Genomic DNA, 136,643 nt, shown 5'->3' on the forward strand with positions numbered 1-136,643 from the left:
GAACCTGAGGGTATGTCTACACTACGGAATAAGGTCGAATTTATAGAAGTCGTTTTTTTAGAAATCGGTTTTATATATTCGAGTGTGTGTGTCCCCACAGAAAATGCTCTAAGTGCATTAAGTGCATTAACTCGGCGGAGCGCTTCCACAGTACCGAGGCTAGAGTCGACTTCCAGAGCGTTGCACTGTGGGTAGCTATCCCACAGTTCCCGCAGTCTCCGCTGCCCATTGGAATTCTGGGTTGAGATCCCAATGCCTGATGGGGCTAAAACATTGTTGCGGGTGGTTCTGGGTACATATCGTCAGGCCCCCGTTCCCTCCCTCCCCCCGTGAAAGCAAGGGCAGACAATCGTTTCACGCCTTTTTTCCTGAGTTACCTGTGCAGATGCCATACCACGGCAAGCATGGAGCCCGCTCAGGTAACCGTCACCCTATGTCTCCTGGGTGCTGGCAGACGCAGTACAGCATTGCTACACAGTAGCAGCAACCCATTGCCTTGTGGCAGCAGACGGTGCAGTACGACTGGTAGTCGTCCTCGGCGTGTCCGAGGTGCTCCTGGCCATGTCGGCTGGGAGCGCCTGGGCAGACATGGGCGCAGGGACTAAATTTGGAGTGACTTGACCAGGTCATTCTCTTTAGTCCTGCAGTCAGTCCTATTGAACCGTCTTATGGTGAGCAGGCAGGCGATACGGATTGCTAGCAGTCGTATTGTACCATCTTCTGCCGGGCAGGCAAGAGATGAGGATTGCTAGCAGTCATATTGTACCATCTTCTGCTGAGCAGGCAAGAGATGAGGATGGCTAGCAGTCGTACTGTACCATCTTCTGCCGGGCAGGCAAGAGATGAGGATGGCTAGCCGTTGTATTGTACCATCTTCTGCCGGGCAGGCAAGAGATGAGGATGGCTAGCAGTCGTACTGTACCATCTTCTGCCGAGCAGCCATGAGATGTGGATGGCATGTAGTCCTTCTGCATCGTCTGCTGCCAGCCAAAGATGTAAAAGATAGATGGAGTGGATCAAAACAAGAAATAGACCAGATTTGTTTTGTACTCATTTGCTTCCTCCCCTGTCTAGGGGACTCATTCCTCTAGGTCACACTGCAGTCACTCACAGGGAAGGTGCAGCGAGGTAAATCTAGCCATTTATCAATCAGAGGCCAGGCTAACCTCCTTGTCTCAATAAGAACAATAACTTAGGTGCACCATTTCTTATTGGAACCCTCCGTGAAGTCCTGCCTGAAATACTCCTTGATGTAAAGACACCCCGTTTGTTGATTTTAGCTCCCTGAAGCCAACCCTGTAAGCCGTGTCGTCAGTCGCCCCTCCCTCCGTCAGAGCAACGGCAGACAATCGTTCCGCGCCTTTTTTCTGTGCGGACGCCATCCCAAGGCAAGCATGGAGGCCGCTCAGCTCATTTTGGCAATTAGGAGCACATTAAACACCACACGCATTATCCAGCAGTATATGCAGCACCAGAACCTGGCAGAGCGATACCGGGCGAGGAGGCGACGTCAGCACGGTCACGTGAGTGATCAGGACATGGACACAGATTTCTCTGAAAGCATGGGCCCTGCCAATGCATGCATCATGGTGCTAATGGGGCAGGTTCATGCTGTGGAACGCCAATTCTGGGCTCGGGAAACAAGCACAGACTGGTGGGACCGCATAGTGTTGCAGGTCTGGGACGATTCCCAGTGGCTGCGAAACTTTCGCATGCATAAGGGCACTTTCATGGAACTTTGTGACTTGCTTTCCCCTGCCCTGAGGCGCATGAATACCAAGATGAGAGCAGCCCTCACAGTTGAGAAGCGAGTGGCGATAGCCCTGTGGAAGCTTGCAACGCCAGACAGCTACCGGTCAGTTGGGAATCAATTTGGAGTGGGTAAATCTACTGTGGGGGCTGCTGTGATGCAAGTAGCCCACGCAATCAAAGATCTGCTGATATCAAGGGTAGTGACCCTGGGAAATGTGCAGGTCATAGTGGATGGCTTTGCTGCAATGGGATTCCCTAACTGTGGTGGGGCCATAGACGGAACCCATATCCCTATCTTGGCACCGGAGCACCAAGCCGGCGAGTACATAAACCGCAAGGGGTACTTTTCAATAGTGCTGCAAGCTCTGGTGGATCACAAGGGACGTTTCACCAACATCAACGTGGGATGGCCGGGAAAGGTGCATGACGCTCGCATCTTCAGGAACTCTGGTCTGTTTCAAAAGCTGCAGGAAGGGACTTTATTCCCAGACCAGAAAATAACTGTTGGGGATGTTGAAATGCCTATAGTTATCCTTGGGGACCCAGCCTACCCCTTAATGCCATGGCTCATGAAGCCGTACACAGGCAGCCTGGACAGTAGTCAGGAGCTGTTCAACTACAGGCTGAGCAAGTGCAGAATGGTGGTAGAATGTGCATTTGGACGTTTAAAGGCGCGCTGGCGCAGTTTACTGACTCGCTTAGACCTCAGCGAAACCAATATTCCCACTGTTATTACTGCTTGCTGTGTGCTCCACAATATCTGTGAGAGTAAGGGGGAGACGTTTATGGCAGGGTGGGAGGTTGAGGCAAATCGCCTGGCTGCTGGTTATGCACAGCCAGACACCAGGGTGGTTAGGAGAGCACAGGAGGGCGCGGTACGCATCAGAGAAGCTTTGAAAACCAGTTTCATGACTGGCCAGGCTACGGTGTGAAAGTTCTCTTTGTTTCTCCTTGATGAAACCCCCCGCCCCTTGGTTCACTCTACTTCCCTGTAAGCTAACCACCCGCCCCTCCTCCCTTCGATCACCACTTGCAGAGGCAATAAAGTCATTGTTGCTTCACATTCATGCATTCTTTATTCATTCATCACACAAATAGGGGGGTGACTACCAAGGTAGCGCAGGAGGGGTGGTGGAGGAGGGAAGGAAAATGCCACACAGCACTTTAAGCACAGCACTTTAAAAGTTTACAACTTTAAAATTTATTGAATGACAGCCTTCTTTTTTTTGGGCAATCCTCTGTGGCGGAGTGGCTGGTTGGCCGGTGGCCCCCCCACCGTGTTCTTGGGCGTCTGGGTGTGGAGGCTATGGAACTTGGGGAGGAGGGCGGTTGGTTACACAGGGGCTGTAGTGGCAGTCTGTGCTCCAGCTGCCTTTGCTGCAGCTCAACCATACACTGGAGCATACTGGTTTGGTCCTCCAGCAGCCTCAGCATTGAATCCTGCCTCCTCTCATCACGCTGCCGCCACATTTGAGCTTAGCCCTCTCTTCAGCCCGCCACCTCTCCTCCCGGTCATTTTGTGCTTTCCTGCACTCTGACATTATTTGCCTCCACGCATTCGTCTGTGCTCTGTCAGTGCGGGAGGACAGCATGAGCTCGGAGAACATGTCATCACGTGTGCGTTTTTTTTTCTTTCTAAACTTCACTAGCCTCTGGGAAAGAGAAGATCCTGTGATCATTGAAACACTTGCAGCTGGTGGAGAAAAAAAAAGGGACAGCGGTATTTAAAAAGACACATTTTATAAAACAATGGCTACACTCTTGCAGGGTAAACCTTGCTGTTAACATTACATACATAGCACATGTGCTTTCGTTACAAGGTCGCATTTTGCCTCCTCCCACCGCGTGACTACCCCTTCAACCTTCCCCCCTCCCTGTGGCTAACAGCGGGGAACATTTCTGTTTAGCCACAGGCAAACAGACCAGCAGGAACGGGCTCCTCTGAGTGTCCCCTGAAGAAAAGCACTCTATTTCAACCAGGTGACCATGAGTTATATCTCACTCTCCTGAGGATAACACAGAGAGATAAAGAACGGATGTTGTTTGAATGCCAGCAAACATACACTGCAATGCTTTGTTCTACAATGATTCCCGAGTACGTGTTACTGGCCTGGAGTGGTAAAGTGTCCTACCATGAAGGACGCAATAAGGCTGCCCTCCCCAGAAACCTTTTGCAAAGGCTTTAGGAGTACATCTAGGAGAACCGTGAATGCCAGGGCAAAGTAATCCTTTCACATGCTTGCTTTTAAACCATGTATAGTATTTTAAAAGATACACTCACCAGAGGTCCCTTCTCCACCTGCTGGGTCCAGGAGGCAGCCTTGGGTGGGTTCGGGGGGTACTGGCTCCGGGTCCAGGGTGAGAAACAGTTCCTGGCTGTCGGGAAAACCGGTTTCTCCGCTTGCTTGCTGTGAGCTATCTACAACCTCATCATCATCATCATCTTCTTCGTCCCCAAAACCTGCTTCCGTATTGCCTCCATCTCCATTGAAGGAGTCAAACAACACGGCTGGGGTAGTGGTGGCTGAACCCCCTAAAATGGCATGTTTCAGAGTAACAGCCGTGTTAGTCTGTATTCGCAAAAAGAAAAGGAGTACTTGTGGCACCTTAGAGACTAACCAATTTATTTGAGCATGAGCTTTCGTGAGCTACAGCTCACGTCTGTAGCTCACGAAAGCTCATGCTCAAATAAATTGGTTAGTCTCTAAGGTGCCACAAGTACTCCTTTTCTTTTTTCTAAAATGGCATGCAGCTCATCATAGAAGCGGCATGTTTGGGGCTCTGACCCGGAGCGGCTGTTCGCCTCTCTGGTTTTCTGGTAGGCTTGCCTCAGCTCCTTCAGTTTCACGCGGCACTGCTTCATGCCCTGGGAGATTTTGACAAAGGTTTTGGCATTTCGAAAACTGGAACAGAGTTCTGATAGCACGGATTCCTCTCCCCAAACAGCGATCAGATCCCATACCTCCCGTTCGGTCCATGCTGGAGCTCTTTTGCGATTCTGGGACTCCATCATGGTCACCTCTGCTGATGAGCTCTGCATGGCCACCTGCAGCTTGCCACGCTGGCCAAACAGGAAATGAGATTCAAAAGTTCACGGTTCTTTTCCTGTCTACCTGGCCAGTGCATCTGAGTTGAGAGTGCTGTCCAGAGCGGTCACAATGGAGCACTCTGGGATAGCTCCCGGAGGCCAATACCGTGGAATTGTGTCCACAGTACCCCAAATTCGAGCCGGCAAGGCCGATTTAAGCGCTAATCCACTTGTCAGGGGTGGAGTAAGGAAATCGATTTTAAGAGCCCTTTAAGTTGAAATAAAGGGCTTCATCGTGTGGACGGGTGCAGGTTTACATCGATTTAATGCTGCTAAATTCGACCTAAAGTCCTAGTGTAGGCCAGGGCTGAGACACTGACTGTTCACTCAAAGGATCAGCATGGAGACATTCCTCTCTCAACAACCTTGTCTCCCCAGCAAGCTGGCCAGACACAGCCACTTGGTTATAGGACTGTTCAACTTTCTTAACAGCTTTCACTCCATCTGAGACCTTCTCAGAGCTATCCACACTGGATCTTTCAACAGGAGAGTCAGTGGATCCATTCACAGCAGAAAATTTCTGGCTGTTAGGAACTGAAACTTTCTTGGTTAAATCACTTTCACACCCTTCAGTTGCAGTAAACTGCTTGCAAAGACTCCATGAGGATTCCTTTCCCTAGGGGCTTTTCTATGCAACAAATCTCAGAAATTCTGCTCTTACCCTTTTTACCTAGGGCTTGCTCTAGAGGAACACTTCCCTGAGCAACAACAGACTCTTTCTGGGTCTCCCTTACATCCAGAATTACCTCTGGCCCATCCGGCGGATTCCTACACAATTCCCTTTCAGGCAAACTGACAGACTTCCTAGATAAAAGGTTAGAAGCATTCTCCTTCCCTTGGCCACACACAAGTTCAGGAATCTTTTCTTTCTTGCTACAAGTTTCCACACCCTCAGTAGGTAACACAATCAAATCACCTTTCTGCTCTCCTTATGCCCTGGCTGGGTATCTCCCTGATCTGTTGCTACACCCTTTCCCAGACACACATTAGCAACAGGCAAAATACAAGCACCAGAATTGTCTGGTCTCTGGGATTTTGCTAGGACACTAACTGGATGCAACCTAGTTACAGGGCCATTCTCCCGAGCAGACACAAACTTAGAACCATTCCCTTCCTGGGCTTTAGCTGAATCCAGAACCAACTCTGAGACCATTCTCAACCATCACAGGCTGAAAGGCCCCTTCTGTCCTCTCCAGACAAAGAAGAGCCAGAGACACTTTCTCCTTTCCCAGACACACAGCTTGGGATCTCATTCCCCTTGTCCCAGTGCACAGGGCTGTTCACAGACAACTACTTGGAGACCGGGGTAGCTCCCTACATAGGCAAGTCAATACCCCTGACAGACACAGGCACATTTCCTTCACTCTCACAATTCTCCACCCAGCTAACAGGTTAGGTCCCGGGACACTCATCTTCCACTCTCCTCGCCTTCCCACCCTGCTGACTAGACACAGCCATCAGCTCACAAGGCTGCCTAGGCTCATCCAGACTTTCCTTACCAAGCACCTTGCCACTCCCAACAGGTACCCTGCTGCTCTTCTCACTACCATGAGCTACTTCCAGCAAATCACAGTTTCCCTTTCCAGGTTCACTTTTACAAGCTGTGCTAGCCAACAATCCATCACCCATCAAAAATCTACCCTTTCCTTCCTCAGTTAGGGCTTCAACCTGGCCATCCACTTTAATCTGCTCCTGAGAAGCATTGTCGTGACCAATGAGATCTTTCTGCTCTTGATCTAACTCCAGATTCACTTCTGAGACATTAGACAGACAGTCAGAAACTTCATTCATAGACAAACAGCTTTTTTGCACAGACAAACAGCTATTTCCCTCCAGGTTAGAGTCCCCCTCTCCCTGGCCATAGCACAACTGCTTAAACACAGAAAACTGCTCAGAGTAATACAATATATCAACAGAGTTGTAAACCGGACTTTCAAGAGGATACAGTTTCTGCTGTTCTTCCGTTGCTTTTTTGACTTGGAGCTGGAGTCTAGCTGTCTCCTGTTGCATTTGTTGAGCTTTCTCTGCAGCAGCCAGCAGCTCCAGATGCCCCCTGCGAGCCCTTTCCTTTCTTTCATCAGCCTCCTTCTCCAGCTGGGCCAAGGCTTGCTTCTCTCTCATTCAAATTTCTGCCAGATTTTGTTCATGTTCCAACTGCAGGCTGTCTCTCAGGGCTTGCAGTTTCATTGCTTCTGCAGCATCTTTAGCATCAGCCCACCAAGGCAAACCAAACCAGCCAGACGGAGGACTTCAGTTTTACCCCACTGGCTAACCACAAGTCACACAAGCAATTCCCTTAGACACTCCAGTTTCCCAGTATCCCCACCAGTGCCCCTCGTTAGGGGGACAGATGGTTATGAAAACTAATACCCCAGTAAAAGAAAAAAGGTTCCCTCGATCCCAAAGGACCACGCCCCAGACCCAGGTCAATATACAAATCAGATCTTGTCACGGAGTGTGGGGGAGTCCAGGCCCTGCACCCCTCTTCCTGGGATCCACTGAGACTCTCAGCCAGCCAGTAAAACAGAAGGTTTATTGGACAACAGGAACACAGTCCACAACAGAGCTTGTGGGTACAACCAGGACCCCTCAATCACGTCCTTCTGGGGGAGCAGGGAGCTTAGACCCCAGCCCTGGGGTTCCCTGTGTTCCTCTGTTCACATTCCTGGGCAGAGGTGTTACCTCCCCCTCCCCCTCCTGGCTCAGGTGACAGGCTCTCAGGTCTCCCATCCCCAGGGCACATTCCCAGGTCAACACTCCCCCCTCCCTGCTGAGTCACATCCTCACAGATCTTACCCACAAATCATGCTGTTGCCGATTCCTCAGAATCTAAAGGTTTATTCATAAAAGGAAAGAAATATAGATGAGAGCTAGAATGGGTTCAATGGAATCAATGACATACAGTGATGGCCAAGTTCTTGGTTCAGGCTCGTAGCAGTGATGGAATAAATGGCAGGTTCAAATCAAGTCTCTGGAGAACATCCCCAGCTGGGATGGGTCCTTCAGTCCTTGGGTCAAAGCTTCAGTGTAGCAAAGTCCCTCCACAGGTACGAAGCAGGATCGAAGACCAGATGGAGGAGCTGCAGCAGCGTTTTATAGTCTCTTGCCATGTGGTCTCTTTCTTTGTCCCAAGGACACGCTGCCCATCCCATGGCCTGGAAACGCCTCAGAGTTCTGTCCCTAGGCAGGTCCCTGCACACCTGGCTGAGTCCCCAGGCGTGTCTGCCTTCTCTCACTGGGTCAGTTGTGTCGCTGAGGGTCCTTAATGGGTCACCCAGCAGGCTAGGCAGAGCTGACACCCACTTGTCTGGGGTGTCCCCCAGAAGCAGAGCACAAGTCTGAACTGCAGACAGTACAGAGCCAATATTCATAACTTCAACTACAAAAATGATACACATATACAGACAGCATAATCCTAACCAGCCAACCATCACCTCGTCTTAGACACCTCATTTGACCCCCTTTATACAAGATTTGGTGCCACTACAGGACCTTGGTTGCAACAATGATCTGTATGGTCCCAGTTCAAGTCAATAACGTCACAGGGGGTCCCGCCCCGCCCCTGATGTTGCTCCCTGGGTGGCAGCGTGATGGGATACTCCCTGGGGTGGGGCTGTTCCCACCACAGGGGCTGGGGCACCAGGCCAGGAACTTGGCTCCTTTACAGGGATTTGGATGGGGGCTGTCCCTACCCAAGACAGCCAGTGACCGGGCGGGAAAACCTCCACATCTACCCCTGGGAGCTGCTTCTCTTGCCCTGCTGGGGCAGCCCTGCCCTCTGCTGGAGTGCTTGTGTGGACCATGCTACCGAGCTGTGAGTACAAACAGCTCCCTCCGAGCCAGCCAGGGCTCAGCCCATGGTCTCTCCTCTGGAGCACTGGAGGGCACCAGGGAATGGCAAGGCCTATGTGCTCCTGCCTGCCAAGGGGCAAACCCACGAGCTGGGGCCACAGGCTGGAGCCACAAGGAACCCGGGCGGGGTGGGTATCTGCCCATGTGCAGAGGCAGGGAACTGCCCCAGGGCACAGTGAGTGCCAGGGGTCTGCAGACCCCCTGAGCGCTGACCGTGGGAGCTGCTGGTGACGCAGCACCATCCTGCTTGTGTGCTGAGCCCAGTGCCACGGGACCCTCCCAAGCTGGCTGCTGGGCACCACTGCAAAACGGATCGTAGGAACTGGGCACCATCCTGCTCCCCATGATGCCAGCCTCAATGCAGGCAGGGGACTCACTCTGGATTGACACCAGAGTAAGTGGGAGCAGAGCCCGGCGCGGAGGCAGCAGCGGGCTGGATTGTCCTAAGCCAGGCACAGATGTGACGTTCCGAGGGCCGCTGCGTGTTCCAGCCGACCGGCTGCCCGGCCTGGCTCCCCGAGTGGCACAGGGGTTGCTTAGGGGGATCTGAGGCACCAAGTTCCCGGAGGGGCTCAACCCCCACCCCGCCCCAGGACCCTATTCTGCCCCACCCCCACCCCATTCTGCCCTCCTCCACCTGCCTTTGCCTGCCCCCTCTCCTCCCCCACCAGCGCCTCCTGCAGGCTGCGGAACAGCTGATGGCGGGAGGCGCTGGGAGGGAGGGGGAGGAGCTGATCGGCAGAGCCGCTAGCAGGTGCTGAGCATGGCGCCTATGACGGGGATAACTTGGGGTGATCCCGGCTCACGAGCTAGCGAGAATGTCCTGAGCTAATGCGCTGCCCAGCTGGGTGGCTGATTATCCCTGACCTAGTGCAGCAGGGAGCAGCCTGCTCTCCTCCACGCTGCGCTGGCGTGTGGCACAGATCCCTGGGCTCAGCCGCCCATGTGCTCACAACCAACATGGGCATCCTAGCCTCTGGCCCCTCCCCATCTTCTCAACTTCTCCTGCCCCTCAAAGGGGGGTTATATAGTGACCCCCCCGGGCCACGTACAGAGACAAAGACCTGTGAGCCAGGGACCGCTTTCTGCCAGCTGGCAGCAGGCACATGGGGCGCTGAGGGTTTTATCGGGATATCTGCGCAAAGTTGGTGTGACACAGGGCCAGAAAGGGTGACACAACCAGCAGGCTAATTAACCCAGGTTCAACCTTTAAAGGCATTAGTAGGTAATGTTTGTGGTTTTGTGTGTTTACATACGTATTGTTTCAGAGTAACAGCCGTGTGGAAGTGAGCTGTAGCTCAGGAAAGCTCATGCTCAAATAAATTGGTTAGTCTCTAAGGTGCCACAAGTCCTCCTTTTCTTTTACCATATGTATTGTTAGAGGTTGACACTGTAACCAAACAGTTCCGTTCTGTCCTGTCGCTGTATTCTGTTAATTCAGAGATCAAAAGGAGATATTAACATTTAAATGAAGTGTATCATAGTGATATCACTGTCTCGATTTCTCTTTGAAGTATACAGCAAACCACCTGCAAATGGTGGGAGACAGGCAATTGCCTTACGTTAATCCATGTAGCTAATTTCCAGGGATGTTTAGGAAACAGAAGGTTACTTCCAAGACACTGTTGTTCACCCCAGGACTGCCTGGGTCAAGAGGCTGAAAATGTGTAAAGGGCTTTTGGAAGGACCTGGTCCTTTCGTCTCAAATCTGCTTATGCTTCATCAGGGGAGATTTGAGCCGCAAGACTGAGCTCTCCAGTTCCATTCTGGGTCACTCTGATATTGAACATTGGACTGAAAGAACTCGGTGCACCTCTGAGCTCACCATCTCTACTGTGAAACTAACCTAAGACTTTTATTCCAGTCTGTCTGTACAATGATTTTCTAACCAACACTACTCTCTTTTCTTTTTTAATAAATATGAGTTTAGTTAATAAGAATTGGCTGTAAGCTTATGTTTGGGTAAGATCTGAAATATTCATTGACCCGGGCGGGTGCTGTGTCCGATCCTTTGGGATTGGTAGAACTTTTTCAGATGATGAACAAGATTTTCAGTAATCCTCATCATATTTAACTTGGCTGTCTGAGAGGAAGCCCAAGGCTGGGTTGCTTTTAGGGAACTGTGTTTTGGCTTCCGGGTAACCAGTAAGGTGCTGTAGAAGCTGTTTTGTCACTGGCTTGGTAAATCTAAGTATTAGAATAACCACCGGTTCTGGGGATTGTCTGCCCCATTCTTTGCAGTTTGCAATCTTAGCGTAGCCCTGAGATCCCAGTCACAGTTGGCATGTGAGGTCTTTCCCTTGGGCTAGTAGCCCGCTGTCATCTGAATCATTGCAAAACATCTGTACATGATAGAGAGGAGCTATGTATCAATATGGAAAAGTGTGTTCTTAAGGCCCTGGAGTTCAGGCGTGTCACCAGGACGTGACGTACGGCCGAGAGGTTCTTTCAGGCTGGAGGAACTGACAATGCTCACCCTGCCAGGCCATTGGGGTACTGTGCATAGGGTGATCAGATGTCCTAATAATATCGGCTTTGTCCCAGTATTAGGGGCTTTGTCTTATACACAGCTATTACCCCCCCAAAATGTCCCGATTTTTTTACACTTGCTATGGGTCACTCTAACTGTGCCTTGACTGCCTGGTTGCACAGGGGGCCAGGTGCAAATGGCAAGACTGCGGGTGTACAGGAGAGGAGATTACAGGAGGACACAAACAGCCGGGGTGCCTGATCTGGAACAAAGGTATGCAGCTGGACTGCCCTGTCTCGGAGCACAAACCCGATGCGTCCTTCCCCGGGGAGAGCAACCGACAGCCTGCTCGTCCCATGACCGCAGGGGCTCTGGGGGCCGATGCTCTGCTAGACAGGACAGTAACCCAGTGACTAAGTCCAGGCTCTAGAATGCGCATTATGATTTGATGTTATATGTGGCCACTGCACACTGGGCTTTGTTACATAAATGGATTCTCAGTGTCACTGTAAACTTGTTTGAGTGCTGGGAGGTCAGCTGGGTTGGTAAGCTGGGGGTCAGCGGGGCTGCTAAGCAAGGGGGGCTCAGCGGGGCTGGTAATAGGGTGACCAGCTGTCTCAATTTTATAGGGACAGTCCCGATTTTTGGGTCTTTTTCTTATATAGGCTCCTATTACCCGCCCCCCCCATCCCCTGTCCCGATTTTTCACATTTGCTGTCTGGTCACCCTAGCTGGTAAGCGGGGGTGGGGTGGGGGGTGTCAGCGGGGCTGGTATGCAGGGTGCACTGTTCCTTTGGGATGTCCTGTATCGGCCCCAGGTTTCTGTCCCCGGCCCTGATGTCCTGTATCAGTCCCCAAGTTCTGTACCGGGCCCTGGTGTCCTGTATCGGCCCCAGGCAATGTTCCCTCTAATTTTTGACAGGCTGTGTGCGCAAAAAATTTCTTCTGTGCAAATATTTGTGCACGAGGTGTTTTGCCTTGTGCGCGGGGTTTAGGATCTGTCTGCGCGCACAGCTTCGAGGGAACAGTGGTCCCAGGGTTCTGTCCCGGGCCTGGATGTCCTGTATCGGCCCCAGGGTTCTGTCCCAGGCCCTGATGTCATCGGCCGCAGGGTTCTGTCCCGGGCCTGGATGTCCTGTATCGGCCCCAGGGTTCTGTCCCAGGCCCTGATGTCATCGGCCACAGGGTTCTGTCCCAGACCTGGATGTCTTGTATCGGCCGCAGGGTTCTGTCCCAGGCCCTGATGTCATCGGCCACAGGGTTCTGTCCCGGGCCTGGATGTCCTGTATCGGCCCCAGGGTTCTGTCCCAGGCCCTGATGTCATCGGCCGCAGGGTTCTGTCCCGGGCCTGGATGTCCTGTATCGGCCCCAGGGTTCTGTCCCAGGCCCTGATGTCATCGGCCACAGGGTTCTGTCCCAGACCTGGATGTCTTGTATCGGCCGCAGGGTTCTGTCCCAGGCCCTGATGTCATCGGCCACAGGGTTCTGTCCCAGACCTGGATGTCTTGTATCGGCCGCAGGGTTCTGTCCCAGGCCCTGATGTCATCGGCCGCAGGGTTCTGTCCCGGGCCTGGATGTCCTGTATCGGCCCCAGGGTTCTGTCCCAGGCCCTGATGTCATCGGCCGCAGGGTTCTGTCCCGGGCCTGGATGTCCTGTATCGGCCGCAGGGTTCTGTCCCAGGCCCTGATGTCATCGGCCACAGGGTTCTGTCCCGGGCCTGGATGTCCTGTATCGGCCCCAGGGTTCTGTCCCAGGCCCTGATGTCATCGGCCACAGGGTTCTGTCCCGGGCCTGGATGTCCTGTATCGGCCCCAGGGTTCTGTCCCAGGCCCTGATGTCATCGGCCGCAGGGTTCTGTCCTGGACCTGGATGTCCTGTATCGGCCGCAGGATTCTGTCCCAGGCCCTGATGTCATCGGCCGCAGGGTTCTGTCCCGGGCCTGGATGTCCTGTATCGGCCCCAGGGTTCTGTCCCAGGCCTGGATGTCCTGTATCGGCCCCAGGGTTCTGTCCCAGGCCCTGATGTCCTGTATCGGTCCCCATGTTCCATACCTGGCTGGTGCTGTTACCACGTTTATTAACGATCTGGACGGGTGAGGGAGCTAAATCTGCAGCCGACACAAAACGACGTGATTAGACAAGCCCTGGAGAAGAGATCAAACCCACCTGGGATCTCTTCACTCTCGGGGGTGGGGGGAGCCGAGAAGGGAAATTCGCCCCAGTGCGGAGGGCTGATCCCGGCACGAGGTACCACGTACGCTAGGTAAGCAGCACTGCTGTGATGATAGTCCTGGCATCAGCTCCCTGTCCCCTCCGAGAGCCCCAGCCCGCCAGCAAGGCAGCAGGAGCGCACTGCTGAGCAAGCCGGAGCCCGGCAGAGCCAGAGGTCGCGCACCCCGCAGGCCGTGCGGCGTGGGGCGCGGCGTGGGCCGCCGCTGGGCAGGAAAGCAAACAAGCAGGAGGGGGACGAGAACGACGGGAAATGTTGCGTAAAGCCGCGGGGCGCAGCCATGGGCAGCTCTGGACGTCCTGTCTCAGGCAGAACAGAGGGGCTCAGAGCCGGATGCAGTCAGCGGCCTGGAGAGGGTCTCGCCCGAGGGGGCTGGAACTGGTTACTTCAGAGCGCTGGAGTTGAGCAATACCCTCTAATGACTGGGGTGGAGACGCTGGGTCGCGCCCGCCAACTTCCCATGGGTCCAAGCACAGGGGGGCGGGCGGGGGAGTGGGAGGGAAGAGGCCACAGAAGCCCAAATGGAGAATGCCAGAGTGTTTCCCACGAGGCAGCCGGGGCCTATGGATTGGGAACTCGCTGCCACATGAGATCAGTGAGGCCGGGAATCGGACCCCCAAACTAGCGCCCCCGGCCAGTGCTAGAGAGACGTGCAGTCACCCGCATCTTGCGGCTCTTTGCTGGCCGGGGGACACATCCCCTGGGCAGGGCTCACACCAGGGCCAGCACCGCTGCAGAGCCGCCCACACCCATGAGGCTGAGCACAGGGCTCTGCCCCCGGCGTGGTGGGTACGAAGCTCGTTCCTACCCCACCCCCAGCACAGACACCGGAGGGTCCGGCTTTCCTCTGAGAATGAGAAACCCCAGAATCCCAGCAGAGTAAAGCAGGGACTGATCCTCCGGCTCACTGGCTGCCCACTGTGCTGGGTTTACAGCGCTCCATGGAGCCGGGCCCATGCTCAGAAGGGGCCCCAGCCTGCTCTGCTTGCCCTGCGCCCCGAGACCCCGCTGGCTCCCCCCGCCCACCACTTGCTCCTCTTGGCCTGCCCGCCGGCTGCCCGAGGGCTCCTCTCTGCCCCCTGGCCGGACTCCAGTCTCTGCTTCCCACCATCTGTGGGGTCCCACCTGTCTCCCCGGAGCTGAGCCTCCTGGGACTGGGGCAGAAGCCTGGCCGGTCTCAGCTGTGGGGGGTGACAGGACATGTGGGAGACTTGGCTGGGCCCCTCCAGGCAAGTCAGTCCTGAGGGACCGCGGCTGAGGCAGGTCCTGGCCTGGCTGATCTCACCACTCCCGAGGGGCCGGAGTGATTCCCGGCCCTGGGACCGGGCCTGGCTATGCTGCCGGCTCAGCCTGGCAGATATAGTCGCCTCCCGGCAGGGCTTGAGGACTGGGGCGGGGGGGGCGGGGGGGGTGCTGGACTGTGAAGGGGCGGGGAGCATCTGTGTGTGTTGGGCACTAGGGAGTGGGGGTTCTGTGTGGGGTGCTGGGCAGTTGTGGTGGGGCTGTGGGTGGGGTGGTCTTGTGCAGGGCACTGTGCATTTGTGGGGGAGTCTGAGGGGGCGTGGGGCATTGAAGCAGGTTTGGGGGGCTCTGGCCCTAGGGAGCTGGGGGATGTTGGGGGGGGGCTGCGTGGCATGGCATGGGCCCGCCCCAGAGGGGAAGGGGCATGTTGGCACCACAGGGCCAGGGAGGCCAGTGTGCGTCTGGCGGTTTGTGAATAGTGCCCCTGCCATGCCATGCCCCATTGTCCCTGGCCACCCCTCGCTCTGGGGACTGACCTCTCCACACCAGGCTCCATTGCCCCTATGGGGGCCCACAAATATGTTTGGCGCCAGGCCCACAAAAGATTAATCTGGCCCTGACTGCCTGGGGTTAGTGCCCTCCACTTCCCCTGGGGACAGGTGACCACTGAACCCCGCACCAGGGGCTTTCCTGCAGCTGCCTCTGTGTGGGGCCTGGCACCACTGGGGGGCACCATGCCGCCCGTTCTTCCCCTCTCCCTCCTCCCCACAGTCAAGGCTGCCCCTTTCCCCCAAAGGGAGGGCAAGGTCAGGGAGACAAGGTCAGGGTAATAGCTCCAATTCCTTGTTGCTCAGCACCTGAGCAGCCGGCAAACTAGTTCTGCTGCATTCAGAGGCTGGGACCTGGCCCCTGGCAGCCGGCAGTGGGGCCTGGGCTGCAGTGGCCCAGTGGGAGCTGCAGCAGGGGGGCCGAGGAAGAGCTCGGGAGGGGGTGTCTCAGGGCTGGCTAGCACCCTCAGAGGCTGGGGACAAGGGGATGATTTCGGCCAGTTCCCTCCTGGACTCATGCTGCACCAGGAAGCTGGCACCTTTCACCCCTGCCCCACTGCATCCCCGCTGCACCCAGGGGTGGGGAAAGGAGCAGCGGGGTGGGGCGCCTCTAACTGCACCTGGACCTGGTCCCAGTTCCTCTGGGATAATTAGGGGAAAGGCAGAAGCCAAGCGCTGGGCTTGGCCTGCGTGAACGTCTAACCCTGCCGCTCTGGGACACACCTCCCCGAAAGCAGGGTGATTACCCCTGCCTCAGCACCTTGCCCCCCTAACCAGCCCCCCTACAATTGCTAGGGAGGCATGTGATCAAACCCACCTGGGCCCCCTTAGCTCTTGGGGGGCAGGGGAGCTTAGGAGGGGAGATTCGGCCCAAGTGCAGAGTGCTGATGCCATGTCTGGGCACCTGGCGTTCAGGGCTCTGCCGGGGGGGGGCATTTCTGCCCTGTGAGACGCACAAGGCTCCTTCCCGCCCCAGCTGCCCCCGCCCCGGTGCTTCCATCTCAGATCCCAAAGTGTCTAGCAAGGCCTCGGCCCCCCTCAGACCCCTCCCCACCATCCACAACAATCAATGGTGGCCTATTGAACACTGCCCCCCACCACGGCGACCAGCAAGCTGTCAGGAAAGGAGGAGAAAGCAAGAGACGCACCGGGCTTCGACTGGCGGGCTCCGCCTGGCCGGGGATGGCACCGCTCCAGCAGGGGAACAGGCCTGGGCTGGTGGCATTGACCCGCGCGGGGCATCAGGGTTATAGCCGCCTGCTGGCTCGCAGACCAATGCCCCCCGGCCGTCCCGTCCCACCCCCCACCATAGAATCATAGAATCATAGAATATCAGGGTTGGAAGGGACCCCAGAAGGTCATCTAGTCCAACCCCCTGCTTGAAGCAGGACCAATTCCCAGTTAAATCATCCCAGCCAGGGCTTTGTCAAGCCTGACCTTAAAAACCTCTAAGGAAGGAGATTCTACCACCTCCCTAGGTAACGCATTCCAGTATTTCACCACCCTCTTAGTGAAAAAGTTTTTCCTAATATCCAATCTAAACCTCCCCCACTGCAACTTGAGACCATTACTCCTCGTTCTGTCATCTGCTACCATTGAGAACAGTCTAGAGCCATCCTCTTTGGAACCCCCTTTCAGGTAGTTGAAAGCAGCTATCAAATCCCCCTTCAGTCTTCTCTTCTGCAGGCTAAACAATCCCAGCTCCCTCAGCCTCTCCTCATAAGTCATGTGTTCCAGACCCCTAATCATTTTTGTTGCCCTTTGCTGGACTCTCTCCAATTTATCCACATCCTTCTTGAAGTGTGGGGCCCAAAACTGGACACAGTACTCCAGATGAGGCCTCACCAATGTCGAATAGAGGGGAACGATCACGTCCCTCGATCTGCTGGCAATGCCCCTACGTATACATCCCAAAATGCCATTGGCCTTCTTGGCAACAAGGGCACACTGCTGACTCATATCCAGCTTCTCGTCCACTGTCACCCCTAGGTCCTTTTCCGCAGAACTGCTGCCTAGCCATTCGGTCCCTAGTCTGTAGCTGTGCATTGGGTTCTTCCGTCCTAAGTGCAGGACCCTGCACTTATCCTTATTGAACCTCATCAGATTCCTTTGGCCCAATCTTCTAATTGGTCTAGGTCCTTCTGTATCCTATCCCTCCCCTCCAGCGTATCTACCACTCCTCCCAGTTTAGTATCATCCGCAAATTTGCTGAGAGTGCAATCCACACCATCCTCCAGATCATTTATGAAGATATTGAACAAAACCGGCCCCAGGACCGACCCTTGGGGCACGCCACTTGATACCGGCTGCCAACTAGACATGGAGCCATTGATCACTACCCGTTGAGTGATCGCCTGCCCTCTCCCCCTTGCTGTGACTGTGTGGAGCTAACCAGGAGGAGCTGCATTGGGGAAGCATCACGGCAGTCTCGCCCCATCCCGCAGTGCTGGCCTCCCAGGGCAGCTGCCCAAGCTGAGGGCACCCCAGTGATTTATGCCAGGGGTGGGTCCAGCCCACAGTCTCCCTCCCGTCACTCGGGCCCAGGGCTGCAGTCCCCTGGTGGGAGCTGCTGTCATCCCGTAGCCACCATCCCTCAGCCGAGCGCCGCGAAGGCGCTACCCGAGGCCTCGCTCGGCAGGGCCAGTGGGTGGAGGCTGTGATGCCAGAGGGGCAGGGGAGTTGGGGGTGGATAATCCACTGTGGTCAATAAACCCCCCGCCAGGCCTTCGTGAGCAGCAGCTGGGCTGCCCGTACCTGGCCCGGCACCTCTCCGGCTCGGCTCCCCCCAAGCAGTGGCTGCATCTCAGAGTCGTGCCCCAGGCCTGGCGGCACCAGGCAGAGCAGGCGTGGGGCTGCCCTGCTGCGAGGAAGCCAGCAAGGGAGAGGAGCTGGGCTTGTGCTGCCGACCGACCCGGGCCCTGGCGCCTCGGAGCCCCCTCGGAGGGACCAGGCCCAGCGGCTGGGACCACATGGTGGGTCTGGGGCCAGCTGGGGGCCCTGGCACTGCTCACGCCAGCGGAGAGACAGGCCCTTTGTGATCTGCAGGGGAATGGCCATAGAAATCTTCCCCTGCCAAGCCGCAGCGTGCAGTGGGGTGCAGCAGGAGTTGGGGGAGGGGTGCAAGGTCAGCGCTGCTTCCAGGGGACCCCAGCCCAGCCTGCTGCTGCCTCACAGTGAGAACATCACAGTCGCTCTGTACAGCTGGGGACAAACCCTCCAAGCCAGCCCCCCGCACACACACACCCCCCCCCCGGCCATCTCCTCATGGTTTAGATTGGATATTAGGAAAAACTTTTTCACTAAGAGGGTGGTGAAACACTGGAATGCGTTACCTAGGGAGGTGGTAGAATCTCCTTCCTTAGAGGTTTTTAAGGTCAGGCTTGACAAAGCCCTGGCTGGGATGATTTAACTGGGAATTGGTCCTGCTTCGAGCAGGGGGTTGGACTAGATGACCTTCTGGGGTCCCTTCCAACCCTGATATTCTATGATTCTATGGGGTCAGGGGCACAGGGCACAGCACTCGCGGATGGATGCAGGTGTTCAGGAGGCTGCCGGCAGCGGAGGGGTTGGCTTGAGCATGGTCCTGGGCGTGCTGGGAGGGAAGGGGCAGCTCTGGGGAGAGCAGGAGGGTGCCCCGGGGAGCTCACGTTGGGGGCTGGGCCCTGACTCTCCCGGAGCTGGGAGTGTGAAGCCAGGATTCGGAGATGTTAGTATGGGAGGGGGGCACATGGCAGGCTGGGTGCTGCGGGCAGGGCGCTGCTCCTCGTGGTTGGTGAGCGTGGCCTGGATGTCTCGGCACCGGCTGCCATCCCCAGATGGCAGCATGCTGTGCTGTGCCACGCATCAGCGGGCGGCAAGACGTGGCAGCAGGAACATTGTCTGTGACAGGCTCATCTGGGCCGCACTGAGGGATCTGCCTGGTCTGGGAGCCCCCTCGCAGAGCCAGCCACGCCAGCTTGGGAGGCTGGGGGGGCCGGGCCACCTGTGCATGAGAGGGGCTGGAGTCTGCAAGGGCTGGGGGGAGGGATCGTCTTCTGCTATTTGTAACTGAGGTGGGAACAAACTCGTTCCCTGTTGTGCGTGAACCAGGTCGTGCCCAGGTCCTGTGCCAGGCGCCCTGCATTGCGGTGCTTTCCGCCCATCCAGAGCACCATGACTCTAGCCTGCAGCTACCGACCAACGACTGGTGCCAGATTAATGCCACGTGCCCCCAGCCTTCCTCCCTAGGAGGGAGAGGTCTCTGCGGCCCCCGCTGTGCCTTCCAAGGACGGGGATGAGGAACATTGCAGACATTCCCTGGTGGTCAGAAAGCAGGACCCCAGGGGGTCTGGGTGCATTGAAATATCCATTGGTTAAATGTGGGGGTGGGAAATTTGAGGCCTAATTCTGCCAGATCTGCAAGGAACATAGAACTGCCAGGCCAGGTCAGACCCCAGGTCCTGCTAGTCCAACAGCGGCGAGTACCCATTGCTCAGGGGAAGGTGCAAGGTAAAATAATCTGCCTCCATGACAGTCATCTTCCGCTCTAATCGGTAGAGGTTTGCTGAAACAGCCAGATGCCAGGTCCTACATGTAGGAACAAGGGATTCTGAGCACATCTGAAGAGAGGGGGGCTGTATCCTGGGAAGGATCCAGGGGGCAGAGTGGACAAAAGACTCCTTGTGAGCTCCCAGGGCCATGCTGTGAGCCCAAGGGCTGATGTGATCCTGGAGTGTATATACAGGAGAGTGGGGGCAAGGAGGGGGGTTTACCTCTGATTATGCCATTGGGGAGACGGATTCTGAGCACTGCAGCCAGTTCTGGGGTCCATGTTTTTAAAAGGATGTTGAGAAAATTGGAGAAGGTGCAAAAACTGAATGGAGGGCTGGAGAAAATCCCTGACAACGAGAGCCGGAGAGCTCGGGCTGTCCAGCTTGTCCAAACAAAGAGAGAGGCGGCCTGGTGAGAGGACCTAAGGACCTTCCCAGGGAGAAAATCCGGTACTAGCAGACCCAGGACTGAAATCTGAAGCCAGACAAGTTCGTTCAGAGATCAGACCACATTTCTTTTTCTCTCTTTTTTTTTTAAATTTTGGATTGTTTTAATTTGAGCTCTAGTTTTCGAGGCTCTACTGTTCACATTTTCAAGTGTTTTGCTGCAACCACAAAGGCTAGAAATGTCCTGATTTCTTCTTCTTTCAAAACCAAAACCAAAAACCTCCTTATTTCAGAAGTGTTAACACGATCACAAATCCTGCCATGTAAATATCAGAAACTCAACCATCATTACGAGAGTGAGCTTGTGCTTAAACAGACAATGTCAGATCCTTCTGTTTAACAGGGTGTCACCATAGTGCAGAGTGAGCATCATTGAACACCTGTGTCGTTTCTAGTGATTTTATTCAGTTCAGTGAAATCTCTCTATACACATATTTACCAGATCAGGTATGGCTGTGTCACGGAGTCCCCGGGCGATGCTCTGGAACTGCTCCCCATGAAGCCAGTCAGGACTCTGGGGTAGTCGCCTTTCTGTGAGCAGCCTGTCTTCAGGACACACAGCTCACACAGCTTCCACCTTCCTGGGTCTGACCTCGGAGCATTCAGCATCCTCTGCCCCTCCGTGTGCTTCCCCCCAGCGAGTCCGCTCAGGCAGGGCTCCTGGGGAAGCCAGAGGGTCCTGCACCCCAACTTCGCAGTCAGACGTGACTCTCAGCCAGCCAGTAAAACAGAAGGTTTATTAGACGACAGGAACATGGTCTAAAACAGAGCTTGCAGGTGCAGAGAACGGGACCCCTCAGCTGGGTCCATTCTGGGGGGGCAGTGAGCCAGACAACCACGTCTGCCCTTCACTCCATGTCCCAGCCAGCCCCAAACTGAAACTCCCTCCAGCCCCTCCTCCTCTGGGCTTTGTTCCTTTCCCGGGCCAGGTGGTCACCTGATTCCTTTGTTCTCCAACCCTTTAGCTCTCACCTCGCAGGGGGGAAGGGCCCAGGCCATCAGTTGCCAGGAAACAGGGTGTCGGCCATTCTCTGTGTCCAGACTCCTGCACACACCGGCCCTCTAGGGCTCTGCAATGATCATACACCCTTACCCCACCCCCTAGATACTTAAGAACTGCATAGGGGAAACTGAGGCACCCCCACAATATTCGGAGGAAACATTAAGAACAGGCCCACTTCGTCACATCTCTCCCCCCTTCGAGATCGAACTGAGCGGGGTCACTTTACCCGGTGACCTGGGGAAGTTCGAAGCCACCAATGTTCCCATGGATGCCCCAGCATCTCTCCCATTCCTTGGTAGGAGTTACACCAGGCCCTTCCAGTTTCACGCCCTCCCTTAGGTCGGGGGTGGTCGATAGCACTAGCAGGCTGCATGTGGTAAGGTTTCTGCAGCCCATGCCCTTTGGCCACCCCAAAACCCCAGGGGGTCAAACTGGGATTGGGTTTTCTCCGAGTGCTCCAGTCTGGAGGGCTGCAATTCGGGCTCTCTTGGTTAAGGGCCCCCATCTTGACCTGGGCCACATACTGTTCACTTACAGAACTAGCATGGAGACATCCCTTTCTCCACAACCTTGTCTCCCCAACAAGCTGGCCAAACACAGCCACTTGGTTATAGGACGGTGTACCTTTCTTAACAGCTTTCACTCCATCTGAGACCTTCTCAAAGCTATCCACACTGGATCTTTCAACAGGAAAGTCAGTGGATCCATTCACAACAGAAAATTTCTGGCTGTTAGGAACTGAAACTTTCTTGATTAAATCATTTTCACACCCTTCAGTTGCAGTAAACTGCTTGCAAAGACTCCATGAGGATTCCTTTCCCAAGGGCTTTTCTATGCAACAATTCACCCCTCCCAGAAATTCTGCTCTTACCCTCTTTACCTAGGGCTTGCTCTAGGGGAACACTTTCCTGAGCAACAACAGACTCTTTCTGGGTCTCCCTTACATCCAGAATCACCTCTGGCCCATCCGGTGGATTCCTACATAATCCCCTTTGAGGCAAACTTACAGACTTCCTAGATAAAAGGTTAGAAGCATTCTCCTTCCCTTTGCCACACACAAGTTCAGGAATCTTTTCCTTCTTGCTACAGGTTTCCACACCCTCAGTAGGTAACACAATCACACACCTTCATGCTCTCCTTGTGCCCTGGCTAGGATCTCACCCTGATTAGACAGAGTTGCTCCACCCTTTCCAACAACACACTAGCAACAGGCAAAATACAAGCACCAGAATTGTCTGGTCTCTGGGATTTTACATAGACCCTAACTGGATGCGACCTAGTTACAGGGCCATTCTCCCGAGCAAACAGAAACTTAGGACCCTTCCCTTCCTGGGCTTTAGCTGAATCCAGAACCAGCTCTGAGACAACTGCACGACCCTCAACCATCACAGGCTGAAAGGCCCCTTCTGTCTGCTCCACAGACAAAGAAGAGCCGGACACACTTTCTCCTTTACCAGACACACAGGTTGGGATCTCATTCCCTTTGTCCCAGCACACAAGGCTGGTCACAGACAACTGCTTGGAGATCAGGGTAGCTCCCTCCATAGGCAAGTCAATACCCCTGACAGACAGAGACCCATTTCCTTCACTGTCCCAATTCTCCACCCAGCTAACAGGTAAGGTCCAGGGACACTCATCTTCCACTCTCCTCGCCTTCCCACCCTGCTGACTGGACACAGCCATCAGATCACAAGGCTGCCTAGGCTCATCCAAACTTTCCTTACCAAGCACCTTGCCACTCCCCACAGATCCCCTGCCCTGCCTGTGTCTCCCCCCACTCTGCTGGGGTCTCAGCTCCCACTGTGCTCAGCGCTGCCCTTGCTGTCCCAGTGGGGGCAGGCCACTGCTTTCCTCAATGCATCAGAGCCAGCGAGAGTCCCCACTCTGGTGTGCAAGGGGGCAGGGAGCATCTCTCTGTCCCACCCAGCCCCAGGGGTCTGGTTACAGGCAGGCAGGTATCCTGAGCCTAGCGGCTCCTCCCTGCTGCCAGCCAGGTCATCTGCATTTTCACTGACCATTTCCCTCTCCGCCGATTGGTTCCCTGGATTCAAATTCAAACCCTTGGCAGTTACAGGAACAGGGCCTGGATCCTGTCCCAAAGAGACACAGTCACCCCACAACAGGGTCTCGCAGCTGGTGTCCTGGGGCACCCCAACGACCAGCCAGCCCCACTCCTCCTGGGTCTGCACAGGGATCTGGGCCATAGGGAAGGCGAGGGGCTTCGTCCCTGGGACCCTCACACAGCTCACGCAGCCCCTCAGCATCTGAGGCTGCACCACCCAGGGTCTGACACCAGTTCTCTCTGTCCCAGGATCTCGCCACCCCAGGAATGTCTCCCCATTGACCATCACCTTCTGCTCCCACTGGGGGTCCGAGGGGCCTGGCCCCAGGAAACTCCACACAGACATATAGGTTGGGGTCAGGAGTGGGAGCGTGTCCACCTCCCCACCCATCTGGCTGATGGAGTCTGTGGCCTTGGGACCCAGCAAGGGAGCTAGACACCGGGGCTTTTCCGCAGGGTCCCCCTGGTTCAAATCGCCAGCCTGCTCAAAGGCAGTGAGGTGGGCATCCACATCCCCTCCATCCTTAACTAGGGGCAGCAATTTAGTCTCGAGGTTCCCTGCGGAACTGGCTCCCCGGGGTCTATCCCCACTCACCCCGGGGAGGTCCCCTAGGCCTCTCCACCCCACCACCGCCAGTTCATGCTGCTGCTGCTTCTGCAGCTCTTTCTCGGGCTCTCGCTGTCTCCCACAGTCCTCTTGCTCTCTCGGACTCAGCTCCAATCCCGTCCATCTCCGATCCCCCGATGGGGAACCCGATCGTGAAGACCCCCGTCTGGTCGGGGACAGGAGTCTTGGCGATGCCTGGCTACCACTCCAGCTGCTCCCAGATCCTGCTATAGCCCCATTGGGGGTCAGGAATCTGTTCCTTAGAGCGGTCATCCTCCTCCAGCCGCACGATGAACTGTGCTTTGGTGAACTTTCCAACGCTCAACCCTCTCTTTTTGCACAGGGTTACAATGTCCTTCTTAAGGAGACGGGGACAGACCATCACTCCGCTCCTCCCAAGGTGTTGTGGACTCACAGGCCCGTGTGTTCTCAGCTCCCCACGGTTTCCAGGGAGAACCCCTAGTGTGCCAGCCCTTCTCGAGGTCACCACCTCTTTGCCAGGGTCGAGCTGCAGACTCCTCCGCCCCTTGGACTGCTCGCTGCAATCCCCAGGGGAACCCTGTTACTGCACAGTCCTTCTCGCTGGTCACACACTCCCAGGGGTTAACCGCCCCCCGAAACCGCTCCTCTCCGAGCCTTCAGCAGGCCTGGTCCTCGGCAATCCCCCTTCGTGTTACTGCTCCCCAGTCACTTACTGCAGGAAGTGCCATCCACGGGGTGCAGTACATCCCACCGCTGCCACCAGTTGTCACGGAGTCCCCGGGCGATGCTCTGGAACTGCTCCCCATGAAGCCAGTCAGGACTCTGGGGTAGTCGCCTTTCTGTGAGCAGCCTGTCTTCAGGACACACAGCTCACACAGCTTCCACCTTCCTGGGTCTGACCTCGGAGCATTCAGCATCCTCTGCCCCTCCGTGTGCTTCCCCCCAGCGAGTCCGCTCAGGCAGGGCTCCTGGGGAAGCCAGAGGGTCCTGCACCCCAACTTCGCAGTCAGACGTGACTCTCAGCCAGCCAGTAAAACAGAAGGTTTATTAGACGACAGGAACATGGTCTAAAACAGAGCTTGCAGGTGCAGAGAACGGGACCCCTCAGCTGGGTCCATTCTGGGGGGGCAGTGAGCCAGACAACCACGTCTGCCCTTCACTCCATGTCCCAGCCAGCCCCAAACTGAAACTCCCTCCAGCCCCTCCTCCTCTGGGCTTTGTTCCTTTCCCGGGCCAGGTGGTCACCTGATTCCTTTGTTCTCCAACCCTTTAGCTCTCACCTCGCAGGGGGGAAGGGCCCAGGCCATCAGTTGCCAGGAAACAGGGTGTCGGCCATTCTCTGTGTCCAGACTCCTGCACACACCGGCCCTCTAGGGCTCTGCAATGATCATACACCCTTACCCCACCCCCTAGATACTTAAGAACTGCATAGGGGAAACTGAGGCACCCCCACAATATTCGGAGGAAACATTAAGAACAGGCCCACTTCGTCACAGGCTGTTAACTGTTAATATTAAAAAAAAAAACTGGCCAGGTGTGCCGGGCGTTTTGCAGGAGAAGGTACTTTGTCTGCGTTCTGAATAAAGGTAACCAGATCCCTAAGTATCCACCTGCCCTCTGTCCGTTTGGCTGGGTACATACTTTTTCCATAACCACAACCTCCCACATTTTTTTAACCATTCCTCGATGATTGGGCTGTTTTTCTTTTTCCAGTGAGGACTGAGAGGCCACTAGCAGCCAAGCAGCCACGAGCAGCTGAGAGGTTAATTCTTCATTCCTCCCCATGTGACTGTTCCTGCTAGGAAGCCCCAGGAGGATTAGCAAATGATCATTTGGCAATACCCATCCGTTTGGGATGTGTGGATACGGACTGCATCCCCAGACCCTCCAATGACTAGCCAGGTCATAGAATCATAGAATATCAGGGTTGGAAGGGACCTCAAGAGGTCATCTAGTCCAACCCCATGCCCAGAGCAGGACCAATCCTCAATTAAATCATCCCAGCCAGGGATTTGTCAAGCCTGACCTTAAAAACTTCTAAGGAAGGAGATTCCACCACCTCCCTAGGTAACCCATTCCAGTGCTTCACCACCCTCCTAGTGAAAAAGTTTTTCCTAATATCCAACCTAAACCTCTCCCACTGCAACTTGAGACCATTACTCCTCGTTCTGTCATCTGCTACCATTGAGAACAGTCTAGAGCCATCCTCTTTGGAACCCCCCTTCAGGTAGTTGAAAGCAGCTATCAAATCCCCCCTCATTCTTCTCTTCTGCAAACTAAACAATCCCAGTTCCCTCAACCTCTCCACATAAGTCATGTGTTCCAGCCCCCTAATCATTTTTGTTGCCCTCCGCTGGACTCTTTCCAATTTTTCCACATCCTTCTTGTAGTGTGGGGCCCAAAACTGGACACAGTACTCCAGATGAGGCCTCACCAATGCCGAATAGAGGGGAATGATCACGTCCCTCGATCTGCTGGCAATGCCCCTACTTATACATCCCAAAATGCCATTGGCCTTCTTGGCAACAAGGGCACACTGTTGACTCCTATCCAGCTTCTCGTCCACTGTAACCCCTAGGTCCTTTCCTGCTGAACTGCTGCCGAGCCATTCGGTCCCTAGTCTGTAGCGGTGCATGGGATTCTTCCGTCCTAAGTGCAGGACTCTGCACATGTCCTTGTTGAACCTCATCAGATTTCTTTTGGCCCAATCCTCTAATTTGTCTAGAGGTCCACTACCTGTGCACAAAACCTCCTCTTTCACCACCATTTCCCCAACATGCATCCCTATTCAATGTGTTTTTAACCTGCTGTCAAGGTTCCTTCCCCACTCTGAACTCCAGAGTACAGATGTGGGGACCTGCATGAAAACCTCCTAAGCCTACTTTTACCAGCTTAGGTTAAAACTTCCCCAAGGTACAAACTATTTTACCCTTTGCCCTTGGACTTCCACTGCCACCACCAAACGTTTATCTGGGTTTATTTTTATTAGGAAAGCGTTGTTTGGAAACGTCTTCCCCACCCCAATCCTCCCAACCCTTGCACCCCACTTTCTGGGGAAGGTTTGGTAAAAGTCCTCACCAATTTGCATAGGTGACCACAGACCCAAACCCTTGGATCTTAAGAACAATGAAAAAGCAATCAGTTTCTGAAAAGAAGAATTTTAATAGAAGAAGTAAAAAGCAAAAAGAATCACCTCTGTAAAATCAGGATGGTAAATACCTTACAGGGTAATTAGATTCAAAACATAGAGAATCCCTCTAGGCTAAACCTTAAGTTACAAAAAGACACAAAGGCAGAAATATCCATTCCTTTCAGCTCAGCCCAATTTCTCAGCCATTTAAAGAAATCAGAATCTAACGCAGATCTAGCTAGATTACTTACTAAATTCTAAGACTCCATTCCTGTTCTGTCCCCGGCAAAGGCATCACACAGACAGACCCTTTGTTTTTCCCTCCCCCCAGCTTTTGAAAGTATCTTGTCTCCTCACTGGTCATTTTGGTCAGGTGCCAACGAGGTTATCCGAGCTTCTTAACCCTTTACAGGTGAGAGGATTTTTCCTCTGGCCAGGAGGGATTTTAAAGGGGTTTACCCTTCCCTTGATATTTATGACACCTGCCTTGTGTGAGGTATCACTGCAACCATGTCTTAAAAACATTTTCTTTTTTGTGCTACAGACGGAGGTCACTGATGTCCTCTTTTCCAGATCAAGCCCCATTTCTGGGGTAATTTGTCTCCCCACATCCTTTTCCCAGCAGGTCGTCTATGGACCCTTTTTTTGTTAGGAAAGCTACCTGCAAAGGCTGGTTTGAATTAGTTATAATTTTTTGTTTCCTAACTGACCAGATGCCATGGCTTCTACTAAAGTTAGCTTGCTGCCTAGGTGTTCTAGAAAGTTGAGAAACCTAATGCCTGACTTGAAGTACTCGTACCAGGGGAAAGTGGGCCAGTTAAAGTTGGTTTTGATCTCTAAATAAGTTAGAGAAGTGTCTTTACTGAACGGCTGGCCATCTGTGTGTATTCCAGGGCTCTCCCGACCTGTGAAGCAATCTGGTTTGCGATTGGGGTTAAGAGTTGGATTATTTTCAGGGGGTGTCATTGGTGAGGGAAAAGAACTGATGTGGGCCCTAGTTCTAGCCCAAACCCACAGAGCAGCCTTTGCTAAAAGAGGTGTGTAAATTTCCGGTGTGATTTTTTTTTATCCATCCGTGGTAGCCTAGGGATGTTTACACTGCCCCAAGTTTCTTGTTCCATAAAGACCCAAGGTTTGTCCAGGTTAGAGTACCCCCAGTACTGCTTTGAGCTGACTAGCTTGATAGCACCAGAGAAGATTTGGAACAGTGAGCCCACCCTGTTCAATGGTCTTGTACAAAGCATCTGCTCACTTCCCTGGTCTTTTCTTACTCCATATAAAGTCTAATAACATCCTTTGTGGTCCTGCTAGGGTTTTATCTGGGGTAACAACAGAGACATTTTGAAACAGGAAAGCTATCCTTGGTGGAATAGTCCTTTTGACTGTGGCTATTCTTCCCAACCCAGAAATCGCAGGCTTCCCCCACCCCTCCAGGGCCCTGCTCATTTCCTGATGCCGTGTCTTCACATTTAAATCATAGAGCAATTCTAGGCTGTCTGAGATTTGAATTCTCACCTATCTCATAGAATTTGTTGCCCATTTTGTACCCGAACGTTTTCAGGAGGAGAGACTTTTCAGAGTCTGGCAGGTTTATAGGGAACATTTCAGATTTGGCGTAATTGACTTTAAATCCAGACGCTTGCCCACAGTCCTGCACTTCTCTAAAAACAAATTTTAGGGAAATATTTGGTTTAGATAAAAATAATATGACATCATCGGCATCAAATGCGGGTTCCTGATGTGCCCTTGTGCCTTTTATTCCTGTGGTGGATCCATTGTTCCTTATTCCGCAGCCAGTGCACAAAGTAAAGGAGACACAGACTCATTTCTAACAGTGAGGCTGATTAACCACTGGAACAAGCTACTGAGGGCAATGGTGATTCTCCATCTCTTGATGAAATTCTCTGGCCTGTGCTACACAGGGGTCAGATTAGATGAGCTAATGGTCTCTTTGACAGGGGAGTGGTTAATATTCCTTCTAAAACTCTTGACTATTGTTTAATATTTGTTATTATAACTCAGTCTCACTATCCAGAGAAACCGCTGATCGTTTTTCAAATCTTGCTAAGTTATGGCATCAGTGACATCCAGTGGCAGTGAGTTCCACCGGATATGTGTGTATTTCCTTTTCTTCATTTTGAGTTTGTCCACTTTCATTGTCACTGAACTGCCCCTTTATTCTTGGATTCAGACACAGGGTGAACAAACATTCCCCTCTAGCTTGCGTATTCCATTCATCCACTTCTGTCCAGTCCCCTCTGATTCATCCCCTCTCTTTTCACCTCCCATCTTTTCTGTCTCTCTTCAGCTGAGTTTATCCAGGCCCTTCATTCTTGTCTCCCTTCTTTGAGCCCCCTCTAATTCTTGCGGAGTAAGGTACTACTTAGCTAGAGTAATGATGGCAGAATACGGCCTTATCAGATTTATCTAATATTGATATTTTAATGGCTTTTAACTGTGGTAAAAGAAAGCCTGTATTATTTCTCTGCTGATTCACCCTTCTGAACAGCCAGCCTGGCTAACGAGCTCTAGGAACCTGAACTAAACATTCTGGATTGCAGGATTTTAGCCACTTGTAGTCATCAAAAATACCCAGAGTGTGTCAGGTTTGTTACTATGGGGAGCTTTTCTTTCAAATGTGGAGGTAAGTGGGGCTGGGCTGTAGTGCTCAGTGCCTTGGAGAGGAGCGGGGCTGAGGCTCACAAGCAGGGCCTGGCACTACCTGCTAGCAGGAAGCGTACAACTCTCTGGCTCTGTGTTTATCCCCTGGGGAGCTCAGCAGTGTTGGTCCTGGCAGCTCAGAAGTCGGAAGGCAAGGCGGATATGGCCTGCCAGTGGGAGACTCAGGAGAGAATTCCCCAGTGTCGCCTTAAAGCCATTACAGCCATACAAGAACTGTCCTGGACAAAGGCACCTAAGCAGGTCCGTCCCCTGCTCTGTGCTGGGAACCTCAAGTGTGACGGTCAGTTACTGCCTGAGGGCGGGCTCACCCCTGTGCAGAGCAGCCAGCCCAGTGCATCTCGTCAGTCCCCCGATCCCGGGAGCGCTGTTCACTGTATGTTTCAGATCCAGGCCTTCCCCGGCACGCCAGCCCTTCGCAGCACTACGAGCTACGGCCCAGGTGGGTTTCAGGAGACAGAGGAGCCGTGTGCTGCCGTATTGCCCTGTGTGGGCGCAGTGCGGAAGGGAGATGTTAGCGCGCAGCAGATGGCAAAGCAGAGCTGCCACGTGCATTGAGGCTCACTTTGCCGTCCCCGGATCCAGCTGAAATGCTTCGCTGGGCAGCACCCTCCTTCCTGCCACGTGCTGGGGTGGAGTTTCCTCAGTTTGAACATAGGAGAAGGAAATGCTCGGTGCATTGGCCTCGCAGGCTCAGGGTCCCAGAGTGGGGAGCAGGGGGGGTTCAAGCTCTCACCCCAACGTAGGCCCCTCAGTCCTTGTTTTCTCCTTTGCCTCAGTGGGCAGGGGGTTAGGGGTTAAATGCCAGGCTCAGAGCAACACAGAGAAAGGGCAGACCAGACCAGCCCCCACCCACCAGAGATGCCACCTTCCTACAGCGTGGGGGCCATACACGGCCTGTGCCCTCTGGGCTAAGGGGCTGGAGAGCACCAGGCCGGGAGCCGCACGGGAGAACCCGGGCACCTGTGCAGCTGAGGGCAGAAATGGAGATGCCCACACACAGAGGCCACGAAGACACCAGCTCCCTGCAGCCGGCTGGCGCCCCCCGGGGCCGTGACCTCGCCAGAGCCCATGTGCCCAGTCAGACTGGGCCGCAGTCAGAACCGGGTGGCAGACCCAGCGTCCGCAGGGGGCAGCGCGGGGCTCTGCGGGGACCTCTCCCTGGGCACAGTGCTGACTCCACTGTCCCCGCAGGAGGCAGCAGTGAAGGAGGCCCAGAAGGGGGCACTGCATTGCCCCGGGTCTGGGGCTCTGTGTGTCAGACACAGTCACACTGAGCAGCTGAGCCCTGCAGCCCCTCAGGGCCTGGAGGTCTGAGCCCAGCTGTCCCTGCTAACCCTCCTTGGGGGAATGACCCGGCCTCCCGACCGCCCCCTGCCCCTCCTGCGGCACTGGGCTTGGCTTGCTGCCCCAGCAGCTGTGCGGCGGCTGGCTCCACGCCAGAGGTGGCTGCATGGCCCTGGCAGGGGGCAGGAGAGACGGGCCGTCCAAAGACACGTTTCCGCGGCGCTTGGCAGGGAAGGCGCGGCATGAAAGCGAAGCCGATGGTGACACGGAGGCGCCCAGCTGTGCCCTGCCCCGTTCGGCGGAGGGCAGAGCGCGCGTGACGCAGGTGTTTACACGGGGGGCCGGGGCTCAGGGGAGGGCAGGCAGCGAAAAAGCGGAGTTAGCAAATTCTCCGGCCGAATTCACTCGGAGCGCGGCAGGGGGAATTGGCCCGGCCCGGGGCCGGGGGCTGGGGGCCCTGCAGCCCCATCTGCGTCCCTGCCTCCTGCGCTTCGCTGGAAACATCTGGTCCGGATTTGGGAGGGAGGGCGAGGGGGCCCCCTCCTGCCGCCGAGCGCTTCCAGCTCCCGGCTGGGAAAGCGGCGCGCAGCTCCGCCTGCCCCGAGCCCGGCCCAGCGCGCGTCTGCGGCCCCCGGGCTCGCCAGGCTCGGGGCGCGCTCCCCGGCTCCTGAGCTCGGGCCGAGCGGAGCCGAGCAGGGCCCGGCGAGCCCGGATCAGCGGGTTCCAGAGCCCCGGGCTCGGCCCTGGCGGAGCCTGTGCGCAGGGCTCGGGGTCTGTCCATGGTGCTGCGTGCGCGCCCGGGGGTGGGTGGGTGTGTCCCCGCCTGTCTCCACGGCGGTGCGTGTGTGTGATTGTCCCCAGGCGGCGGGGGTGCAGCTATCCGTGCCCAGGGCTCTGTGTGTCCCCGTGGCGGTGTGTAGCCGTGTGTCTCCAGGCTGGTGCGTGTGTGTGTCTAGATCTGCGTGCAGGGCTCTGAGTGTGTCTCCAGGGGGTGTGTGTCTCTCCAGGGCGGGGTGTGTATCTGTGTGTGTGTGTGTGTGTGTCTCTCCAGGGCGGTGTGTGTGTGTCTAGCTATGTCCATGGCTCTGTGTGTGTGTGTGTCTCCAGGGGGTGTGTGTCTCTCCATGGCTCTGTGTGTATCTGTGTGTGTGTGTGTCTCTCTCCAGGGCGGTGTGTGTGTGTGTCTAGCTATGTCCATGGCTCTGTGTGTGTGTGTGTCTCCAAGGCGGGGTGTGTGTCTCTCCATGGCTCTGTGTGTATCTGTGTGTGTGTGTGTGTGTCTAGATCTGCGTGCAGGGCTCTGAGTGTGTCTCCAGGGGGTGTGTGTCTCTCCATGGCTCTGTGTGTATCTGTGTGGGTGTGTGTCTCCAGGGCGGGGTGTGTGTGTGTCTAGCTATGTCCATGGCTCTGTGTGTGTGTGTGTCTCCAGGGGGTGTGTGTGTCTCCAGGGCGGGGGGTGTGTGTGTCTCTCCCTGGCAGGGTGTATCTGTGTGTGTGTCTCTCCAGGGCGGTGTGTGTGTATCTAGCTATGTCCATGGCTCTGTGTGTGTGTGTGTCTCCAGGGCGGGGTGTGTGTGGCCGTGTCCATGGCTCTGCGTGCCCGTGGCGGGCCCAGCTCCCCGCCCCCGGCTGACACCAGGCTGTGTTTACACGCGCACTGAAGGAACGCGGAGCACACTCCCCCCAGCCCCAGGAGGGCGCGGGGCCGCGGCGCGGGGGGCCTCGGGGCTGGAGCCGGCCGGCGGGGGGCGGGGCCGGCGGGCGGGGCGGGGCTTGCCTGGTTTTGCCCCCCAGCCTCCCAAACTTTCCCGCAACTCGGCAGCAGAAGCCCCGCGAAGCAGCCGCCGCGTCCCCAGCGGAGCCCGGGCGGGGAAGGAGCAGCGGGGCCCGCGGGCTGGATCCGGGCTGCCCTGGGCTGACGCAACGTCCCCGCGGGGATCCACCTGGCCGGGCTGGGAGCCGGCCCCGGGCGGCATGGAGGGGGTAAGGGGCGGGGTGCGGAGCCAGGGGGCACCGGGGGGCGCAGAGTCACTGGAGGGCGAGGGGCGCAGAGCCAGTGAGGGGGCGCAGAACCAGCTGGGGGGGCGGGGGGCGGGGGGCGCAGAGCCTGGGGGCCGGCGGGGGTCGGGCTGGGGGGCGCCGGAGGCGGCGCTTTGCCCCCCGTGCGCTGGTTGTTGCCGGTCCGGGAGACCGGGCGGAGCTGGCTCCGGGGGGCTCAGAGCGCTGGGGGGCGGGGAGGGGTCAGTGAGGGGCGCTGCCCGGGGGTCGGTACATGGGGAGGGGGGGGTATGTCAGGCGCTGGGGGGGCGGTGTCCGGGGGGGGGCAGGAGCTGGGGGGGCGGGGGGGCAGTGGCGCTGGAACTAGGGGGGCTGCCGCACCCCTGGCTTGGAGTAGTAACAACAAACAGGGAATCCATGGTTTCCATGGTTCCCGTCAGCAGCCCCCCCCCGTCAAAATTGTTCCAGCACCGCTGGGAGGCGGTGCCGGGGGGGCGCGATGCCCAAGGCAGTACATGGGGTGGGGGCGGTGCCCAAGGAAGGGGGATGCCCTGGGGGCGGTGCCCAGGGGAGGGGGGGTGGTTCATGGGGAGGGGGCGGTGCCCGGGGGGGGCTGGGTCATGGGGCCCCCTCGCCTCCCCATGGGCCCAGGGTAGCTCCGCTCCTTGGTTACGTTAGTTGCTCTGAGGCTCGGCGAGCCCGACCCGCATCTTCCCGCCTCGGGTCGCCCCAGGCCGGCGGGGGCCGGAGCTAGCCTGGGTAGCCCCCGCTGTTCCCACGGGGCCCGTGCTCCGCCCGCTGGAGACCCGGGGGGCCGGGGTCGGTCATAGCCGGGGCCGGGGGGCAGGGGGACCCCGAGGGGGGCGGGGCAGGGGGTCCCCATCTCAGTAATTTTCCACCCGGCATGTGGAGGGGCAGGGCCGAGGAGTAACCATGTGGCAGCTGATGTAACCCCCCCCCCCATCCCGCTGCTTAAAGGAGCCGGAGCCTCTACTGGGGATGGATTTGGGCTCAGCTGGGGCCACCGGGGGCTCTCCTCCCTGAGAGCCACTGGCCCCCCCATAGGGATCTGAGGGGCTCTCCTCCCTTGGGGCCACTGACCCCCCCATAGGGACCTGAGGGGCTCTCCTCCCTTGGGGCCACTGGCCCCCCCATAGGGACCTGAGGGGCTCTCCTCCCTGAGAGCCACTGGCCCCCCCATAGGGACCTGAGGGGCTCTCCTTCCTGGGGGGCCACTGGCCCCCCTATAGGGATGTGGGGGGGCTCTCCCCTGCAGTCAGTTGCCTCTCAGAGTCAGGGCAAAGTGTTATGTTGGATTAAGACCCTACTGGGTGTGGGGGGCGCGGGGGTTCCTAACCCCGGGCAGCAAGAGGAGCCATGAGAGCCCCTGACTCCACGGGCTGGGGGGCGGCATCCCAGAGCTGGTGTGGGGCTGGGGCCGTTGTGACCTGGTCTGACCCCCTGTACAGCCCAGACCAGAGCCCTGCCCCCGGTCACTCCTGTTAGACAAACAGCCAACTTTGGTTTAGGTTGCCAGCCCTGGAGAATCCACCCGACCCTGGGGAAATTGTTCCAACAGATAATTACTCTGGCCGTGAAACATGCGCACCTTATTGCCAGTCCGTCTGGCCTCAGCCTGCAGCCGCTGACGGGGGGAGGACGGGCCGTGATGGGGTGGCGCTGGCGGGGGGTGCCAGGCCGTGGATCTGGTCAGTCATGCCCATCGCCCTGTGTGGGAGTGGGAGTGGGCAGAGCACTTGAGCTGGGCTCAGTGAGGCTGGAGCTTCCAGACGGGACGGGCTTGGAGCTCGTGGGCGCTGGGTGGTGATTAGTGCTAGCACCTGGAAAGGTCAGTGCCAAGGACCTGGGGGGGTTGGGAGGGAGGGCAGGGCCTGGGGGTGCCATGTCCCGTGGCAGACAGAAGGCCAGCGCCAGAGGAGTGGGCAGGTCCGGTTCGTCTGATTCCCAGACCCTGCAGTGCGGCGGGCTTGACAGACGCTCAAAAAGGAAACAATTCACAATGCGCCATGTGACCCACAGCGCTCCCTGCCCCAGAGGCTGCAGAATCCGGACCTGAGGCTACGTTTATAGGGGGCTGGCTGAGCGTGTGACCAGTGGGGTAGCTGTGTGAGCTGCAGGAAGGGGCATCAGCTCTCATGCATCAGGAAGGCCTCTGGCTCCCTGAAAGACACAGTTCTCCTGCCACTCTCTGGGATGTTCTCCCCCCTTGCCTGTGGTCGGAGTCCAGCCCCAAGCGGGAGCCATACCCCTACTGAGGGTCGGATGCATTCTCCATTGCTGGCCACTTTGAAGTCACAGGAGCACTTGGGTGTCAGGCCCCGGTGAGCCAGGTCCATGGTCAGGCATCTGTGGGTGACGCAGCCCGCGCCAGCCCTTAAAGGGGCCATGCACCCCTGAGCTCGTTCTTGAAAGGGCAGTTGTCTGGGCCTGATCCTCTGAAAGGAACAGTGTAGTCCAGCAGGTCTTGGAGAGGCAGGACGCCGTGCCAGAGCCCAGTCCCCTCTGAAAGGGATGGCACCGCTGCCAACCGCCCCGGGATCTAGTTCCAGAGGAGATGAGAGAGCCCCTTTAACTCTTAAAGGGATGCTACCTCTCCCCTTCTGTCTCAGCCCCCTGCATCTCTGTACAATGCCCTACGCCCCCTGGCCAGTACCTACCAGAGAATGAGAACCAGTGGCCGGACAAATGACAATGAGAAGCCAGGCACACGTGTGTGGCATGGGTGGTGAATGGGCCCTGGGCAGTGCTGCTCTCAGATCCAGCCCTGCTGCCAGACACACATTCTCGGGCTCAGTACAGGGTACCTGGGTGACGTTCTCTGGGCCGTGCTAGACAGGGTGTCGGGTGGGACAATCGTCGGCGTGGTTCCTTCCGCCCTTGCGCTCTGGGCCTTTCTGACTTGGATTCTGATCTAGAACTGGGTCTTCACCAGTGCTTGGAGCAGGGCCAGTGGCTCTGATTTATGTCCCTCCCCTCATGGGAGTGAGCAGGGCTGGGCCTGGGGTGGGAGAGAGACAGCAGAAACCTGATTTGCCTACATGCAAATTGCCAGAGCCCAATCTTGGTGGTGGCATTTTCCATCCCGGAGGATTGGTAGCTGGGACTGTACCCTTCGCTCACCACTGAAATGCAGCCACCTCTGGGGTGGGGGGCAGTAGCTCTTTGACCAGACCAGAGGTTAGGAGAGGCAGGGGAAGGAGGCTCCTGTGGGGAGAGGAGGGGCAGAGAGGCAGGCTGCGGTGGCCACGGTGCAGATCCAGGGCAGCAGGAGGGAAGGTAGCTTGGGGTGGCTAGTGTCCTGTGTGCCAGGCAGGCTGTCGGTTCCCGTCTCGCCCGGAAGCCCCTCTCTGAATAGCGCCGCACTGAGGGCCCGGTGACTGCTGGTGCAGCGAGATGCTGGGAGAGGTTTTCTAGCATCCTTACAGGGGGGCGGGGAGGACAGGGGGGCAACACGGAGCCAGATCCCTGCCGACCCCGGAGCTCAGCAGCAGCTGGGCCCTGCTAGCCATGGGGGAGGGTGGGCTGGGGCCTCCTGGAGGGAAGAAAGGAGTTGGGAGCATGGCCCAGGGCGTTGGGCTGGGCTCAGCACCAGGGAGGGGTTGAGTAACCCCCCCACCCTGCCTGCTCTGTAATGCTCCGGTAATGCACCTGCTCCAAGCAGCCGGTGCCCTGACCAGGCCGGCAGGGCTGGGGGCTGTGCCTGGGTTCGTGCCCCCGCTGGGCCCCTGCCCGGGACCCCCTCCCTGCACCCTCAGAGCTCCTGGGTAGGAGGCAGGGGCTGGGGGTTGGTCCAGGAGCCATTGGCCCTGGGCGGTGCCTCCTGCTCCTTATCTCCCCCGCTCAGGTCCTGCTGCAGCCCAGCTGGCCTGGCTCCGGGGGCCCTGCACCCTGCTCCAGCCCCACCTCCTCCCTGCAGGCCAACGCCCCCACCCCAGCCTGCTCCAGGCCCTGCCAGGGGGTGGCCCCACTCCCCCGGCACCTCCCCTGGCCCCAGCTCGCCCTCCGGCGGGGGCTGGAGCCATGCTGGGGTGCAGGACAAGGGGCAGGGGAGTGCGGGGCACTGTTGAGGTGGCCCTGCCCCTGCAGGTGGTGCTGAGTCTGGGCCCTGGCCAGAGGGCTCCTGGCAGCCCGGCGAACTGGGGGCAAGGCGCGGTGACAGCAAGGCAGGGCTTGGTCAGGGCCCGAGCAGCGGCTCAGACTGTGAGCAGGGCAGCCCGAGCGCGCGGCCCGCTGAGGAATGGGGGGTGGCAGCATCCCCCCAGGTCTGGCAGCAGCTGGTCCCTGGCAGCGGCTGCCAGCTCCGACCCAGGCAGTAGCATGCAGGGGGCAGCGGGGCAGAAGGAAATCGCCTCCCATCTGTGCCCTCCACGGCAGTTGAGCTCCAGGCCGGCCCTGCTCCGGCCGAGTCCCTCTGCCCCCGGCAGCACCAGGCACAGCCACGTGCCATCTTCACCTCAGTCTTTGTGTGGGGTGAGCATTGGGCAAGCTCCCCCCCTCCAACTCTCCCCGTGCCCCTGGGTCCCGAACCGCAGCCCCTGCTAGCCCAGCCCTGCCCCCCAAACTCTGCCCGTGCCCCTGGGTCCCGACCCGCAGCCCCCTGCTAGCCCAGCCCTGCCCCCCAAACTCTGCCCGTGCCCCTGGATCCCAACCCGCAGCCCCCTGCTAGCCCAGCCTTGCCCCCCAAACTCTGCCCGTGCCCCTGGGTCCCGACCCGCAGCCCCTGCTAACCCAGCCCTGCCCCCCAAACTCTGCCCGTGACCTGGGTCCCGACCCGCAGCCCCCTGCTAGCCCAGCCCTTCCTCCCAAACTCTGCCCGTGCCCCTGGGTCCCAACCCGCAGCCCCCTGCTAGCCCAGCCTTGCCCCCCAAACTCTGTCCGTGCCCCTGGGTCCCAACCCGCAGCCCCCTGCTAGCCCAGTCCTTCCTCCCAAACTCTGCCCGTGCCCCTGGGTCCCGACCCGCAGCCCCCTGCTAGCCCAGCCCTGCCCCCCAAACTCTGCCCGTGACCTGGGTCCCGACCCGCAGCCCCCTGCTAGCGCAGCCCTGGGCCTTCTCCTAAGCATAGCTGCAAGACGGTTGATTCTCTGATGGCAAGAAGTGGCCCCCCAGAGACCAGCCTGACTAGAGGAATGGGCCCTGATCTAGGAATGAATCCAGATTTTGGAGGTGCAGGATGGGGTGCCCCCCCGGGAGGGTGCAGGAAGAGAGTGCCCCCCCCCCAGGAGAGTAGGGGTGGGAGTGCTTCCTAATGAGGGTGGGGGCAGGGATGCTTCCCGACCGGCTCTGCTCCCCCGTGACCGCAAGTCACTCCCGTCTTGTTTCTCCCCAGCTCTCTCCTGCGCTATCTGTGGACTGAACAGCTCGGTGCCGACGTCTCCGTGCCAGCCGGGTGCAGCCAGCGAGACGGAGAGTGGGCAGGCAGGAGCCCCCGTGGCGGGCTGCGCAGAACATGCCCGAACCCCCAGCCATGGTGGATAAATGCAGCGGGGGGTTACTGGTGAGTGCTGGGGGTCCCATTGCCTGGGCTTTGCTGGGGGTTGGATGGTGCCAGGCACCCTGTGGGTCAGTGGCTGGCAGGCTAAGTCTCTGGGAGAAGCTGGGAAGGCCAGCTGTGCATTACTGCAGGAGGGTTGCAGGAGCGATGCCACCTGACTCCCTGGAGCATGAGAGCTGACTGTTCTGGGCCAGGCTGTCACGAGGGAGAGGCTGGAGCAGGAGCCTGGTGGTCAGGACTCCTGGGTCCTCTTCCTGGTCCTATCCTGATTTGTTGCGTTCCACCACCGACCCGTGCCTCAGTTTCCCCATCTGTCTGGCAGGCTGGCCTGGAGGGGCTGGGGGAATGGCTGGCGTTGCAGTTGCTCTGTCCCGGGGTCTGTCCATGGCATTTCCGGAGGCCCCTGCTTTCCATTTGCTGTCTGGGCAGCTGTGGGGGGATCGGCAGCTCCACCCCATGCCCCAGTTGGTGCCAGTGCAAGGGCTGGGCTCTGCCCCACGGCGCCCTGCTGGACTCTCCGTGTGGTGGCTCTGGCACTGCCCATCCCCGTTGTTCCGGGGGGGGGGGGCGGGGGGGGCGCCAGGCGCGGGATCCGGGCAGGAACTGGGCTGACTCCAGCTTGCAGAGTGCGATTTAGATCTCGGCGCTGCTGGCTCCCCTTGGAATGCATCGAGTGTGCTGATGGGGGGCTGTGCCCCCCTCCCTCCCGGTCGCTGTGCCCCCCTCCCTCCTGGTCGCTGTGCCCCCCTCTCCAGTTCCGGCTGGGGGCGTGGAGCGGGAAGTCTTGTGCACAAGCCCATGGCTGTCTCTGGAGGGGTGGGGAGGCTGCATCATGGGCTTGGCTGGCAGGGGAGGGCGGGGGCTGCCCTGGAAGTGCCAGGGCTGAGCACAGCCATCCCCAGAACAACGCCTCTTACTCAGTGGTGAGGGCGCTGGACCGGGAGCCAGGACTCCTGGGTTCCCTACTGACTCATTGTGAAGGCTCCGTCCCTTTCTGTGCCTCGGTTTCCCCTGGGAAGCACGAGCTGGATGGTCCCAGCTGGTCCCCCTGGGGCTGTCTCTGGCAGGGCCCCTGGCAGCAGTTGCTGTGAGCCCGAGGGGTGGCCCATAGGGACTCCATCTCCCAGCATGCACTGGGGGGGGGGGAGTGTGTGCCCTGTTAACCCTTCGTGGCGAGAGCCCCCCTGCAAGGGAGTCCGAGTCGCGTGGTGCTCGTACGACAGGGATTGCCCTGGGCTGCGCGAGGAGCCGCGTTCCGGAGCCAGGGTTCCCGGCCTCGCACGTCTGCTCGCGTGAGGTCTGTGCACACTCACCGGTGGGCTGGCCCCACAGGCTCCCGTGCCCGGCCCCGTGCACAGGGAGCAGGAGCTGCTGCCGTTCCCATCGGCTCCCACGGTGCCCCTGGACCCAGGGGCCGATCGGCTCACAGGACTGTGCTCTGACCACGAGGACCCACTCCTGTGACCTCTGGGGGGCCTGTGGGCGTGGTGTCCGTGGTATCGCCTTCCCAGGCACTCTGCTTCTCCCTTGTCACCCGTGCCCCGGGCTCCTCCGGACGCAGAGTGGAGTCCCCTCCCCCGTCGTCGTCTCCATTGTGCTCGGCTGTGGCCCCCCCACTCACAAAGGGGCGCTGACCCTGAGCCTAGACAGTACCGGGGGTGTCTGGGGCCCACGGGCACCTTCCCTTGCCCCTCTCGTGTGCTGCCGTGGCAGGGTGCAGAAAGGGGGCTGAGTGGGGGCAAAAGGCTCGGAGAGCCCCGCCCTGCCCTGGGGTGTGGCGTGGGGCTGGGCAGATCTGCAGTGAGGGGTGGGGAAGGGGAGAGGATGTCTCTAGTCCAGGGCGCTGCAGAGTTGTCCCCAGGGGTTCCTGTGGGGGGGGGTGCAGTGCAGCCTCCCAGGGCTCGGGGTCCCCCCAGGCAGGCCGGGGCGGGATCCCCCTATTGCGGGGCAGGAGGAGAGCCTGGCTCTGCCTCCCCACATCCCCCCACCCCCCACGCGGGCTGGGGATGTGGCAGGAGATGTGATGCCTGCCCCGGAGCCTCCCCCATCTCAACCTCTTCTCCTGGGAGCCGCTGACCCTGCCCCCTCCCCTGTCGCTCGCTGCCAGCGGCCACCCGAGCGGGGGGCCAGGAGTCCCCTCTCAGCAGAGGCCTCTTGGGGCGCTGTGGCCCTCGCGGCTCTGGGCCAAGCAGAGTGTGTGGGCTGCGCCCAGCTGGTGACCTGCCCCGCGTGTGCCACGGCCCCCGCTGGACGCACCGTAGCGTCTCAGGACCCCGTACTGCTCCCAGCAGGGGAGAGTCTCCTGCAGTGCAGGGAGCGCGCCCGGGGGCCTCCCTCTCCCTGTCGGCAACTGAGCCTGGGCTTGTCCCAGAGCCTGCCATCTGCCTCGCCTGCCCTCACCTGCCCAGCCCTCCTGTTCCCCTGGCAACAGGCGATAATGTCACCGGTACCCAAAGCAGCATCACTGGGTTCTGGGGAAGGTGCAGGTCCCGGCAGGTCCAGGCGGCCCGGCCCCTCCCTGCACCTGGGCTTGGCTGTAGTTTTATTTTCCCCAGCAGATGGGAATAAAGATCCCAGGAGGAATCGGGGGCTGGTCCCTCCCACTCCCGGGGGCCTCCCAAAATAGCCCTGCGCCCCAGCCAAAGGGAACAGAGCCAGGACTTTCCTGGGAAGCATGAGAGCTGGTGGGGAGGGACTGGTGTATGCCAGCGAGTGTGTGTGGTGCTCCTACGCACGCACAATCCTGCCTGTGCACACGCGCGTGCGCTCTGCACACACCCGTTCAGAGGAGTGTTTGTGTGAGCTCCCCCCTGCGTGGGTGGGGGAAGGGTGCTCACGCTGGGGCTGGGCTCGGCTCCGGGCTCCATTTCTGCCCCGGGGCAGGTTGCTCCAGCACGTGGGGCCATGTCTCTGCGTCCCCCGGGGGCGGGGCATGCAGCGAGACAGAGAGGGGGAAAGGCACCAGGCGGGGTGTGATTAGCCGGAGAGACTCCTGGCACGGGGGCCTCTGGGGCCAAGCGAGAGCTGGGTTGTTCCGGTGGCTATTGGAGTGTTGGGCGTTATCGTGGCGAGCGCGAAGCTGTCCGTAGTCAGGGACAAACCCAACCTCTCGCTGGCGGAGACCAGGAGACCTTCTGGGGGTGGAGTACGCTGCAGCGTCTCGGGCAGGGTTCTGCGGCAGCCGGGCCGGGGCTGATGGGCGTCGGGGAGGGACACGCCTGGCGATTGTGGGGCCAGGCTGTTTCCCCGGTGGCTTTGGGAGGAGCAGATTTGGCCGGGCAGCAGGGCCCCATAGCCTTGCCGCTTGTAACAGCCTGCCCCTGGGTGACCAGCTCACGCCCAGCTGAATACCCCACCCTCAAGCCGAGATCTCCCCCTGGCAGGCTGAGGAGCCAGAGACCCCATGGCCATTGCTGTTGGTTGAGGTGGAGGGGCCCAGAGGCTGTGGTGATGGGCAGTGGTATAAACCCCCTGATCTTAGCCGGCTCGCCCTCATGTTCCCTGCCCAGAGCGGGCGGGAATCTCACCCTGTGCCTACTGCAATGGGAGGCCTGGGCCCCAGGGGTGGCACGGGGGCTGGGCTGCACAGGACGGGTACCCCCCTTTGACACCTCTCGGCTCTGGGCACGCACACCCGCTCTTGCACGCACGCCTGTGGCTGGCAGCACGTGGCATGGCGAGGAAGTCTGCTGCTATGTTGCCCGTTTGGCAGGGGCGGCCGCTGTGGCCCTGGGTTCAGCTCCAGGCTCGCTGTCAACAGGCACTGGGCCTCAGGTGGGCATATATTTCATGCAGTGTAGGAGCCCCCGACGCACACGCCGTGCCTACCTGTGCCCGCCTCCAGTCCCTTGCCCTGCGGGGCACCAGGGGGAGGCTGGCCTGCTAGCACTGCCAACCCCACAGGTCACCAGGCTCTGACGCTGGCTGGCCTCTCCAGCCCCCCCGCCCCAGTGCAGTGGGGCACAGGCTGCCCTCGTGCACACAGCTGCTCACGCTCATGTGCCTGTGCATTCATGCGCTGCCCCCGTGCGCTCACGCACAGACCCCCGTGCACTCATGCGCTTCCCTGCTCCCCTTTGCCCTGGCACAACTCCCTCCCAGCACCCCAGACACTGCTTTGCAATTCCCTGAGCTGGGGGGAGCCCAGCAGTGACCCCTGAGTGTGCGGGGGGGGGGCTGGCACAAACGCCTGTGCAGGGAAGCCCTGGCACCGATACATGGGGGACGGGGGGCTGGCAGGGAGCCAGGCAGGCGTGAGGTCCCAGATCCTCTCCGGGTGAATCTTTAACAACTTCCTGGAAAATACCCAAAGCCCAGCTCAGTTCGGGAAGGCAGGATGTCAGTGAGGGGAGGAGGGACTGGAAGTCACCTGGCTGGCCCCCCCCAGCTCTGCTGATGCCCCTCAATCCTGACCCGCAGCGCCCTCTATCCCAGCCCTGGGCTTCCCACCCAGCCCCCTTCCTTCTTGGTATTGGGCTTGTGACCTTTTCTCCCTGTCGGGGAGGGGTGCCCCGGCCCCCAAGCAGGGCTGAGGTAGAGAGGGTCCCGGGGGGGCAAGCCAGCGGTGCGGGGGGCAAGGCGGGAGCTGTCAGGGCTGAGAGGTGGCAGCCCACAGCCCTGTTTGGGATGGGGTAGGTCAGGACCCCCCGGGCGACTGCTCGCAGCTCAGCTCCCAGCAGCACGCGGGGAATGGGGGTCCTGGGGGGCCAGCAGGAGGGGCTCCCTGTGGTGCCCTGCCCTGGGCCGGAGGCGGTGGCTGCTGAGCTCTCGGGGCCATAAGGAAGGGAGCTAATCCCCTTGGATAGCCTCCAAGGCCATAGAAATAGCATCGTAAACCCAGCTGCACCCGTGGCCCAGCCCTGCCCCCTAATCCTGCCAGCAGGTGCGTCCCCCCCAACCCTCCCCCGCCGGTGCTGTGACTGCAGGCAGGGCCCAGCGCTCACCAGGGCAGCCTCTGACCCTGGCGGGGGCCCGGTGCCAGCCTGGGGTGTCTGGCCCTGCTAGCACCCCCAAGGCCTTTCCGGGAGCGGCTGCCGTGTGGGGATCTGCCTGCCCGGGGCCAGTCACACTGGTCCCAGGCTCGAGGGCTGAGCCTGGGGCCCCGGCTCATGGCCTCCAAGTCTGTGCTGCCCAGAGCTCTGGGTGGGGGCACTGCCCCATGCCTCTGTGGGGCATTAACTGTGCACCCCATTGCACTGGCTGCCCCAGCGCCACGTCTCTGCCCTGCCCGGCGCCCGGCTGCCCACACGGCACCAGGGAGAGCCAGGGGCTGCAGGTTGGGGTTGAGGGGCTCCAGCAGAGCAGGGCTGAAGTGTGCAAATATTGTGCCAGCCCCGGGAGCTGCCGTAGCCAGACTTCTCCCCCTGGCTCTGCGTGGGGGCGTTCAGCGCTCAGGGGGCAAACTCACCCCCACCCCAGAGAGGGAGGCGAGGAGGATGGGCCCGATCCTGTGCCCCCTGGGGCTCTGGAGGGGTGAGGCCGGGGAGCCGTGCTGATGCCAGGGCGGGAGGAGGCAGGGCTGGCAGTGCCCGAAGGCCAGGAGAGTACCCTGCGCATGCCCCGTGCCCAGCTGGTGGGCTCTTCTTGAGTCCCGTTGGCTCTCAGGGGCAGGGGCTGCAGAGGGGCCTGAGGACGGCAGCCCGCTGCCCCTGTGCCCAGCGAGAGTCCGGGCAGCGCAGGCCCGGGTGCTGGTACCCCACTGCAGGAGGGAGCTCCTTGGGCCACACTCCCAGCACGGGCAGATCAGCGGGGGAGCGGGCTGCTGTCTCATCAGGGGCAGGGCCCACCCCAGTGTTGGGGGGAGCTCTGGCCTGGGGGAGCGAGGGGGCGCCAAGGGGCCACACTTGGCTGGAGCGCGCGGCCCAGCGTAGCAAGGGGCCGCCCGGGCGGGGGGCACTGGGGGATTTTCTGCCTGCGCGCCCCGGGAAAATGGAGTCCGCGCCCGTTGAATGGAAGAGTCAGCTCAGGGCTGGCTGTGCCTGGCCCCGGGGCCCACGGTGCCCAGCGGTGCCCCTCTGCACCAGCAGCTGGGCCCTGCCCAGGCCCCCACTCTGCACCCACCCTCGGGGCCCACTGGTGCCCCCAGGAGCGTGACCGCTGGTGTCACGAAGCCAGGGGGTCTACGGCCCGATCCTCCACCCCAGCTGGGGAGGGGCTGCCCCATGGCACCCCCAGAGCCTTCTGCCTGCACCTGGCACGCTGCCCCGGGCCTCCCCCAGGGCTGGAGCCCTCCACGCGCTGCCCTGGCCCGTGGCACCTGGCGCCAACCTCCAGGCCGCTGCTGTGAGCTCCACGCGGCACCATGTGGCCAGGGCCGAGGCTGGGGTAGGTGTTGCCAGGGGGCAGCCCCATGGATGGGAGTGGAGGCAGCTGCGGCTGTCCAGCTGGAGGGGGCTTGGCAGCGCTGCTCTTCTGTGGGGATCCCAAGGCAGCAGTGGGTCCCACGGGATCCCCCACATCCAGTCCCTGGGGCAGGCTCAAGGGGGGCAGCAGTCATAGCCCCTGGCACCCCTCCGGCCAGGGCCTGCTGTGGCTGGGGGACGGCAGAGGGGGCGGGCAGTGCTGGGAGGGGGTGATCCCGCAGGCTGAAGCACTGGTGGGTGAGGGCCAGTGGCATGGGGCGGGGGAGTGGGGGTTGGCAGGACTCTGCCCCGCTGGGGAAGCTGGGATCTCGTGGCTGGTCCAGGGGAGACACCCGGGAGAGCCCCCAGGCAGTGTGGGGAGCAGTCTGTGCTCCCCCAGGTCTGGCCCAGTCCCGAGCCACCAGGCCAGAGAGATGGGAAGAGGGGCTGTCTGTCGCTCCTCCCCATTGGGCACTGCCTGCCCTTGGCCCCTCGGACACCCCACTCCCAGGGGCGCTGTGGGGCAGAGGGCAGCCAATGCGGCCTGAAACCCCCCTCTCAGCAATGAGGGACTGGGGGAGAACTAATGCCCCTAGGGAGGAAAGGAAGGGAGCGCACAGACACCCCCCTCCCCAGCAACATGGGGGGCTGGGCCAGAGACCCCGAGGGGGAGCAAGGAAAGGGCATGAATGAATGGGGGACCAGAGACTTCTGGGGGGAGGGGGAGAGGCAGGGAAGCCGGGATCCCCAGTGCTGGAGGAGAGACCCCCAGGAAAAAGGCAGAGCGGGGGAGCCCTGTGTGGATACCCCAACCAGGGGAGGGGGAGAGACCTTCGGCAGGAGGTGCCCATGGTCCGGGCAGGTGAGCGGCAGGGAGGTCCTGGCCAGTGCTGTGCATGTGGCCCCAGCCTTAGCCCGCGAACACAGCAGTCACCAGGCGCGCTTAGCCCCCGCGCTGTCTCCACCAGCCCGGCTGCTGCAGAGGTTGGTGCCAGAGCAGATGGGGGCTGACCCACCCCATGGGAGGTCTCGTTCTGGTCTCCGCCACTGTTTTCACTCTCCCCGCCGGCATCTTTATCAAGATCTCTGGAGTGTCTTGTCACCCGCGCAAACATCCAGTCCCTCTTTGAACCTCACAAAGGTCTTGGCCTCGACTTCCTGTGGCAGGGAGTTCCACCGGCTGATTGTGATGGCCTTTGAGTTCCCCCCTTTCCATTTAATTAAATGGCCTCTGAGTCTCGTGCTGGGAGCAAAGCCCTTTGTTTTCCGTTGGTGTTTTGTTTAAAACTTCCTGGGGATGGATCAGGGTTTAGGATAATAACTGGGTGAAAATCAGCACACAAAGGTAACCCTGTAGGTTTGTGGGTAAATATCAACATCGATATTAGGGGATGGGAGGCAGAAAAAAGCAACGAAGGAGGACATAAGAGTACTGAAAGCAAAAGCAGGTGACGGCTGTGGCTTATTTCCTGGACTGGGCTCCCGGTGCACACTCACACACACACGTATCTTCCACGCCATTGCCTTACGCTGAGACAGCCTGGATTTACACTTGGATTAGCTCCTTGTTAACGCAACGGTAGCTAACAACAGAGCCTGGATTATCGGACTGGGCTGGAGGGGTCCAATCGGTGAACCCTGGGTGACAATCAGTGAACCCTGCAAAGGAGGGGCCGTAGCTGGGAGACGGGGGAGCAGCCGGGCCCAAACCCTGTCTCTGGCCCAGTCAGTATTTTACAGACTTGGATGCCGTCTCCTCTCTGAGGGCCCCTGCTTGTTCCCGTTGCTCGTCTCTGACCCCCTCTGGCTCCTGACGGGGTGGGGTGACTGGTGCTGCAGGTGGCGTCCAGCTGAGGCTGCCCCACTGATTTCTAGGGTCTGGGTAGTGGGGACTGTCGTTCCCCCCGGTCTGTGGTTTGGGGCCAGAACAACCACCGTGGCTGTGTGACCGCACAGGGCTGCAGGGGACCCAGCCACACCCAGCGCGGGGGCAAGAGGGGAACATGCCTGGCGGCTGTTTGTGTAATTCCTCAGGCATCTGATGGGAGCACGGGAGGGAGTGAGCACCGGGTCTGGGCCAGCGCCGTGGCTCGGATGCAGGTGGTGACGGCCCACATGGGGCAGCTTTACAATTAGCATTTCGGGTCACCCACCTCCCCGTCCCCTGGGCATTTCCTCGCCCCCCGCAGCCTCATGCTGCTGGCGTCTCTCTGGCTTTGCCAGAGCTGGCGAGTGGGGGCAGGCCGGGGCCGACCCGGAGGCGCATGCTGCCTGGCGAGCTGGCGCCCACGTGTCCTTGCGCGTGACAGCCCGGCGCTGGCCCGTGCCCATACACGTGTGCTGTGACGTGTGGTCGTGTGGCCTCCTCCACCCACTCCCCGGACCCCAGATGGTCTCCAGAAAGCCCAGCCCCCCTCCACGGTCTGTCATTCACGCCTCGCTGGGCACCTTGGACGTGTTCTCCCGAAAGGGAGCTTGGCTGGCTCCCGCCTGCCCGGGAACAGCTGGGGTGCTCCGAGCTAAGTGGGGGGGCATGTCAGCGCCAGCAAGCCGGGCGGCCAGGGCAGGGACGTCTCATGGGGAAGAGAGGGACCCAGGCGCGAGCCCCCTGTGGGGCAGGCTGGGCAGGGCTGGTCCATGCCAGGGCGCTGGCAGAACCGCACCGCGGCTGGGGCAGCTGGGTGAAGGGCTGGAGGGGAGACGGCCCCGGCCCCCCGCATGAGCCCAGGGTGCCCGGGCCGTAGGGGAGCGCTGGCTTCCCACACCGCCGAGGGGAGCCCGCCTGAGAGCCAGATGGCCGGGCTGATGGGCGGTGACCTCGCCAGGCATTGCCATGGAGACAGGTGTGGGTCGCAAATGGGGCCTGACGATGTCAGAAGAGACTGAACAGCCGGTGCTGGGCTCCTGTTCCCCACAGAGCCCCTGGGGGGGGGAGCAGCTGGGGGCCGCAGCTCGCTAGGGAAGCCATCGCCCAACCGTGCGGGGTGGTACCGGCCTCGGCAGGCCCAGTTCTCCACGGGGCAGCCGCGGAGCCAGGCCCCGCAGACCCACCAGGCTGCCCGCAGGCACCAGGGGGTGAGGGGTGAGAGCCTAGAGAGACGCTCCGAGCCCCCAGTGTGTGTGCGGGGGAGCAATGCCCAGGTGCATCCTCGGCAAGACGTCTGAGCCCATCTGCCCTGGGCACCGGGCAGCTCCTCTCTGGGCAGTGCCGGAGCCTCCCTTCCCCCCAGGCCTTCCCGCACACCCATGGCCCCCAGCCCTGGGACCCATCGGCTGCACTGCCCCCCGGGCGGGGCTGGCTGAGTGCATAGGCCGGTGGCCCCAGTATGTCCTCAGAGTCCTTTGGGCACCAGTGGCTGGCACATCCTGGGCCCGGCCTGCCCAGATCTCCTTCCTCACCCAGCGCCCCAGCGCCAGCCCTCTCGCTCCCTGTGTGCCAAGATCAGGACCCTCAGGCTGCCCTTTCTGCAGCCCCCCACCCCCTCTGACCTGCTCATCCTGCCCCTACCCCCACCTCCAGCCCCTTCCCTCTCCTCCCTCCGCCCTCGCTGCACGGGCCCCCAGCCACCCCCGCCCTGGCCAGGGGCAGAGTTTGGCTCAATCCTGTTAATAACAGGTCTCGGTCTAGCTCTGAGTCACCGACGATTAGTGGCCCTTTACCACCGGGCACGTGAAATCACCGGTACAGGTCAGGTCACGCTCCTTATTTAATCAGCCTCATTTTTTGTTTTAACTTCGTTATTCGCCATGTTTAGCAGTGGCCCCTTACAGCTCAACAAGAGCATAGAAACCAGCCCGACCCGAGCGCCTTCCTGCCCTGAGCCCGGCTCCGGGGCCTAGAGACACACGCGCTGCCCTCGCCACCCCAGTCCCTCGCTGACGCCTGCCCCTCCCCATCTGCCTCAGCACCTCCCCCTCCCTCCGTCCCTGCCCTGGCTTGTCCCAGCCCGTGCCCCGCTGCCACCCAAGGCCACCGGCACCCATCCGCACCTGGGCCCGTCCAGACCCGGGTTTGGGGCAAGTCTCTCATTTTATGGGCTAGTAAAACTGAAACGGCCCCAGGTGGAGCCGTGCTGGGAGGTGCAGGAGCCGCCTTCCCCCAGGCGTCCCGTGTGGGGAAACTGGCCCGGATGCACAGAGCACCTGGCATCACCAATCGCCCCCCAGACGGGAGAAATCTGGGTGCCCCCAAGCGTCACCTCTACGACGTATCCAGTTTTGGGGGGACAGCACGCCCCAGTCTCTGCCCCTGGCCCTGGTGCCCACCGCAGGGGGAGGAGACGTTCAAGGAACGCGACCAGCCAGCTGGGCTGAGCCATGGTGCAGCCCTGGGCCCCCTCGACGCTGGCTCCCTGTGTGGCACTGGGTGCAGGCTGCCCGCTCTTGCAGGGGGCTGGAGGCTAAGTCGCCCCTGTCCCAGTCTCTCTCCAGCTAGCCTGCTTTGCCCTACGGTCCGACCAGCTGCTCTTCTCCCCGGGGCCTGGGAAGGGGCACTCCGGCTCTGCGCTGGTGGATGCCAATGTAAGCGCCCAGGCCGATGGGCACATGGCAGCTGCTCCCTCCCCAGGGAGGCTGGGTCCCAGAGGGGCAGGCATGGAACCAGCTTTCTGGACTAATGAGCCACGTCTTCATTAATGTGGTGAGGAGCCGCTCGCACCCTGGGGGCTCAGAGGTGGTCATGCTGAGTGCTAGGCCCGGCATTCCACTGAGCCATGCCGCCTCCTGCCACGCCATCCTCCCGCCGCGCCTCCCCCCGCTGCCCCATCCTCCCGCCACGCCTCCTCCTGCCACGCCTCCCCCACCACACCTCCCACCACCACGCCTCCCCCCGCCACCCCATCCTCCCACCACGCCTCCTCCTGCCACGCCTCCCCCACCACACCTCCCCCACCACGCCTCCCCCCGCCACCCCATCCTCTCGCCACCCCATCCTCCCGCCACGCCTCCTCCCGCCACGCCTCCCCCACCACACCTCCCCCCGCCACCCCCATCCTCCCACCACGTCTCCTCCCGCCACGCCTCCCCCCACCACACCTCCCACCACCACGCCTCCCCCCGCCACCCATCCTCCCACCACGCCTCCTCCTGCCACGCCTCCCCCACCACACCTCCCCCCACCACGCCTCCCCCCGCCACCCCATCCTCTCGCCACCCCCATCCTCCCGCCACGCCTCCTCCCGCCACGCCTCCCCCACCACACCTCCCCCCGCCACCCCATCCTCCCACCACGTCTCCTCCCGCCACGCCTCCCCCCACCACACCTCCCACCACCACGCCTCCCCCCGCCACCCCATCCTCCCACCACGCCTCCTCCTGCCACGCCTCCCCCACCACGCCTCCCCCACCACACCTCCCCCCACCACGCCTCCCCCTGCCACCCCATCCTCTCGCCACCCCATCCTCCCACCACGCCTCCTCCCGCCACGCCTCCCCCCACCACACCTCCCACCACCACGCCTCCCCCCGCCACCCCATCCTCCCACCACGCCTCCTCCTGCCACGCCTCCCCCACCACGCCTCCCCCACCACACCTCCCCCCACCACGCCTCCCCCTGCCACCCCATCCTCTCGCCACCCCATCCTCCCGCCACGCCTCCTCCCGCCACGCCTCCCCCACCACACCTCCCCCCGCCACCCCATCCTCCCACCACGTCTCCTCCCGCCACGCCTCCCCCCACCACACCTCCCACCACCACGCCTCCCCCCGCCACCCATCCTCCCACCACGCCTCCTCCTGCCACGCCTCCCCCACCACGCCTCCCCCACCACACCTCCCACCACCACGCCTCCCCCCGCCACCCCATCCTCCCACCACGCCTCCTCCTGCCACGCCTCCCCCACCACACCTCCCCCACCACGCCTCCCCCCACCACCCCATCCTCCCGCCACGCCTCCTCCCGCCACGCCTCCCCCACCACACCTCCCCCCGCCACCCCATCCTCCCACCACGTCTCCTCCCGCCACGCCTCCCCCCACCACACCTCCCACCACCACGCCTCCCCCCGCCACCCATCCTCCCACCACGCCTCCTCCCAGGCACTGGTACTACTGGGACACGGAGCTGGAGGAGCCTCAGGGCTGAGCCCACCTGGCAGTCCCTGTGTGCCCAGGAGCCCAGAGTCCCTCCACCCTGGGGGGCGTCACACCCCACGGCCCCACAGGCTAAGAGGGGCTCAGTCCCCAAGTCACCTGGTGTGCATACATGCCCAGTGCGTGTGCACATGTCAGAGGGTGTCACGGACTCATTCTAGCTGCTCGCCCCCCCCCGCATGTAGTTGGCAGCTCCCCGCCCCCCGCCGGTCTGCACCACACCTGCAGGCCCAGCGCCAGCCGTCACCCTGGGGTGTGCTCCTGCCCCTGCCCCCAGCTCCGGCCCCCAGCGGCGCTGCCAGGCAGGACGCCCCAGAACAGGTGGGCCAAGGCCAGGGCAGGCGAGGGCAGGGGATTTAAATAGCAGCAGGAATCTGTGCACATGGTGTGCAGGCAGCCGGGGGAGGCGTGCTGGGGTCTGTGGATGAGCTGGCTGGGCCAGGACACGGACATGGGACCCGGGCCAGGGGCTGCCCCATGGAGCCAGGCCAGGGTGACCTGAGCAGCGTCAGCCTCAGCCCTAGGGGCGTTGGCAGTGCCTTGGGGACAGGCTGGGCCAGAAGGCCCCATGCGAGAGGGCCGGCAGGAGGGGGGGAGCGGGCTGGGGGCAGGGCGGTTGGCGGCTCAGGGGCAGGCAACAGTAGCCCAGTGCCTGCAGCCCTGGTGCCGATCTCTGATGTCTTGGTCTAAGCTAATTCTCCATTCCCTGCCGTCGCCCTCGCCTGCCTGTGGCGGGGAGTTCCCCAGGCCGATGCCATGCCGCAGGGAGAAGGGGGAATCGTGGTGCGGGGAGCTGGGTGGAGATGGGGCAGACGGGTGGGATGCCAGGAGCAATGACCCCATAGTGAGTCCGAAGCTCTCTCCTAGCTTTGGGATCCTCACGGCACCAACCGAGCCCCCTTTCCGTGGCCAGCAGCTGGCGGGGGGCGGAGGGGCGGGGCAGGCACCAGAGGGGCAAAGCAAGGCGGATGCGCCGCAGGGCTCTCAGCGAGGGGTAGCTGGCAGGGATGGGATGAGCCCTGGGACTGTTCCCGGCAGGGTGGGGCCCAGAAGCCCCAGGCAGGGCCAGGCCCTGAGCACTGGGGCAGGCAGGTCTCCAGCAAGGTCTCAGCCTGCCCTTCTCTGGTGGGGTCCCTGGATCCCTGTGGCAGGGTGTGGGGGCACTGGTAAGGTCCATCTCTCTGGGGGAGAGGGAGCTGGACGCCGGCTTGGAGACAGGGTCACCCCAATGCTGGCTCCTCTCGCGGGCACAGGTGGGATGGCCAGCAGCCCCCAGCACCCTGCACTGCCCCCAGGTAGATGCTATGGGCTGGGGGGAGGGGAAGGAGCTCTGCCAATGCAGCGGGGAGGGGCTGCCAGCAGCTGGGTCCCACTAATGAGGCTTCGTTAAGGCCAAACTGCGCTGGCTGCACAGCCGGGAAGGGGGGGCACTCCCAGCTGGCAGCTCTGGTCTCAGGGGAGCGGGCACCCAGCCTGGCACTGGGGCGGTTTGTCAGGTGCTGCCCCACTGGCAGAGCAGTGCCCTGGAGCAGAGCCCAGCGGGGTGGGGCAGGTCTCTGGGGCTTGTCAGGGGGCAGAAGGGTCTCTGGCCCGTGCAGGCTGAATCCCTCCTGGAGCCCAGCTCCCACGGTGCCGTCCTGGGGGAGCCCAACGGGCTGCCGGGCCCCTGCGCCGCTCACCCCGATTTAGCAAAGGGCCCCCAAACGCTGAGGCAAGAGCTGTCAGCAGGGGGCACCCCTGGGCTGTGAGTCCCTCGGGGCTAGGCCACGATCCTGGGGGGCTGGGAGAGAAAGGGCGAGTCAAGCTCGCCCTGCCCCCAGCTGGGGCCCCTCACTCCCGACCTGCAGCCCCCCGCTGCCCTAGACCTGCCCCCCAGCTCTGCCAGGGCCCCTCACTCCCAACCCGCAGCCCCCCACTGCCCTAGACCTGCCCCTCGGCTCTGCTGGGCCCCCTCAATCCTGCCCCACAGACCCCCTACGAAGCCAGCCCTGGACTCCCCCCTCCCACAGCTCTGCCTGTGCCCCTCAATCCTGACCCCCAAGGAGCCCTCTCTGTCCCTGTCCCTAAGTCTGTCACCAGCAAGGACCAGTAAATCCTCTTCCCCAGAGGGTAGGGGAAATGGGGAAACTGAGGCATGGTGAGGTGCGTTGCATGGGGTTGGTGGCATCTCTCTTCGGGAGTCCTCTCGGCCAGGTGACTTGGCCCAAGGCCACTGACAGGCTGGAGTCACTGGTGATAGGAGTGGTGGGGCCTGATCCTGATCTCAGCCTGCGGGCGTACCAGAGAGCAGGATCGGGCCCACAGGGGGGCCAAGGAGCTGTTCTGGCTCCCCAGTGCTGCGTGGGGTCTGGTGGGGCAGGGTCACATCAAGCCCCATAGCCTGCACCCGCCTGGCGCTCGGAGCCTGTGAGTGACGCTCCAGGCCCCCCCATCTCCCAGTCCCTGGGGTGCAGCCCCCCACTGGGTGCTGGCCTCTCTGCCTGCTCTTGGCTCAGGGGCTGGAGCCCTGTCCTGAGCTCGGGCCGCTACCCCGGCGACCCTCACGGCCCCGGCCAGCGAGCGGCTGCTTCGGGGAGCGGGCTGCGCAGTTGTACCATGGCCCTGAGCCAGAGGCTCGTGCCCGCGGGATCTGGGGGGGGTCGGGGGAGCCCTGGGCACTGCCAGCCCCCTTGCTGGGGGGCGAGCTGTTCTGCTAGCGAGAGAGCAGAGCCGGGTGGGGGACAGCGCCGCACCGGAGGAGCTGAGCCGAAAGTAATGCCAAGTCCCCGAGCGAGCGAGGAGCACGCAGGGGAGGGGCCGGGGCCGCTGGCCACGCTGAGCCCAGGGGTGTGAATGAGGTTGCAGAAGAATAGCGGCTCCAAGGGTCTCCCCCAGGATGGCGGGCGCCGGCGGCCAGGCCCGTCCCTGCCCCACTGAGCAGGTCAGTGGGGAGCTGGGTGGGGGGACGGGGCCCAGGTGAAGGGAGCTGCCTGGCTGGGAACCACGCTCTCCCTCACAGCCCCTTTGTGCCCGCACCAGGGAGACGGGGCCAGGCTGAAGAATGGCATTGTCTCTGCCCGGCTGGCAGCAAGGGACGGGCCTGGGGTCGCGTGTGGGGATGAACCCCTCAGCCCTGCCCCGGCTGCGGGGTTTGGGTGGGCTGGATGTGCTGGGGGTGTCTCAGGGGACAGGGTTCAGAATGACATGTCCCCGTCAGCTGGCTTCATAGGGACACCAGCCCTCCCCAAGCCAAGAGCCACCCCCCTGTGCCCAGCTGGGGCCGGCTCCGGGCCATGCGGGCCCCTGGGCTGGCCGGGGGGAGCTGCCTTCCCCGGCTTCTCTCACCCACCTCTCTGGGACCAGAGCATCAACTAGATCCCAGCATGGCTGCGTGGGGCAGGGCAGCCATGTGAATGGCCCCCTCCCCTGTCACACCCGGCCCTCGTCACACCCAGCCCCCGTCACACCCAGCCCCCTCCCCCATCACACCCAGCCCCCCATCACACCCAGCTTTGTCTGGGCTTTGTGGAACTGGTGGGGCTGGGGCTGTGGGCATGGGGGTGTGCATGGGGGGTCATTGTGTTGTGGGGCCCCTCAGCTCATGCAGGATTTCAGCTCTGGTTTGTGCCCAGCCTGGTGTGCTACCCTCACTGTGCCGTTAACCCTGGAGCCTAGTGACAGCACCTGTGGGCGAGGCTTGAAGTTGTCGGTGAAGTTCAGGTGAGCCCACCCCCGTCGTTACCTGCGGGCAGGGCTGGCACCCCTTATTCAAAGCCAGGGTGTTTGCACCCCCCACCCCCTGACGGTCCCAGGCGAGTGAGAGGAGACCCCAATCGGGAGCAGGTCCCGCTGCGCTAGGTGCTGTGCAAACAGACTCCCGCTGCCCCGGGGAGCTGACAATCCAAGCATAAGATAAGAAACAACAGCTGGGTGCAGACGGGGGAGACAAGGAGACAGGCGATGCCGGGCAGCAGGAGAGGCAGGTCTCAGTGCCAGTGACCCACCCCGGCTGTGTCCGCAGGCATGAAGGCAGAGGAGGGTTCTCAGGAGGGCTCGGAAGGAGGCCGAGAAGCTGGCGTGTCTGGGGAGCTGCTCCCTGCAGTGCGGGCGGGGGGGGGCGGGAGCACAGAGGGGCTGGTTTGAACATCCAACACGTGGGCGCAGGGGCTGGCGGGAGCCGACCCCTCAGACTGGCAGGTGCTGGGTAAGGCCGTGCAGACGGCTGAGCAGGTTCCCTTTGCTGCAGCAGAGAAGGGGCAGGCCGCGGGGGGGTGCAGAGAGAAGGGATGTGGGCAAAGGGCCGGGCGAGGAGCGGGAGCCTTGCAGCAGGGCTCCGAAGGGAGCTGAGCGGGGCAGGGCTGCGTTTGTCCTGCCCGCAGTAACAGGCCCAAGGGAAGCCGGGAGACCAGCCTGGCTGAGGTTTTGAACCAGCAGCAAAGGCCGCATCTTCCAGGTGTCCTGCAGAGAGAATCAGGGAGATTCAGGCCCAGCTTGGCCTGGAGGAGGCCAGGGTGGGTCTGAGTTGCTGGTGCCAGGGTTATAGGCTGGAGAGCTGGACATGCGGGGGAGGGCTGGGCGTGGGGAGGCGCTCTTCGCTTGAGGGTGTAATTAAGTTGGTGCCCCCTGGTGCCCAGTGTGTCTGACCCGGCCCAGCTGCTGCAGTCCCCTAGTCCTGCGGCGCCATCCTGTGCCCACAGGGGCAGAGCAGCCCTGACCCGTTCCGTGGCAGACAAGGGCTTTGAACAGGTGCTGCCCTGCCCGGGGACCAAGCTCCTTGCCTTTGCCTGCCATTGGCTGCAGCGACTCGGTCCCACTCTGTGCCACAGTTTCCCTTCAGCAGAGCAGACAAAGACAGGCCTTGAAGGCAGCGCCTGGCCCCAGGTTGCACTATCCAGGAGCAAGGGGTGGAAACACCAGGCAGGAGCAGAGCCTCCAGCTGGGGATTTTGGGGGATGTGACGAAGTGGGACTGTTCTTAATGTTTCCTCTGAATAGTGTGGGGGTGCCTCAGTTTCCCCTGTGCAGTTCTTAAGTATCTAGGTGGTGGGAATAAGGGTGTATGATCATTGCAGAGCCCTAGAGGGCAGGTGTGTGCAGGGGTCTGGACACAGAGAATGGCCGACACCCTGTTTCCTGGCCACTGATGGCCTGGGCCCTTCCCCCCTGGGAGGTGAGAGCTAAAGGGGTTGGAGAACAAAGGACTCAGGTGACCTCCTGGCCCGGGAAAGGGACAAAGTCCAGAGGAGGGGGGGCTGGAGGGAGTTTCAGTTTGGGGCGGGCTGGAGACACGGAGTGAAGGGCAGACAGGTTTGTCTGGCTCACTGCCCCCCAAGATGGACCCAGCTGAGAGGTCCGGTTCTCTGCACCTACAAGCTCTGTTTTAGACCATGTTCCCGTCATCTAATAAACCTCTGTTTTACTGGCTGGCTGAGAGTCACGTCTGACTGCGGAGTTGGGGGGCAGGACCCTCTGGCTTCCCCAGGAGCCCCGCCTGAGCGGACTCGCTGGGGGAAGCACACAGAGGGGCAGAGGAGGCTGAATGCTCCGAGGTCAGACCCAGGAAGGGGGAAGCGGGGTGAGCTGTGTGTCCTGCAGACAGTCTGCTCACAGAAAGGATACTCCTGCCTGGCTTCATGGGGAGCAGTTCCAGAGCATCACCCGGGGACTCTGTGACAGGGAGGAAGGGGAATGACCTGCTTGAAAGTCTGTGGCTCTGTCACCTGGGCCCTCGCTCCCTCCTGGCCCCAGCGTGGTCGGCTTCTGCGCTCTCCCATCACTGAGCTGCAGCCAGCTCTGGGCTGGAACGCAGCAACCCTTTAACAGCCGTGTATCTGCTTAGGAAGTTAAAGCCAATCCAAGGGGAGCAGTAGGGCTGAGGTATCTGGGCAGGGTCCTCCCCATGTGAATGGCCTCAGCTTCTCGCTGGGGACGTGGAGAGGACGGAAGCCCAGGGCCCCGAAGGGAAGCTGAGCTTTCCCCAAACTGGCCGGGCGGTTGGGACATGGCGCAATCTGGCTGCAGGGTCTTTGCATCTCCGGGGCTGGCAGAGCCATGTCTTGGTGGAGTCAGCACATCCACACCGGGGTTTGCATCGGTTCAGATATCTCCATGTAGACAGGCCCTTGTGTGGGGAGCCCAGGGCTGGGATAGCAGGGGCTGTGGGTCAGGAGTGAGGGGCACCGGCAGATCTGGGGGAGGGGAGTTACACACACAGAGTTGCACACAGATGCAGAGTTACACACAGATGCAGAGTTACACACACAGTTACACACACACACACATTTGCTGTGTTCATCTGCCCCTCTCGGGTGGCCTGTGACACAGACAGTCGCGCCCACTGCTGGGGTGGAGCCCAGCCTGCTCCCAGTCTGCAGCAGGGGATCCGTGGCCGGGTTCGCGTGGCACCGGGGTGGCGGGCAGAAAGGGGCCCAGTGCCGGCCCGGGCCCCGAGCTGCCGTAGGAGGTGCAGGCTGGCAGGAGCCGTCCCCTGCAGCCAACCCCGGAGCGCCCCTGTCCTCGTGCAGCTAGAGGAGCAGGAGAAGATGGGCCCGGGGCAGGCAGTGCCCCCCACCAGCGGGCTCCAGGAGCTGCCAAGGGAGGAGGACACGTGGGCCGAACAGCCCCCCGCCCCGTGGCTGGACTGTCAGCCCAGCACCCCCTCCCCGGAGCCTGCGCTGCAGTGGGGCTCCCTGTCCCGGGGCAGGGTTGGGACCCAGAGGATGGCAGGCTGGCCCAGGAAGGCCCCCTCGGTGCAGCGTCCCCTCCCCCAAGCCGCGCTGGGGGGTGTCCCTGGGGAGGAGCTGCTGGGGGAAGGGCTGGGAACTGGCTATTTAGAAACATTTAATTAGCGTCTGGTTATACCTCATGTGCCCCCCCAGCTCTCTGCCTGTGACCTCACAGCCCTCCCCACGGGAACCAGCTGTGAGGTTGGTGCCAGAGGCTGATGATGTGGGGGGGGGGGTTTCTCGGTGCCCAGGGCGCCCTGGCCTGGCTGCTGCCCCCAGTGAGGCTCACAGCCGGGCCCCGGCACAGAGAGGGGGCAGCTGGTCCAGAGCCTGGGCCTGGTGACCCGCTCCTCCCCCTGCACCGCCGGGGGTGACTCCCGACTGAGGCGCGGTTGTGACTCGGGGCAGTCTGGCCTAGTGACCCTGCGGGGGCTGGGGTCAGGTCAGGGATCAGTCTGGCCCCGGAAACGCTTGTGACCCCAGACGCTGGGAGGTGGGACAGCGCCTGGAGCTCCCTGCAGGGAGTCGGACCCTCGGCTAATTCCCCCGTCTGCCCAGACCCCAGTCCCGGGAGATGCGGCGCACGGCCAGGCTGGGCTGCCTAGGGCAGGCTGCTGTGGCAGGATCCGAACCAGGCAGGCTGAGTGCTGTTGCCTGCCCGGCCTGGGGCCAGACCAGGGCTGTGTGTGCTCCAGCACACCCTCCCCCATCTGTGGGGCCATCCCCGGCGGGCGGGGATGGGGCTCTAGGTGGGGAGGGCTCTGAGTCACTGCAGAGAATTCTCGCCCGCGTGTCTTGCTGCGGGGGTCTTGCCATGCTCAGGGTCTAACGGGTCACCAGGTTTGGGGTGGGGAAGGAATTTCCCCGGAGTCAGACTGGCAGAGACCGTGAGGGCGTTTCGCCTTCCCCTGCAGCACGGGGCACAGGGCACTCGCTGGTTTGAAGGAGGGTACATGGCAGATGCTCTGTACTGTGACGTCTACCCCATGACTCGAGGGCGTCAGCGACTCAGCCAGAGGTTGAGGTCTGTTACAGGAAGGGGGGTGAGGGGCTGGGCCATGTACTGGTCAGACCGGATCACGATGGCCCCTTCTGCCCTTTGAGACTATGAGCTGCGGACTGTAACGGGCCTGGGAGCACGTTGGGGCGTGATGCCCCCCTGGCCGCCCTCACGTGCTGCTCACTGGGCCAGCCTGGGGGGAGGGGTGTTTGGCGAAGGCAGGGGAAGGAGCCAGGACGCCTGGGTTCTCGCCTAGCCCATGCATGATGTCGGGCAAGTCCCTTCCCGCCGGGGCCTGCGGGAGGGAGCGCCTGGCCCTGGCCCACCCCACCGGCGTCGGTGTGAAGGGTGAGGCTCCGGCACCAGGGAGGGCAAAGGGCTGGGATAAGCTGGCTCCGGTGCGTGTGTGTACCTGCACCAGTGCTGGGGTGTGCGTGTAAGCGTGTGTGTGTAAGTGTGTGCGTGTGCGTGTAAGCATGCATGTGTGTAAGTGTGTGTGTAAGTGTGCATGTAAGTGTGTGTAAGCATGCATGTGTGTAAGCGTGTGTGTGTAAGCGTGTGAGTAAGTGCGTGCAAGTGTGTGTAAGTGCGTGCATGTAAGCATGCATGTGTGTAAGCATGTGTGCAAGCGTGTGCGCGTAAGCATGCATGTGTGTAAGTGCGTGTGTAAGTGCGCATGTGCATGTGCGCATGCATGTGTGTAAGTGTGTGTGTAAGTGTGTGCGTGTGTGTAAGCATGCATGTGTGTAACTGTGTGTGTAAGCGTGTGCGTGCAAGTGTGTGCGTGCATGTAAGCATGCATGTGTGTAAACGTGTGTGCGTGCGTGTAAGCATGCATGTGTAATCATGTGTGTAAGTGTGTGCGCGCAAGCATGCATGTGTGTAAGTGTGTGTAAGCATGTGTAAGTGTGTGTAAGTGTGTGTGCGTGTAAGCATGCATGTGTGTAAGCATGTGTAAGCGTGTGTGTGTAAGCGTGTGCGCACCCACTGCCGTCAGCCGGACTCAGTCCACGGGGCCTGGCTGTGAGCGAGGCCCCCTGTGCGTCGGGGCTCAGAGCAGAGCCACCTTCGAGCCGGGCTGGTGCCAGGGACCACGGGGGGCCGTGGCTCTGGTTACGCTGGTTGCCGGGTTCCCAGTGGGGCCTGTGTTGTGGCTGCGTTTGCTTCAGGGCTGAGGTGGGCAGGGGCAGGGGCGCGTGTGTCCTGCAGGCTGCGGGGGGAGGCAGGCGGGGGCCTGTCCATGGCTGGCTGTGGGAGCGACGCGGACCGAGCTGGGGAGGCAGCCGCCGGGGGGCCGGGGGCGTGCGGGATCCAAGCAGTGTGGGGCACGGGGCAGTGGGTGCCGACAGCTCGGGCCTGCGCCGGGATGGGCTGCCGTGCTCCCTGGCACGCAGGTGCCCCTGTCCAACAGGCCTGGCCGCGCACTGGGACTGCCCGCGGCTGGGCTCACGGCAGGGGCTGGCGCGTCTCTCCCGGGGCAGGGCTCTTCCCAGGGGGCCCAGGCAGGGGTCCCAGGTGCCTGGCCCAGGCCAAGGCAGGGCCAAGGTGGGGTGAGGGCCATAGGCACGGCCCTGGCGTCCCGCCGCGTCTCATTGGCTGGGCATGACTGTGGCAACATTGCGCCCCGTGAGGTCGTGGGGTGAGTAGGACTTGGGCTCTGGGCCTCTCCCCCGGGAGCAGAGCTTGAGGGCCCTGTCTGCCAGGGCAGGGGGGCAGATAGGGCCTCGTGGCAGGGGCCGGGGCGCTGGGCCTGGCCCGACAGGCTGCTTTGCCCCCTTGCCCCCCTTAGTGCTGCAAGGGGCTGCCCATGGAGCCAGGGCCCCCATGCCAGGCACCGGGCACTCCCCTGGCACGGCTGCCCCCAGGGTCATCGCCTGGCTCTGAACCTGACTCCTCGTGGCTTCACTCGCGAGGGCAGCGCCCAGCCCCTGGCCCAGGGACGCTGCTGCTGATTAGGCTGAACAGCAGCCAGCCTCATTAGCAGTTCTTCCACTGCTCTGCAAGTCAATCAGGCAATTAGCCTGCGCATGTGGGCTGCAGTCTCCCCCCCCCTCCCCATTCCTCCTCCCCCGGCAAAGGGGTCAGGGCCGGCATACCCCGTCTCGCAGAGGGGCTGGCAGCACCCAGGGAGACCTGCTCGCCGCACGTGCCAGCCCCCGGCTCCCTGCCTGTGGGGGGCAAGAGGGGCCCAGGCAGGCCCAGAGGGCAGAGGTAAAGGCCTACAGGATAGAAGAGGACTGCGGGGGCTGCGGGAGATGTGGGCAGCTGTTCCCTCAGCCGGGCGCTGCAGAGACGAGCCGGGCGCTCCAGAGACGAGCCGGGCGCTCCAGAGACGAGCCGGGCGCTGCTCTCAGCTCACAGCTCCATGCTGAAATCCCTACGCAGTTGTGCACCTCGTGCCCCCCACGCAGGCTGGGCAGCCAGGCATGTAACCCCGCAAATGGGGCAAGCAGCTGTGTGGCCCGGTCACATGCAGGGCCAGCCTCGTGTCTCAAGCTTGCCGGGATGGGGGTTGGGGTCACTTCCTGCCCCCCTAGGCCAGGCTCCCACACAGCCCCCATTGCACCCGCCATGGGTCAGCATCGAAGGCTCTGGGAGTGGCAGGGCGAGGCATGGGCTGGCAGCCTCCTGCAGTGTGTGGGGCTGGAGAGCCGCCCTGGGCCCTGGTGCGCAGCAGGGAGGGCCAAGTGCCCCACTCCAGATCTGCTGGGCTCTGAGTGCCCATGTGGCATGTGGCAGGGCAGGGACTGGGGGCCCACCGGGAATGGGGCAGGCTGGGAGAAGAGAGCCCCGACGCGCCCCCTCCCATGCCCTGTGAGCTGGGGGACCCCCATTCACAGCCCTGGGGCCAGGATGCCCACTGGCTCAATGGGGCTGTGGCTTATCTCTGGGGGTAGGACATCCCGCCCGTCCCCCTGCCCAGGCTGGGTCTCGGCTGGGGGGCAGCGGTGGTGGGGCTGGGCGGCTCTCAGCAGATGCTGGCTTGGCCGAGCCGTGCCGGATAAGTGGCTGCAGCCGCCCGGCTGCTAATGGAATAATGGAATAATACGGTCCGGTGCCCCTGCGCCTGAGGCAGATCCGAAGCCACGGCTGCATTGGCAGGGCGCTCACAGCAGCTGTTAGCGATCGGAGGCCACACGTGCTGCGGGGCGAACGGCCGGCCTCCCCTCAGCTCCCAGTGCAGGGCTGAGAGCTCACCTGGTGCCCCCAGGGGCAAGGAGACACAGATCCCCTAAAGCCCTGGGGTGCCATCTCCCTGCCCAGCCCTGGGGTGCCATCTCCCTGCCTCGCTTGCAGGGTGCTGGGCCCCCCAGGCTGCCGCCAGCCGCAGCCGCTCCTTTGTTGGGCCCTGGTGTGAGGCTGCATTGTGAGCCCAACACAGCGCCGACACCAGCCGCCCCGCAGCAGGAGGGGGCCTTAGGCCCGGGACAAAGCGCCATTCTTGCCCCCAGAGAATGAGCTCATTCTGGGATGTGCTGGAAGTGCCCACCTGGCATCGGGCACCCAGCTCCCGCCCTGCCACTGAGCTCTCGGTGCCATGGGACAGGGCCCAGGGCCCCTGCTGGGGGGTGCAAAGCTGGGCGCAGGCGTAACTGAGAGCAGCCCCGGACCCCGTAATCTCCGCTGTGCATTCTCTGGGCAGGGGTGCCAGGGACTTCTCTCACAGCAGGGGATGGGGCTTGCAGGGGGGCCTAGAGCTCCCCCAGGAGCCGGTCTGGTCTCCCCTCTGGTGGTGCCTGGGGTGACCTAGAACCCAGGTGCCCCTCCCGATTCCCCCCCTCTCCCAGCAGGGTGGGCTGGGTGCCCGCACAACCTTGCTACTGCCCCCCGTCTCATCAGGACATCTGCAGCCCTGTCCCCGTGGGCTCCGAGCATCGGGGTGCAGGGCTCACCACGCACGCTTCCCCTTGGCCCATCCAGCCCCTTGTCCCAGCGCCGGCAGTGCCCAGCACCGTGTGTGGATGGGGGAGCAGGAACCCCGCAGCAGCAGATGGGGGACGATCCCCCACCCAGGGCCCACCCTGACCCTCATGGTCAGAGGTCGGCTTCAGGACCCTGTCCTGGAGAGGGGGTCCGCCCCCCTCATGCTCTGCGCGAGCGTGAACTGTGATGACTCTGGGCCGACACACACCTCATCCCTCTCTGAGTCGAGCCTGTGACCTCGACGACTCCCTGTGGCAGCCAGTTCCGCAGGCTAACACAGGCTGTATGGCAGCGCCTCTCAGTCTGCCCAGACTGGGACCCCTGGCAGGGAGCTGGCTTGTCTTGCGGACCCCACGTTTCACCTCCCTTAGAAGTGACTTGCTCCCAAATCAGCCCTGGACACACACTGTCCCAGCGCCCTGCTGCTGAGCCATCTGCCTTCCTCCATCTGAGCCTGCACCTATCGAGTGACCAGAGAGATTGACGTGTTCTCCGACTGGTTTTGAATGTTATAATTCTACCAATGTGATCTATGCCATCATGTGCCAGCAATGCCCCTCTGCCATGTACATTGGTCAAACTGGGCAGTCTCTACGTAAAAGAATAAATGGACACAAATCAGATGTCAAGAATTATAACATTCAAAAACCAGTCACTTCAATCTCTCTGGTCACTCGATTATAGACCTAAAAGTGGCAATTCTTCAACAACAAAACTTCAAAAACAGACTCCAACGAGAGACTGCTGAATTGGAATTAATTTGCAAACTGGACACCATTACATTAGGCTTGGATAAAGACTGGGAGTGGATGCGTCATTACAACAAAGTAAAACTATTTCCCCATGTTTATTCCCCATCCCCCTTCCCCCCCAACCCCCCCCCACCCCCACTGTTCCTCAGACTTTCTTGTCAACTGCTGGAAATGGCCCCCCTTGATTATCACGACAATAGGTCCCCGCCCCTGCTCTCCTGCTGGTAATAGCTCACCTTAGGTGATCACTCTGGTTACAGTGTGTATGGTCACACCCATTGTTTCATGTTCTCTGTGTATATAGATCTCCCCACTGTATTTTCCACTGAATGCATCTGATGAAGTGAGCTGTAGCTCACGAAAGCTTATGCTCAAATACATTGGTTAGTCTCCAAGGTGCCACAAGTCCTCCTTTTCTTTTTGCGAATACAGACTAACACGGCTGCTACTCTGAAACCCCAGGAATGTCTCCCCATTGACCATCACCTTCTACTCCCACTGGGGGTCCAAGGGGCCTGAGCCCAGGAAACTCCACAGACATATAGGTTGGGGTCAGGAGTGGGAGCTGTCCACCTCCCCACCCATCTGGCTGACGGAGTTTATGGCCTTGGGACCCAGCAAGGGAGCTAGACACCAGGGCTTTTCCGCAGGGTCCCCCTGGTTCAAATCGCCGGCCTGCTCAAAGGCAGTGAGGTGGCATCCACATCCCCCACCTCCTTAACCAGGGGCAGCAATTTAGTCTTGAGGTTCCCTGCAGAACTGGCTCCCGGGGGTCTATCCCCACTCACCCTGGGAGGTCCCCTATGCCTCTCCACTCCACCATCGCCAGTTCATGCTGCTTCTGCAGCTCTTTCTCGGGCTCGCGCTGTCTCTCACAGTCCTCTTGCTCTCTCGGACTCAGCTCCAATCCCGTCCGTCTCTGATCCCCTGATGGGGAACCCGATCGTGAAGACCCCCGTCTGGTCGGGGACAGGAGTCTTGGGGATGCCTGGCTACCACTCCAGCTGCTCCCAGATCCTGCTATTGCCCCATTTGGGGTCAGGAATCTGCTCCTTAGAGCGGTCATCCTCCTCCAGCTGCACGATTAACTCTGCTTTGGTGAACTTTCCAACGCACGACCCTCTCTTTCTGCACCGGGTTACAATGTCCTTCTTCAGGAGACGGTGACAGGCCATCACTCCGCTCTTCCCAAGTTGTTGTGGACTCACAGGCCTGTGTGCTCTCAGCTCCCCACGGTTTCCAGGGAGAACCCCTCGTGTGCCAGCCCTTCTCGAGGTCACCACCTCTTTGCCAGGGTCGAGCTGCAGACTCCTCCGCCCCTTGGACTGCTCGCTGCGATCCCCAGGGGGCCCCTGTTACTGCAAAAGTCCTTCTCTCTCCCAGGGCCAAGCCGCAGGCTCCTCCGCCCCTAGGACTGCTCATCGCAGTCCCCAGGGGGATCCCATTACTGCACAGTACTTCTCGCTGGTCACACACTCCCAGGGGTTAACCGCCCCCCAAAACCGCTCATCTCTGAGCCTTCAGCAGGCCTGGTCCTCGGCAATCCCCCTTCGTTTTACTGCTCCTCCGTCACTTACTGCAGAAAGCGCCATCCGCGGGGTGCAGTAGATCCCACCGCTCCCACCAGTTGTCACGGAGTCCCTGGGCGATACTCTGGAACTGCTCCCTACGAAGCCAGGCAGGACTCTTCTCTCTCGGGGAGCAGACTGTCTCCAGGGCAAGAAGTTCACATGGCTTCCACCTTCCTGGGTCTGACCTTGGAGCATTCAGCCTCCTCTGCCCCTCCATGCGCTTCCCACAGCGAGTCCACCCACGCGGGGTCCTGGGGAAGCCAGAGGGTCCTGCCCCCCAACTCCGCAGTCAGACCTGACTCTCAGCCAGCCAGTAAAACAGAAGGTTTATTAGACGACAGGAACATGGTCTAACACAGAGCTTGCAGGTGCAGAGAACAGGACCCCTCAGCCGGGTCCATTTTGGGGGGCAGTGAGCCAGACAACCACGTCTGCCCTTCACTCCATGTCCGCAGCCAGCCCCAAACTGCCTCCCCCTCCAGCCCCTCCTCCTCTGGGCTTTCCCCTTTCCCGGGCCAGGAGGGCACCTGATTCTTTTGTTCTCCAACCCTTTAGCTCTCACCTTGCAGGGGGGAAGGGCCCAGACCATCCGTGGCCAGGAAACAGGGTGTCGGCCATTGTCTGTGTCCAGACCCCTACACACACCTGCCCTCTAGGGCTCTGCAAGGATCATACACCCTTACCCCACCACCTAGATACTTGAGAACTGCACAGGGGAAACTGAGGCACCCCCACACTGTTCAGAGGAAACATTAAGAACAGTCCCACTTCGTCCCACCCCTGTGGGGCCCCGTGCACTTGCCCCTTAATGCCAGCCCCCTAAACCTGCCCTATAACCCCCCTGGGGGTCACAACCCCAGCGTGAGAAACACTGACCTAGATGAGTTGACATGCCCCCTGCAGGACCTCTGCGTGCCCCAGGGGTACCCCAGGTTGAGACCCACGGCCCTGCTGACCGGGCCGGAGAAGGGAGGTCGGGGCTCTTGTCCTCCCAGCACCAGAAGATGGGGGAGACACTTTCCCATGGCGCAGTGGGTCTCAGCCAGGGATGCATGTACCCCGGGGGTCCCGAGCTCTGCTGGGGGAAAGGGATTTGCCTGGGCCAATGAGAAGCACCGGCCGAGTCAGTACAAGCTCCGGTTGCTCAGTCAGGGAGCTGTGCCTAGTGCTGGGTGTGCTACACACTGACACACAAGGCCAGTGTTGTATTCCAGCCCATCGATTTCTCCTGATTCGGTACCAGGAGAACGGAGGAAATGGTCCAGTACCAGCAGCTGGGGCACGTCTGTAGTTTCGTGTCTGAGTCTGGATCAAGGGTTTTTAAGTGAGGTGTAACTTGGGGGGCACCACACACCTCAGCCCCTGCAAGGGGTACAGGAGCCTGGCAAAGCTGAGAGCCCCTGCTCCCCGAGCTGGGGTGGGAACCCAGGAGTCCTGGCCCCCAGCCCCCCAGTGCCAGCTTTCTGGCACCGCTGCTGTCCCCACCCTTGGGGGTGTCACTTTGCCACCCACCTGTGGATGTGGGGGGGTCTGGGGGGTCAATCCCCTCCCCCCGCAGCTCTAAGCTCACCGTGCCGGAGGCTCCGGCTGCCCAGCGCGGCCCCGCAGGCTGGGCCGGGGGGCGGGGGGACCGTGGGAACAGAGGCGGCTTTGTGCTTCCTCGGCTCAGCCCTGCTTTGTATGAGTCGCAGACTCCAGCTTCCCTGCAGCAGGGGCGGGGGGCAGGGGGCACAGCTGGGGACCCACTGCCTCCTCCCCCTGCAGGGGCTGGAGTCCCCCTCCCCTGCCCCCTCTCTGCAGAGCCGGGGTCCCCCTCCTCCTCCCTACAGGGGCCGGGGTCCTCCCCCATCCCTGCAGGGCTGGGGGCCCCCGCATCCAGGGAGGAGGATTGGAGCAGCCACGGGGGCCGGGATAGGGGGGAAGCTGGCTGCTTAGCGCAGTATCTCCCCTCCCCCATTTTCTCCCACGGGGGGGCTGCTTCCAGCTGGGCAGGGCCCTGGGGGGCACCCCATTGCTAATGGCACCTGCCCCCTCTCTCCGCAGAATGGCGCCGTCCCTGGGGAGGTGACCAAGAGAGACGAGAACGTGAAACGGGGCAACTGGACCAACCAGATTGAGTTTGTGCTGACGAGTGTGGGCTACGCCGTGGGGCTGGGCAACGTGTGGCGTTTCCCCTACCTCTGCTACCGCAATGGGGGAGGTGCGTGCCCCTGTGCGGCCTGGCAGCAGGAGTGGGAGGGGTCAGCAGGGGGGTGCTGGGCTGCGGGGAGCAGGGTGGGGTCAGCAGGGGACACTGGGCTGCGGGGGGTGCTGGGCTGCGGGAGGGGTCAGCAGGGGGGCGCTGGGCTGCGGGGAGCGGGCTGGGTCAGCAGGGGACACTGGGCTGAGGGAGCAGGGTGGGGTCAGCAGGGGACACTGGGCTGCGGGGGGTGCTGGGCTGCGGGAGGGGTCAGCAGGGGGGTGCTGGGCTGCAGGGAGCAGGGTGGGGTCAGCAGGGGGGCGCTGGGCTGCAGGGAGCAGGGTGGGGTCAGCAGGGGGGCGCTGGGCTGCAGGGAGCAGGGTGGGGTCAGCAGGGGGGCACTGGGCTACGGGGGGCGCTGGGCTGCGGGGAGCAGGGTGGGGTCAGCAGGGGCCACTGGGCTGTGGGGGGTGCTGGGCTGTGGGAGGGGTCAGCAGGGGGGCGCTGGGCTATGGAGAGCAGGGTGGGGTCAGCAGGGGGCACTGGGCTGCGAGGGACGCTGGGCTACAGGGAGCAGGCGGGGTCAGCAAGGGGACACTGGGCTGCGGGGGGTGCTGGGCTACGGGGCGTGGGCAGGGGTCAGCAGGGGGGCGCTGGGCTGCAGGGAGCGGGCGGGGTCAGCAGGGGGGCTGGTATTGCAGCCCAGGGCTGGCTCTCAGGGCCAGAGGGCAACGGGCCCCAGCCCGCCCTGGCCCTGCCCCACCCTCACCTCTCTGCGCCTCCCGCCAGGAGCCTTCATGTTCCCCTACTTCATCATGCTGGTTTTCTGCGGCATCCCCCTCTTCTTCATGGAGCTCTCCTTCGGCCAGTTCGCCAGCCAGGGCTGCCTGGGCGTCTGGAGGATCAGCCCCATGTTCAAAGGTGAGAGGGCGCTCACGCCTGCCCTGTGCACGCTTACACCCGCCCAGCGCACACTCACGCCCAGACTCTGCCTGCTCACACCTGCCCTTGCACACTCACGTCCACCCAGCGCACTCTCACGCCCAGACTCTGCATGCTCACACCTGCCCTGTGCACACTCACCGACACCCTGGGCACGCTCATGCCCACCCTGGGCACGCTCACGCCTGCTCTGTGCACGCTTGCACCCAGACTGAGCATGCTCACGCCGAGACTGTGCACGCTCATGCCTGCCCTGTGCACGCGCGCACCTGCCCTGTGCACACTCACACCCAGACTGTGGATGCTCACATCCATTCAGTGCACTCTCATGCCCAGACTGTGCATACTTATGCCCACCCAGTGAACACTCATGCCTGCCCTTTGTACACCCCAGTGCACTCATGCCCACCCTGAACACGCTCATGCCCAGCCCTGTGCACGCTCATGCCCACCCTGCCCATGCTTACACCTAACCTGTGCACACTTATGCCTGCTCACACCTGACCTCTGCATGCTCACCCTGAGCACGCTCATGCCTGCCCTGTGCATGCTCACAACCACCCTGCACACACTCATGCCCGGTCCTGCACATGCTCATGCCCTGCCCAGTGCACACTAATGCCCTGCCCAGTGCATACTCTCAACCACCCTGTGCACGCTCATGCTCACCCTGTGCACACTCATGCCCCCCAGTGCACACTCACCCCTGGCCCTGTGCACACTCACGCCCACCCCAGCACATGCACACACCCGGCCCTGCGCACGTTCATGCCCCCCATGCACACTTATGTCTGGCTGTGTGCACACTCATGCCCAGCCCTCCTCATGCTCACGCACCTGCCCTCAGATGCTCTTGGGAGCACACGCTCAGGTTTGCACACACCCATTCACACTCCTCCATGCTCTCCTACACCATCAACATGTGCACGTGTGCTGCCTCTCATGCACCAACACGCCCACAGGCTGCACACACTTTGGCATGCTTGCTCCTGTACACTCAACCTGCACACTCACCTGTGCATACACTCTTATTGCATGCTCATGTGTACACTTTCTTACACCCTTGACCCTGTAAACACACCCAGCTTGTCCATTCACATGCACACACTCACCCATTCACTGCTGTACACTAACACACTCATCTCTGAACAGCCTCATTGCATACTCACCTGTATGTTCACACGTGCTCTGACACACTCTTGCACATGCACATGCACACACGTGTTTGCATGTGTCACGGAGTCCCCGGGCGATGCTCTGGGACTGCTCCCCATGAAGCCAGGCAGGACTCTGGGGAAGTCTCCTCTTCGGGAGCAGCCTGTCTGCAGGACACACAGCTCACCCGGCTTCCCCCTTCCTGGGTCTGACCTCGGAGCATTCAGCCTCCTCTGCCCCTCCGTGCGCTTCCCCCAGCGAGTCCGCCCAGGTGGGGTCCTGGGGAAGCCAGAGGGTCCTGCCCCACAACTCCACAGTCAGACGTGACTCTCAGCCAGCCAGTAAAACAGAAGGTTTATTAGACGACAGGAACATGGTCTAACACAGAGCTTGCAGGTGCAGAGAACAGGACCCCTCAGCTGGGTCCATTTTGGGGGGCAGTGAGCCAGACAACCCCGTCTGCCCTTCACTCCATGTCTCAGCCAGCCCAAACTGAAACTCCCTCCAGCCCCTCCTCCTCTGGGCTTTGTCCCTTTCCCGGGCCAGGAGGGCACCGGATTCCTTTGTTCTCCAACCCTTTAGCTCTCACCTCCCAGGGGGGAAGGGCCCAGGCCATCAGTTGCCAGGAAACAGGGTTTCGGCCATTCTCTGTGTCCAGACCCCTGCACACACCTGCCCTTTAGGGCTCTGCAACGATCATACACCCTTATCCCACCACCTAGATACTTAAGAACTGCCTAGGGGAAACTGAGGCACCCCCACACTATTCAGAGGAAACATTAAGAACAGTCCCACTTCGTCACACAGACACACACTTGTTGCACACATTAATACACACTTATATGTGAACACAATTGTTGCACACTTACTCGCACACACACATACTTGCTCTGGTACAACCCCACTCGTTTTGCACACTCACCCTGCCCTCACTCCTGTTCCGCACTTGCACGTACATGCTCGTCCCCCCAGGTCTGCCCCTCCCCTCACGTGCTGCCTGTCCCCCCAGGCGTGGGCTATGGGATGATGGTGGTCTCCACGTACATTGGCATCTACTACAACGTGGTGATCTGCCTCGCCTTCTACTACTTCTTCTCCTCCATGACGCGGGTGCTGCCCTGGACCTACTGCACCAACCCCTGGAACACGCCCGACTGCTCCGGGGTGCTGGACGCCGCCAATGGTTCCGCCGCGCCCCCCCTCAACCTCACCCAGCTCCTCAACCACACGCTCAAGCGCACCAGCCCCAGCGAGGAGTTCTGGAGGTGCCAGCCCCACGGGGCCCTGAAGCAGAGCCCAGCCTGGCCTTGCCAGGCACAGGGGAAACCCGGGCCTCGCTGGCAGTGGGGACGGGGGTCAGGGTCTCCTGACGGCCTAGAGCAGAGGGGATTGCACTCCCCATTGCAGAGGGCTGAGGGCTCTGGGGGAGGGGCAGGGCTGCTGTGGCCAGAGCAGAGGTCCAGGGTGGGGCTCCAGGGAAGAGGGGCGGGGCTTTGGAACAGAGTGGGGGCTCCAGGGCAGAGGGGTGGGGCTCTGGGGCACAGGGGTGGGGCTCTGGGGCAAACAGGTGGGACTCCGGGGAAGAGGCGTGGGGCTCTGGGGTAAAGGGGTGGGGCTCCGTGGCAGTGGGGTGGGGCTCCGGGGCAGAGGGGGGGGCTCCGGGGCGGGGGGTGGGGCTCCGGGGCAGAGGCGGGGGGCTCCGGGGCAGAGGGGCGGGGCTCCGGGGCGGGGGGCGGGGCTCCGGGGCAGAGGGGTGGGGCTCCGGGGCGGGGGGCTGGCAGACGGCTGCAGCTGGCCTCTCACGCGCTGTGTCCCCGTGGCGCAGGCGGTACGTGCTGAAGCTCTCGGACGACATCGGGAACCTGGGCGAGGTGCGGCTCCCCCTGCTGGGCTGCCTGGGCATCTCCTGGGTCATCGTCTTCCTCTGCCTCTTCAAGGGCGTCAAGTCATCAGGAAAAGCAAGTAGAGTCTGTCCTCCCCCTCCCCTCCCTGGGCCTGGCTCCGCCCCCTCCATAGCTCCTCCCCTCCCTGGGCCTGGCTCCTCCCCCTCCATAGCTCCTCCCCCCTGAGCCTGGCTCCTCCCCCTCCATAGCTCCTCCCCTCCCTGAGCCTGGCTCCTCCCCCTCTATAGCCCCTCCCTGAGCCTGGCTCCTTCCCCTCCGTAGCTCCTCCCATCCCTGAGCCTGGCTCCACCCCCTCCATAGCTCCTCCCCTCCTTGAGCCTGGCTCCTCCCTCTCCATAGCTCCTCCCCTCCCTGTGCCTGGCTCCTCCCCCTCCATAGCTCCTCCCCTACCTGAGCCTGGCCCCTCCCCCTCCATAGCTCCTCCCCTCCCTAAGCCTAGCTCCTCCCCCTCCATAGCTCCTCCCCTCCCTGTGCCTGGCTCCTCCCCTCCCCATGTTTGTCTCCTCTTCCCTTGTGCCTGGTCCCAGACCCACAGGCTCTGTGCTACACCCCAGCTTTTCAACTGTCCCTTGGAGAGGGCTTCAGTCCAGCCGGAGCTGTGTGGGGCAGAGCTCCAGGAAATATTTTCTTACCCGTGGGGCAGAAGCCACTAGCCCCAGCACCCCCCTGCCCCCCGTCCCCATGGCTAAAGCCCAGAGTCCCACTGCCCTGCAGGGCTGAAGCCCCAAGCTCCCACACACCCCGCCCAGCCCAGCGGCCGAAGCCCGGACCCGGAGCCCCACCCACTGGGCCCTAGAATTTTTATGGCATGTTGAGGGGTGGGGGTGGGGGGCTCCAGGAAATACTCAATGAGAATTTAAGCCCTACCCTTGGAGGAACCATCAGTGCACTGGCCCCCCAAGGGGCCCTGCCCCCTTCCTCCAGGGCAAGCCCCGCGGCCCCACCGCCTCCAGGCTCCAGCACCCCCGTTCCGCAGTGCAGCTCTGTGCAGCAAGCCCCCCGACACAGGTGCCCATGGGGGGCCCCTCCTCGCTCCCTGGCTGGGCTGGACAGGGGTGGGGGGCCGTGGCTGAGCCGCGGCTGTCTGTCCGTCCGTCCAGGTGGTGTACTTCACAGCCACCTTCCCCTACGTGGTGCTCACCATCCTCTTTGTGCGCGGCATCACCCTGGAGGGCGCCGTCACCGGGATCATGTACTACCTGACGCCCCAGTGGGACAAGATCCTGGATGCCAAGGTGGGTCTGAGCTCTGCCCTTCCAGCACCCAGTGCGGTGTCAGTCCCCACTGGGCAGGGGGTCCTGCCCCTCCCTGGGGCACAGGATCCTTCCCTTGCTCAGGCCCGGCTGTGAACACCACAGGAACGCCTCACCCGGGCTCCTGGCCCCCAGTGTGGTCACCAGGTCCCCCGCCCTGCCCCAAAGACAGACGGGAGGGGAAGGGAAAGACTCTTGGCCACACAGGAGCCGTGAGGAGGCAGCATTGGGTCCCACATGGGCCTGACCCCAGGCTGAAGCCAGGCCCCCTGCTAGCCCAGCCCCTGGCCCACAGCGCTGCCAGCGCCCCTCGGTCCCGACCCGCAGCCCCCCACTATTCAGCCCTGGGCCATCTCCGGCTACCAACACTGGCTGTGTGATGTGAGGGTGACCCGGGGCTGGGCTCCTGCCCCATGGCATTGTGTAGGGGAAAGCCCGGTGCCCTCTCTGCCAGTGGTAACATCTCTGTGTCTGCCAGGTCTGGGGAGACGCTGCCTCCCAGATCTTCTACTCCCTGGGCTGCGCCTGGGGGGGGCTCATCACCATGGCATCCTACAACAAGTTCCACAACAACTGCTACAGGTGAGCCACGCCTGCCCAGGCCACGCCCCCAACTCCCAGCCCCTGCTGGGCCACGCTGCCCGACTCCCACCCCCTGCTGGGCCACGCTGCCCGACTCCCACCCCCTGCTGGGCCACGCCGCCCGACTCCCACCCCCCTGCTGAGCCACGCTGCCCGACTCCCACCCCCCTGCTGGGCCACGCTGCCCGACTCCCACCCCCCTGCTGGGCCACGCTGCCCGACTCCCACCCCCCTGCTGGGCCACGCTGCCCGACTCCCACCCCCTGCTGGGCCACGCCGCCCGACTCCCACCGCCCTGCTGAGCCACGCCGCCCGACTCCCACCTCCCTGCTGGGCCACATCACCCGACTCCCACCCCCCTGCTGAGCCACGCCCCCCGACTCCCACCCCCCTGCTGAGCCACACCCCCGACTCCCACCCCCCTGCTGGGACACACCCCCTGACTCCCACCCCCCTGCTGGGACACCCCCCCTGACTCCCACCCCCCCTGCTGGGCCACGCCCCTTGACTCCCACGCCCCTGCTGGGTCACACCCCCCGACTCCCACTCCTGATGGGCCATGCCCCCCAACTCCCACCCCCCCTACTGGGCCACACCGCCCGACTACCACCCCCCTGCTGAGCCACATCATGCGACTCCCACCTCCCTGCTGGGACACCCCCCCCCGACTCCCACCCCCCTGCTGGGCCACACCCCCCGACTCCCACCCCCTGCTGGGCCACGCCCCCCGACTCCCACCCCCCTGCTGGGCCACACCCCCCGACTCCCACCTCCCTGCTGGGCCACACCCCCCGACTCCCACCCCCCTGCTGGGCCACGCCCCCCGACTCCCACTCCTGCTGGGCCACATCCCCCGACTCCCATGCCTGCTGGGCCATGCCCCCTGACTCCCACCTCCCTGCTGGGTCACACCCCTTGACTCCCATTCCCTGTTCCGCCACTCCCCCCGACTCCCACCCCCCTGCTGGGCCACTCCCCCTGACTCCCACCCCCTGCCTGGGCCATGCCCCCCGACTCCCACCCCCCTGCTGGGCCACTCCCCCCGACTCCCACCCCCCTGCTGGGCCACTCCCCCTGACTCCCACCCCCTGCCTGGGCCATGCCCCCCCGACTCCCACCTCCCTGCTGGGCCACACCCCCCGACTCCCACCCCCCTGCTGGGCCACGCCCCCCGACTCCCACTCCTGCTGGGCCACATCCCCCGACTCCCATGCCTGCTGGGCCATGCCCCCTGACTCCCACCCCCCTGCTGGGCCACTCCCCCTGACTCCCACCCCCTGCCTGGGCCATGCCCCCCCGACTCCCACCCTGCCAGGCCATGCCCCCGTAACTCTCACCCCGCTGCTGGGCCATGCCCCCAACTCCCACCTCCGCGGTCCCACTGCACCCCCCACTTCCCTCTGCCTGGCTGTGTTCCCCCCAGGCCACACCCCCCCTCCCCGACCCCACCCTCTGCCAGGTGAATTCTCTCCCCAACCCCGGTGGCCAGAGCCCCCCTACCCCTTCTCACTCCCCCTGCTCTGTCTGCGCTGAGCCCCCGTCCTGACTGCACCCAGCCATCCCCAGCCGGCCAGGTCAGGTCCCCGTCCCCCGGTGCACCGAGCCCCCCGGCTCTCTGACCCGCCCTCCCTGCAGGGACAGCATCATCATCAGCGTCACCAACTGTGCCACCAGCGTCTACGCCGGCTTCGTCATCTTCTCCATCCTGGGCTTCATGGCCCAGCACCTGGGCGTGGACGTCTCCCAGGTGGCCGACCATGGGCCTGGCCTGGCCTTCGTGGCCTACCCCGAGGCCCTGACGCTGCTGCCCATCTCGCCCCTCTGGTCCATCCTCTTCTTCTTCATGCTCATCCTGCTGGGGCTGGGCACGCAGGTACCAGGGCCTGGGGCAGAGGGGGGAGGGGAGGGGAGGGGCGCCAGAGGGGTGGGGAGGGCAGAGGGGGGAGCGAAGAGGCCGCAGGGGGTGGGGGGGGTGAGGGGAGGGGTGAGGGGAGGGGCCCCAGGGGGGTGGGAAGGGCAGAGGGGGGAGGGAAGAGGCCGCAGGGGGTGGGGAGGGCGGGGAGGGGGTGTGAGGAGAGGCCCCAGGAGGGTGGGAAGGGCAGAGGGGGGAGGGAAGAGGCCGCAGGGGGTGGGGAGGGCAGAGGGGGTGTGGGGAGAGGCCCTAAGGGGGTGGAAAGGGCAGAGAGAGGTGCAGGATGAGGCCCCAGGGGGATGGAAAGGGCAGAGGGGGTGCGGGGAAGGGGCACAAGGGGGTGGGGAGGGCAGAGGGGGGAGGGGAGTGGCCGCAGGGGGTGGGGAGGGCAGAGGGGGGTGCAGGGAGGGGTCCTGGGGGATGGAAAGGGCAGCGGGGGTGAGAGGAGGGGCCACAGGGGGAAGGGAAGGGCACAGGGGGTTGGGGGCAGCGGGGGGAGGACTGGGGGGGCAGCTGAGGGCGCTGGGGGCAGCCTGGAAAGCTGGAGGGGCTGGGGGGCAGCCTGAAGAGCCGGGGGAGTTGGGGGGCAGCCGGAGGAGGCTGGGGGGCAGCGTGAGGAGCCGGGGGAGTTGGGGGGCAGCCGGGGGGCTGGGGGCAGTGTGAGGAGCTGGGGGAGTTGGGGGCAGCCGGAGGGGGCTGGGGGGCAGCGTGAGGAGCCGGGGGAGTTGGGGGGCAGCCGGAGGGGGCTGGGGGCAGCGAGAGGAGTTGGGGGCAGCTGGGGGGACTGGGGGGCAGCATGAGGGGCTGGGGGGCAGCCGGGGGGGGGCTGGGGGCAGCATGAGGAGCCGGGGGCACCATGCCCAGGCCAGGCACTGGCTGACCCTGGCTCCCTGCCCAGTTCTGCCTGCTGGAGACGCTGGTGACGGCCATTGTGGACGAGGTGGGGAACGACTGGATCATCCGCAGGAAGATGTTTGTGACGCTGGGCATGGCCGTGGTGGGCTTCCTGCTGGGCGTCCCACTCACCACCCAGGTACGGGCGCGGGGCTCCCTGCATGGGCACCAGGGCACCCGCCAATGCCCTGTGGGGGCTCGCCCTGCTGAGCCCCCTTTGACCCGCCCCCTCCCCCCCACTGTCCCTCCAGTGCCCCAGGGGCTCTTCCCCCAGCCCCCTTCCTTCCTGCCCCCTTGGTCTGTCTGCTCCCCACCCGTGGGCCCCGCGTGGGCGCGTTACGGAGCCTGCTGGGCAGTGTGGGGGAGAGCGAGCCGGAGACATGGGCCTGGCCTGAGGCCTGAACTGAAGCAGTGGGCCAGACGAGCCTGGCTGATGGAAAGCAGCGAGCAGAACTTAGGGTGTTGGTGATGCGCGCCGGGCTCCTGCCAGGCTCAGGGTGTGCAGGCTGGCTCCGCTTTGCAACGTCTAGCTCCAGCTGGTCCCCATCAGGTGAGGAAGGCGGTCCCCAGACTATCTGACTCTGACCCCCGCTCTCTCCAGGCTGGGATATACTGGCTCCTGCTGATGGACAATTACGCCGCCAGCTTCTCCCTGGTCATCATCTCCTGCATCATGTGCGTCTCCATCATGTACATCTACGGTAGGTCCCCACCTGCTGGCGCCACGGCAACGGTGGCCCCCGCGGTCACAGGTGGGGCACCTGGCCTGTCAGCAGCCAATGGGAGCCCAGCTGTCACAGACACCAGAGTCATCAGGAATAGGCCACGTTCTGATTGGCTGGGCCGCATGCCCAAAGAGCAGCTCTCAGGGCAGTGCCAGACAGGAGCAGGACTCCTGGGTTCCATCCCCAGCCCTGGGCAGGGAATGGAGTCTAATGGCGGGGGGGAGGGAGCCAGGACTCCTGGGTTCTGTTCCCACTGGCCCCTGCCTCTCTGTGTTGCTCTGTGGGGTGCAGGGCTGAGCTCCCGAACTGGGGGTGCTGGCGATGGGCAGGGGGTGCCGGCAGTATTTCATTTATTATGGAAGAGGTGCCAGGGCTCAAGCAATTGTTTTATATTCATAACTGCTGCAGCAAGCCCAGCGGTGCCGGGGCTCTGACCTGCCAGGCCCAGCGGTGCCGGGGCTCTGACCTGCCAGGCCCGGAGGTGCCGGGGCTCTGACCTGCCAGGCCCAGCGGTGCCGGGGTTGTGAAGTGCCAGGCCTGGAGGTGCCGGGGCTCTGACCTGCCAGGCCCAGCGGTGCCGGGGCTCTGACCTGCCAGGCCCGGAGGTGCCGGGGCTCTGAAGTGCCAGGCCCGGAGGTGCCGGGGCTCTGACCTGCCAGGCCCTGGCACAAATTGAGCACTGTGCGCGGTGGTTCCAACCCAGATCCAGGTTTCCCAGGGAGTGCGTGTGCATTCAGGCGGCATCGCCTGCCCCCAAACCCCCAGGCGCTGTTCTCCTAGTGAGTGTCCCTGTCTGCTCCCACCAGGACACCGGAACTACTTCAAGGACATCGAGATGATGCTGGGCTTCCCGCCTCCTCTCTTCTTCCAAATCTGCTGGAGGTTCTTCTCGCCCGCCATCATCTTCGTAAGTGCTGCGCCCCTCCTGTGGCAGGGTTGGGGCGGGGGGGGCCAGTCCATGGGGGGGTGGGAGGGCTGGGCAAGGGATGTGACAGACCGTGGGGAGGGGGGTGTGGAGATCTGTGCCAGCCCATAGAGGGGTGAGGGAAAGGCAGGGGGTTGCCAGCCCACGGGGGATGCCAGCCTGGGGAGAGGGGTGTGCCAGCCAACGGGGGTGTGAGGGCAGGGTAGGGGTGTGCCAGCCTGGACAGGGACAGGGATATGTCAGCCCGTGGAGGGGTGGGGGGCAGAGCAGGGGTGTGCCAGCCCGTGGAGAGGTGGGGGGCAGAGCAGGGGTGTGCCAGCCCATGGGGGGGAGGGGTTGCCAGCCTGTGCCAGCACACAAGCCTGCTCTTACGGGGGCAGGTGCAAATCCCAGCTCATCTCACAGCAGGGGTAGGCGTCCCTGTGACAGCGAACAGTCCAAAAACTCCTGCCTCGGGGTGAGACCTGCCCAGGGGTAGCTCATCCCCACCTTGCTCTGCTGGGCTCTGCCCCTCTGTGACGATGCTGCCCATGGGAGCCAGCTGAGGTCACTCAATCAGGGTGCACGGCAAACAGACCGGGGCAGACAGACCCCAAACGCTGGTGGAAAATCCACTCCTTAGAGTTACCCAGCCAGCCCAAACCAGCCTCTGTATTAGAAAAGGTTCTCCTGACCCCAAAGGACCAAGCCCCAGATCCAGGTCAAATAACTTCGATCTTACCCCAAATACACACTTACAGTCAATTCTTCTTAACTAAATGAAAAATTATTTAAAAAGAAAAGAGAGAGAGTTGGTTGACAGACTTGAATTCAATTCTTGAGGTCCAGGTACATAGCAGAGATGGTGAGTTTATAGTGGCCAAAAGTCCTTTTAGAAATAGTCCACAGGTTATAGTCCAGTGTCCATATTCAGGGTGACTCCAGTCAGTGACGGGGGATCTCAATCCTTATGGCTCAGGGTTTCCCTTCTTGAAACCCAAAGCAGATCTGAGATGAGGAAGGATCGTGTCCCAAGGTTTTTATACATTTCCAGCAGTCTTTTGGCCTGAGAAAACAAGAAACTTAACTTTCTTTCTCCCAAACATTGTGGCAATTAGCACAGGGCAATTTATCCATTGAACAGTTCAGATACAGGTTACCCCAACCTTCAAAGAGACATAGAGACAACAATACTATGTCACTCAAGTGTCTTCCTAAATGTTAATATTCCCTTTTTGATCTTTGAATCAAAGCCATAGACAAGACTTGTTTGCTGACCTCACAAGACCTGAGCAAACATCTCCCCTTCTCTCTAACAGTGCAGACTTGCATTTCAGGGCCCTGTTCATTTCCATCTCTTCCTATCAAGTGTTTAAAGTTGGGCCCTGGGTCAGGTCAGGCTGGGAGGTAATTAACTCTTTCTGGACCTGTGTCACCTTTCAATGAGATATTGTATTACACTCCTAACGTCACACCCTCCCTTGGCTGCACCCAGCCGTGGCCACTGTCAGAGCTGGACCCATGGCGATCCCTGGGTGCTCGGCTTGAGGGGTGGCAGGTTGGGAGGGAGTTTATGGCTCGGGATGGGGCTGATATGGGGGGGGCATGGCAGTGGCTGGGAGGGTCTGGGGGGCAGGCCTGGGGACACCTGCCCCACTCTGCTGGCAGCACAGGTGCTCCACTCCGGGCTCTGGGGGCCCCACTCGCCCCTCAACCACCCAGTGCCTTGTCTTCTGGACACCAGCCGGTGCACCCATCCGCTGCCCACGTGGCCGCAGCACTGTGTCCCAGCGAGGCCCAACGGCCGAGCAGGTACCCGAGCAGGAGAAATGGAGAAAGACCAGACGCAAGGGAAAGGATTGGAAATGCCGGGCTAGGGACGACCCACAGCGCAGAGCCGCTCCGGATCCTGGGCTCCCCTGGCACCGACCCCGGCCTGGCAACCTCGCCCCACAGGGGAGTAGTTTGCACCCTCTGCAACAGTTTGGTTGTCTTCACCCCCCTAGATGCAGCGAGGCCGATGGGGAATTCTGCCAGCCCAGCTTCTCCTTCTCGGGGGGCTTCACAGCACTGGGGACCCTGCCGTCGCCAGAGCAAGCGGCGCTGGGCCCTGGCACGCTCATCACGTAGACGTGGCCTCATTAGCATGTTCCAGCCCAGCTCAGAGGGTGTTTCAGTGCTTGGCCAGTGCAGCGAGCCAGGATCCCCTTTTCACGGGACCCCCACCAGTGTCCCTCTCATTTTCCCAGCCATGTGTGGAATTAATTTTATTAAGTGCACCAATATGGAGGTGATGTGTGACATGACCCTGTGTGACCCATCACCTCCATATTGGTGCACAGAACAAAATTCATGGGGCAGGGTGGGGCTGAGTGTGGGAGGGGGCTCAGGTCTGGGGCAGAGAGTTGGGGTGTGGGGGGGTGAGGGCTCCAGCTGGGGGTATGGGCTCTAGAGTGGGGCCGGGGATGAGGGGTTTGGGGTGCAGGAGGGTGCTCTGGGGCTATGTTGGGGAGAGAGGACTCCCCCCCCCAGTTCTCTCTCCCCACAGCAGCACTTGGGTGGGGGGGTGTCTCTCCCCACCCCGCCAGCTCTGAGGCTGGGGCTGCAGGATAGGCGTCCCTCCCCCGGCCCCGGCAGGTCCCCAGGCAGGTTCCCTGAGCACCTGCAGGGCGCTAAAGAGGCCGCAGCCATGCAGCTATCAGGAAACGTGGACCCCCACCGTGCAGGGCTTTGCCTCTGTCACGGGTGCCAGCATGTGCCCTTCGCTCAGCTCTCCTGCTGTCCCGGCCGTGGCATCTCACTCACGCCAGCTCAGCCCGGAAGGCCCCTCGTCAGAGCCTCTCATGGGGTCGCTTGCTCCGTGCCAGGCTGGAAACCCGGGCTGGGCTGGGTGCAAAGCCGCTGCTTGATCACCGCGACACCGTGATGGGTGGGTGCAGGGTACCCGGAGTGACTCTTTGCCAGGAGAAATCACTTGCCTTGCCAGGCCGCATGGGGGTGGTGATGGGAGGCTGGTGGGGATGGCAGTGATGGGGCAAGGGTGATGGGCTGGCAGGGATGTGGGGCTGGTCGGTGTGGGGCCTGTGGGACACAGGGACCTGCTCTGCCCTTCACCCCGGTGCAGGGGCCACGGGCAGGCCTGGGGTTCATGGCTGAGCCCGCACTCCCCCTTCTGTGCCCCCCAGTTCATCCTGGTGTTCACGGTGATCCAGTACCGACCCATTGCCTACAACACCTATGTCTACCCCACCTGGGCCGTCAGCATCGGGTTCCTCATGGCGCTGTCCTCCGTGCTCTGCATCCCGCTCTACGCCGTCTACAAGCTCTGCCGTGCTGACGGCAACACGCTGCTCCAGGTGCGGGGGAGATCCAGACCCGGCTGCTACTGTGGGGCGGGCGCCGGTGACCTGGCCAGGACTCCTGGGTTCTCTCTAGGAGGCAGTGGGGTCTAGTGGGTTGGCTTGGAGATTCCTGCCCTGGAGGTGGCTGGGGGTCCCTGCCAGCCCCTCGGGCCTGGCTGAATGTCTGGCTGTTGCCCCACTTGGGGGTCACGGAGGGGTCTGAGGTGGAGGCGGGCAATCGAGGCTCTGGGCTGGGGCCCTACGGGCACAGGGCCGGTGCCCACGTGGCCAAGCTAACGCCCCTTCTCCCTCTCTCTAGCGTTTGAAAAACGCCACCAAGCCCAGCCAGGACTGGGGCCCAGCGCTGGCTGAGCACCGGGCAGGGCGCTACGCCCCCACCCCCGGCGCCTGCCTGGATGTGCAGCCGCTGAACCCCGAGAAGCCACGGAGCGAGGACGTCGCCCTCCCGGTGCAGGGCAGCAACGGCTCAGCCCACAGCCAGGACTCCAGACTGTGACCCGGCACCAGCCCATGCTCCCCGACCCGCCCTGCTCGGTGACGCACTGCTGGGGGAGCCCAGGCTGCCCCGGGCACCGCCAGGGGCTCCCCGTGTGTGCGTCCCCACCCCCCGCCCCTCCCCACGGTGTGTGTCACCCCTCGTGTTTACAGTAAGGGCCCCGCAGCCGGGCCCAGCGCACCGCCGGCAGCAGGGGAGCTTGGCAAGGGCCCAAGGAGCCGTGGCGGGCGTGCAGACCGGGGGGAGCAAGCCTGAGCCCAGGGGCGGCTCAGCCCCTGCCCAGTGTGTGACTGGGGGACGGGGAAGCCGGGGCCCAAGCGTCTGGGCTGGGGGCCGTGCCCTGTGAGATGGGGGCTCCCAGCTGCTACGTGGCCCAAAGCGGCACAGGGGCCACGGACCACGCAGGCCGCGCAGCTGGGGCTCTGGGAGGAGGGGGCCTAGGAGAGCGGCTGCCAGGGCCAGGAGGAGCCGCGCCCCGCTGCGTAGGGGGAGCGAAGGGGAGGGGAGCAGAGAGTCAATGGGGTGGAGGTGCGGGGGTGGCAGGCAGGCAGCAGCTGGGTCAGGCTAGCCCAGCCCTTTGCTCTGCCTTCCAGGCCCTCCCCTCCTGGCTGGGCCGAAGCGGGGTGGGGGCTGCTGTTACCGTGGAGGGAGATGGTGTCTGGCTGAGACTGGCGGGGGCCAGTGCTGAGGCCAGGGTTGTGTCTGGGGCAGGCAGGATTCAACCCACCTGGCAGGACTCCTACCTGTGCCCCAGGCATGGCCCAAGCCGTAGTGTAGCACCATCTCCCCGGGAGCCCCCCCAGCTGGCGCCAAGGGAGGGGCACTTGGAGAGGGATGGAGATGCAGGGCGGGGGCGGGGCCCTTTGCTAGCATGCGTGCCCACATGCCCTGCCCCCCCGGCCCATGCACGGCCCACGTGCAGACACGCACGGCAAAGAGCACACTCGCCGCACACACAAAAGCCCAGCGCACACACGCACGGCACGTGCCGACATGCACGGCCCAGACACGCACAGCACACGTGCCGACACACATGCACGGCCCAGGCATATGCATGCACACACGCCCATACCCCCCCCACAGTGCTCTCATGCCCATTGCCTGGGGGGTGCAGGGCCAGCCCCGGCCAGGTCCCCCCCCGCCACCCCCGTGCTGTGTCCCATGAGGGGCTGCAGTTGGGCTGGGTCCAGCCCAGTGGCTGCACCAGCCGCAGCAGGCTGCAAGGGTTAGGCTGTGCTGGCATAGCGGGGTGGGGGGGGGTCCTCTACATGGGCTCAGCCCTGCCCTGGGGGCTCCCCCTTCACCGAGCGAGCAGGACCCATGGCCTTGTCTGCTCCCTGCTGGTGCGGCTGAGCATGGGGCTGCAGGGTGGCCCTGCACCCTCATGGCTCTGCCCTGGGGAGGGGAAGCACTTTATGGGCCGGGGGGGGGGGGCGGTTCCAGACCCCACTGCGAAGGGGTTTGCTTGACCCAGCTGGATTCACCCTGGGCCCCACAGCCCCCATGGTGGTGAGGGGCAGCCAGCCAGGGGACGGGGCATTGCCCCAGCCTGCTGCTAAGGAGATGCACAGGAGGCCCCTGGGGCCAGAAGCACTACGTAGGGGGGCTTCCCCCAATAGGCACTTTCCTCTGCGTCAGATGAGTGTTAAGGGGGGAGGGGCTGCATACAGCCCCTCACTGCAATGGGGTTGCTCCCCAGATCACTGCCCACAGCCCCCCCACAGGAGGGTGCCCATGGCATTGGGCTGGGCTGGCTCAGACAGGCCCTGGGTCCCTGTACCCGCTCTCCAGCCGGGCGTGAGGGGGACCGGCCCCCAGCCCACATGGTGAGTGGGGGTGTCCAGCCATGGCTCCGTGTGTGTCAGGGGCCGGGGAGCAGCTGGGCCTTCCCCCACCCCCAGCTTTGGGCCTGGCCCAAGCAGGGGGGCAGGCACACTCCTTTGTGCGCTCCCCCTCCAGCCGGGAGCCCAGTGCCCCCCTGGGCCAGGCACGGCCTCGCCACCACCATGCCCGGGCACCGAACAAAGCCAAGCCTCATGGGCGGGGCAGGTGGCAGGCGATGCCCTGGGGCTGCTCAGGCCACCAGTGAAGTGAGTTTGGTGGGACTTACCCACACCCCGGGGACAGGGACCACGGGCAGCGGAGCCGGCCCCACTTCTGCTACCCAGGCAGCGGCTGGGGAAGGTGCCCACGCTGGGTGGGGGGCTGCGGCACCCTGTGGGCACCTCTCCCCACCCCCCACCCGCCTTGCCCCCCCCCAGCCAACGCGGAGCTGCACTACTTCCTGCATGGATCCTGTGCCCTGCCCCGTGTGCCCATGATGCCCACGCTCCTCTTCCCGTCTAATCGTTAGCAATACGGTGCTGGGGCCTGGGCTGCGCCGCCCACGCCAGTGATGCCCCGTGTAGAGTTTTAAAGTCTGATAGATTTTAATGAAATTTATATTCCTGCGTCCGCCTGCCGGCTGCCTTTCTTTGGCCGGGGGGGGGGGGGGGGGAGGAAGGCACGCGTGAGCGACCCTGGTACCCCATCCCTACGGCACTGCCCGCCCAGGCCTGGCCCAGATGCTGTGGCCCGGTGCAGCCAGGAGATCGGCGGGTCCCGTTCCCAGCCGCCAGACTGCACGGAGGGGCCCAGGCCCTGCCCCCCTCGCCTGGCCTTGCTACCTGCTGGCGCTGGGCAGAGGCACCCGGCATGCCCACAGCAGGTCCCAGCTCCCCCCCACAGCTGCGCAGAGCTCCGAGCCCCACGGGGCAGCTGTGTGGGTCCTGCCCAGGGTGGGTGAGGGCAGGGGGCCCCGCAGAGAGGGCACGGTGCCAGACCCCAGCACCTGCCTCTGGCTCCAAGGGCCCATCCCCCCCAGAGGCAGGAGCACTGAGAAGTGCCCAGGCCCCAGGCAGCTTCCCTTCCCCCACTGCCCCCCACCCCCTGGGCACATGGTACCTGCGCCCCTCCCCCACCCGACCCCTAGGCCAGTGCACGCTGCACGGCTCCCCGCGCACCATGGCAGGGGGCAGCCAGGAGGGGGCGTTGCAGGCCAGGCTCAGGGCTCAGCTCAGGAGCTGCCCCCCAAGACGCGGAGGGGGCTGATCCCGGGCTGGGGGAGACGACAATGCCCCTGCGGGTTGGGGGCCTCCAGGGCAGAGCAAGGCCGAGCCGGGGACAGAGGGACCCAGCGGGGCAGGAAGCGGCGCTGGAGCTGGGGGGGAGATGGGGCACGACCTCCTGCCCATGCCAGGCTGCCCCAGGCTCCCTGCCCCATACCCCAGAGAGGCTCCCTGCGCTAGCTTGGCCCCTGGCATCCCAGCGGCCTCAGGTGGCGGCCGGAGAGGGGGCGCAGGGGCGGGCGCTGCTCTGTGGGTGGCGATGGGAGGAAGGCCAGGCTGGGCCCTGCTGGCAGGGGGGCCAGGTGGCTGCAGGCTGGGCTTGCAGGGGGAACCCGAGCTCCTGGGGGTGATGGTGCAGCCAGGTCCTGGTGCCCAGAGGCCCAGCCAGGGGTCGCAGCCCCTCCGTGGAGCCCCCTAGCCAGGCTGCCCAGAGAGCAGCTGCACCCGTCGAGGGGCACTCGGCCCAGCACAGTGCCTGGGGCTGGCGGGGCTGGTTCTCGGCGGCCCGACGGGGACGGAGCGGCTGGTGCCAGGCGGGGGGACACGCTGGCTGGTGCCGGGCTCCCCAGGCCCACGGGACACCTGCAGAGCCAGGGAGACAGTGCCGTCAGCAGAGACCCGCCGGGACAGAGCACTGCCCCGCCCCGCCCCACATCCGGAGACAGGCTCACGTCCAGGGGGCAGGGTTCAGCCAGGACCGACCCCGAACCCACCGCCCCAGCCTGCAGTGATAGCCTGAGGCCCTGCAATAATCCCGCAATGGGGCCCCCTACAACCAGCATGGCCTATGTGACCTGCCACCCCCGGGGGTCCCAGCCTGCCCCCTGCAGCCCTGCCAGTGCCCCTCACTACAACCTGCTGCCCCCCAGGGCCCCAGCCAGCCCCCCCCGGGGTCCCAGCTTGCATCCCTGCCAGTGCCCCTCACTCCAACCCGCTGCCCGCTGGGGTCCCTGTAGCCTTGCCAGTGCCCCTCAATCTGACCCACAGCCCACCCCATCCCATCCCTGGGGCCCCTCTCCTCCCCACACACAGCCCTGCCTGAGGTGCTTGTATTTGCTGGTACGCAGGGGTCCCCCTGGGCAATTTATTCAAAGGGGGTTACCTGGGCTGTCGGGGGGCCACAGGCTCAGGGCACTGGACCTCCTGGGAGAGGCCAGGCCTGGGGTCCAGCTGGCCCAGCTGCAGGTCCCGCTCCATGGCTCGTCTCTGCTCCTGCAGCTCTGCACAGAAGGGAAGTGCTGGTGAGAGGCAGAGCGCCCCTCGCTGGCCTGCCCCAAGCACTGCCCAGGGGGTGCAGAATGGGGCCTGCGGTGGTGCTGAGTGAGCTCGCCTCCCTCGGTGCCACTGGCTCAGCCAGCTCCTGGCTGCCCTGCACGACGGGTATTGTCCCTGTGTGGCTGTTAAACACCCTGCAACCCTCCCCAGAGCCAGCTGCATCTCCGTGATGGGGACACGGCGCTGCACCCCGACCGGGGCAAGGAGGCTGGGCCGGGACACTGGCTTTGTGCTCCCCGGGGAGAGGTCGGGCAGGTCCCTTACCAGCCATCGTTGGCTCCTGCGCTGGCCCCGCAGCGGCTCGGTGTTCCTCCTCCAGGCAGCGCTGGGGAGAGGGGGGGGAGAGTCAGAGCACTGCCTGCCCCACTGCCCCCAGAGTGTGGGAGGGGAATGTTATTGTAGGGTCTCTCAGAGCAGGGCAAGCCCCCCCACCAGGAGTGTCTGCAACAGCCAGCCCTGCACCGATCGCCTCCAGGGGACCGGAGCAGTCCCGCGGGGGGCTGGCCCTGGACCATCACCATGGCACTGCCCAGAAGAGGCCCGGTGAAATATTTCACCAGCACACGCTGGACTGGGAAACCCAGAGCACAACCATGCCGTGGCCAAGCCGCCGGCCCCCAGCAGAGGGCGCTACCATTTCACTCAGCCACAAACCCCTCCCCAGCACAGAGCCAGAGAACCCAGGAGTCCTGGCTCCCAGCCCCCTGCTCTACCCCACTAGACCCCGCTCCCCTCCCAGAGCTGGGGATAGAACCCAGGAGTCCTGCCTCCCAGCCCTCCCCCGCTGTAATCCACTAGACCCCACTCTCAGAGCTGGGGACAGAACCCAGGAGTCCTGGCTCCCAGCCCTCCCCTGCTCTAACCCACTAGACCCCACTCCTCTCCCAGAGTCAGGGATCAAACCCAGGAGTCCTGGCTCCCAGGCCCAACTCCCAGCACTCCTGCCAGCAGCCCTTCCCCTGCACACACGTCCTAGGGACCAGGGTGAGGGTGGCTGTTGTGGGGCAGGGCAAGTCCATCCCTGCACGGCCCAGCAGGCTGCCCCGGTGGGGGCCATGGCCTGGCGTGACCAGGGGCAGCCTCCCGCCTGGTGAGGTGCGCAGGGTGGCTCAGGGTGTGTCTCTCTGCTCCCACACAGCCCAGGGCAGGGCTGTGACGAAGAGCATTAATTATTAAACATTAATTATTAATGTTTCCTCTGAATATTGTGGGGGTGCCTCAGTTTCCCCTAGGCAGTTCTTAAGTATCTAGGGGGTGGTGTGACAAAGTGGGACTGTTCTTAATGTTTCCTCTGAATAGTGTGGGGGTGCCTCAGTTTCCCTATGCAGTTCTTAAGTATCTAGGGGGTGGGATAAGGGTGTATGATCGTTGCAGAGCCCTAGAGGGCAGGTGTGGGCAGGGGTCTGGACACAGAGAATGGCCAACCCCCTTTTCCTGGCAACGGATGGCCTGGGCCCTTCCCCCCTGCAAGGTGAGAGCTAAAGGGTCGGAGAACAAAGGAATCCGGTGACCTCCTGGCCCCGGAAAGGGACAAAGCCCAGAGGAGGAGGGGCTGGAGGGAGTTTCAGTTTAGGGCTGGCTGGGGACATGGAGTGAAGTGCAGACAGGGTTGTCTGGCTCACTGCCCCCCAAAATGGACCCAGCTGAGGGGTCCTGTTCTCTGCACCTACAAGCTCTGTTTTAGACCATGTTCCTGTCGCCTAATAAACCTTCTGTGTTACTGGCTGGCTGAGAGTCACGTCTGACTGTGGAGTTGTGGGGCAGGACCCTCTGGCCCCCCCAGGACCCCGCCTGGGCAGACTCGCTGTGGGAAGCACATGGGGGGGCAGAGGATGCTGAATGCTCCGGGGTCAGACCCAGGAAGGTGGAGCCGGGGGAGCTGTGTGTCCTGCAGACAGGCTGCTCCCAGAGAGGAGACTTCCCCAGAGTCCTGCCTGGCTTCATGAGGAGCAGTTCCAGAGCATCGCCCGGGGACTCCGTGACAGGGGCCAGTGCCCCCTGCTGATCCCACCATCCCAGGGGTCCTACCCGGAGGTGGCAGATGTGTCTCTCCAGGGCACGGCACTCCTCCTCCAGCAGGGCCCTGGCAGAAGAGACAGGTGGGTTAGGTGGGCTCCAGATGCATGGGAATGAGGGGGGCCGGGACAAGGGTCAGCGTCTGCTTTAAACATTTCCTGCCATGCCCTGGGGCCCCTGGGCACAACCCCTGGCACTTGGGCACATGCCCCCTCACAGCACATGGCAGTGGGACCTTGTCTCACCAGATGCCAGGTTTAACCCGCCTCCCAGAGACCCCCCAGCCCTGGAGCTGTGTGGCTGGGCAGGGTGCCTGGGAAGGGTCACAAGAGCGGAGAGAGGACCAACCTCCTGGGATGGGAACCCATGTCTGGAGGAGGGGCTGGGCGGAAGGGGTTCGCATGGAGGCTGGGTACAGGTAACCCCTGGTGCCCACATGGGAGAGGCCTCTCCGTCCTGGGGCTGGGAGCCATCACGACCCCTGACCCTCGGGACAGGCACAGAGCAGGGAAGGAACGCACCCTAGGGAGCCAGTGGCAGAGCCAGGAATGGAGCCTGACACCCCAGCCCACGCTGGACCCCCCCAGTCCTAGGCCCAGGCCAGGAGCAGTGCAGCAGGGTGGTGAGGGGTCCTCTCCCCTCTCTGTGCACAGCCCATCCCACCGAGGACCCTGGGATGGCAGGATCAGCAGGGGGTACCGCCCCACCCCAGGCTGCCGGGGAGCAGAGAGACACCCCCTGCGCACATCACCAGGCAGGAGGTTGTCCCTGGGCCCTGCAGGGGTGGAACGGCCACTGGCCCCCAAGTGCCCCTCCCCTCCAGGAGACCTGGCTGCCCCCCAGCTGGCAGCACAAAGGGGCCAGGCAGCGAGGGGGCAGGGCAGCCCAGAAAGACCACAGGACCACCTGCTTCCCCTCTGGCCCCGTTGGTTCCTCATTCCCCACAATCCGCCCTTTGTCTCTCCAAGCCACGGACCCAGTCCCGGCTGCCAGGCTCTGCACATGGGAGACAGCACCAGCCCTGCCAGGGAAGGAGGCCGGGGGATGCTGGGGCATGGCCCCCCTGTCACGTTATTGACATAATCTGGGACCGTATAGATCATTGTTGCAACCAAGGTCCTGTAGTGGCACCAATCTTGTATATAGGGGGTCTAATAAGGTGTCTAAGACGAGGTTATGGTTGGCTGGTTAGGATTATGGTGTCTATATGTGTGTATCATTTTTGTAGTTAAAGTTATAAGTATTGGCTCTAGACTGTATTTCAAACTTCTGCTCTGCTTCTGGGGGACACCCCAGACAAGTGGGTGTCAGCTCTGCCTAGCCTGCTGGATGGCCCATTAAGGACCCTCAGCGACACAACTGACCCAGTGAGAGAAGGCAGACATGCCTGGGGACTCAGCCAGGTGTGCAGGGACCTGCCCATGGACAGAACTCTGAGGTGTTTCCAGGCCATGGGATGGGCAGCTTGTCCTTGGGACAAACAAAGAGACCACATGGCAAGAGACTATAAAAAGCTCCTCCATCTGGTCTTCAATCCTGCTTTTGACCTCTGGAGGGACTTTGCTACATGGAAGCTTTGACCCAAGGACTGAATGACCCATCCCAGCTGGGGATGTTCTCCAGAGACAGGATTTGAACCTGCAGTTTACTCCATCACTGCTGCAAGCCTGAACCAAGAACTTGGCCATTCCTGGATGTCACTGATTCCATTGAACCCATTCTAGCTCTCGTCTCTCTCTTTTTCCTTTAATGAATAACCCTTTAGATTCGAAAGGATTGGCAACAGCGTGATTTGTGGGTAAGATCTGATTTGTATATTGACCTGGGTCTGGGGCTTGGTCCTTTGGGATCGAGGGAACCTTTTTTTCTTTTACTGGGGTATTGGTTTTCATAACCGTTCATCCCCATAACGAGGGGCACGGGTGGGGATCCTGGGAAACAGGAGTGTCTAAGGGAATTGCTTGTGTGACTTGTGGTTAGCCAGTGGGGTAACACCAAAGTCCTCTCTGTCTGGCTGGTTTGGTTTGCCTTAGAGGTGGAAAAACCCCAGCCTGGGGCTGTAACTGCCCTGCTCGAAGCAATTGGTCCTGAATTGGCGCCTCTCAGTTGGGTCCCACCAGAACCAGCCTCGTTACACCCCCCTCAGGCGCTGATATTCCCCTGCCACAGTCCCACCTCCGGCACCTCCCACACAAGGGGCTGCTCCCCGGGCAGGGTCGAGATATTGACTTGCCAACGCTGCCAGGGAAACAACCCATTACCCAGCGGGGGGCCAGACTCACCCCAGCTCTGCCGGTGCCCCTCACTCCCGACCCGCAGCCCCTGTTATCCCAGCCCTGGGCTCCCCCCCCACAGCTCTGCAGTGCCCCTCAGTCCCAACCCTCAGCTGGGGCGAGCACCCAAAGGGAGGCGTTAGCACTTGGCTCTTGCCAGGAGCCTGCTGCAGGGCAGGGCGCAGCGATGGGGGCAAGGCTGGGAGGCTTTCTGGGAGCAAAGCCCAGAGTGAGCCCACAGCAGTGCTGGGCTGGAAGGGCAGAGCTGCAGCACTGGGGGCATCACTCTGAGCCCTGGCATGGCCCCTTGCTCCAGCCCACCCCTCCATTCCCTGTGCCCCGCTCAGGCACTCACTCCAGTCCCCCTCTGCTCCCAGGCCCAGCCGCTGGGCCTCTCCCCGGCTCCCCGAAGGCGGCTCTGGGTTGGGGTGGGGCGAACGGTCTCTGCCAGCCCCGGCTCACCTACCGGAGATGGGTCTGCGCCTGGTGGATGCGGGAGACGCTCAGCTTGTCCTTGAGGGGCTCCAGGTGGTGGACGAGGCCGGGGTCTGGGCTGGGGCAGAGGACAGACAGGGTTTGCCAGGGGACTATGGCGGGGGGCCCCTTTCCCAGAACCATTAGGGGTGTAGGGAGCAGCACCTCCAGTGGGGGAAGGGCTGGCAGCTCTGGCTCGTCCCCCCCGACTGGGGCGGGGGCATTCCACGCGCTCACAGACCTGGGCCCCGGGCTGGGCCCCACAGCCAGCCCCCAGGAACCCCCAGAGAGGCCGCTGGTGAGCGAGTGGTTCAGCCCTGGTGCAGAGCTGGGTGGCAGAGTCGCTGGCAGGGAGGGGCGGGAGGGTGGGAAGGGGATAGCAGGACTTTGAGTCCTTGGGGAAGTGTCAGGGGCAGTTTGGGGTCCAAGATGTGTACACGTTCCCACCTTAACCAGAGCACCAGGAGCTGCGGGTTCGGAAACAGCCAGTTGGCAGTATCCTGTCATCATTAGGTTCCAGAGTTACCAGACAGTGGGGACGACTGGGGCGGAGCACTCGGGCGGGTGGCACCCTCACGGTGCCCAGCTCCAGGAGCGCTCCAATGCAGTAGCCAGGATCTGGCATACACAGGGCTGGCCCCACACTGACTGCACCCCCCGCCCTCCGGCCACCCCCCCCATGCCCCAGGAGCGCCCTGCTGCTGACCCACAGGAGGGAGGGCTGCCCAGTGGGGGGTCAGTTCGTGGGTGGCCATCTGTCCAGTGGAGATGAGCCCAGCCCTGCTCCCAGGGCGGAGGGTAACTGGGGCCCAGACACCAGGGGATGGGGGCCAGCTAGGTAGACCATCTGTCCAGCTGAGGGGCAGGAGCATCACTCGCCGTGCCCGGGCACAGACCCACCTCGTGCTGGTGCCCCCAGACAGGGACCTGTCCTGTGCTGCACACTCCCCTCCAGCGTGTGGCCCCAGGGCGAAGCTGACCACATGGGGGCTGTACTTGGCGATGGCCCCAGCTGCGTCCCTGTGGCGAGGAGGAGACGTGGTGTGAGCCCCCTGACCTGGGTTGGGCCCTGGGGGGCTGGGCTGGGGAGGGTCACCAGCTGGAGGGGCTCAGTAGCCATGGCTGGGCCAGGCTGGGCAGCTCATGGGCTGGGGGGCTGTAGGCACCCCAAGAAGCAGACCCAGGTGGGCATGAAGGGCTGGAATGAGGGATGCCCCCCAAGCAGGGAGCCCAGGCTCCAGCCAGACATGGCCCAGCACAGAGCACCCAGCGCTGCTCATGCCGACAGACGGGCACGGTGCCAGCCTGGGGCTATCGGGATCGAGGGGCACTGGCAGAGTCGGGGGAGAGGCACAGGGAGTCAGCGGCAATGGACAGGACCCGGCGCCCTGCTGCCTGGTGGAGTCCTCAGTGCCCAGCACATCCCAGGGCACCTCCCTACTCTGCCCCGGCCCCCTCCAGCTGCAGGTGCCCCGCACGTGGCCCCTCGCGCCTGGCCCAAGCAGCGTCTCCAGCGCTGCCGGGGGACTGCTCCGCCCCAGGTGCTGCAGCTGGCTAATGCCGGCTCCCCGAGCCCTTTGAAGTGCTTCTGGAGGCTAAGCTGGCCCAGAGAAGGGGCTAAGCCGGGCGGCTGCTGCGTCAGCGGTTCTGCAATCCCAGCCCCCGGGCAGGGAGAAGGGCTCAGCCAGCCGCGAGCGCAGCCAGGCAGACAGGCCCAGTGCCCCTGCACCCCCCGGCACTGCCAGGCAGCCAGGAATTCCAGCTGGGGCTGGCTGCGTGTGGGTCCTCGGCTCCCCACCCCCAGCAGGGCCCTTCCAGCAGCACCATGCAGAGCACCGAGCCCTGCAGCACAGTGGGGGCAGCGCCAGGGTAACCCCCATCCCACAGGGCCCCCCATGCCGACTGGGGCATGCAGGTCTCAGGGTGGGATAGCTCCCCACACACAGCGCTCCTGCAGTGGGGCAGCGATCAGGAAGGGCTGGGGGCCCTGGGGAGGCTGGAGTGAGGAGACGGGGCTCCATTGGTGGGTACCGAGCAGAGACAACTCCCCCCCCGGAGGAGTCTGACAAAGGGGGAATTTTCTGTCCTATTTTCACGAAGCGTCTGTGTGCCTCAGTTTCCCCTCTATTGTCAGTGTTACCGGGGTGGGGAGGGGGACAGGCAGGCTGGGAGACGGAGATAAGGATGGCGCAGCTGTTTGAGCCAGGATGGGCCATGGAAAAGGACTGGTGGAGGGGCCCAAGGGAGCTGGATTGCCCACCTCTCCGCAGGGAAGCTGAGCCCAGAACAAAGGACTGGCAGGGGAGGCTGCAGGAAGGAGTCGGGGGCTCCTCGGGGTCAGACTGACACAGGCCAAGCCATGGGCTCGGGCTGAGCAGGGAGGCCCATGCTGCATCCGGCTGACCAATAAACCCCCCTGGCTCGGCCCCGCTGCGGGAGCCTCACTGCAGGCAGGGGGTGCGTGTGTCCCTGCCCCGGGCACCAGGCTCCCCCGGGGGTGTCTCGGTGGACGCGCTGGACGGAGCAGGAGGGTGCCCAGAGCTGTCTCGGAGGCAGTGGTGCCGGCCCTGGAGGCAGAGAGGGGCCCCATGGGGGTCTGGTGCACTGAAGGCGGCTCCCAAGCAGGGGGAGGGGCACGGTCCTGGGGGTCCATGACAGGGCCATGGGGGGCTCAGTGCCCAGGACGCCGCCCAGCCCTGGTACCTGCCCTCCTGGGACGCCTTCTGCTGGAGACTGAGCAGCAGCATCCGGAGCTCCCGTCTCAACAGCTCCTTGAGGTGGGTGGGGGCTGTCAGGAGAGCCCAGCCCCCGGCCCCCTGCGGGGGGCACTGATCCAGCCCAGCGCAGGCCGAGCGCTCCTCCCGCCACAGCTCCATCAGGGTCTCCACCTAGACAGCATGGGGCAGGAGAGGCGTTACCTGGGAACGCAGCCCCGAGCCCCACCTCAGCCCCATGGCACCGCACCGGGTCTGGCCCCACCCACGGCTCAAGTGGGACTGCATGGAGGGAGAGGGGCAGGGAGGCCCCCACGGGCCCCTTCCTGCAGCAGGGATGAGGACACCCCTCCCACGTGCATCCCACACACACAGGCAGCACCCCCGCCATCCAGTCCCCAGGCAGGAGCCCGCAGCACCATCCGGCCCAGGGCACCATGACCCCACAGCCGGGGCAGAGGGCACAGGCCCGCAGCCAGCAGCTTTTGGGCTCCCAAAAAGGCCTGAAGCTGCTGCCCCCAGTTCTGAGGCCACTGCCATGGAGAAATGCGTGCTGGTCACGGGGGGCAGGGTGAGGGGCAGGGGACAACGGGCTGGTCGGGAAGGGCTGTTTATGGGCCTGCAGGGAAGCATGTGAAAGGAGCCGGGCTGCAGCTCTGGCCATTGCCCCGAGGGCATCGCAGGGCAGGCCCAGCAGCTGACAACAGAGACGGGCCTGAAGGAGGGTGAAGAAGACACACACCCACCGTGGGGGGCGAGGATTACATGGAAGCCCTTCACCCAGGGGCCCAGCCTGGGCTGGCAAGCGCCGGAGGGCAGGGGCCTTGGGTGTGTGGCCGGGGCTAGGCGCGCTGGCAGCATCCTGGCGGGGGCTGGGGGGGGGGAACACAGAGTTAAGGCTGCCCAGTGGCTACAACGCCCCCATCCAACACCCCACGTTCCCTGGGTGCGGGCGTTTCTGTGTGGGGCTGGACTCTCGACGCAGGAGGGTCCCGTGGCCAGGGTGGCACCATCCACAGTGCCAAAGAATGATGCTTCTCCCACTGGGAAAAGGACTGTCTGTCCCCCCCCCCCCCCCCCGCCCAGCCCCCCACAGCTCGCCAGGGAACAGCTGAGCCCAGCCCTTGGCATGGGATGGGGCCCCACTGCAGGGGATTGGGGAGGGGGACCCACATCTGCAGAGGCTGTGAGCAGCTCTCGTGAAGGAAGGCTGCAGGAGAGCAGGGGCCTGGCTCTCCGATGGGCACGCCCTACTCCCACCCCACCTGGCAGGGTCGCCCTCCGGCCCGTCCCTGATATCCCAGCCCGGCTCGTTCAGTGCCAGGATCCTGCCTCGCCCCACAAGGCCCCCTTGCCCCACTGGGAACCCTCCCCACCAAGCAGGGGAGCTGCCTGCACCCAGCCAGAAGGGGCACTGGGCTGGGTGCAGGCGGCTAAACCCCAAGGGAAATGAACTGCTCCTGCAGGACGGGGGCAGCTCCCTGGGCTTGGGGCCGGACCCAGGGCTGGCAGGGGGCTCACCTCCGCGTGCAGCTCCAAGCTGCGCTCCACCACGTCCACCCCTAGGACGCTCTTCACCTCGGGCTTCTCGCTGGGATTCACCTGCTCCTCCAGCAGCCTCCAGAGCGAGGGCAGCGGCTGCAAGGGGGCAGGAGAGCATGGGGGCAGCGCCCCCTGGGGGGCAGAGAGAGGGGGGGTCAGGCTGGCTCAGCGCAGGCAGGCCCCTAATCTTAGGCTGAGCCCCACACCCTGCCCCTATCCCCCGACATCTCCCGCAGCCCCCCACCCCGTCTGCTGCCCCACTGCCCCACCCCCCGTCCGCTGCCTCCCTGCCCCACCCCCCTCTGCCCCCCACCCCCCGTCCGCTGCCTCCCTGCCCCACCCCCCTCTGCCCCCCACCCCCCGTCCGCTGCCTCCCTGCCCCACCCCCCTCTGCCCCCCACCCCCCGTCCGCTGCCCCACTGCCCCACCCCCTCTGCCCCCCCACCCCCCGTCCGCTGCCCCACTGCCCCACCCCCTCTGCCCCCCACCCCCCGTCCGCTGCCCCACTGCCCCACCCCCTCTGCCCCCCACCCCCCGTCCGCTGCCCCACTGCCCCCACCCCCCTCTGCCCCCCACCCCCCCGTCCGCTGCCTCACTGCCCCACCCCCTCTGCCCCCCAACCCCCGTCCGCTGCCTCCCTGCCCACCGTCCGCTGCCTCCCAACCCCCGTCCGCTGCCTCCCTGCCCCACCCCCCTCTGCCCCCCACCCCCCGTCCGCTGCCTCCCTGCCCCACCCCCCTCTGCCCCCCACCCCCCGTCCGCTGCCCCACTGCCCCACCCCCTCTGCCCCCCACCCCCCGTCCGCTGCCCCACTGCCCCACCCCCTCTGCCCCCCACCCCCCGTCCGCTGCCCCACTGCCCCACCCCCCTCTGCCCCCCACCCCCCGTCCCGCTGCCCCACTGCCCCACCCCATCTGCCCCCCACCCCCCGTCCGCTGCCCACTGCCCCACCCCATCTGCCCCCCACCCCCTGTCTGCTGCCTCCCTGCCCCACCCCCCTCTGCCCCCCACCCCCCGTCTGCTGCCTCCCTGCCCCACCCCCCTCTGCCCCCCACCCCCCGTCTGCTGCCTCCCTGCCCCACCCCCCTCTGCCCCCCACCCCCTGTCTGCTGCCCCACTGCCCCACCCCCCGTCTGCTGCCCCACTGCCCACCCCCTCTGCCCCCCACACCCCATCCGCTGCCCCACTGCCCCACCCCATCTGCCCCCCACCCCCCGTCTGCTGCCCCACTGCCCCACCCCCTCTGCCCCCCACCCCCTGTCTGCTGCCCCACTGCCCCACCCCCCTCTGCCCCCCACACCCCGTCTGCTGCCCCACTGCCCCACCCCCTCTGCCCCCCACACCCTGTCTGCTGCCTCACTGCCCCACCCCCCTCTGCCCCCCACACCCCGTCTGCTGCCCCACTGCCCTGCCCCCCACACCCTGTCTGCTGCCTCCCTGCCCCACCCCCCTCTGCCCCCCACACCCCGTCCGCTGCCCCACTGCCCCAGCCCCCTCTGCCTCCCACACCCTGTCTGCTGCCCCACCCCCATCTGCCCCCCACAGCCCCACACCCCGTCTGCTGCCCCACAGCCCCACCCCCTGTCTGCCCCCCACACTACGGGTCTACCGCCCCACTGCCCCACACATCCCTCTATCCCCAGATCCCATCTACCCCTGCCCCATCTATTCGTCTACCCCGCGCCCCATGGAGCCCCCCCAGGCCCTGCCCCACCGAACCCGCACAGCCCCAGGCGGGGGGTGGCTCCGCCCCTTCCAGCCCGACGCTCCTCGCCCCGCCCCGCCCCCCCGTTACCAGGATAAACTTCCCGTCTCCATAGTGACGCCCCGCCTCCTCCCGCCCGCTGGGCCCCTTAAAGGGGAAGCGACCAAAGGTGCCGGTGCCCCCCCACCCCACCCCACCCCACCCCGAGGAGGCGGGACTCGCAGCGGGGCACAGGGGCCGGAGCTGGGGGGGCAGGTTCGGGGGCGCGGGGGGCGGAACTGGGGGGGCTGGCTCGGGTCGCGTGGGGGCGGAGCTGGGGGCCGGCTCGGGGGCGCGGGGGGCGGAGCTGGGGGGCCGGCTCGGGGGGCGGAGCTGGGGGGCCGGCTCGGGGGCGCGGGGCGGAGCTGGGGGGCCGGCTCGGGGGCGCGGGGGCGGAGCTGGGGGGCCGGCTCGGGGGCGGAGCTGGGGGGCCGGCTCGGGGGCGCGGGGCGGAGCTGGGGGGCCGGCTCGGCGGTGCGGGGGGCGGAGCTGGGGGGCTGGCTCGGGGGGCGGAGCTGGGGGGCCGGCTCGGGGGCGCGGGGGGCGGAGCTGGGGGGCCGGCTCGGGGGCGCGGGGGCGGAGCTGGGGGGCCGGCTCGGGGGCGCGGGGGGCGGAGCTGGGGGGGCCGGCTCGGGGGCGCGGGGGCGGAGCTGGGGGGCCGGCCTCGGGGGCGCGGGGGCGGAGCTGGGGGGCCGGCTTGGCGATGCGGGGGGCGGAGCTGGGGGCCGGCTCGGGGCGCGGGGGGCGGAGCTGGGGGGCTGGCTCGGGGGCGGAGCTGGGGGGCCGGCTCGGGGGCGCCGGGGGCGCGGCAGGGGGCTCGCCCGGCCGGCGGGACTCGCAGCGCGGACCGCGGGCGCTGCGCGGCGGACCGGCCCCCGGAGCCATGCGGCCCCTGCTGCTGCTGCTGCTGGCGGCGGCGCTGCGGGCGAGGCGGCGGCGGGCCCGGCGGGGCTCTGCGAGGCGGGCGGGCGGCGCTACTCGGCGGGCGGGCGGTTCGTGCCGCCGGGCGAGCCCTGCAGCCGCTGCGAGTGCACGGCCCGGGGCCCCGCCTGCGCCCGCGCCCCCTGCCCGGCCCTGCCGCCCGCCTGCATCCACGTGAGCCGCTACCCGGCCGCCTGCTGCCCCCGCTGCGAGCGCGTCGGCTGCGAGCACCGCGGCCGCGTCTACGGGCTGGGCCAGCGCTTCCAGGTGCGCCCCGGGCCGGGCACTCGGCGGGGCTGGGCGCCGGGGGGCGTGGAGCGGGATGGGGTTGGTTGGGGGGGCGCACCGGGGGGTGGGCACTGAGCGGTGGGGGCTGGTCGGGGGGCGCACCGGGGGGTGGGCACTGAGCGGTGGGGCGGGTCTGGGCACTGGGGGTGGGCGCTGAGCGGTGGGGGCTGGTCGGGGGCGCACCGGGGGGTGGGCACTGAGCGGCGGGGCTGGGCACAGGGGGGTGGGCACTGAGCGGTGGGGGCTGGTCGGGGGGGCGCACCGGGGGGTGGGCACTGAGCGGCGGGGCTGGGCGCAGGGGGGTGGGCACTGAGCAGTGGGGGCCGGGATGGGGCTTGTCAGAGGTGGGCACTGAGCGAGGGGCAGGCTGGGCACCAGGGAGTGGGCACTGGGCGGGGGGGGCCCGGGATGGGGTTGGTCAGGGAGTGGGCACTGAGCTGGGGGGCGGGGCTGGTCGGGGGGAGTGAGCACTGAGCGGTGGGGGCTGGTCGGGGGGCGCACCGGGGGGTGGGCACTGAGCGGTGGGGGCTGGTCGGGGGGCGCACCGGGGGGTGGGCACTGAGCGGTGGGGGGGGTCTGGGCACTGGGGGGTGGGCGCTGAGTGGTGGGGGCTGGTCGGGGGGCGCACCGGGGGGTGGACACTGAGCGGCGGGGCTGGGCACAGGGGGGTGGGCACTGAGCGGTGGGGGCTGGTCGGGGGGGCGCACCGGGGGGTGGGCACTGAGCGGCGGGGCTGGGCGCAGGGGGGTGGGCACTGAGCAGTGGGGGCCGGGATGGGGCTTGTCAGAGGTGGGCACTGAGCGAGGGGGGCAGGCTGGGCACCAGGGAGTGGGCACTGGGCGGGGGGGGGCCCGGGATGGGGTTGGTCAGGGAGTGGGCACTGAGCTGGGGGGCGGGGCTGGTCGGGGGAGTGAGCACTGAGCGGTGGGGGCCCAGATGGGGCTTGGGTGCAGGGCTGGCCAGTGTTGGGTCGCAGTGGGTGGGTGCCGGGCACCAGGGTGGGGCTGGGCGTTCGGTTGGACATAGGCCCCTTGCCCGGAGGGGGCAGGGACGGGCATCTGGGCTGGAGGATTTGCTGCAGTCACGGGCCAGGGTCTAGAGGCTCGTGCCGAGCACAACCAGGGGCTGGTTAAAAGGCCCCGAGGGCCAGTTCTGTCTCCAGGGGCAGCGCCAGAGGGAGGACTGGTGGGTACGCTGCTATCTCAGAGTCCTCTGGGCTCTGTTCCAGGCTCGCGGGTTGGGGGGTCTGGTGGGTGGTGCCGGGGAGGTGGGTCCAGCTGTCTGTGCCCGTGTCCCCATCCCGGAGCCGACGGGGATAAGCGCCAGGACTGGCGGCGCGGCACGGACGTGACTGTGCAGGGGATTCTAGCAGAGCGGAGTCAGTCCGATCCCCGTCCCTGGGGCACTGGTGGGGCCTGGCCAAGGGCCCAGCCCTGCTCTGGCCTGTCAGGAGCACGGGGAGGCACGACCCCGCTGGCCTGCTCCTGCCGGGTGGGATCCTAGAGCCAGGGAGGGGTTGGCGCCCGGGCATCCCTGGGCTCCTATGGCCAGTGCCCATCTCCTCGAGCTTCAGTGTGCCCCCGGGGCATGGCCCCTTCTGCTGCCACGTTTCCTCTGCCAGCCAAATGTGCGAAGGGGCACGTCCAAAACAGCCTGGCCTAGGAGTTGGCGCAGCTCAGTTCTGGGCACGCCGGGCTCTGACAACAGGTGCGCTGGAGCCGGCCAAGCCGGGGTGCTGCCAGCGGGGGCTTCCCAAAGCCCGGATGCCGGGGGCTCGTGGGCATGGAGAATGGGGTACAGAGACTTCCCCTGGAGGAGGCACCGGTTCCCAGTCAGCCCCAGGGCAGAGGAACTGGCTGGCTCATGGCGTGTTTCCCATCTTGGGCTCCCACCTCCCCTTGTGGGATCGCTTCATGGGGGGGGGGGGTGTCACGGAGTCCCCGGGCGATGCTCTGGAACTGCTCCCCATGAAGCCAGGCAGGACTCTGGGGAAGTCTCCTCTCGGGGAGCAGCCTGTCTGCAGGACACACAGCTCACCCGGCTTCCCCCTTCCTGGGTCTGACCTTGGAGCATTCAGCATCCTCTGCCCCTCCGTGCGCTTCCCACAGCGAGTCCGCCCAGGTGGGGTCCTGGGGAAGCCAGAGGGTCCTGCCCCACAACTCCGCAGTCAGATGTGACTCTCAGCCAGCCCGTAAAACAGAAGGTTTATTAGGTGACAGGAACATGGTCTAACACAGAGCTTGCAGGTGCAGAGAACAGGACCCCTCAGCTGGGTCCATTTTGGGGGGCAGTGAGCCAGACAACCACGTCTGCCCTTCACTCCATGTCTCCAGCCTGCCCCAAACTGAAACTCCCTCCAGCCCCTCCTCCTCTGGGCTTTGTCCCTTTCCTGGGCCAGGAGGTCACCCGATTCCTTTGTTCTCCGACCCTTTAGCTCTCACCTCCCAGGGGGGAAGGGCCCAGGCCATCAGTTGCCAGGAAACAGGGTTTCAGCCATTCTCTGTGTCCAGACCCCTGCCCTCTAGGGCTCTGCAATGATCATACACCCTTACCCCACCCCCTAGATACTTAAGAACTGCCTAGGGGAAACTGAGGCACACCCACACTATTCAGAGGAACCATTAAGAACAGTCCCACTTTGTCACAGGGTGCCCCCCCCCAGGGTGCAGAGCCTGGCACTGGGCCTGGCGGCTAGGACAGGTGCCCGACGACTGCTGCTCGAGCAATGGCATGGGCGGGATCAGGGGTCCCAGAGTGCATGTGGGTTTGTGCCCACTCGGCTGGGCCACCCAGCTGGGAACAGAGCTGGTGGATTTCAGAGTGGGGCCAAGAGGGGCACTGAGGGTGTTGGGAGCCGAGCCCGTGGGGGGCAGCCCTGTACCCCCAGCGAGGGAGTGGGGAGGATGCTCCCCTGGGGCCAGCTCACCTCTGACCCACGGCCCGTTGTCCCCCAGCCCTCGGAGTGTGAGCAATGCACCTGTGACCCGGACGGCATCGCTCGCTGCCTGGTGGCCGACTGCGCCCCCCCGCCCTGCGTCAACGCTGTCTACGAGAAGGGCCGGTGCTGCCCCACATGCCAGGACGGTGAGCATGGGGAAGGGCTTGGGGGAAGGCTGAAAGCACAGGGGGTGTGGTGGCCCTGGGGCGGGGCCATTTTCAGAACCCCCAGAGGCAGTGAGAGGGGCAGCTGTTGTGGGGATCTGGGCTGGGGGGGGGGGGAGAGGTGCTCAGCTGTGGGGCAGAGAATGAGAGGGGAGGCCAGGTAATGGGGAGGGGAAGGCAAAGCCTGAAGTTTGGGGAATGGCCCTGGGTGGGGTGGGGCTGGACAGGGCCCTGCTCTGGGCCCATGGGGGCACCAGGCTCTGCCCGGCTGGGGGGCCGGGCTGGAGTCTCCCGTGGCAGGCGGCCTGGCAGGACCAGGAGCCACCCGGCCGCGCCCACTGCTGACCGGAGCCCCCCACCCCCCAGGTCCCAACTGCTACGCGGACAGGAGCCGGACGCGCGTCATCCCCGCCGGAGAGGCCGTCTGGGTGGAGCCCTGCACCCAGTGCCGCTGCCACGACGGCCAGGACGCGGGCTACTGGGAGGGCAACCGGGTGGCCCAGTGCGAGCGGCTTCGCAACTGCCCCCCGCTGGACCGGCACAACTCCTGAGCACGCCCCCCGCTGGGCCGCAGAGCCCCCCACTCCCGCTGGGCCGCAGAGCCCCCCTCCCCCCACAACACCCCTCCCCTTCCTCCCGCTGGGCCCCAGAGCCCCCTCCCCCCCGCAACACCCCTCCCCCCCCACTCCCGCTGGGCCCCAGAGCCCCCTCCCCCCCCGCAACACCCCTCCCCCCCACTCCCGCTGGGCCGCAGAGCCCCCTCCCCCGCAACACCCCTCCCCCCACTCCCGCTGGGCCCCAGAGCCCCCTCCCCCCGCAACACCCCTCCCCTTCCTCCCGCTGGGCCGCAGAGCCCCCTCCCCCCCGCAACACCCCTCCCCCCCACTCCCGCTGGGCCCCAGAGCCCCCTCCCCCGCAACACCCCTCCCCCCACTCCCGCTGGGCCCCAGAGCCCCCTCCCCCGCAACACCCCTCCCCTTCCTCCCGCTGGGCCCCAGAGCCCCCTCCCCCCACAACACCCCTCCCCTTCCTCCCGCTGGGCCCCAGAGGCCCCCCCCCCCCGCAACACCCCTCCCCTCCCCTTCCGCTGGGCCCCAGAGCCCCCTCCCCTTCCTCCCACTGGGCCGCAGAGCCCCCTTCCCCCCCCGTAACACCCCCTCCCCCATGTCCCACTGGGCTGCAGAGCCCCCACCCTCCACATCCTGCTGGGCTGCAGAGCCCCTCTTCAACCTGGCCCAATCACAGCCACCCCTCCCCCCCCTTCCCCTTGGGTCGCGGAGCACCCTCAGCTGCACCACTGACCCCTTCCCAGCTATGCCACTAGGCTCCTCTGGACCATGGGCCCCACCCCAACCCTTTCCCAGCCCCATGGCTCTTCCCTAACACCCGCTTCCCCCCGCTAGGCTGCACCACGGGCCCCCTCCCCAGCCCAGCTCCATCACCTGCCCCCCAGCCCTGGCCAGGCTCCCTCTGGAGTCCCCCCCCCCACTCCCCAGCCTTGTGGCTGGGAGCCGAGGGGCAGCAAACCCACCCATCCCTGCCATGGACCCCGCAGGGTGGGCTCCCAGCCTCTCCCTGAGCCGTGCCCCTGTGGGGCCTGGGATGCCCACACCAGCAGGGTGCTTAGGGGGCACCCCAGAGTCCCCCACGCCCCTCTGCCGTGCAGCTCCCCCCCTCAGCCTTGCTGGGAAGACACTGAAACCCAGGCCCCACCTGGGGTCCGAGCGGCTCCAGCATGGACAGCCCTGAGCCCCTGGCAACAAAGCTACTTTCTGGTTCGACTCCCTCTGGCTTCTTCTTGCCAGGACCTGCCCCCACCCCGGGCCTGAGGAGTTGGGGGGCTTGGCTGGCTCACAGACCTGGGGGAGAAGATGGCCCTGCCCCACCGTCAGATTTGAAAGTTGCTAGGGTCCCCCAGCCCAGAGTGCAGCTGGGGGGGGGGGGCTGCAGGGTTGGCCCCACCACCCTGGCTTTAACCAACACAAAGGGGGCCCAGGTTGGGGGGGGGGGGGGGAGAACAGACCATAATTACTCTGCCCGGGGCCTAGCCTCTGTCCCCTTTCCCTGACTCCACATTACAGTCTCTGAATTTTTGAAACTTTATTAAATACAAAAGTCTGGTCGCTGGGACCAAAGGCTGCATTCGGGATACGCTCAAAACCGGTCAAACATTCAAACGGACAGAAGGCAGCGGTGCCCCTGGCCTGGGCGTGCTGCCCGCTGCCTTTCCTGCCCCCCAGCGTGCGGAGGGATCACCACCGCTGGGGGCAGGGGCAGTCGCCCCACCCAGGCATGGGTTGCTTCTCTCTCATCCCTCCAGGATAGGGCTGGGACCAGGCCATGACTCTGGGGCTCAGAATGTGGGGGGGAGCAGTGGTATGTGGCAGGGCTTGGGGGGCAGCAATACAGGGGGGGTGGCAGGATGCTGTGCCCCCCACTTCCTGGCAGTCAAGGTGGTGCTGGTTCCTTGCCCCTGGCAGTGTTCTCGCACGCATTGGGCTTGGGGCCCAGGCAGGACAGGCAGCGAGGGATGGGGCCATGTCTCGGGGGGGTGGACAGGTTAAACTAGACATAGAGCTCCATGCCGGTGCAATGGCCCTGGGCTGGAGAGAGAGAGCGGGACCCCCAGGGCTCTGCCCCACCACGGCCAGCAGTGCCCATCCCCACCAAGGAGCCCTCCCCTTCCTAGGGCACCAGGCGAACTAGTTCTGGAGATTGTGTCCGCCCCGTGCTGAGGGCCCGGCCCTAGAGAAGAGCTGGGCTGCAATGTTCTGTGTTGGAAAAGGGCCCTTGGGTGGGTGCAGCACCAGGCACAGCTAGAGTCGGCGGGCGGGGGAGGCGCAGGGCTGCCTGGCAGGAAGCACCCGGGGACAGCGGGCGAGGGGCTGGGTCCAGGCTTGCATTGCGCCCCCGCCCACAGCTGGGGATATCCAGAGCCACCAACCTTCCTTCCAGAAGCAGCCCTTTGGGTGTGACCCACCTCCCCAGGCTGCGAGACGCCTTCCCCCGCTAAGTGGAGCATCCGCACAGTGGGGTTGTAGGGAGTGAGAGGGGCAGCCAAGGGCTCCCCTGCTTTGTGACACCCTCAGCGTAGCCCAGCGGCAGGGCCAGGATGGGAATAGTCCCTTTGAAGCCTCTCAGGGATACAGTACACCCACACACACAGCCACAGCGTGCGGGAGGAGCCAGCCCATGAGCCCCTGGTATGGGGGAAACTGAGGCACAAAACTTGCCCAAGGCCTGCCCCTGGGGCAGAGCTGAGATTAGGACCCAGGTGTCCTGGCCTGGGCTCTAAGCACTAGCTGACACAGCTGAAGAAGACAGCGAGAGGGGCTGCGTCTGTGCTCAGAGCCCTGTGCCCCGCTGGGAGCAAGGCATCCACAGGGCAGGACAGGAGGGGGAGCAGGTGGCAGGGAGCCTGACGGGGCCAGGCGGAGGGCACTGGCCCCTCTCCCAGTCACACTGCCCCCCAGGAGCCCTGCGAGCACCCACAGAAACGAGCCCTGGCCCAGCTAGAGCTGAACACGCAAGGCACAGAGCCCCTTCTGCCGCCGGCCCAGACTGAGCCGGTTGGGGCAGCGATGGACCCTGCGGGTGACACGCCCGGCCAGGACCACAACGCAGAGCACGCCCTGTCCCGAGGAAGCTGCAGACGGAGTTCAGTGCTTGGATCTCCTCGTCAAGGGCTGGGGTTTGTTAGCCAGAGCCTGAAGCTCTCACAAGCCCCTGGCTGGGGCCGTTTTGGATAGTGGGGGGCTGCTGCATTGTCCCCGGCCCACGGGGCAGGGCTAACCACCGCGCTGTGAGGGGGGATTCTGGCACGCAGCCACATCCAGAAGGCAGACAGAGTGGGCCGAACACGTCCTGGTTCGATCCGCACCCCTGGGCCAGGGCAAGGCGGCTCCGCATCCAGCCAGCCCAGGGCACAGAGCCTCCCCTGCCAGGGCACGGCCAGCTCCCGTGGGCTGGGGGAAGGTGCTAGCCCCGGGCTGGGCGTGGGGGCGGCTTGCCGATGTCCACCGTGATGTTCGTGTACATGGGCCGGCGCGTCACCTCCACCAGCCGGTACTGCAGGGAACTGATGCCGTCCCGCTTCATCGTCACCTTGGTGTTCTGGATCTTGGTGAACCTGCCAGAGGCGCGGAGAGGTGTGAGCGGCACGCTGAGCTCTCCCCTGGCCAGCAGTAGCGCCAGAGGGCACAGGCCTGGGTGGCCACTGGGGCTGTGGTCCCTGCCTGGCAATGCCAGCCCAGGGTGAGGAGCCCAGTGCTGCACAGCAGGGCTTCCCTCTCACCCAGCCAGAGAGCACCAGGGGTGCAAAGGAGCAGGTTCACCCGGGGGTGGGGGAAACTGAGGCACAGAGAAAGGGGCGGGGGGTGCCTCTCCAAGGCCACACAGTGAGTCAGTGGCAGAGAAGGGAAGAGAACCCAGGCATCCTGGCTCCCAGCACCACACCCCAGCGTTTACTCCGCGGTTGTCCCCACCCTCTGCTGCCTGCTGAGGTGCCCATCTGGAGGCAGAGCCGGCTCCCCCGGGTCCCTCTCCAGCAGCCTCAGCTGGGGGCGGGGTGGGGTCTGGGCCTGAATGACCCCACGGCCTGGAGAGGGCTCTTGGATGGTGTGGGGGGAGCTTTCCTAGGCAGGCTTCCCGCAGGCAGTGCCAAGCCACAGAGCCAAGGCAACACCCGGGGCGTTGGAGGCGGTGACCAGCTGGGGGGCGCAGGGCAGGCCGGGCCCGGGGTCTCACCTCTGTGGGTTGGGCTCGTTGTGTTTGTCACGCTCATGTTTGATCATGCGGTACCTCCCGATGCGGGCGTCGGGGCGTGACACCTTCATGCCGTTCAGAGAGATCCTGGGGACAGAGTGAGCCGAGCTGGCAAGAGGGGCACACAGTTTGGGCCAGCTGGGATCTGGCCCCAGCCCCGGTGGGCCCGGCCCTCTGCCGTCGCTACAAGCAGCAAAGGGATTGGATCCCTATGCCCCCCGAGTCTGTAGCGACTGGCCTGAGCCCCTCCGCACCTCCACCAGGTCTGTGCCCCTCCCCACTGCCCGCTCCCACGGGGCCCAGCTGGCACCAGGGCTCCTGCCGCTCCGAGCGTGACTGGGGAGCGGAGCAAGGGCAGGGCCAAGGCAGCGCAAGGCCAGATGCTGCTGGCTGCTCAGGGAGACTGCCATGCCCACAGGCCCCACCTGCACCACCACTGGGACGCCAGCAGGGGGCAGTCACAACCAGGGCCCTGGAGCAGGACCGCACTGCTGAGCGGGGCGAGGGCAAATCCAGGGGCTTTGAAATACGTTTCTTTGTGATCATCCTGACTGACGTGAACTATGAAATCAAGTCAAGCTGTGCGCCGCAGCCAACGCTCCCACCCCCCCCCCCGCCGCAGCCAACGCTCCCCGCGACCCGTTAACGTTGAAATAAATACTAAAAAGTGGCTGCACACGGAGCCCTCCGCGCACTGGGGAGTTCAAGGCCCGGCTCCTTACGTAATTTACACAAACGGGGAAACCTCTCAGCTTCTGAGGTCAGCTCCAGCTTCGGAACTGCACCAGGAACTGCCTGAACTAGCCAGACCCAGGGCTTCCCCCTCCACGACGGAGACAACGCTGCCAGTCCCGCTTGGCCGGGTCAGCGCCATCCCTGCCAAAAACCCATTGCCACTAGGCCTTTAGGTGCCAGGTTGTCTGGCAGGTGCATCGGACCCCTCCCTCCCTTTGGACTAGTTCATTCCAGATCGAGGAACCCACCAGGAGGTGAGGAATCAGGTCAGCTGGTTTCCCCTTGCAAACCAGGTGGGAGAGGAGGAGAACTCCCAACTCCCACACAAAGGCTGCGGCCAGATGGTCGAAGGTGGGCAGGCATCTAAAGAGGAAGCCAGGGGGCATTTCAAGAGCTCCTGAGCTGGATTTCGTGGGAGTTGGGCACCTCACCTAACCCTGCTTCCAAAGTCCCACTAGCCACCTAGCTGCATCCTTAGGCTCCTAAATCCCTTTGGGGCCTGGGCCCTGGGAAGCATAAACAATCTCAACTCAGTAACTACAGCCCACCCGCCATTGCTTTAACACAGCTCCGTCAATACCAAACACAGTCTGAGGGCTTCTTTCTTCTGGGATCTCCAGCCACCAGGGTGGGTTTCAAGGTTTGGGTTTTGTGCATTTTAACTGACCTCCAATTTCCATCCAAATCCAGTTTGAGCCCAGCCAGGAGTAAAACGTCACCACTGAGCAAACCAGAGCCGTGTCCCTCCCCATGTTCTAACCCAGGGCACGGGGACCAAGGGACACGCACATGCATGCTAAGCGAGGGAATTGCTAACATCAGCCCCAGGCCAGCTGCAGACAGCAGCCCCGGGCTGAGCGGGAGGCTCTCTGGGGTTACAAAGCCACGTAGTCGGTGCTGGTCCCCCACCAATGGACAAAGAACTCAAATGGACCAATGCAAACCACGACTGAACCGAGGATTTCAATTAACCCACCCTGCTGCTGAGTGGCCTCCAGGCACGAGTCTAAGCCACCTGGAGCCAGCCACTGCAGGGAGCTGCTGCCTAGGGAATGAGACTCACCCAGCCCCCACCACTTCGCAAGCACTCCCTGATCCCTCAGTGGCAGCTTCTCCGTCTCCCCAGGCCAGGTGCTGCCCTGCTCCATGCCCAGCCTGGTGCAACACACTGACACAGCCCCTCTCCCCACGTGCCCCCATCCCAGCTGTGTCTTGGGCCCACTACCACGCGTTGGCTTGGCCCTGTGGCAGCACTAAGCCACATCTCCACCTCGACAGCATCTACGTGGCCACCGAGGCGACAAGTCCCGCAAGAGCCGGGAAAGCACCAGGGCAGCAAGAGCAGCTCGGGGACAGATCCTGCACCGGGCCCACCACAGATGCCAACAGGGCATGCCCAGCTGGGCCTGACCAGCCCCTCCCAACGTAAGGCAGGGCACAGCAACGTGACGCAGCCATGCTGCACCACGGAGGACATGTGAAATGCCAGGCAGCTCAGTGGGGCTCGCCGGGCCGGGCACACTGGGCTGGCTGCACGGCTGGCTCCTCTCCCCGGCAGTGGGACGGACGAGACTGCAGAGATGGCGTCTCCCCTCCGCGCCCCGGAGCTGAGCGCTCCACCCCGCTGCCTGGCACAGGTGCAGCACACAGGCCCTGCCAGGGGAGGCAGCAAGCGGCAAGCCGAATGGCGGGCAGGACCCAGGAGCCCTCGCCCTGCCCAGCCCGCTCCATGGGGCCCCAATCCAAAGCAGCTGCATTCCTGGCCAGACCTATACACGCCCCCAACCAGCCGTGTCCATCCCGAGTCCGGCCGCAGGGGGGCAGAGCGCCGCATGCCGGGGCCTGTGACATCCGTGGGTGGGGCTGCCTGGGAGCCTGACCCACGGGAGGTGCTTTGAGGGGCAGGTGTCTGTTTCAGGGCCTCACGGTCGGGCTCCTGGCCCTCCAGCCGCAGTGGAGGGCTGGGCTCTGGGCTGGCACAACGGCACTGAGGGGAGCTCACCAAGGGACCTGGCATGCAGCACCGGGGGGTCACCCACCGGTTAAAGATGTCGTCATCCTCGCCTCCCCAGCCCCAGTACTCATTGGGGAAGCCGTTGATCTTCAGGAACTGGGACCTGCTCAGGCCTGAGACGCCCCCGAAGTAGCCAGCGTACGGCAGCCTGCAGGGACAAGCAGCAGCCGCGTCAGTGCGGGCAGGCCAAGGGAGAGCCGGGGGCAGTGCTCTCTGCCCCCCGGGCGCTGTCTGGGCTCTGCTCTGGCTCAGGAAGGGGGCCAGGCTCCCAGAGACCGAGAGCCTGCAAGGAAAGCTGCTGCCAGCCCACCAGCCCCCGTCTCCCTCTCCCCCCATGGCCCGCTTCTCTGCCAAGTGGCACCCCTTGCCCCTCTGCGATGCCCAGCACGGCACCTCCGCCACCCACTCCCACCCCCTCTGCCCCCATGCTCCCCGCAGTCCCAGGCTATGCGCCACCCCTCCCACTTAACCTCCCTCCCAGAGAGCCACCTCCTTGCCTGCCGAGCGGGACCCTGCACACGGGGCCAGGGCTGGCTCGCGCCACGGCAGGTGCCTGGGGTCCAACCCCTGCCGGCTCCATCCGCGGCCCCCCCGGCACTCACCTGAAGCTGAACTTGTCCATGGCGATGGCGAAGTGCCGCGGCTGCTCATAGCAGCGGTACAAGTTGCGGTCGTCCATGGGGACCAGGTCCACGTCGCTGAAGACGAAGCAGTCGTAGTCGTCCTCGTCCTTCAGGGCCTCCAGGAAGCCCACGTTGAGCAGCTTGGCCCGGTTGAAGGTGTCCTCGCCGTACTGCGCAGGGGTGAGGGGACAAGCGTTAGGGGGGGCTACCAGGCCAGCGCCAGCCGCCTGCCCCCCCGGCACTCCTGCCCTACGCACTCAGACGCGTCGCCCAGCTGTACGAACAGCCCCCACCCCCCAGCACCCCACTGTGCTGCCCCATTCCTGCACGCCCCGCCGGCCCCAGCAGCCCAGCACCCCCGCACTGGGCTGTCCCGCCAGGGAGAGGGGCTCGAAGGGCCCTTCCTGGAGGCAGGCGCTGAGTGAGTAGTGATAGGAAAGGGCCCTCTGCCGCCCGCCCAGCCCACGGGCCCTGCCCAGTCTCTTCTGGGCAGCAGCCTCGTGTCCCCGGCTCGCCCTGCTTGGCTGGAGCCACCGTAACCACGGGCACGGTCGTGCACAGGCCAGACTGCAGGGCCCTCCTCGGGGGGTGAGTTCTGCCGGGGCTCAGCCTCCCGCTGGGAATGGGAGAACCCTGAGCCGGGCCCCTGAGGTCTGGGGGAGGGGCTGTTGCCCTGCCCCCAGGCCCCCACCTGGTTGATGATGTAGATGCCGTAGGCAACCTTCTGCCGGCGCAGGATGGGGTGCAGGTAATGCAGCCAGTAGGGCAGATGATGCTCCCGGTGGCGGAAGGGGATGAGGATGGCGACCTTCTGGCGGGGCTGGCAGTCTGGGGGCACGTACTTGCCACCCTCCCTCACGTCTGGGTTCTCCCGCTGCACCCGCTCCATGCTCACGGGCGAGCTGAACTCGATGAGGAGCCGGCCAACTGCAGGGAATTGGGGGAGCCGGTTACCGGGCCCCGCGCGCAGCCCCTGGACCAGCAGGCAGGGCGCACTGGCAAGAGGGGGTGCCGTGACAGCTCTGCCAGCGCCCTCAGTCCCGACCCACAGCCCCCGGCAACCCCGCCCTGGGCTCCCCACCCGGGACTGGCAGTGCCCGAGGAATCGGGTGCAATCCCTTCCGACGGGGCAACGGTGAACCCACTGGCATCAGGAATGCAAACCCCCAGCCCCAAAGCCCAGGTGAATCAGGTGTGCCCAGGGACCCCCCCGGGCCAGGCTCCCTCTCCCTACCCTGGGGTGCAGGGCTGCTCCCAAGTCAGTGCAGCAATGCCCCACCCCCCACAAACCCATTGGCAGCCCCGCTAACGGGCGGTCAGTGCCAAGGTGCTGGGAGAAGGGACCTGGCGTCAACCCTTTGCAGACCTGCCCCGACCCTGCCGTGCAGCGGGGCTGGACGGAGGTAGCGGTGCGGGCTGAGGAGACAGTCACCTACCAGGACTCCGACCTCCGCGGTGCTCCCCATGTCCATGGCTATTTCACAGGGCGAGCCCCGAGGGGAGACGTGGGGCCAGCCGGGGCCCAGCCGGAAAAGGCCCAGCCTGACCACGCGCCAGCAGGGTTAGCCTCCAGCATGCGCCAGTGAGCCTGGCTGGTGCTCCCAGGGACTGCGCCCTGGCAGCTCAGCGAGCATTGGCAATGAGCCCCACAACACACCTCAGGCTTGCACCTGGTGGTGCCCTCACCCCGATGGGGCCTGTGGCAGGATGGGCACACCGGGCAGGGAGCTCAGTGCTGGGCACCGCAGGGGGGAGCCATGGTACAGGCAGGGCTCTGTACCCTAGCTGGCTTCAGGCCTGCTCCGCTTGGCCCTGGCAGGCGACCTCCTGCCCAGCCCAGGGGCTGGTCTCATAGTGCCGACCCCGGAGCGGGGCATGGGGGAATCTGACGTGCCCATAGGGCCGCGGCTGTGAGCCCCTGCTGGCTGGGGGCACGGCCAGGGACTGGGAATGGCTAGGAAGCCAGATCCCAGGCGGCCCGCAGGCCACTCCCAATGCTATGCAGGGCAGTCACCCTGTCACCGAGTCCCCGGGCAATGCTCTGGAACTGCTCCCCATGAAGCCAGGCAGGACTCTGGGAAAGTCTCCTTTCTGTGAGCAGACTGTCTTTGGGACACACAGCTTCCACCTTCCTGGGTCTGACCTCGGAGCATTCAGCCTCCTCTGCCCCTCCGTGCGCTTCCCCCAGCGAGTCCGCTCAGGCGGGCTCCTGGGGAAGCCAGAGGGTCCTGCCCCCCAACTCCGCAGTCGGACGTGACTCTCAGCCAGCCAGTAAAACAGAAGGTTTATTAGGTGATAGGAACATGGTCTAACACAGAGCTTGCAGGTGGAGAGAACAGGACCCCTCAGCTGGGTCCATTTTGGGGGGCAGTGAGCCAGACAACCCTGTCTGCACTTCACTCCATGTCTCAGCCAGCCCAAACTGAAACTCCCTCCAGCCCCTCCTCCTCTGGGCTTTGTCCCTTTCCGGGGCCAGGAGGTCATCTGGTTCCTTTGTTCTCCAACCCTTTAGCTCTCACCTTGCAGGGGGGAAGGTGCCAGGAAACGGTGTCAGCCATTGTCTGTGTCCAGACCCCTGCACACACCTGCCCTCTTGGGCTCTGCAATGATCATACACCCTTATCCCACCCCCTAGAGACTTAAGAACTGCCTAGGGGAAACTGAGGCACCCCCACACTATTCAGAGGAAACATTAAGAACAGTCCTGCTTCGTCACACTCCCACCCTCACGGCCACAGGGCAGCGAAAGGAGGCAGCCGGCAGCTCTGGAAGAGTCAGTCTCAACCCCACAGGGCCAGGCCAGCATCGGCCACACATGGGCATGCCCAGCTGGCCCAGCCCAGCCCCGTCCCAGCCAGCCCAACCCTGCCGTGCCCCACCCCAGCCAGCCCAGCCCCGCCCAGCTCCCCACCCTCCCCCAACCAAACCCAGCCCAGCCCTGCCCCGCCCAGCCATGCTCCTTCCAGCTCCCCACCCTGCCCCACCCCAGCCAGCCCAGCCTCGCCCAACCCAGCCCTGCTGCAACCCGCCCTCCCCCGGCCCAGCCAGCCCACCCCCACCCCAGCCTCGCCCCTTCCAGCTCCCGCCTTCGCCCTGCCCCGGCCAGCCAGCCCCCTGCCCCAGCCAGCTCCCCGCTCCGCCCTGCCCCAGCCAGCCAGCCCCCCACCCTCTCCGCCCCAGCCAGCTGCCCACTCTCCCCCAGCCCAGTCCAGCCCTGCTCCAGCCCAGCCCAGCCCCTCACCCCGGCCCAGCCAGCTCCCTTGCCCCAGCAGCTCACCTAAGCCAGGCGGCACCTCCTGGCAGGGCAGTAAGGGCTTCTCGGTGCCAGAGTGGTTGGCGCTGGGGGCTGGGTCAGCGCCGGCCGGCCCACAGCTGGGGGCGGTGCTGTTGGGCCGGGAGGAGCTGGAGGAGGGCTGGGCCCGGGAGACGTTCCTGCCACTGAAGTGGCTGAAGAAGTCCAGGTGCTGGGCGTAGACGTCGAAGTAGAGAATCACGATGATGACGAAGTGCAGCAGGCATAGCAGCAACACTGCCTTGCAGATCCTCTCCAGGGTCACCCCCAGGAGCAGCCTGGTCATCTTCTGGGCACTGGCGGGCATGCATGTGCGCCGACCTCCGGGGCGGCTCCCACCAAGGCACCGGTCCTGCCCAGGGGACACCAACAGTCAGGACAAGGCCCCTGCACCCCAGGGAGCCCCTGCACTCCACCCAGACCAGGGAGAGGTCGGGCCCCCACGTGTCCTGTAACCCGGTGCCCCATCCGGACGCATCCAGCCAGCGTACGAGCGTGCCCCAGCTCAGCCACTCCGACTCCAGCTGCTTGTTACTCCCCAGCCCCATGCTGGTTTCCCCCAGCAAAGCGACCCCAATGCCCTGCAGGCCCGCCCAAGCCGTCTGCCTCGACGTGCCCAGCCCTCTCCTGGGGCACAGAAAACTCTTAGATTTGTTGCTCCCGCGCAAAGACAAAAGCCCGGCTCCCCAAGTTCCCGATCCCGCCCGTTCCCAGCCAGCCCCGCGCCGGGAACCCGTTTATGAACACTGAGGATTTTAGGGGAATTGAAGTACCAGGGATAAAGACAAACCAGCTACAAGCAAATCGGAGTCGCACGCTTCCGAGGGGCTCGGACTGAACTTTGCAAGCTACAGCCTGGGGTCTTACTGGTCCTCCCCCTTCCAGCCGTGGCCGGCTATCTGCCAGGGCCTGCCAGAGCAGCAGGAGGGGCCGGGCAAGCAGCTGGGGCGCACCTCTACTCAGGCCCCAGAGACTCCAAGGCCCCTGGCAGAACAGCCCTTCCTCCTCAGCTCGCACGCACTCCGGCCCCTCGCGTCCGTCCAGCCGTTGCACTCCAGCTCGTCTCAGCTTCCCAAACACACTGTTCTGTCCCACGTGCAGGGTGAGCTCCCGCTGGTCGCCCCTTCCTCGGCATGCGGCTGGAAAGGGGGCACCCACTGGCTTTGGGTGCACTCTGGCATAACTTTGCTGTAGACAGGGAGCCAGCCACCGTCCCCCTTCCGTCTGGGAGAAAACCTGCTCCTCTGGGCTCTGATGGGGGCATCACTCACCGCCAGCTGGCACCTCCTCCTGGCCACGCTGGGGCCTGGCTCGTGAGGTCGATGCCCCTTCACTGTCCCTCTACCCTTGTCTGCAGCCCCTCTCGCCCCAGGAGCCGCCACGGCCTCAGGACACAGCCTCCAGCTAGGTCACACTCGGGGTTTCCCCTTCTGGGGGCAGGAAAATCTCTTCTCACGAACAGGCTCAAGCAGTCTTCCTGTTCACTGCCCCGCCGGTGCCACGTCCCCAGGGGCTGGGCCCGCCCTTTACTCTCGGTTCCAGCTCAGGGACCCTCCCGTCTGCAGCCCAGGCCTGTTCCACCCCAGAGCTTGCTGCATTTCCCTGAGCCCTTTCCTACCCTGGCACTCGCCCTCCCAGCCTACATGTCTCTGCCACCTCCAAGCCCCCCCTCCACCCAGGGAGCCACTGCAGCCTTTCCCACGGCCTGCTCCATAGGCAGCGTCTTCTTCCAGGTAAGGCTTCCCTGTCGTCATTCCCCACAGCCCCACTGACCGGCTGGGCCCTTCAGGGCAGGCTTGGGAGGACCCCCCACCGCAGGGTCACAGACTTGAAAGCACAAGATCAGGAAGGAGCCGTATTCTCTCAGCTAGTGTATGAGACCTCCCCGCGCCCACCCCCGGCCTGGCTGGCTGGCCGAGCTCGGCAGAGCCCACGCTCGCCCTGATGGCACCTCTCCGCATGCCTGTCCCGTCACACCTGGAGCCCTGGCATCCCCCGGGCACAGACACGGCTTCCAGCACTGCTGCAGTGGTCTCCAGATCACAGCCCTGGCTGAGGGCAGCCACTAGTGCCCCCAGCCCACCCTGCCCGGCCCCAAGAGAGGTAACAGGCTGGCACCCAAAAGAACGTCTCTCCCAGAGAGACCAATACGAACGGTGGGGGGAGGGGAGGAACAGAGCCCACAGCACCGGGGGGTGGGGGGGGGGAAGGAAGGGGGGGACACAGAGCCTGTGGCATGGGAGGGGGAGAGGAAGTGGGGGACACAGAGCCCATGGCACGCAGTGGGGAGGAAGGAAGGGGGGACACAGAGCCCAGGGCATGGGGGGGGCAGGAGGAAGGAAGATGAGGCACAGAGCCCGCAGCACGTGAGGGAGGAGGAAGGAAGGGGGGACACAGAGCCCGTGGCACGCGGGGGGGAGGGAGGAAGGAAGGGGGGGACACAGAGCCCGTGGCATGTGGGGGGGGGGAGGAAGGAAGGAAGGAAGGAAGGGGGGGACACAGAGCCCACGGCACGTGGGGGGGAGGAAGGAAGGAAGGGGGGGACACAGAGCCCGCGGCACGTGGGGGGGGGAGGAAGGAAGGAAGGAAGGAAGGAAGTGGGGGACACAGAGCCCGCGGCACGTGGGGGGGAGGAAGGAAGGAAGGGGGGGACACAGAGCCCGCGGCACGTGGGGGGGGAGGAAGGAAGGAAGGGGGGGACACAGAGCCCGCGGCACGTGGGGGGGGAGGAAGGAAGGAAGGGGGGGACACAGAGCCCGCGGCACGTGGGGGGGGAGGAAGGAAGGAAGGAAGGGGGGGGACACAGAGCCCACAGCACGTGGGGGGGAGGAAGGAAGGGGGGGACACAGAGCCCACGGCACGCGGGGGGGGAGGAAGGAAGGGGGGGACACAGAGCCCGTGGCACGCGGGGGGGGAGGAAGGAAGGGGGGGACACAGAGCCCGTGGCACGCGGGGGGGGGAGGAAGGAAGGAAGGGGGGACACAGAGCCCGTGGCACGTGGGGGGGGAGGGAGGAAGGAAGCGGGGACACAGAGCCCGTGGCACGCGGGGGGGGAGGGAGGAAGGAAGGGGGGGACACAGAGCCCGTGGCACGCGGGGGGGGGAGGAAGGAAGGAAGGGGGGACACAGAGCCCGTGGCACGCGGGGGGGGGAGGGAGGAAGGAAGGAAGGAAGGAAGGAAGGGGGGACACAGAGCCCGTGGCACGTGGGGGGGAGGGAGGAAGGAAGGGGGGACACAGAGCCCGTGGCACGCGAGGGGGAGGGAGGAAGGAAGGGGGGACACAGAGCCCGTGGCACGTGGGGGGGAGGGAGGAAGGAAGGGGGGGACACAGAGCCCGTGGCACATGGGGGGGGAGAAAGGAAGGGGGGACACAGAGCCCGTGGCACATGGGGGGGAGGAAGGAAGGGGGGACGCAGAGCCCATGGCACGCGGGGGGGAGGGAGGAAGGAAGGGGGGGGACACAGAGCCCGTGGCACGCGGGGGGGGAGGAAGGAAGGGGGGGACAGAGCCCGTGGCACGCGGGGGGGGGGAGGAAGGAAGGGGGGGACAGAGCCCGTGGCATGTGTGGGGGGAGGAAGGAAGGGGGGACAGAGCCCGTGGCACGTGGGGGGGAGGGAGGAAGGAAGGGGGGGACACAGAGCCCGTGGCACGCGGGGGGGGAAGGAGGAAGGAAGGAAGGGGGGACACAGAGCCCGTGGCATGTGGGGGGGGAAGGAGGAAGGAAGGGGGGGGACACAGAGCCCGTGGCACGCGGGGGGGGGAGGGAGGAAGGAAGGGGGGGACAGAGCCCGTGGCACGTGGGGGGGGAGGAAGGAAGGGGGGACAGAGCCCGTGGCACGTGGGGGGGAGGGAGGAAGGAAGGGGGGGACAGAGCCCGTGGCACGTGGGGGGGAGGGAGGAAGGAAGGAAGGGGGGACAGAGCCCGTGGCACGTGGGGGGGAGGGAGGAAGGAAGGAAGGGGGGACAGAGCCCGTGGCACGTGGGGGGGAGGGAGGAAGGAAGGGGGGGACAGAGCCCATGGCACGTGGGGGGGAGGGAGGAAGGAAGGGGGGGACAGAGCCCGTGGCACGTGGGGGGGAGGGAGGAAGGAAGGGGGGGACAGAGCCCGTGGCACGTGGGGGGGAGGGAGGAAGGAAGGGGGGGGACACAGAGCCCCCGCTAGTCTATTCAGAGTCAGCTGGGCAGGGGAGTCACCAGCTTGCTTGCGTCTCCCCAACTCCTGCCCGTCCCCTTGGCAGACCCCACGGTGTTCAACTCAACAGGGCAGCCCTGCGACCCCCAGCTGGCCGCACGGGCAGGTCACAGAACCCGGGGGCAGCTTGCCACACAGCGCCCAGGCCCCGACTCCCTTTCACGTGCCTTTGGGGCTGCGCTGCTCCAGGAGCGTTTCCTGTGGAGCAATGTCTCTGCAGTTGGTCTGGAACTACATCTTCCTTCTCATACGCCTTCCCGGCCACCCTGTCCCCGGGGCCCACAGGAGCCTCGGCCTGCCTGGAAAGGGACCTCATCAGGCCACGCTGGAAATCAGCCAGGCTAGCAGGAAGTGCCCCTAAGACACAGAGCCTGTACTGAGCGAGAGAGAAACACCCCTTCTTTACCGGCAGGCTGAGGCGTCCGCTGGGTACACCTAGGAACAAAGAACACCGGCCGTACCTACAGGAGAGGGGACTCGATCCCGGGGAGCCGGGACTCTGAAAATGATTTGGGGGTGGGGAGCGAGATCAGCTGAACCTGAGCACCCAGTGCGAGGCTGTGAGAATTGGACCTGGGGTGCATAAACAGAGGAATCTCGAGTAGGAGCAGAGAGGTTCTTGTACCGTGTTGGGCCCTGGTGCCATCGCGGCGGGAATCCCGTGTCCAGGGCTGGTGGCCACAGTTCAGGGAGGATGTTGATAAATTGGGGAGGGGTCAGAGAAGAGCCACGAGAATGAGGAAAGGGGTGGAAAACCTGCCAAGGACACCATTTTTCAGAGTGAGGGTAATTAACCCTTCAAGGGTGGGGGTGGATTCTCCATCACTGGCAAGTATTAGAAAAACATCCAGACTCAGGTTAACAGCTCTGCTCCCGGAGTTATGGGCCGGTGAGACACAGGAGGTCAGACCAGCTGATTGCAATGGTCCCTTCTGGCTTTGAGATCTATGAGTCTAAACACAAGTGAACTTTGCTAAGGAGCAGAGCAGCTCTGCCTCCCACCCCACAGCATCCACAAGCCAGTTTCCTTCCTATTTTACCTTTCTTTAATTTAAATTAATTTTTTTTTAAAGGCAGCAATTCAGTGGCTGGGATGCTAGGAACCCCGGGGTGTGGAAATGCAGGGTCAAGGGTGGCCCATCTGAGAAATTTTCTATTTCTTTCCCATTGCCATGGAGCGTGGAGGAGCCCGGGCCCTGCAACCCCCTCTTCCTGCGATTCCCCATGACTCTCAGCCAGCCAGCAAAACAGAAGGTTTAATGGACGACAGGAACACAGTCGAAAACAGAGTGTGTTTGGTACAACCAGGACCCCCCATTCAGGTCCTTCTTGGGGGCAGGGAGCTTAGACCCCACCCTTGGGATTCCCTCCATTTCCCCAATCCACTCCCAACTCAAAACCCCCTCCAGCCGACTCCCCCAGCCTCCCCCCGACTCCTCCTCCAGCCTTGGTCCAGCTTCCCGGGCAGAAGGCGTCACCTGGCCCCAGCCCCGCTCCTGGTTCAGGTATCGTCCCTCCAGTGAAGCCACCCCCTGCCATCCCATCCCCAATGCCGACAGTCCCAGGTCAATCCGCCCCACTCCCTGCTCCGTCACACCCCCCTTCTAAAGTGTGTAGCTCAATGGAGCCGCTAAGGCCTGGCCCAGGCAGGGTGTGCCAGCAAGCGGGGAAGGAGGCTGAGGGTGATTTGAATAGGCCATTAATGGAGTTTGCGGCAGCTGAGCAGAGCCAGGCCAGTTACTTGTTGTGAATAACTGGGTCAGTTCAGGCTTTTTGCAAACTGCCCGTGAGAACAGCGATTGTCAGTCAGGTCTCTGGGCCTCAGAAACAGCTCATTTGGGGCTGCCGGCCATTCTGACCAGCCAGGACGAGTCGCCCAAGGCAGAAGTTCCCTCTTCCGCGGCCCGACTGGATGAGGGAAACTTTTGGCCCAGCAAATACCTCTGTTGGAGCCCAAATACCCCCAGTCCGTGTGAAGGCCGGGATCAGCAGCCACTCCCAGAGAGAAACGCTGCTGGCAAAAACACTAGCAGAGTGCAAAGAAACAGGGTCCCGGCTGGTCAGGATTCAAGCCAAGCCTCCCCGCAGCATGGGTGGGTGGCCGTCCTGCCCGCTCCGGAGTCGCCAGGTGCGGGCAGATGGCAGGTGCATACGCCCACGTGTACCCATTGCCCAGAACCTGATTTGAGCGACACTCCTGCACTGGCGGGTGCCCCGTCCAAAGGCCACTCAAAGCTGGACGCGCTTCCCCCCGGGGAGCCCCATCCAGACCTGGCAGCCCGACCCGCTTCCGCAGGCGGTCTGGCGGGCGCCCGGAGCAGGGCCCCAGAGCAACGAGGGCTGCTGGGGAAAGGCGAGTCTCCCGCAGCCCCCAGAGCGGCCAGCGCTGCTGGGTCCCAGGACCCGGCCGGGGTCAGCGCTTTGCTTGGACCGGCGCCTGTCGGGGGCTTGTCTCTCGCACCCGCGGTCACCTCCCCGGGTCTCTGCCCAGGGCGCTCTGCTGAGCCCACCCAGCTGCCAGAGACAAGGAGCAAGAGGCGCCAGGGCACAGCCCCGCTGGGAACCCGGCAAACCCGCCTCCCTTCCCCGCTGGCGTCGCGCCCCAGCCCCCCGACGCCACTCGCCAGGCTCCCGGCCCCGCTCCCGGCCCGCGGGCCCCGCTCCCGGGGGGGCGGCCCGGCCCCGCTCCCGGCCCGCGGGCCCCGCTCCCGGGGGGGCGGCCCGGCCCCGCTCCCGGCCCGCGGGCCCCGCTCCCGGGGGGGCGGCCCGGCCCCGCTCCCGGCCCGCGGGCCCCGCTCCTGGGGGGGCGGCCCGGGGCGCCGCGCCGGAGCCATTTTGGGTGGGGTGGGCGAGACGGCGGGGGATAAAGGCGAGGAGGAGCTAAGCGGGGGGGGGGCGCTCCGGGGGCGGTGCTAGCCCGGGGGGGCCTGAGCACGGACCCCCCCGCCCCGGGTTACGAACAGGGGCCCTGGGGCCGCTCGCTCTGCCCCCGCCTGCGGCCCCGGGAGCTGCGGCCCCCCCGGGCAGACACGGGCCGCCCCACGGGGGGGGGGGAGGCGGCGGGAGCTGGGGGCCCTGCCCCCGGGGGCTGCTGACTATGGGAGGACGGGGGGGGGTGGACAGGTGGGGGGGTCTCGGGCCCGGGGGGGGCCCGGGGGGAGCGGGCCGCACTCACCGGTCCGGGTGTCGGGGGCCGGGCGGCTGCGGGACGCGGCGGCTCCCCCGGCCCGGCCGGGCTCAGTGCGGGCGGCTCCGGCTCCCCCGCCAGCCCCGCAGCCCGGCCCCGTCTGCAGCGGCAGCGCCCGCTCCGGGCCGCGGGGCGCCCATCGCGGGCTGCGGGGCCTCCCGGCCCGCTCCGCTGCGCTCCGCTCCGCAGCGACCAGGCCCGGCCGCTCCCGCACCGCAGCGCCACCGCCCTGGGCCCCGCCCCCGACCCGCTAGGCCCCGCCCCCAGGACCGGCCCCGCCCCCGATCCGCCTTCGCTGCCCTAGGCCCCGCCCCCAGGACAGGCCCCACCCCCGCTTTCCCTAGTCCCACCCTTGCTGCGCCCCCAGGACCTGCCCTGCCCACTCCTTCCATAGGTCATGACCTCTCCGCCCCCACCAAAGACCAGCCCTGCCCCCTCCACCAATAGGCCCCACCTTCAGGCCTGGCAACGCCCTCGCTCCGCCCCTGCCCCCTCACCCCCATCCCTGCCCCCAATCCCCTCCCCTTCCCTCGGCCCCTGAAGGGTCGGGCACCACCCCTGCAATGGGACCCCCAAGGCTGACTCCTGGCGGGAACCCCCCCTTGTCTGGGGACAGGGCCCTGGAGCTTGGGCACCAGTGAGCAGGGACAGGGCCGTAAGGGGGCACCAGCAAGTGGGGGTGGGGCAGGGTGGAGGCACCAGGGGGACAAGCGTAGGTGGGCACCGCTGGGTGGCGGTGATGCAGGACAGGGGGCACCAAGGGTGCGGGTGGTGCAGGGAAGGGGCACCAGGGAGCAGGTGGGGTGACACCACTGGGTGGGAGTGGGGCAGGGTGGGGGCCTGTGCACCAGCGAGTGGGCTGTGGGGCAGAGGGCCGTGCCCTGGGGGCGGGGGCCTGGGCACCAACACCAGACTCCTGGGTAATAGACAAGAGGAATTAGAAACACTGGTGTATGACACCAAATGTGCTACACATGGGGGGGGGGGAGTCCCCGGCTGCAATGTTCAAGGCTGGCTGCGCCCCATTTAGGAATGGGGGCTGGGGGTGTCACGGGCAGGCAGGTGGCCCTCAGCCTTGGAGGCACCATCCCCTGCTCTGGCATTACTGCTACCGCAGGACAGGCTCCAGGGTGCTCCTAGGTCAATGTTCCCACACATCCCAAAACGCGAGAGGGCTTGGCTAGAGCCCCCCCGTCAGACAGGGAACACGTGGAGCTGCTCCTCCAACATCCCGCTGTGCAGAAAGAAACCCCGTGTGATCACGGGGGATTTCAGGGTGTGGGACACAAGCTGCAGAGCTCAGTGGGCCAGTCGAAAACAGAACTTTCTACACAAACAGTATTGCAACCAACAAGAGCCAAGTTTGTATTAGACACACTGTTCCCACTGAATTCTTCACTGACCTAAAACCTGATGGATGCAGGGTTGCTATAGCCAGGTGGGACTCAGGCATTAGACCAAGCTGTCTAGTTCTGTGTAAGCTCGACAGCATCTCTCTCACCCCCAGAGGTTGGGCTAATACACCCACCTTGTCCCTCTAAAAAATTATGGCTGCCTGGTGTGAGGTTGCACTCCATATGTTTATGGAAATATGCTTATAGAGTGTGAATATAATGTAACTGGAATATGCTTTACACAAAAGGTCTCTTGTAAGGTATCATTACAAAGCTTATAATCTACTGAGTGTGGTCATCCTATTCGTATGTATGTATCAGTCTTGTATCTGAAACTAGAAATATAAACTATAACTCTGGGGTCCTACTGTAATTATGCAAAGTGTGAGTCATTAATGGTGGTTTAGAATCTTGATGGCTCCCATGGACTAGGACAATTGGTTGTAGTATTTTTTCCACTGAATGCATCCGATGAAGTGAGCTGTAGCTCACGAAAGCTTAAGCTCAAATAAATTGGTTAGTCTCTAAGGTGCCCAAGTACTCCTTTTCTTTTTGCCAATACAGACTTACACAGCTGCTACTCTGAAACCTGGTTGTAGATGGGTTATTTACCTGCAAGCCTTCTTATAGATGTGGGGGCCAGCCTGTGGGTAATGAAGAATGAGGTCTTACAGTGATATGTGTTAAGGAAAAGTTAGCATATATGACTCCATTTTGGTTTGGGGCCCACCATTGTCTACAAGCAAGCACATGATGCACTAGGAGGAGTGTTCCTTCGATACTGTATTCCTGTGAAAACCCTCCCCCTTGTTTCCAGCCTGTCTCGACTCCTGGTTTCTGTTCTTTGTCTGTTCCTCACTCCCTGCCTTCTGGCTTTGATGTGAGCCTCCTGTCCTGATAAGAAAGGCTACTGGTGCATTGCTTTAGAGCCATGTTGTGTAGTTGAAGTAATGGTTTAGCACGGGGAATGTACCTAGCAGGGATAGGTGGTAGATAAGGGAAGCGTTTGTCTATTGGCTAAGGTTTCCGATGCACAAGGGCAACATGCTTTGCTAAAAGGTATATAATCTCTGTATAACCTGCATTCGGGGTCCCCTGCTGACTAGCAGGGGGGCACCATGCTCGAGCGTAATAAACTTAGTATCTTTGGGAACTCTGCAGTTGTGGACTTTGTTTGTGTGCCTCAGCCTAGACTCGAACTGTGCATGACCTATCAGGTATAATTCGCAACACATGTGACCATCTCACCTGGTACATCTTAAACCTGGTGCTTTTCCATTTAGAAGGAGGGGTGGGAACCCAGAGAGACAAGAGATTCCCACCTTGTGCCAAAGCTATAAAAGGGGGTGGAACAGAACAAAGTGGACTGCCACTCATGAGAAATCCCCTAGTTACCACCTGAGCTGGAGCTAACAAGGACTGTACCAGGGGGAAGGGATTGGGCCCAGACTAGGAAGGAGTCTAGTCTGTGAAAGAAACTTATTGGAACATCTGGGAGGGTGAGATTTACCTGTATTCAGTTTCTTAATGTATTAGGCTTAGACTTCCATGTTTTTATTTTGCTTGGCAACTTACTTTGTTCGGTCTGTTATTACCTGAAACCACTTAAATCCTACTTTTTATACTTAATAAAATCACTTTTGTTTATTATTAAACCCAGAGTAAGTGATTAATACCTGGGGGAGCAAACAGCTGTGCATCTCTATCAGTGTTATAGAGGACGGACAATTTATGAGTTTACCCGGTATAAGCTTTATACAGAGGAAAACGGATTTATTTGGGGTTTGGATCCCATTGGGAGCTGGGGGCTGGAGACAGGTAACCTGCTGAGTGGCTTAACAAGACAGGGTTCTGGAGTCCCAAGCCCACAGGGAAAAGGGCTCAGAGCACATTGGGTGACAGTCCCAAGGGGGTCTCTGTGACTGAACCTGTCACACCTGGATGCTAGCGACCACAAACTAAGCTTATTTGTGAGCATGACAATGTCCCAACTGGTAATAGCCAGACTTGGGCTTTAAAAGGACCCGTTTCCCCAAGGCTGAAAAGAATCGTGAGCAATGGTGGGTGACTGGGAGGACAAATGTCAACAATACATGTGAAGGCAAAGAACTGCTTAAGGATGCAGCGTTCGACCCCCAGAAACCAATTCTGCAATCATGACAGGTGCCTTCTTGGGTTAAAAGAGGGGAGGTGAAGACAGCTGCTACCCGACCTCTCCCCACCTCACACCTAAACCAAAATGGAAAAATGAGAAGTTGGTAGCAATGAGTAGAAATTGGATGTTAGTAAATGCGGACAGTTGTTCAGGAAGCTAAAGGTATCGGCAAGGAATATGGCCTGGAGGGGTAAGGACCGAGAAGGAATCCCTTCAATAGATCAGGAACAAGCCAAATCCTAGCACTGGTCCGTGGCCAGTATTAGAGCAGGATGCTAAAATCGTCAATCACAGAAGTACTCAACAACTATTTCTCTTATATATTTGGGAAGATGCAGGATGATATGTCCATAGCGGAGTGTGATAATGAAACACTTCCTAGTCCCTCAGGGACTAGGGCGAATGTGAGACAGCAAGTATTAAAGTGAAACCTTCGGAATCCGCAGGCCTGGATAACTTGCACCCAAACCTATTAAAAGACTTGGCCGAGGAGCTCTCTAAATCCATGACGTCATTTTGAACATGCTCCACCACAGCACTGAGGAAAAGCTAACGTTGCACCACTGTTGAAAGATGGGGAACGAGGTGACCCAGCAAGCTATAGCTCAGTTAGCCTGATGTCAGTCCAAGACACTCCCACTCCCAACCCTCAGCTCTGAGCCAGCCCCACCCCTGGGCCTCCCTCAGCTGCAGCAGTGATCTGAGGCAGCTGTATGGGGACACTCAGGCAGGCCGCCCTTCCACCAACCCATTGGGACACTGGGCACAGGTCCATGCCAGCATAAGAATTTTCTTCTCGTGCCTTCCCCGGCGCTAGCAGGGGGCAGCACCAGGGCTGGCAGCTGCCTGCAGCGCTGAGCTAGACCTGGGCTCGCCCTGCCACCGCTGGAAGAGGGCTCTGGGAACACCAGTGCCATGTCCGTGGCCAGGCAGGGCTGGCAGTGCCCCGGCATGCCCTGAGGGCAGTAGGGGAGCACATGGCACAGACAGAATGCAGCAGGCGGGGACAGGAACCATGTTTATTTCACGTGACACTGACTTACACTGGTCGATTGATTTCTACACACACCGGGAACACTCAGGCAGCAACCCCCTCCCCCCCACCTGGCTGGGCCGACAGGAGGGAGCCGAATTCACACACAGATGATTATTTCCTCCATGGGGCCAGCGGGCAGCGGATCAGCAGGGACGGTTCTATACACCTGGGCTCCCGCGCCCGAGGCGGCGAAGCGATGCCCCCGATCAGGAAATAGAAACATTAAATAAATATGTACAGACGCGCCCGCAGGGGGCCAGGCCGGAACGGGCAGGGGCTCAGTCCCCCATTTTTACTTTAGATGTCTGCAGAGAGAAAGGAGACAGGTCAGAGCATGCCCCGAGCCCCGCCCAGAAGCACACCCTGCCAGGTGCCCCCCCAACTGCCTTGATCAGGCAGCCTGCCTGAAGCTGCAGGACCTGCAGGCTGCTCCTCCCCAATCAGCCCGGTACACAATCAGCTCCAATTCCGGCGCCCAGTTGAACCATTCCCTGTGACTGCTGGGGGAGAGGCGGGGGGGACACAGGGGGACTGGCAGTGCCAAGACGGGTTCCAGCAGCCAGGCCAGATGGAGCCACTGCATCATTTCCCCCGCCCGCCAGTGTCCCCTGGGTAGACTTCTCTGTTCACCAGAGAGCAGTGGCTGCAGCCCTCCACTGAAGCCCTGCAGACACCTAGGCCTGTCTGATGAGCTGGGCAGCCCATGCCTGGGGCAGATGTGGGGCTGGAGGCCCCAGGAGCATGATGGGCCCAGCGGGGCAGGAGCCAGTACCTGCAGGATGGCGACTATGACCCCGAAGAGTCCGATGGCGCTGCCGAAGATCTCCACGATCAGGATCTTGACGAAGAGGCTGGGGTTCTGGGCGTCGGCCAGTGCAGCCCCGCTGCCCACGATGCCCACGCACACCCCGCAGAACAGGTTGGAGAGGCCCACGGTCAGGCCGGCTCCAAACATGGAGTAACCTGGAGGGGTGGGGCATGGAGCAGTGAGACGCAGCAGGTCTCAGGCCAGGGCCTGCCTTGCACAGGGGCTCGGCCTCCTCCTGCGAGAGCCCACTAGGGTGCTCCGGGCACTGGCCCAGGCTGGGAAACTGTTAGGAGCTGCCATGGGCAGAGTTAAGGGGACAGAGCAGAACATGAAGAGGACAAACCAAGGCTGCCAAATTTCAGCCATTTCCCTGAAGTACCTTTGCCAGGCAGGGCCCTGTGCACTCAGCCGGCCATGGACCCGCTCCAGCAGCGCCAGGGCGAGCTCAAATAGCCGCCGCGCACCAAGAGCGGGTGATACCCTGCGTTTGGGGCAGGGGAAGCAGAGGTAGCGAACCCAGACCCCCAGCTACTAAGGTAGATGCCCCCAGAGACTGGACCCCCAAATATGGCCACATAGGCACACCTGAGGGGCAGCAACGTTGCCCTGCCCTGTGGCAGCCGCCCTAGGTCCAGAGCCCGCTGCAGGTGCCCAGCAGGATGGAGTCTGGGAGAGCAGAGGGCGCTCCGCTGGCAGACTCAGGAAAGGCCCCAAGGGCTGGGTTCCACCCAGCCCAGACACCCCCACTCCCAATGCTAGGCCAGGCGAGCCACCACCCTGAACAGCTGGACCTGCAGGGGCAGGGCTCACAGCTGGTCTCGCAGGGGTCCGGCTGCCGCCAAACACCCCAGGGAGGGCTGCACTGCGCACATAGGGCCCCGTTGCTCACTGGGGAGAGCGAACTAGGACCACTGTGCACCCATTAGGGGAAGAGCATGCCGGAGCGTGCAGCGAGAACAGGCACTGGCATGGGGCCAGGGTGCAGGAGCCTCCCTCCACTCAGGGAAGAGCCCGCTGGCCCCACAGGCCCCTCCAGGCATGGGGAAGGGTGCTGCTTACCTGCATGGTAGTTCTTGGCTCCGATGGTCTCTGGGGTGGTGCCGCTGAAAGGCTGGAAGAAGACATGGAGCAGGGTTAGCGGTAGGGGGTACAGCAGCCTGGCTAGAGCTCCCTGCCATGGGAACGGGCACAGGCTGCCTAGAGCTGGGACCCAAACCCCCAGAGTCCCAGTCCAGGGCCTTAGCTACCTGCTCCACAGGCCCCTCCTCGCCACATGCTGGGGCAGAGGGAGATTCCCCCACCACATAACCAGCGTCTGGGTCTGTCTAAGCGGGCATATGGTGGCAAGGACCCTGCTGTGTCGCACTGCCCTGGCCAAGCAGCACCACCCACGCTGCACTGGACAAACTCTCCCCGGCTCCCCAGCGTGACTGGCAGGCTAGGGAGAAATGGCCCTGCCTCGGAGATGGGCTGGGACTCACAGCCAGGTCTGATTCAAGTCACGGTGGGACCCGGGGTGAGTCCTGCCCTGCTCTGGACAAGGGAACCACAACCCTTCCTGAGAGGCCCAGTCTGCTCTGGCAGTGAGCTCGGGCGCTGCCTCTTGCCCGGGTTAGGCTGGAATAACAGGGTTTTACCAGTGCCCTGCCATCTCCCCTCCTGGAGCCCAGCTCAGCTCCTGCGTGCCTCAGTGGCTTCACAGAGCCTGGATCCGTGCGCCCATTATCCCAGCCAAAAAACGCCCTGTGGGCAGCCAGCACCGAGCCTGGTGGGGCGCCAGGCTCTGCCCACTGCCGCAGCTGGTACAGGCCAGTTAGAGCCAGGACCACAGGCCAGGGGAGCCAAGGCACACCCCATGTGGCAGAGGCTCCCCCCGCCAGGAGCCTGCACTGGGTTTACTGCTCTGCCCAGCGATATTTGAGGGAAGCAGTGAAGAGACCCTGAGCCTTGGCTATGCCCCTCCTCCCCCCGTAAGAACGTGTCGGGGAGACTGTGCAGATCTCCAGGGGCTGCACCCTCCCGCCACCCCACTCCGGCGGCAGGCAGCCCAGCCAGGCCCTGGCACCTCAGCCATGTTGCTGATGACGATCGCCATGATGATCCCGTAGATGGCCACGGCCTCACAGAAGATGATGCTGTGGATGATGGGCAGCGTTAGCACCCGCACTCAGCGGCCCACGGCCCAGCCTCTGCCCCCCACAGCTGCCTGTCGTGCTGACAGACAAGTCGTCTCCCTGCGAGGGCCCCCACACTGACACCACCCAGGGCATCTCCCCCTGCTCGGCCCCCCGGCTGAGACGCTCCGTGGGGGGGCAGCGCTGGCCCTTCGCCACCCCAGCACAGATGGGAAGCATCCCACAGCAATCCAACAGGCAGACACACGGGTGGGGGCCTTGTACCCCACACAGGCCTGTAGCCAGACAGGGACAGGAAGCACTGCCTTTCCCAGCATGCGCTTCAGGATGTTTCACATTTCCAGTCCAAGGGTGCGGAGCCCCAAGGCCTGGGCAGGAGCCATTTCCTTCAGGTGGGGACTGACCGCTGCCCCCGCACACCAGGGCGTGTGGGCCAGAGAAGGGGGCGGGCTGTGGGGAGGGGAGCTGTTCGATCCGGCCGCTGCACAGTGATCCGGCCCAAACACTAGCAGGGCTGGGATCCCAGCACCGGATGCAGCCGCAGACCAGCAGGGTCAGCACAAGGCCCTGCCCAGAGGGGCCCGGGTGCTGGGGAAGTGTGAGCAGCTCAGGTGAACCGCTGACTAGCCCCCTGGGGCACTGTGCGCCCCAGGTGCCAGGATCTGTCCCGGAGCATCAAGCACGGGGTACCAGCTGTCCTTACCTGACCAGGTTCTTGGTTTTGATCCTGGGGGCCTTAACTCCCCCACCGATGATGCTGGAGCCAGTGATGTAGATGCCCCTGCGAGAGAGAGGCCAGTCAGTGAGGGAGCCCGGGGGCGAGCACCTGCCTGCAGGACCCCGGACGGAGAGCTAGTGGCTGCCAACGAGGAGATGGTGCCTCCCTGGAGCAGAGCCGAGCGCTGACTGGAAAGAGCTCGCAGCAAGCTCAGCGGGAGCTGAATGCCCAGCCCTTCCTGCTCACACCACAGGCGCGCACGCTGAGACTGGCTGGGAAAAGCAGCGGCACCTAGGGACACAGGGCAGCCGCCAGCCTGACCGGGACTCGCTGGCACAGAACCCACAGAGACCAGCCAGACACCTGATGTCTCCCAGGCCGCCAGCAGGAGCACGAGGCCAGTCAGAGCGCTGCCCCAGACCCGAGGGGGCCCTGCCATGAGGTTGGAGCCAGGCCACTGCCGAGGGGCTGACTCAGGCATCGCCCGATAGCAAGTCCCCACCCCCAGGGCATGTCTCCCCTGCCCCCAGCCCAGCAGACAGGCTCTGGGAGCAGCAAACCCCATGGGACCGGCAGTCCCAGACAATGGGACCCAACTCACCAGGCTGCTCCCACCACGGACAGCGAGATGGCCAGACCGATGCCCAGGTTGGACCACATGAATGGGGAGGTTTCCGTTAAGAACCTAGACGCAGAAGGGAACCTCGTTAGTGCAGAGTCTGGGCCGGCCCCACCCACCCCAGCATTCGAGGGCCACAGGCCAGGGGACGACAGCCCAGCGCCTCCCTTCCACGGGAGGAGGGCAGCAGGAGAGACGGCTACCTGCCATGCGGCTCCCCACCACCCCCTCCTGCAGCACCACACAGCCAGCACACGGAGACACTTCACTGGCTTTCCTGACCACCCCAGACCCACGGCTGCCCACGTGGGTGGCCCAATGAAAGGGAGGGGAGTCACCAGCCTCGGGTCTGCAGCACATAGCAAGGAACCCCAGGGCCCACCTGTCCTTTCCCAGCACGTGGCAGAGCCATGAGCTCGGTAAGAGACCAGCCCGACACTGCCTGGGGCTCCAAGCAGACCCAGCCACTCCTTGTCCCCAGCCTTCACCCCCAGAGCCCTGACGTGGCCCGGCAGGCTCCTCCTGCAGTGCAGGCCAGGCCAGGCCAGGCAGGAGAACACCTGAAAGCCCTGTTCGCATTGCCCTTGGTGGAGGAAGGCGGAGGGCTGGCTGCTGGGGGAATCAGCCAGCCCAGCCCAGGGCAATCTGGCTAGTGCCTGCCGGCAAAGAGCACCACAGGCAGCTGGCAGAGAGCACTCGGCACAGGGAGGGCCAGGGCAGGGGCAGCAGAGTGTGACTGGACACTGAGGGCAGGGTGCAGGCTTTGCTGGCTGCAATGGGGAGAGGAGGGGAGCTGCAGCCCGGCACCCTGTGGCAGGATCTAGCAGTGGAATGGGACACTGCATGGTGGGAGTGAGCAGGGCACTGGCCCAGCCAGGTGTAGCCACCTTACCAGGCCACATCGAAACGGAAGCCCAGGTCAAATATCGTGTAGCAGATACCTGAAAACAAGAGCAAGAGGGAAACCTTCAGTCGGCCCGAACCCCAGCCTGGCCTGCCTGCTCCCACCCTGACCTGCCCAGCTGCTGTGAGCCACCCACACCAACTGAGCAGCCTGGCTGCCAGTGGACAAAAGGGCACCAGGAAGCTCTGTGCCAGGCAGCGTTCTGGGGCACGGCCCTCCAGACAGACACCCTGCTCTGGGGAGCTTAGGGTGGGAAGGATTCCCCGTGGCTTCCCCCTGACAGCAGCTGTCCCGGCGATTCCCGCCAGAGATGCTGAAAGCAGCCATGGTCCAGCCTGACGACCATCTCATTCGCACACATAGGGGGCGTCGCACCAACACTGACTGGAGACAGATCCTGTGCGTGCTGCTACTGTGCCCATCACCATGGTATCTGGCCCCTCCTCCACCCACAAAGCAGGGTCAGCAAGAGACCATCGCCCCATTCCAGCGGGACCACGGGGGCCAATCTGGCCCTGAAGGCACAGAAGAGGTCGCCCGCCATGCCCCTTCCTCCAGCACGGGCAAGGGAGCCCTCGGGGCACAGCGGGGTCTGTCCAGCTCACCCAGTGCCCTGTCCCTCCAGCCAGCGAGGGCCCCTGACTCTGAGGGAGTGTGAATGAGCGCTTGGCAAGGCTGGCTCATTCCTTCCACAGCACAGAGGCCAAGTTCCTTTACTACTGATCCTCACATGCTGCCCCGTCACCCTGAGCCTGCGACCGCACCATGAGTCAGGGCCAGCACTAGTCACTGACAGTCGCCCCGGGAGCGCCGCAGGGCAGGGACAGTCTACAGCCGGCTGGGGCACAGCAATCAGTGATGGGTCTGGGCTGCCCCACAGCTCAGCCCAGTCCTGGGGCACTAGGTCTGACAGCCCTGCGGGGGAATGGCCGAGGAGCAGCCTGGGCATGCGCTGAGTGCTGGCAGGGGCCCGCAGGATATGGAGCAGGGGCTGAGCAGCAATCAGGACTAGAACTCTGCCCTTCCGGGCTCCCAGAGCCATGCTCTAACCGCTAGGCCACTGTCTCTCAACCTATCTACCATCATGGGCCGCATATGCTGCTCCCTCTGTTATGTGGGCCCCATCCACACAATGTATATGCTGCCTGTATGGCCCTGAGGGGGTCACACGGGCTGCAGCGGTGAGCGGATGGGCCGCAAGTGGCCCGCGGGCTGAGAATCACTGCACGAGAGCACATTGCCCCCAAACACACAAATGAGCCGGAGCGGCCTCCCCAGGACCGAGGAGCATCCCAGGGTCGGCTGAGCCAGCCTGGGCCCCTGCTCACCCAGGAGCGGATTCTAGGAGGACTGTGTTCCCGCTAGGGCATGCAGCTGTCTGGGGACTGTACGGTCCCCTGCGGTGTGGCACCAACCCATGGATGACCCAACTCCCAGGAGCCCAAGGGCAGCGCCTCTGGTGCTCTTGGCCACAGCGTCACCTCGCCCAGCCAGGCACACAGCTGTGCTGCAGCCCTGCCCCTCTGGTCCACAGGTGGGTACGATCCTGCGGGGCTCCCTGGGCTGTTACCCTGGGACACAGGGGCTCACCCTGGCAGAGATCCGGGCCCTGCAGGAGCCATGGAAGCTCTGCCCATCACCTGACCTTCCACCTCGTGGCTTGTTCTCTTCTGTGACTCCTGAAAAACCTCTCTCTGCTTGCTCCAACAGCGCGGGGGGCCCAGCACTGTGGCGGCTGGTGAGGGAGCTGCAGGGGACGTGCTCCTGCGCTCTCTGCGTGCTGGGGCAGCAGGCCACGCTCTGGTGGGGGTTAGTCTCACTCACTAGCAGCCCATCTGGTCAGCCCATTACGGTGACATCGAGAGCTGCAAGGAGCCCAGCTCAGGTGGGCTAGGAGAGGCCTCCACGCCCTGCTCAGCATATCCCTGAGCATCCCCAGCAGCGCCCTAGTGCCCATCGTAAAGGTCGGGTGGGGGGGTCTAACTGAAACTGGCCTCCCCTTTAGCCTGGGGCCATTTCTCCCGTGTCAGTGGCTGGTGGAGGGGACTCAGCCCCCTCCTTCCCATGACAGTCTTGCTTGTAAAGGTATTTCTCACGCCTCAGCACCTGGCCTCTTCCCCCAGAATTAATCTCCTTATTTCCCTGGCACCCACAGCAGCTGCCGTGCACAAGCCCTGCTAGACACACTAGGCCTAGCAAACCCTCCCCATGGACACAACCTGCTGTACGGAGGGGTACACAGCGCAAGGCTTGCTACCCCGCTAAACGCTTGCAATCAGTGCATCCGCTTTAATGCGATCACTAGAAACCACGTGGCCCGGGCATTGCACCGAAGCTCACTAACACGCTCACACCACCAGAGCTGGTGACTAAATCCTTCACAAGTCTCTTCAAACAAATGCACACTGTTGTAACGATGATTGGTTTGTTTCTGAGGTTACATGGCAGGGACTCGTAAACCTAGTAAAACTTCCTAAATCAATAGTTCAACTCCCCCAGCCCCCAAACCAGGACTTGAAGGCACCCCACTCCCCAGCCAGCCAGAGGGGATACGAGAGAGACTGAGAGGGAGCAGCCACCGCTCAGATTCAGGGCCAGCTGCTGCTCAGAGCCTGCCCAAGCAAGAGCAGCGTGAAATTAATAAGCCTTGGGTCAGTTTCCTGACTGCCCCCCAGGTCTCCCCTTTGCAGCAGGGAGCTGCCCAGTGCCATGTCCATCTCCCTCTGCGCCCTCTGAGCAGTGGCAGGCACCGGTGACACCAGAAGGTGATGCCGCATCGGGGCCAGAAGCTTGATGCGACAGCTGAAGCTGGGCAGAGTTCTATGGCTGGCGGGGAGGGAGCCGCCTCACCCCACAGGTACAAACGCTGCATTGTGAAAACAAGTAGCTCTGAAGAGGTGAGTAACGAGCACCCAGCCAGGGGGTTCGAACGCTCCCCAATCGGGGACAGCTTGACCAGTGCTCGGAGCAGGAGAGGCTCTGAATCGCAGCGTGCTGTGCGGAGCCTAAAGCCCGAACCAATTTCTGCCTGCAGGAGGAAAAGGCCAACAACTCATCTGTCAGGTCGCAGCCAAAAACCTGGGCCTCAAACGAGCACAGCTAAGGGCCAGCAGCAGTGCCCAGCTCCATCCAGTCCAGCTCCCCCCTTTACAGAGTTTGAAATTCACATGCACTTAGCCCCCCCCTCCAGTGCGGGGACATCAGAATCAGAACGTTTTCCAGCAGGCCAGCCCAGCACTGCCTTGGACACTGGTTGTCCGAAGTTTCCCCTCACTAACGGCACATCTCCTTCGCGCTTCCCAAGGGGCACTAGGAAGCGCAAGCTGGAAAATGGAGCTGCAGAATGGAGAAGACATGCATTGTTTATACAGCCCCAGAAACGGACAGGGTGCGCCCCAGGCAGAGAGGAAGCCTCACTCCGGCTCCGAGGAGCAGATAAGGGAAGGCAGACGTTACAGCCTTGGCATCACACCAGATACAGGGGGTGGGTAACCCCCGGAGACGGCAACAGCAGCGCGAAGGCTGGATGGCTGCATGGTGTATGCAGCACGTCAATCACACCTTCAGCAAAGCAGCGTCAGAAGGGAACATGGAGGAAGAGAGAGCGGTAAGTCACCTCCAAAACAGCTTCAAATACCTTCCCTCGTATGCTAAGGCCAGAATCCATGGCTTCGCCAGCCTCCGCAGAATTCACAGGCTCGCCACGGGCGCCACAAGCCCTGAGGGAAGGTGGCTGGCTGCACTGGCTCATCACTTCCGTGGCCAGCCGCGTTGCTCAGCCTCTAGCCGGAGGGGCCCGCCCAGAGTTAACCCACCAGGCCGGCTGGGGCGCTTGCTCAATGCTCCAGCCAGCCAGCAGAGGGGCCAGTCCTGGCTGCATGCAGGGGAGCCAGGCTCGGCCCCGCCGTTTGACCACTGATGACAGCAAGCGCTATGCAGCCAGTCACCCAGGGACCCCCAGCCTCTAGCCCGTGAATCACTGGGGTTGGCAGCTCACGTCGTGCTGGCTCTTCAGCTGACAGTGCTCAAATGGCATTAAAAGCAGCTCAGAACCCACTACACCCTGCTTGCCTCCCAGCCTTTAGCCAGCAAGGACTGGGGCAGGGAAGCTGGGCAAGGGAGGTATCTAGCCCTGCCCTGCTCCAGACGAGCCGTGTGCCTGCTGGGAGATTATTCCAGCCTGCTGGGTCTCGCTTCTGTTGAGAAACAGGTGTCTGCGATGCCCAGGATCCACCACCCCGGCCCTGCCCACTCCTGCCCCCACACCCTGTGATCTGGGACAAAGTGCAGGCCTCTCCAGGGCAGTTTGCCGAGATCTATCCTGGACCCATTGGAGACATGCCCAACAATAGCCCCAGGGCCTCAGTGGCTCGTGTTCTCCCCATGCTAGGAGCTGGAAGACTGGGATCACCACACACCGGTCAGTTACGGCCAGCCTGACTGCAACATGCCAAGCGGGGGCCCCTCACTACCTGGGGGAGGGTGAATCAACACCCCAAGCTCTGGCTGGAGTTGCCACGGGGTGAGGAACACAAGAGAGGAAGCAAAGCTGTTCCCAGAAGGCCCCGCCACGAAAGGAGGAAGGAACGAGTCACTCTTGGCAGTTGAGCAACCCGCACAAGGAACGGCACTGCTCCCGCAGGGGAGGGAGGCTGTTCCTGGCAGGGTCCACTCCTATAGCATGGGCAGAAGCGTTGCAGGCCCCTTTCCCTTCTCCCCACTCCCGCGTGTGCCCAGATGCCTGACTGTCTCTGCCAGGGCAGAGTTGTCTGCACTGGGGCTGTTTACTGTTTTGGGTTCTACAGTTCCTGCTCTACAGACTGGGGTCCTGCCACCAGGCCCAGCCAGTCACAGCTGCCACTGACTAGCACAGGGCCAAACCCAAAGCAGGTTCCTACAGCACCTTCTCACTGGCTCAGAACATATTCGGCCCTGGGTTTTATTGACAAAACAGGCCGGGTGACAGACACGGTTTCCATTGCGTGCCAGCTCCCAGACCGCACAGCGCAGGTGCGAGGCCAGAGGCGGGGGTCACTGCAGGCTGCAGTGGTGCTGCCAGCGAGCCCTGGCACGTTCCCGGTGGTAGTTCTCTGGCACTTTGCTGACCACGCAAGAATGACGAAACAAAGGCACAGATCGGTCCCTGCCTGCTCTTTACTGGAGCCAGGATTACACCGGACATGGGCAGTCAATGCCCGGCCTCAACTAGAAACCATTCCCTGATGGCTCGGCAAGCCCACGTCACAGATGCTGCACTCAGCACGTCCCCGAGAGCTGCCTGATTTGTGGATCTCATTAAGCCGACTCTGGATGTGGTGTTCACTTCAGCAGGGGGTGGATTAGAGCGGTGCAGGCCCATAGGACCTCCAGGGAGATCCTGGCCGTGCCAGCAGCATAGTCACCTTGTTATTCAGTTGCCCCTTCAGCTGAGCACCGAGTCTGGAGTTGTCTCTCAGAGGAGCCAGGCTGTTCGTGCCCACCTCACTCGGCTGTGAGAGCAGGCGCTAACCTGCAACTCCATCGAAGTACAGCCTGACTAGTCCTCAGGGACGCTCCGACCTTCAAAACCATGGTCACCACGAGGATACCAGACAGTTTGACGCCACTGCCAGGAGGGCTGCCCTTCCATGGGGCATTTCCTTTGCGCTGGAGAATTGTTACGCCACCGGCTTCAAGCCAAAGCTTGGAAAAACTCATGCACCTACTCAAAACAACATGGTCCTGACAATCACGAAGGAGAGCCAGCTTCTCAGCCTGGAAGAGGCTGGGTTCCTCCATCCGGAAAGCCACAGTTACTTGCTATCCTGCAGTCCTGCTGCTGCCCCTCCTCCCTTTTGGAGCCAAATGACAACTTGCCTGGCACTTGATAGACACAGACTAGCCCCCACAACACCACCGGTCACCCCTGTTTATCAACGGGGAAGAGGTGAAGCAGGGTGGGTCAGAGAGCCAGGAATAGAACTCAGGAGGCCTGGCTCCCAGTTCTGTGCTCTGCCTGGTAGACCTGTCCCCTTCAACATGAGGGGATGAAATACCCCCCAAAAAGTGACTATCTAGATCCAGCTGAAGACACTCCCAGGGGATGCTGACCAAGAACTACTACAGATTAGAGTAAGAGTCCTGCGGGAGCAGCAGGGAAGAGAAACTCCTACCCGAGGGAAGTCTTAGCAGGAGAATCCTTGCAGCGAAAGGAGACTGGGCCCTCGCTGGTCCACAGGACCAGTCCAGCCTCCCCACAGCTTGTCCACAGGACCTGTCCAGCAGACAGCAGCGACGCAAACCTGCCACAGCCCCCCACTGATGCCTCTGAACCCTGTCCGGAAGAGCCCCCCACACTGCAGGTCCTTTCATGCTCGGGCACAAGGGGGCTCAGTCTCCAGGGGTCATTCATTCCTGGCCTTTGCAGGGGCTGCCAAAGAGGACAGATAAGGGCTCTGGACTCACTATGAACCGGACAGCTCTACCCCACTGTGGCAGACACTTGCAAGCGAATGCCCAGCTAAGGAACGCAGCCTAGGGGCAGAGCACACTGGTACAAACTGCAGCTCAGCCCACGCACCACAGCCAGAGCCAAACCGGACAGGAGGAGCACTCAGAGCCCACCAGGCAGCCGGCCAACCTTAGCTGCCTGTGATCAAAGAGGAGACTGGGAGCACCCCGCAGCAGGAGAGGCAGGGGCCCCCGTCCCCATTGCCACGGTCTGTGGGTCGCCACTGGCCTGGGCTCGGCGAAATGGGCGACAGGAGCAAGAAGCCCCAAGCTCCTGCCTGGAGCCAGCCCCGTCCGACTCTCCTGCTCCAGCAGGTGCCAACGAAGGCAGGAGGGCGCTGCCCTGGGGCAGGGGGTGCGAGGCAGATCCCTGCCCAGACAGAAGGGACTTCACACACCGGGACTCCTGCCACTGCCCCCCCAGCCCGTCCCCCAGCCCCCCAACTAACCCCCCCGGCCCCCCTCCATCTCCCCCAGCCCCCCAACTAACCCCCCCGGCCCCCCTCCATCTCCGCGCCCCCCAACTAACCCCCCCGGCCCCCCTCCATCTCCCCCAGCCCCCCAACTAACCCCCCCGGCCCCCCTCCATCTCCCCAGCCCCCCAACTAACCCCCCCGGCCCCCCCTCCATCTCCCCCAGCCCCCCAACTAACCCCCCCTTTCCCCGGCCCCCCTCCATCTCCGCGCCCCCCAACTAACCCCCCCGCCCCCCTCCATCTCCCCCAGCCCCCCAACTAACCCCCCGGCCCCCCTCCATCTCCCCCAGCCCCCAACTAACCCCCCCGGCCCCCTCCATCTCCCCCAGCCCCCCAACTAACCCCCCCGGCCCCCCTCCATCTCCCCCAGCCCCCCAACTAACCCCCCCGGCCCCCCTCCATCTCCCCCAGCCCCCCAACTAACCCCCCCTTTCCCCGGCCCCCCTCCATCTCCGCGCCCCCCAACTAACCCCCCTTCCCCGCCGCTCACCCACGCCGGCCAGCGCGCTCCAGAAGGCGAGGCCGAGGCCCGCGTACA

General features: G+C 63.3%; 4 protein-coding genes and 1 pseudogene across 5 annotated transcripts in view; 2 read left to right on the top strand and 3 right to left on the bottom strand.

Annotated features, from left to right (window-relative positions):
• The first annotated feature begins 31,647 nt into the window (after positions 1 to 31,647).
• SLC6A9 (solute carrier family 6 member 9) lies at positions 31,648 to 83,559 on the top strand. The gene is made up of 14 exons (XM_073357961.1): positions 31,648 to 32,891; positions 38,256 to 38,423; positions 66,845 to 67,001; positions 67,770 to 67,901; positions 70,087 to 70,342; positions 70,903 to 71,035; positions 72,082 to 72,216; positions 72,713 to 72,816; positions 74,452 to 74,689; positions 75,627 to 75,761; positions 76,224 to 76,323; positions 77,154 to 77,254; positions 80,437 to 80,607; positions 80,912 to 83,559. Exons 2-14 carry the CDS (start codon positions 38,376 to 38,378, stop codon positions 81,107 to 81,109), a joined length of 1,908 nt encoding a protein of 635 aa, XP_073214062.1. The 5' UTR covers positions 31,648 to 32,891; positions 38,256 to 38,375; the 3' UTR covers positions 81,110 to 83,559.
• On the bottom strand, positions 80,912 to 94,737 carry CCDC24 (coiled-coil domain containing 24). Its single transcript, XM_073358315.1, has 9 exons — positions 94,717 to 94,737; positions 94,490 to 94,606; positions 92,958 to 93,142; positions 91,155 to 91,274; positions 90,247 to 90,333; positions 87,520 to 87,574; positions 85,756 to 85,816; positions 85,319 to 85,436; positions 80,912 to 84,798 (listed from the first exon to the last, which is right to left on the bottom strand). The coding sequence occupies exons 1-9, from the start codon at positions 94,735 to 94,737 to the stop codon at positions 84,393 to 84,395; spliced, it is 1,170 nt and encodes a 389-aa protein (XP_073214416.1). The 3' UTR covers positions 80,912 to 84,392.
• A 2,385-nt stretch (positions 94,738 to 97,122) lies between these two features.
• On the top strand, positions 97,123 to 102,688 carry LOC140916379 (von Willebrand factor C domain-containing protein 2-like; annotated as a pseudogene).
• B4GALT2 (beta-1,4-galactosyltransferase 2) lies at positions 102,651 to 119,610 on the bottom strand. 2 transcript variants are annotated; one of them, XM_073357962.1, is made up of 7 exons: positions 119,361 to 119,610; positions 111,979 to 112,345; positions 109,393 to 109,628; positions 108,681 to 108,871; positions 108,104 to 108,226; positions 105,312 to 105,437; positions 102,651 to 104,694 (listed from the first exon to the last, which is right to left on the bottom strand). In XM_073357962.1, the coding sequence occupies exons 2-7, from the start codon at positions 112,298 to 112,300 to the stop codon at positions 104,544 to 104,546; spliced, it is 1,149 nt and encodes a 382-aa protein (XP_073214063.1). In that variant the 5' UTR covers positions 112,301 to 112,345; positions 119,361 to 119,610; the 3' UTR covers positions 102,651 to 104,543. The 2 variants fall into 2 exon arrangements, with proteins under 2 accessions (XP_073214063.1, XP_073214064.1); XM_073357963.1 differs by having other exon boundaries at positions 105,312 to 105,416; positions 119,361 to 119,608.
• A 4,316-nt stretch (positions 119,611 to 123,926) lies between these two features.
• ATP6V0B (ATPase H+ transporting V0 subunit b) overlaps positions 123,927 to 136,643 on the bottom strand; it is a 12,807-nt gene continuing 90 nt past the window's right edge. The window contains exons 1-8 of the mRNA XM_073357965.1: positions 136,596 to 136,643; positions 129,130 to 129,178; positions 128,220 to 128,303; positions 127,604 to 127,681; positions 126,831 to 126,900; positions 125,825 to 125,876; positions 124,730 to 124,920; positions 123,927 to 124,262 (exon numbers count right to left, since the gene is read on the bottom strand). The exon at positions 136,596 to 136,643 is cut by the window's right edge and continues 90 nt beyond it. Coding sequence (XP_073214066.1) covers positions 124,236 to 124,262; positions 124,730 to 124,920; positions 125,825 to 125,876; positions 126,831 to 126,900; positions 127,604 to 127,681; positions 128,220 to 128,303; positions 129,130 to 129,178; positions 136,596 to 136,643 — 599 coding nt within the window. The 3' untranslated portion in view covers positions 123,927 to 124,235. The remainder of the gene's footprint in view (positions 124,263 to 124,729; positions 124,921 to 125,824; positions 125,877 to 126,830; positions 126,901 to 127,603; positions 127,682 to 128,219; positions 128,304 to 129,129; positions 129,179 to 136,595) is intronic.

The sequence above is a fragment of the Lepidochelys kempii genome, chromosome 8 (assembly GCF_965140265.1).
Source record: "Lepidochelys kempii isolate rLepKem1 chromosome 8, rLepKem1.hap2, whole genome shotgun sequence".
Classification (NCBI taxonomy): Eukaryota; Metazoa; Chordata; order Testudines; family Cheloniidae; genus Lepidochelys; species Lepidochelys kempii.

Excerpts from the sequence above, each read along its gene's own strand:
- CCDC24 (XM_073358315.1), bottom strand. The coding sequence starts at position 94,737 with ATGTCGGGGGATAGGGGCAGG. Across the intron at positions 94,607-94,716 it reads TGTCGGGGGATAGGGGCAGG|CCGCTGCCCTCGCTCTGGAG; the intron begins GTGTGGGGCTCA and ends GCCCCCTTGCAG. Across the intron at positions 84,799-85,318 it reads GTGGCCCCCCGACAGCCCAG|GTGTCCCGTGGGCCTGGGGA; the intron begins GTAACCCCCTTT and ends CTGGCTCTGCAG.
- B4GALT2 (XM_073357962.1), bottom strand. The coding sequence starts at position 112,300 with ATGCCCGCCAGTGCCCAGAAGATGACCAGGCTGCTCCTGGGGGTGACC. Across the intron at positions 108,227-108,680 it reads ATGGACAAGTTCAGCTTCAG|GCTGCCGTACGCTGGCTACT; the intron begins GTGAGTGCCGGG and ends TTGTCCCTGCAG. Across the intron at positions 105,438-108,103 it reads GATGACGACATCTTTAACCG|CTCGGCTCACTCTGTCCCCA; the intron begins GTGGGTGACCCC and ends CCCTCTTGCCAG.
- SLC6A9 (XM_073357961.1), top strand. The coding sequence starts at position 38,376 with ATGCCCGAACCCCCAGCCATGGTGGATAAATGCAGCGGGGGGTTACTG. Across the intron at positions 70,343-70,902 it reads CCCAGCGAGGAGTTCTGGAG|GCGGTACGTGCTGAAGCTCT; the intron begins GTGCCAGCCCCA and ends CCCGTGGCGCAG. Across the intron at positions 72,817-74,451 it reads TTCCACAACAACTGCTACAG|GGACAGCATCATCATCAGCG; the intron begins GTGAGCCACGCC and ends CCCTCCCTGCAG.